The sequence below is a fragment of the Peromyscus californicus genome, unplaced genomic scaffold, assembly GCF_007827085.1.
Source record: "Peromyscus californicus insignis strain IS unplaced genomic scaffold, ASM782708v3 Scaffold_21__1_contigs__length_65335640, whole genome shotgun sequence".
Classification (NCBI taxonomy): Eukaryota; Metazoa; Chordata; class Mammalia; order Rodentia; family Cricetidae; genus Peromyscus; species Peromyscus californicus.
In genome coordinates, this window is record NW_026294514.1 from 47,811,552 (window position 1) to 47,955,730 (window position 144,179).

Here is a 144,179-nt window from a genome sequence, read left to right on the forward strand (position 1 = left end):
CTGCAGCTATTAGGAGATTTAAATGTGCCAATAGCTTCAAGGCAACATAAACATCATTTACAAATGTGGAATCTGTCAGGATGCTCAAGCAATGGTTAAAAACCGCCTGACAATTTTCTTTTGTAAGCATTTGCTGACAGATAAAATGTAATAATTCCTATTAATAAGTGATTTAACATATCTCAACATGTGTCCAAGTCTGCAACTATTATGTCAATAACAGAACTAATCAGTTTCACAGGCTGTGGGCAGGGACTAGCAGTGCATACAAATGCAAAAGACAAGAAACCCGGTCTTCTCTCTTCTGTTGTGGTCTTTTTTCAGTGGTGACAGAGTTTGAGGCATCCTGAGGAGAATTCTCCTGCATTTGTATCTGTCTGAAATGTCTGTTCTCAAGTTCCCTCATATCACTCGAGTATGCCTGAGTGATTTTTATTCCACTGTGATCTTTCCAGTGGATCTTAGTGCCTCTGCAGTGTTTTACTTTGATTAGAGTGTCTACTTTACCATTCTTGACAGAAAGAGGGAGGATGTGAGCAAACAACTGGATAGAATAGAGGCGGAGAAAAAGTGGGGAAAAAAGCTATGTCCAAGTTTCCATGAGTAAATGATATATGACTTCGACAAGGATTAGGAACATAGCCGTGTTGTATACATGTGTGTCTATATATGTTTTGCATGTGTTTCAATAGCTAGACATATGTTTCATACCAGCTGGATCTTCCAATACTTTTCAGATTGTAATGATGGCACTAAGAGTGGATGAAGAAACTTACAAGTATAAGTTCTATATAACTCAACTCTGGAAACTGAAATCTTTGGGGGAGATTAATGACAGTGATCAAGGACAACTCTTCAGTCAATATTTACACTGTGCCACTTGCTTTATAGATTTTTTTTTTTGCCAGCTCTACACATACTACCATACCCCATTGAAAAGTATGCATCATTTACAGTACAGATAATAAAAGTTTATCTATAGATGATCTTTTGGTCTCTAACCTTTTTCCTCCCTCATCTAAGTTCTGCAACAACCAAACAAGTCTGTTGACATAAGCAAGCACCAAGGGCATCAGGAGAAATATGTGGTATGAGATTTCTGACCCACGGCAACATAGTAGCTGTGTTCTCTGACTGTACTTGATACAGAAAGTGAAGGAATATACACCAAGCATCCTTAGTAAATCATTCCAAAGCTCTCTGTAGAACAGTCACTTGACTTGGTTGAGTAGGCATTCTAAGGCAGATTTTAATAATGAAGAAGAAGATTAAAAATAGGGGAAAATACTTGTTCCCATTCATTACGCCTTCTATTGGACTGTAGAAGGACTTAACATTAGGGGTTTGAAAAGATCTTTTGAGTATTGTCCTCTGGTTACTGAATAATTTTTTTTTAATTCCTTAATAATATAATCATTTTCTTTCTAGTACAAGCGTTTTATGCAAGTGTTTTCAGATGTTGCCAGCATAAGTTAAATGTAACAGAAAGAAGAGAAGCATTATAACTCTGATCCCACTATATGGAAAATTTGCAATTTCAACTCGTTTATCTCATTCCAAAGTGCAGTCCTTAAAAGGCAGGCCATAATGTTCAACTTACACACAAATGATAGCTTATGTCTATGTTGATAAAGGCTACCAGGTGAGATCAGAATGGCCTCACATGTTATGATCAAGCATAGCCCTGAAAATCAGAAAAACCTCATGTATACAAGAAATACACTTTAAAATCTTTTCAATTTGGGTTTTGTTCAACTATGAAAGGGAATGACCCAGACCTGTATCTGCAAGCACATGGACAAGGTCAGATCACAGTGTGGTTGTACCACCTTTGTTTCTGCAGGCCAGATGTCTCTGTTTGTGTAAAAGTAATATTTTCCTTGATTGAAATCGAGAATTTCATTTAATGCATAATGGCCTAACCTACATCTCTCATTAACCTTTAGGTGAATAATGGTCAGGGCAGAGGAAGCAGTTTACTAATTTTTTTGTCCTATAAAACACCTGGAAAATTTCAGTGTTTTTCATATTAAATGTACAGAAATATCTGTAACCCATAGACAAATTGGCAGAAGGTAGGTGTATGGATAAAATAAGTAAGTAGATATAGAGGGACTGCATAGCAGTGTAGGGATTAGTGTCTCCTGTTTCCCAGAAGCAAGCACAGTTTCTTGTACAACATTCTCCTGGCTAAACATGCAGCCTTCTTTTTCTTTTTCTTTTTTGTACTACATTCTCCTGACTAAACGTGCAGCTTTTTTTACTTAAGGCAAACTTAAAATAAATACTTTTTGAACTTGAGAATTACATTTTCTTCAGTAGTGATTGTTGGACATGTTGATTTATAGTTCATGGAAGTGTTCTCACGCTCCCCATGGATAGGTTTCACTACATGCTTCTACTCTTTCACCAAAATCTAACTCCTTTTTACATTGCAATTTCTTTTTTTATTTTTTTTTATGATTAAGAAATTTTCTGTTCATTTTACATACCAACCACAGATGCCCCGCTCCTCCCTCTTCCTGTCCACCAGCCTTCCCCCCAACCCACCCCCAAATTCTAAACCTCCAAGTCAAGGCCTCCCATGGGGAGTCAGCAGAGCCTGGTACATTCAGTTGAGGCAGATCCAAGCCCATCCCCTCTGCACCAAGGCTGCGCAAGGTGTCACACCTAAGGCACTGGGCTCCAAAAAGCCAGTTAAGCATCAGGGATCCCAGTCCCCCTGCCTGGGGGCCTCCCAAACAGTTCAAGCTAAACAACTGCCTTGCTTATCCAGAGGGCCTAGTCCAGTCCCATGGGGGTTCCACAGCTATTGGTTCACAGTTCAGGGGTTTCAACTAGTGTGGCTGGTCTCTGTATGTTTTTCCATTGTGATCTCAATGTCCCTTGCTTATAGAATCCCTACTTTTTCTCATCAGTTGAACCACTGGAGCTCCCCCTGGCTGTGGATCTCTGCATCTGCTTCTATCAGTAACTGGATGAGGGCTTATGGTGACAGTTAAGGTATTTACCCATCTGATCACCAGAGTAGGCCTGTTCAGGCACCCTCTCGACTATTGCTAGTATTCTAAGGTGGGGTCATCCTTGTGGATTCCTGGGAACTTCCCAGCACCCTGTTTCTTCCTATTCCCATGATGTCTTCATTTATCATGGTATCTCTTTCCTTGCTCTATCACTCTGTCCCTGTTCCAGCTCAAACCTCCCATTTCTTTAAGTTCTCATCCCCCATTCTTTGCCCTCCATTACCCCCCTCACTCCCAGTTTGCTCATGCAGATCTCATCTATTTCTCCTTTGCTGGGATATCTATGTGTTCCTCTCAGGGTCCTCCTTGTTAGCTAGCTTCCCTGGAGCTGTGGGTTGTAGTCTGGTTATCCTTTGCTTTACATCCAGTATCTACTTATGAGTGAGTACATACCATGTTTGTCTTACTGAGTCTGGGTTACCTCAGGATGATATTTTCTAGTTCCATCCAATTTGCCTGAAAATTTCATGGTATCACTGTTTGTTTTCTAATGGCTGCATAGTAATCCATTGTATAAATGTGCCACATTTTCTTTATCCATTCTTCGGTTGAGGGGCATCTAGGTTGTTTCCAGGTTCTGGCTATTATGAATATTGCTGCTATGAACATAGTTGAGCATGCATCCTTGTGGTAAGATTGAGCATTCCTTGGGTATATGCCCAAGACTGGTATAGCTGGGTCTTGAGGTAACTGGATGTCAACATATAGAAGATTGCAAATAGATCCATAGATCTGTCACCATGCACAAAACTCAAGTCCAAGTGGATCAAAGACCTCAACATGAATCAAGTTACACTGAACTTGATAGAAGAGAAAGTAGGAAGTACTCTTGAATGCACTGGCACAGGAGACCACTTCCTAAATATAACACCAGTAGCACAGACACTGAGAACAACAATTCATAAATGGGACCTCCTGAAACTGAGGAGCTTTTGTAGGGCAAAGAACATGTTCAATAAGACAAAATGACAGCCTACAGAATGGGAAAAGATCTTCACCAACAACGTATCTGACAGAGGGATGATATCCAGAATATATAAAGAATTCAAAAAACTAGACATCAAAATACCTGAACACTCCAATTAAAAAATGGGCTACACGGGCTGGAGAAATGGCTTAGAGGTTAAGAGCACTGACTGCTCTTCCAGAGGTCCTGAGTTCAACTCCCAGCAACCACATGGTGGCTCACAACCATCTGTAATGAGATCTGGTGCCCTCTTCTGGTCATACATGCTGTATACAAAATAAATAAATAAATCTTTAAAAAAAAAAAAAAAAGCCTACAAAGCTAAACAGAGAATTCTCCACAGAAGAATCTTAAATGGCTGAAAGACATTTAAGGAATTTCTCAGCATCCTTAGTCATCAGGGAAATGCAAATCAAAATGACTCAGATATCATCTTACACCTGTCAGAATGGCTATGATCAAAAACACTGAAGACAGTTTATGCTGGAGAGGATGTAGAGTAAGGGGAATACTCCTCTACTGTTGGTGGGAATGCAAACTTATACAACCACTTTGGAAATCAGTATGGCGGTTTCTCAGAAAATTGGGAATCAATCTACATTACAATTTCTAATCCCACTACTAACTTAACTAACTAGGAATGAAAAGCATAGTTTTAATATGAAAAAAATACCTCAAGAAAATGGGCTAAAGTTTCACAATTCTCCTTTAGTATAAATGGCAAACAGTCATTTGTAAGTTATGATACCTCTTAATATTTTGTACACTATCACAGGAGAATATGTCCTCAATAAATGTTGCATTGTATTCAAACTAGAGATGTGAACCCCAAGTGAATAAATTATAGCAAACAAACAAGGTAGCTTAGATTTCAGTGGTAAATCTTGCTAAAATGGCATAGCACAGTTTGTGGGTATGGTTCGGGAACACTTACTAATATAAATTTCTTTAAAATTTCCCCAAAGTCATTTGGACAAAATTAGTTACAATCTAATTCTCTAGATGTGCATGAATAAAAACTTTAGCTTTAAAATGTATATGTGTAAATATGTTTACAGGTTAGAATATTTACATTAAATGGACAATATTCACTTATAAGACAATAAGAGGACATTTGAGAGAGTTTTGTAATATATTTTTTTAAATGAATATTGTTTTTAAGTTCACTTGAGAAGTAGGCATGATAACCTGCCTAAAGAGGGTGAAAGTATCCATTATTAATTTAAAGGTAAAGCCATGTGTATCTATCTATTACCTATCTCTCCATCTATCTATCTATCTATCTATCTATCTTTCTCTCTATCTATCATCTATCTATCTATCTCATTATCTATCATCTATCTACTACCTATTGACTGTGTACCATATCTATTTATCTATCAATCTATCTATATATTTATACATCTATCTGTCATCTATCTACCATCTATCTCTTTATCCTTTCAAGGATAAAGATCTATCTATCTATCTATCTATCTATCTATCTATCTATCTATCTATCATTTATCCATCCACCTATCATCTATCATTATACTGCTCACCTGTAATTTAGCTATCTATCATCTTCTTGTTTATTTTTATCATTTTTTATTTTCAGAAAGGTTTGTGCTATGTGTCCACGCTAACCTTTGTCATTCTCCTGCCAAAACTTCCCAAATTCTGTGTTGCAGGCATGGGCAACCATGTTTTAGAAAACTTAGGCTAAATAACCTGCCGGGCGGTGGTGGTGCATGCCTTTAATCCCAGCACTCGGGAGGCAGAGCCAGGCGGATCTCTGTGAGTTCGAGGCCAGCCTGGACTACCAAGTGAGTTCCAGGAAAGGCGCAAAGCTACACAGAGAAACCCTGTCTCGAAAAACCAAAAAAAAAAAAAAGAGAAAACTTAGGCTAAATAACCCTGTTCTGATAAAGAAAGAAATTAAGAGAACTCAAAGGAGCTTCTTGTCTCTTAGTTTTAGTGTTTGGACAAATAACAGTTCTGTGTTTTTCTTCACATGCATTTCTTTCTCACAGGTGTTGTTTGTTTTAGGCTACAGATGTACAAAATGAGCTCCACTTGGGGACTGATAGTGTGGTAGCAGCATGTAAGTGATGATTTTCTATTTGGCTTATCTGTACAGATTCTGGGAGTAAGTGGTAAAACTAGAAATTCTGTACTCTGTTCAAAACTATCTTTTGAAACAAGGCTTGGCATTTGCAACTCCACACTCTCTTTTGGTGGTGTAGCCTTCTTTCCCCAACTACCTTATTATTCACATTTACAGAATTTTTAAAATATTATTTTGTTTACAAATGCAAATTATGGCTATGCTGTTATATGTTACCATGTATATTATTTACTTGAAGCACTTAAAACATACATACATTCTTTAAATATGCTAAGATAATAATATGAAGGACACTAACAACTGAGTATTTAAAATGGTTAAATTTATAAGCAAAAGTATTACTTCAAAACAGGACAGATTGAACAACAACAAAGGAGTATACTATAGCTGAGTATGAACTGTGACAGAGTTTCCTATTCAAGAGCTCATTATAGCATTATATTATACAGCATATAATACATGACACAAATACTTATTGTGTAACATTCTTAATACTTCCCACATTTATTAACACACTTTATGCAGCACATAGAACTAGACATTTGATTGATATATTATTATTCACATACAGTGCTTCACTTTTGGATTTTTTTATTTGTTTAGAAATTTCTGAAGTAATTTTGCTATCAAGTCTCTTAAAAAACATTTTCTCATACATTTCTCTAGCTGGATAAACCTAGAAAGAGTAAATCTGTCTTTCAATCCAGAATGAAGGTCCCTTTATGGCAGAGACTACATTTGTATCTTTTATAAAACCTTAAAGAAATGAATTGTTTGATTTCTTCTACTACTCTGGATATTTATTTGTCTTGTACAAATTACAAAATATTCTGAAGGTCATTTATATTATAGTTGTAATATGCTGCTTAGCTATATTGTCGTCTATACTTTTATCCTGGAATTTTACTATAATGTTTAAAAATACATCATATTCAAATTACTAATTGATTGACGTTCAGACTGAGGCACAGTACCTTGCACTGAATGCAAACGGGATTATTTAGGCTCAACAATGCTCTTCTTGTTGAAGCAACAGTGCTTGATCAGCCCGTGAAAACATTAGTTATGCTAGACTCAAAGAATTGAGCCTGTTTTGGTGATTAGGGACTTTAATTAGTAGGATTTATTCAGCTCTAGTTTATAGATATCTTACTTTCAAGGAGCTACACTGTTGCTTAATATCAATTGTTTTAAAATCTGCTTTGTACATCATTAATACCTGCAATACCAAGGAGAAGGAAAACTAAATTCTGTGGCATCATGTGTTTGTATCTTCTTTCTTACATGTATAGAGGTTTGTGTGTATGTGTGTGTGTGTGTGTGTGTGTGTGTGTGTGTGTGTGTGTGTGTGTATGTGTGTGTTTTAGTTAACCTCAGCCATCCTCAGATTTGTGATGCTTCTGTCTCTGATGAAGAGGGTAGGTAATAAAAAAAGAATTAGTCCACTAATGAGGGGTCCTCTTTTCAGGCTTTTTCACCATTCCCAATTGCTTCCCAGGCTTGACAACTTGTGAGTGGTCCATATTCAGTTCTTTGGCAACTTCTATATTTGTAGAAAGATCAACTCAGTTTGTCATTGTCAATTTTTTATGCCAGGCCTCTGTTCTTCTTGTCTTCAACACTCCAGTCTCCTGTGTAAAACTTCTTTAACAACCATTATACCAAATCCTTGTAGCAGTTCCTAGAACAATGCATGGTTGATGACATGAGTTGTCTTAACTGCTTTTGAACTCAAATAAAATTTTGTCTAATGACATCTCTGTAGTATAAAATAAATATAAAACAAACAGCACACATGTCATTTACATAAAGAAAATCATATGAATCAAGAAATACATGTTAAATGATACAAAGCGTAACCACATTTATTAATAATGTATTCTAATATGAAATAAGAAATATAGGCAATGCAAAGCTATATGTGATACAGAGCCTCACTTTTATAAAAATAAAATAATTTCCAGTCCTATAATATTAAATTAATGTTAATTCAACAAGTTTTAAGTACATTTAACATAATGTAGCTCCATTCTAAACAAAAAAAGAAGTGTCTGCCCTAGGTTCAGAGACACAAACTAATTTTAAAGAGTTGGTAGTGTCTGTAGTGGTAATGTGCAGTAGACAATGTCCCAGCTGAGTGACCTTCGTTCTCCACATTAATCTCTCTGAGGTTTTCCTTTCATCTGCAAAAATGATAGTGTGAAGTCAATGGCTTTGAAGTCACTTCCCACATTGGTGGTGTGCATTCCATTTGTGGATTTTTCCTTTATAGAGGCTGACTGAAGCTGTTCTCAGGAGACAGGTAATGCTACACAGATTGGAACTGGGAACATGCTCTCCTCACCTCCATATCGCTTCATGCAAGGCCCCGAGGAGAGCTAACTGACAGTTGAGATTATTTTTCTAATACTTCAGCCAATGTACTTTCATATCTGGAATATTGAGAGTTAACTGTAATTTATCAAAGACAAATTATTTTACTACCTACACTGAATCCAGGCTCACATATAAATTGCACTGAAACCCAGTTTGGTTAAAGTGTCCTCAGAGAAGCATCATAGAAAAGTTATTAAAAGTCAATATCCTGATCCAAAAGGGAAACCAGTCTTTTGGGATGTTTTCTTTCAACCTACAAACACTGTTTGAAAACAGAAAATTTTCATTAAATAGCCAAAAACACTCCTCAAAACTATAAATCTATACTCTTAAAAGACATTGAATCTAATATATAATATAATTTAATATAATACATTCCAATAAGCTTAAATATAGATTGTTAAGTATATTTACATTGGCTCTATAATCTTAAGCAAGCAACATAATGCACACAAATAATTGGGTCCTTGGGAATCAAAATGAGTATTTCCAAGTTGGAATTTTAAAGTTCATTTATATTTAATATTTTTGTGAAAGCTCCAAAAATATAATAACACATTTTTATTCATGGCTGGTACAAACTTGGATAATGTTGCCTGTACATGGAAGCTCAAGAAAATAATTTTAATAAAAGACCTAGAGGCACTGGAAGTCTAGCAAGGAGAGGGTACTGCCAAGACGTAAGTGGTTAAAAAAAAATGTAGAAAATGACCCAATGCAGCTATGGAGAGTGGAGAGATAGACCACAGAAAACAATAGAAGGCAAGGCGAATTTCTGGGTGATAGTACAGGACAAATGCAACATGGACCAATAATAATAGTGTCCTTTATGCTTTTGAACCACAGAGAGGCATTGTGGCACAAGGAGATGAAGGGTACAGCACCTACTCACTGGCCTTGGTTCTGTTACAGAGCAATGCCTGCTAACATACAGCTGTGTAGCGTACTGATTATTGCCACAGCAGAGGAAATTTCTGTTCGTGTGTATTCCTTCTAACTTAGTACACTGCCAAGGAATAGAAAAAGATATGATAGCTGCCCATAGGAACAATATTTAAATCATAGGAAGTAAAGGGAAATTCTATACTTTCTATGTGAATCTTATTCTCATTAAACACAACTCTGCCTGCACAAAGCTCAGGCAAGGGGAAAAAGCATTTTTAACACATGAGATTTATGAAAATCAAAGCAAGAAAGTTGCTGTTTGATTTTTAGTTCATATAGCACATAGTAACAATTAAGTTTATATTTTAAGTAAATAGATTAAATTAATCGAAGTTGAAAATTTTAATCCATTTCACAGATGAGAAAGCATGAGGTACAACAAAATTAATCAACTTTTCTAACCTCTCTCAGGATATGTGCTATGTGGCAAGAATTTAAATGTAAGTATGCTGAAGTTCAAAGACCATGATTTTTTTTGGCGGGGTGAATTGAATTTGCTCATCGATTCTGTAACTGAGTTACCGGCCATTAATCCTGTACAGCAATCTTATGTTTCTTTATTTGCTTGTAGGGGATTTCTTTGGTTTTAGTTTATGAAGCCTTCATTAAGATCTTTTCACTGTTCTAATTATACAGTAGAAATCATATCTAGAAGGATTTTCAAGTCCTTCTAAGTAAATGCTACATGTGTATATATGGAAATGACAAGCTTGTCTGAAGATACTGAGGACAATGGTCAATTGAGTGGCCAAAGTCAGGGTGCCTATTGTGAGCATGTCTTCATTCTGAACAACACAAAGAGAGAACTTGCATTAGATAACTCTTGTGACATGTTTACTAGACCCATAGGACAAGTCTGTGAAAAAAACATAGAAACCAAGTACTCCAAATTTAGGAGTAGAGACTGGTAAGACTGAAGAGTAAGAAGGAAAAGCTTATATGAAAATTGCAATATCAAATAATATCACAAACTACACATGTGTTACATATGGCTTGTTTGTAATGGTAAACTCCATGGCTGGTGATCACTGAGTTCACTGAGAAGCAAGAGTGAAATTCTGCCTCCAAAATCTTACATATATTAATGCCTGTAAGAGGAAAAATACACAAAGCACTGGACAGTGGTGGTGCACGCCCTTAGTTCCAGCACTTGGGGGCAGAGGCTTGAGGATCACTGAGTTCGAAGCCAGCCTGGTCTACGAAGTCAATTCTCGGACAGCCAGGGCTACACAAAAAAAACTCTGTTCAAAAAATTAACAAACAAACAAAAATAAAGAAAGATAAAATAAAAATGCAGAGAGCTTGTAAATTGATTCAAATAGAAGGTTTTCTTCTTTTCTGACAAATGATTAAGTATTTGTCTGTACTTATCAAGGTAGACATAATAATATTGATTTCAAAAGATACGGAGATAACTGAATGATATTTCTCATTTATTTTGGCAAATAGCACACACAAGAGATATTTTCTTTTTTAAAAATTTTATTTTATAATTTAATTTAATTTTACATATCAGCCATAGATTCCCTTGTTCTCCCCACTCCCGCACCCCCCCAGCCTTCCCCCCAGCCCACCCCCCATTCCCATCTCCTCCAGGGCAAAAACTCCTCTGAGGATTGAGTTCAACTTGGTAGATTCAGTCCAGGCAGGTCCAGTCCCCTCCTCCCTGGCTGAGCCAAGTGTCCCTGTATAAGCCCCAGGTTCCAAACAGCCAGCTCATGCACTGAGGACAGGTCCCGGTCCCACTGCCTGGATGCCTCCCAAACAGATCAAGCTAATCAACTGTCTCACTTATCCAGAGGGATTGATCAGGTTGGGGGCTCCTCAGCTATTGGTTCATAGTTCATGTGTTTCCATTCGTTTGGCTATTTGTCCCTGTGCTTTTTCCAACCTTGGTCTCAACAATTCTCGATCATACAAACCCTCCTCTTTCTCACCAGTTGGACTCCTAGAGCTCCACCTGAGACCTGGCCGTGGATCTATGCATCCGGTTTCCTCAGGCATTGGATGAGCTTTCTAGGACGACAATTAGGGTGTTTGGCCATCCTATCACCAGAGTAGGCCAGTTCGGGCTGTCTCTCGACCATTGCCAGCAGTCTATTGTGGGGGTATCTTTGTGGATTTCTGTGGGCCTCTCTAGCACTTTGCTTCTTCCTATTCTCATGTGGTCTTCATTTACCATGGTCTCCTATTCCTTCTTCTCCCTCTCTGTTGTTGATCCAGCTGGGATCTCCCGCTCCCCCAAGCTTTCTTTCCCTTGACCCTCCCCCTCCATTACCCCCACTCATGTCCAGGTTGTTCATGTAGATCTCATCCATTTCTCTGTCATTGGGTGATTCTCATGTCTTTCTTGGGGTCCTGTTTTCCAGATAGCCTCCCTGATGATGTGAGTAGCAGTCCAGTCATCCTTGTTCCACATCTAGTATCCTCCTATGAGTGAGTACATACCATGTTTGTCTTTCTGAGTCTGGGTTACCTCATTCAGGATGATTTTTTCTAGATCCATTCATTTGCCTGCAAACCTCCTGATGTCATTGTTTTTCTCTGCTGAGTAGTATTCCATTGTGTATATGTACCACATTTTATTTATCCATTCTTCAGCTGAAGGGCATCTAGGTTGTTTCCAGGTTCTGGTTATTACAAACAATGCTGACATGAACATAGCTGAGCAAGTGCCCTTGTGGTATGATTGAGCATTCCTTGGGTATATGCCCAAGAGTGGTATAGCTGGGTCTTGGGGGAGATTGCTTCCCAATTTTCTAAGAAAGTGCCATATTGGTTTCCAACGTGGTTGTACAAGCTTGCATTCCCACCAGAAGTGGAGGAGAGTTCCCCTAGCTCCACATCCTCTCCAGCATAAGGTGTCTTCAGTGTTTTTGATCTTAGCCATTCTGACAGGCGTAAGGTGGTATCTCAGAGTCATTTGGATTTGCATTTCCCTGATGATTAGGGATGTTGAGCAATTCCTTAAATGTCTTTCAGCCATTTGAGTTTCCTCTGTTGAGAATTCTCTGTTTAGTTCTAGAGCCCATTACTTAATTGGACTGTTGGGCATTTTGATGTCTAATTTCTTGAGTTCTTTATATATTCTGGATATCAGTCCTCTGTGAGATGTGGGGTTGGTGAAGACTTTTTCCCATTCTGTAGGCTGTCGCTTTGCCTTGTTGACCATATCCTTTGCTCTACAAAAGCTTCTCAGTTTCAAGAGGTCCCATTGATTGATTGTTTCTCTCAGTGTCTGTGCTACTGGTGTTATATTTAGGAAGTGATCTCCTATGCCAATGCATTCAAGACTACTTCCTACTTTCTCTTCTAGCAGGTTCAGAGTAGCTGGATTTATGTTGTGGTCTTGATCCACTTGGACTTAAGTTTTGTGTACAGTGACAGATATGGATCTATTTGCAGCCTTCTACGTGTTGATATCCAGTTATGCCAGCACCATTTGTTGAAGATGCTTTCTTTTTCCCATTGTATAGTTTTGGCTTCTTTGTCAAAAATTATATGTTCATAGGTGTGCGGATTAATGTCAGGGTCTTCAATTCCATTCCATTGGTCCACATGTCGGTTTCTATGTCAGTACCAAGCTGTTTTTATTACTGTAGCTCTATAGTAGAGCTTGAAGTCAGGGATCGTGATGCCTCCAGAGGTTGTTTTATTGTACAGGATTCTTTTGGCTATCCTGGGTTTTTTGTTTTTCCATATGAAGTTGAGTATTATTCTTTTCAGGCCTGTGAAGAATTGTGTTAGTATTTTGATGGGGATTGCATTGAATCTGTAGATTGCTTTTGGTAAGATTGCCATTTTTACTATGTTAATCCTGCTTATCCATGAGCATGGGAGATCTTTCCATTTTCTCACATCTTCAATTTCTTTTTTCAGGGACTTAAAGTTCTTGTCATATATGTCCTTCACTTGCTTGGTTAGGGTTACCCCAAGGTATTTTATATCACAATGGCATGATCTGTATTGAGCAATGTTCTATGACTTACTTAGTTTAGAGTTAGGGTTGTGTAGGAGTGGCGACAATATACATATGCCTACTTTCTGGGATTCAAACTGCACATAATGTATACATTGCTGAATAATTTAGACTTTGCTATTAACAGTTTGTAATGCTCACTGTCATTCCAGATCATCTTCAGGGTCTTCATTATCTTCATTGGTTCAAACAATATGAGAATACTCATAGTTACTCAAAATTTTGTCTGAGGTATAATATTGAATATAATTATAATTTATAAAGTAGAGGCCACAAACTAAAAGTGAAAATCAGACTGAACAAAAGTGACTTCTTAATTTCTGTTTGGCACCACTTTGCCTTCAAGAAAAATGAGAGAAAATGTCAACCATTCATTCACACATTTCAAGTATTTTTCAGGAATCAATGAACAAATCCTGACCTTTTATACAGAAAAAGTTAAAAGAAAATTTCATTGAAAAATAATACCTTGGGCTATGAACTGGTGGATTCATGTCTCCATTTCTGATTCCTAATTTAGAGATATTTACATGTTACTGATATATGGTTCGGGTGAGCCTGTTGAATGGCTCATACTATGTTTTCTGATAATTTTGGTTTTGAGCACATTTATTTCAAGGTAGTTAAAAAATCTGAAGATGGAGCCAAAGAGTAGTCAGGCTAGGTCCCAGAGGTGTGACAAGCATTATACCCATCAGTGGCAAATCCATTGAGAAGGAAGTCAGCTGGAAAATCGGAGTATGGTATCTTGTTAACAAGATTGACAGATAGAGGGGTAGCATTTTTCTTTTTTTTTTTTCTTTTTCCCTTTGTCTATCGAATTCCAATATTCTTGCTTTGCTGTATGAGCTTATGATGTGATTAAATCAACCTATACATAAACTATAAGTAAATGTGATGATATTATATCATAGATTTTAGAGAGCTGCTGTGTTAAACATGTCTAAGATTGAGACAGGAAAGTAGAGCAGATAATGTGGGCTCGAAGGCCTTACATGGAGACTGCAAATTTAGCATAGGAGACAAAAGTTCCTGGCAAAGAGAAAGGCTAGAAACCTCCAGGCTGAGATGTGGTAAAGTGGACTGCAGCCACTCGCATAAGCACACAGGCTTGCCAGAGTATCTGCAGAAGACCAGTGATCATTAGAAAAACTACATGTGTGAGAAAGACTAGGCTATGAAGGCTTGTGAAATGGGACATCCTTTTCACATCTTGGACACTGAGCTTTTAACACCCCTCCCACACACACACCACACCACACCACACCACACCACACCACACCACACCACACCACACCACACACACACTTGTCTCCTTCCTCTCTGGGAAATACATCTTGCCTGTGAGCTGTGTCTGCTTTCACTGTCTTTCAGGCATCTATATTCTAGGTTACAAGAACTGGAACTCTTCTAGGGCACTCATCAAGCCACAATTCTCACCAATATTAGGACAATTAGAAATGGGAAATTGCATGAGGGTATAGTGAGCCAAAGTAAGAAAATGTTGAAACCATGCGTCAGCAGGGAGGAACAACATCAGAGTACTTTGGTGTGTCTCGGTTCTGACCGACAGAGTTTCAGTTATTGGCAAGTCTCTCTTACTAAGTGTCATGTATTCTAGAGCCTCAGGTTGAAGCTTTGATCAAAGTTTGTAGTAAACAGCCTGAAGACTGAGGAGAGAACGAAGGGACTAAAGAACAAGCAATAATTCAGAAGCAGGGAGAATCTCCTCCTACTCAATGCTGTTGAAGCAGATTACAAAGGAATCTGAAGGTAAACTAGTATGTCTATGTCCTGAGCAAAGCACAGGAGGGTTATTTCTGATGGGAACATTGACCTGTTAAGACAGTTGGAGACTGGTGAAAAAAAAAACTCTATTAAGTCAAGAATCTTTTCAAATTATGAACCCTCTGCAGCATACATGCATGGGTATGAATGAGGTAATATGCCTATTACCATCCTTACAATTATCCTGGGGTCTCAGTCATGAAGTTTTATTTATGTCTTCTGCTATAACAATGTTAATTAAGTGATTGTACAGATTTTAAAGCTGTAGTCTCAACATTGGAAGCAGTTTAGCAATAAATGCAAGTGTAGGTTTGTATGTGTGTATTTATGTGCATGTGTGCTTTTGGTTTTGGTGTGTGTATATGTTTATCAACATTTAACATTTGATCCTAGAGGTGCAGATTTCATAGGTATTGAATGTGGCCTAGATATGTGAGTGTTTTTAAATATTATTGACTCATATTAATGGATATCTTAGTTGTATTATTCCAGTTAAAAGTTGATCACACAAACTAACAGAATGACTAAACTCTGTAGAGTAAAATGGTTTGATATAAATTCAGAGATGTTTCAGATTAGTACTCTTAGAGTCTAAATTGTATTGAAATCAGGGTGTTGATAGGATTTATTTCATAGGATGGCTAAAAATATGCAAAGAGAAGAGTGATGTACAGTAGAACAGCTTTCTGATACAACGTGCATCATGATTACTGAATGATGGACTAGTAATCTGTAAGTATTTTAAATTAAGGATCAATTTTGAATATATTTTTATTTGGCACATAATAATTGTACACATTTGTAGTGAGACATAAAGTTTAATATTGGTATAAATTGAGTAATGTACATGAAAGGTAAATATGAGTCTTCTCAAACATATGTTCTTCATAGCATAGTAAAAAATGTTAAAAATATTTTAAAGGCTTTCTATAATGCATAGTATGCTACTGTTACCCTTAATAGTCATCTAACTGTGCAATAGCAACCAAAATGACTTATTCCTATGCATCTGTATTTTAAACCCATCAATGAATATTTCTCTAAGAGGCACGCTGTTGCTCTTTCTAGGTTCTGGTAGATACTATTCTACTCTCAAGGCCTATCAGATCTTCTTTTTAAAGTTCCACATGAGTGAGATTACACAGTTCTGGTCATTTTATGTCTGGCTTATTTTAGTTAAGATGAAAATCTCTAATCCACCCATGTTGTCACAAATGTTAGAACTTTATCCATTTGAGGGGCCTGAATAGTTTTGGTAAGGGAAATATACTGTAATTTATCCAGTATTCTGGCTTTTATTTCAGTTTATTTCATTTTTGAGACAGGGTTTCTGGGTTGGCCTGGAACTCACTGGCACAAGCTGACCTTGGATTTGCAACAATCCTCCTGTCCCCTAAATGCTTGGATTATGTGTGTGGACCACCATGCCAGTATTCATTTTTCAGCTGACAGCCCATTAATTTCATTTCTTGGCTATTGAGAGTAGTGCTGAAATAAACACAAGAGTGCAGGTGTCTCCTTGGCAGGCAGGTTCATTTTATTTGGAAATATTATCAGTGGTAAGATTGCTGAATCATATGATAATTCCATTTTTATTTTTTTTAATTTATGATAATGTTGATGGCAGTGGTGTACTTTCTTTCAAATTCATGACTTCTACTTCTTTAAGTGTTTTGACTTTTTTTTAAAAAAGAAAGATAGGGATGTAATTTCCTTTTTTTCCATGTGGATAACCAATTTTCTCAACACCTTTTATTGGGTAGCATATCCCTTCTTCACATATATATATATTATATATCATATACATATACATCTAATCGTACACACACACACACACACACACACACACACACACACACACACATATATATATATATATATATATATAAAATGTTATATCTATATATATTCTTGAGGCAGGGTCATACTATGTAGCTCTGCCTGTCCTGTAACTTGCTTTGAACACCAGGCTGGTCTAGAACTCACAGAGATCTGCCTTCCTCTACCTCACAAGCCCTGGGATTAAAGATGTGCATCACTATGCCTGACCTTTGATCTCAGGTTATTTTTAAGACACTAGTTTCTAATTAGTAAATAGAAAATAGTGGAAAATGGAAAACATATAACAGCAAACCTTTTGAGCAAAAGCAAAATAGTGTATTATTCATCTATAACATAAAATTAAAATACTAAAAGGTATTTTCAGCGTGATATATTTTTATAACAAATTATGTAAGAATTTAGTAATTGCTCCAAGTGCTCTTGGGTCTGTTGCACCTGTGGATCCACTGAGGCAACTGATTGAGAAAGTAGAACTGGGTCTGCAGGGAGGGTTTGCATCTGATTATCCACATTGGGACACTTCCTCTGTAAATTCTGGCCTTTCTTAATCTGACCCTTCCTGATAAACACATGCTACAATCAAGTTAAACTTTCCTTCTCAAATTTCCATTCATCCATTTGAGGGGAAGATCTGATAGGAAGGGGTTGGTATAGTTTTGCAAATGTTTTATGCAAAATCAAGGGGTAGAGAATGAGTGGATACAATTTGATATGTGGAGGACTGAGCAGATGCTGTAACAGGCTGCTCAGTCTTCCCTTAGAGACTGGGCCTCAGTTTCATTTTCCTGAGACTGAACAAGTAGTGTCTCAGGGAGCCACAAACAAAGGGCAGTTAATCACTAGTGTCCCTGACTACAGGGACAAGGGAGATAGGACACACCAAGCCTGGGCCACTGAGCCAGCCCCCACAGTCCAGCCAACCTCCAGAGCAGCTCAAAGACAAAGCCTGGGACTTATCCAGGCCTGAGCCAGCCCCCACAGACCAGCCAACCTCCAGAGCAGCTCAAAGACAAAGCCTGGGACTTATCCAGGCCTGCTCTAACAATGGAAAAAAACTGTAGCCCTGACCAGCCCCTGACTAACCCTGACCAATTAGTATGCACTAATATGATTGCTGGTTGCTTAAGTCAATCACATCTAAAATGACCTAACTGCTCTAGTACCTCCCCTTGGCTGTGCTTAAAAGGAACCTTCAGGCTCCTCTCAGAGTCTTCACCATTTTGCCTTTGTGTGTGATGGCGGGCCCCAGCATGCTGGAATAAAAATGCTCTTGCTAATTGCATTCATAGATGATGCTTTTTGGGGGGATTTCTCCAGGACCTTAACATTGTGAAATTTAGCAATTTTGAAAAGATCAAAATTTCTACCTAACTTTGCTGTTTTGGCCATTTAGATACTCAAGTATTTTAAAATGTATCTCAGGATTTTTACTACATAGTATTTACAGCTGTTTCTTTTGTCTTAAGCACATTATATATATATATATATATATATATATATATATATATATATATATATATATATATAATACATATGTATGTATATATTTTATTTTATAAGAAAAATATGAAATTTATAATGTATATTTTGGCTGATGTTCATTACCAAGAAATGCATCCTGTCTCATGGAGGGCACCAGGAACTTTCTTTTAAGCTACTGGAGAGCAGTCAAGGCAAATCGATACCCAGGTGCTTACACTCAGCACAAGATCATTTTCACTCACCCTAAAACAATTCTAACAAGCAAAATCATCCTATAACAAATAAGCAACCCCGACAAAAGCAAAAACAAAACAAACAAGCAAACAAAAATCTGACCAAAACAAAGATCAATAATCACATCATTAACAATAATGACAAAACTTTACTAGTGAAAACTGTTACTTCCAATCTACCAAATATGCCAACAAAAGATGGAGTATATGGCTGTTGCTGTAGGAAGTCTCACAGAAGTATTATTGCTTAACTAATCCAATGTAGTCTATGATTTACTCCCCAATACCTCAAAATGTTAACCTCTAACTAATATAAAGACTTAATACTTAATATTGAACCTTTTGTTTAAAACAAACATTTAAAGGATGCTTAAATAAAAAAAAAGAAGAGTGACAGAGATCTCTCTTCATTATACAGAGAACACTGAAGGCTTAGGCAGAGTGAACTTAAGAATTGAAAAAAAAACAGAAACAACAGCAACTACAAAATCAAATATAGAATTGAAACTTATGTAATTCCTATTAAAATAACTGGTAACCTGTGCTGGCTATATGAGGGGAGGGAGCATCAACTGAGTAATTATCTCCATAAGATCAGGCTGTAGGCAATGCTGTGGGGCCGGGAGGGCTCAGTCTATTTTGGGTGGTGTCAATCCTGGATCTGTAGTCTTGTGTGCCATGAAAAAGCAGACTGAGAAAACCACGAGGAGCAAGCCAGTAAGCAGCATGCATCCATGGCCTCTGCATCAGCTCCTGCATCAGCCTCCCCTTCATGGCCTGTGCATCAGCTTCCACATCAGCCTCCCAAATCCCGCTCTGTTTGAGTCCCTTCCCTAAATAATTTTGATGATGAATTGGTATATGGGAGTTTGACTGAAATAAGCCTTTTTCTTCCTGAGTTGCTTCTGATCACTCTGTTTCCTGACAGCAATAGAAACCTTAAGTGAGAAGTAACTTAAACACTCCATCAAAAGACAGATTATTAGCACACACTACAAAGAAAACCAACGTCTAAGCACAGAGGAATACCATCCACTCCCGGGGGAATTAAATTAACTTTGGATTTTCACATAGAGTGAGAAACAATTTAAAGATATACAAAACAAAATTGAGAAAATATTGTAGTAATGCTGAAAACATTAGCAAGGAGTTAACAGACATCAAGACTTGAAAATGACTGTTGATATGTAGTTACATATAGGAGAATGGCTATGCCATTTGGAACCAAAACAAATAATAGTGTAAGTATTCACTATTGGGCTCATACCTCACAGATACTATACTGGCACAGCATTCACAAGGCTATTGGTTCAATGTCTGGCCAAGAAAAAAAAAGAGTTGCATTTATGTAGAAAAAAGGGAAGACAGAAAATGAAAATAGAAAGAAATTTAAAGATGAAAAACAGAAGATAAATGAACTTGCCAATAAATGTAAATAGAGTGATTGGAAAGGCTGTTAAGATCCACAAAAATAAATATTTAATGAGAAAATCTCAATAGGAAAAAATTGTGTTGTTTAAATTCTAATTGGTCTTAATAATAAAAAACCTTGAGTCAGATAGAGGGGTAAACGCTGAAAGATCCGAGAGGTAGAGCAGCCAGTCACTAGTTCCTACCTCTGCAAAATCCTCAGCCAAAAAGAAATCAAGCTCCTCTCTCCACCCCATCTTATCATTTCCTCTCTCTACCCAGCCATATCACTTCCTATCTCTGTACAGACCTACAGACCTCTATGGTTAACTAATGGCTAATTCTTCCCACTGATTTTTAGGCAAGATTTATTTGTTAGAGCACAAATAAAATATCACCACATTTCCCTTGTTTGTCTAAAATAAAAAGAAGGTTATAACTAATATAAGAAAACTATATACAATAAGTACAATAACTATATACATATATACAGGCAATAAATACATCAACAATGTCTAGTCCATTTGCATTTGACAAATTCAGAGAAATACTCCATTATCTATTGTATCTTAGTGAATCCAAAGTATTGTACCTAATTCAATTCCTATCCTAATTTGTATTATCAAAATTATCTTTTAATGTCTCTCAACCCTATACACTTTACACCTCCATAGTGAGTTTCTTTTCTGAATCTATTAACAAGGAAAACTATAATTATAGCTATCTAGTTTTCAACTCCATCAGAGACACACAAAGGAAACAATATTAACTGAGTAAGCAGGAAGTGTAAGCAAGTGAGTTTCAAAAAATGTGAAAAATGACAGAAACAGCTGGCTGCATGGATAGTTACCCAAGGTTCTCCTGTAACGTTGGGGCATCCATCTTCAGCCTACAGGCCTAAAATATCTGACAGACTTTTCTATGAAGCAGGATTTTCCAAAGGGCTGTCCTATTTTGTTTTGGCAAAGTTCAGCAGTCTTTTTTTTGTGACCTGCTTGTCTCATTTGGACAGCATACTATCAGCAGTCGAGGCAAGGGCATTTTGTTGCCCAGTGGCTAACTTTTGCCACAAAGAAATAAACTCCATATGGAGTTTCTTTGATGATTATCATTGTCTTTGAAGTAGATTGGTGCTATGGGAGGTAGGCATGTCTCATTGTCATAAAAAAAGAAAAGAACCTATGTTATTCAAACATCTTAAATGCCATATTCTGTAGATCTCTGAAGTGTTTGAAGATGACATGTCTATCTAAAATATATCTATGTTTGCCCTTGAAAATATACCTAATATGACAAGTTTGATTGTAATAGGTGACTAATTGCTAACCTGTGTTTGTTTATTATCCTAAATAGTTGGTAATAATAACTTTCAAGGCATAGAAATTTGCATTACATTGTTAAATGAGTTGCATAAGTACAATAGCTTGAACAAGAGTAGAAATGTATATAAAGTATATTCTAATAAAAAATAACCTCAAATTTGTATCAACATACAAAAATCCATATCAGTGTGAAATATTTAAGACTATTTGTTGCTCTTTTGGTTTAAAAGTAGATTCAAGCCGGGCGGTGGTGGTTCACACCTTTAATCCCAGCACTCGGTAGGCAGAGCCAGGCGGATCTCTGTGAGTTCGAGGCCAGCCTGGTCTCCAAAGTGAGTTCCAGGAAAGGCACAAAGCTACACAGAGAAACCCTGTCTTGAAAAAACAAAAAACAAAAAAAACAAAAACCAAAAAATAAAGTAGATTCAATAATCTACCTATTTATCCTGTTTCTATATCCTTCTTTTTTATTTTCAGAGTAGATTCAATAATCCACTCTTTTATCCTATCATAGCTATATCCCCATTTTTCTTTTCTAAACAATAACCCTGAATCTAATCTCCTTTGTTTACCTTTTTTCCTGACCACTACCAATAACAACTTGTAGCCATCCCCCCTCAAACAATGACAAATATCTATAACCCAATGAAAGACAAAACCATTCACCCCACCTCTTGGGAAAGTGGGCATCATCTTGGGAATGTGGCCATCATATTCTTAAAATTACTTTCTGCTGTCTAGTGATGATGGTATCTTTAGGGGATCCTGAAAAAAATTTGGATTAATTGTCAAGTCCTGGGACAGGTAGCTACATCTTTTGTTGTCCAGTCTCTACATAATGGGAAAGGGCAGGGCTTGTCTTATGTCCTGGCTAGAGTAGTCTGTGAGGCTGCATCATATCAGCTAGCCACCTTGAAATGCTCCTGAGTAGTTTGTAGTCCAAAGCTGATTTGTGGGTGGAATTTGTCAGCTTAATGGCTTTATCATTGTCCTAATGCAATCGTCATTGTAGGGCCCAATCCTCCTTTTGGAGACTTCAAAGGTTGCTGTTAGGCATGCTTATGGTTCATTGCAGAAAACTTAAACATTTTAAATGTCATCTGTAACAGATCTCAAAGAGGTTAAAGAATCAATATTTGTTATGTACATCCAGAGTACAAAAACTTAATTCTTAGTTGCCTGATAGAGACTCAAACCTGAAATAATATACAGGAAGCTAGATGAAACCTTTTTCCAGAATTAATTAGTACTCTAATGACAATTAATATCATGACAAAAATTTAATATATATATATATATATTAATTTTATAAATTTTGAGATAATATTTATACTCTAAGAAAAGCTATCAAAGATTCAAAATAAAACCAAAGGATTATGAGATTTGTGGCAATAAATTAGTCCCTTAATTTTGGATTTTCTTCTGTCACATATCAGGTGGCTCTTCTGACATGAGACAGAGATTTTGAATTTTACTTTAACAAACATTCTTGAGTTTAGAGGAGAGAGCCACACTCTAACTCCAAAGCCATCTTTAATTTTTAATTAGACCAGACTATAAAAAGATCATTTGAATTATATGTCTATAGAGAACAGCAGAAACAAACATTTGGGAAGATTTATGAATTTTATCCTGTTGAGAATGTGATATACCAACAGGCCAATTTACTCTTTTTCTTGGGACATTTTTTTCTTGATGATTCATTCATTTCCTTCAGATGCCTCATTTGTCCAGTGGTCTTCAGACTCCTTAGCTGGATGTCTTCATTCTACTGAAACACAAAAACAAAACCCTGTGTGAAACCCTAACTTTGGGGAGCTTTTCTTTTTGTCAAGTTATACCTGATCAAATGAGCACAGCATTTGTTAGTCATATAAGTTAATTTAGATTGAATGGCCACTCTGTTTGATTAATTATTACCTCTTGTTCAAATTAAACCTTTGTCAGTTTTGATGCTATCCATAACTTTTCTTCTTCTGTGGAAACAAAAACAAAAACCCTTCCCCAATGTAACACATATCCTGGTTTCCAGTCTGAGGTTAACTATGGTGATATTTTATTTGTATTAAAATGTTATTTGTATGTTAATAAATAAAGTTGGCCGGGGATCAGAGCTATTAGCAAGCCATAGGAAAGCAGAGCAGTGGTGGCATATGCTTGCAATCCCAGCACTTGGTAGGCAGAGCTAGGTAAGTCTCTGTGTGTTCAGGGATACAGCCAGTATTGGATACACATGCCTTTACTTTCAATACCAATCATAGAAAACCTGGAGGCTTATACAGACAGGCCGTGAGGAGGCGGTCATGTGGTTGGGTTTACAACCAATGAGAAGGCAGAACAGGAACTCTATATAAAGACTTTAACACAGGGGTAACTCTGGTTCAGAGAGGTAAGACCACCGCAGGAGGAAGGTAAGGTTTTAGCTCTTAGCTCTGACCTCTTGGCTTTCTTCTTTGCATTGGTTCTGTGTTTCTTACTTAATAAGAAGGTTGATTACATCTACAGTTAACACATCTTTAAAGTTACAGGCTGATTTATTTCCATAGTTATTTTATATTATTCAATGTCTCTCCACAGTTGTTCTTCCTTTCTCATTAGCATTTAGAAAGTGCAAATTAAATAAAGCATTATGCAGTCTTTTTCTGGGGGTTTATTATTACCCCTTTCTGTTTATTTAGCATATCCTTTAGAGTTTGATTTAATCTTTCTATAACCACTTGCCCTGTAGGATTGTATGGTATACCAGCAATATGCTTTATAGTGTAATAAGCAAAAAATTGTTGCATTTTACTAGAGACATATGTTGGAGCATTGTTAGTCTTAATTTGTACAGATATACCCATGATGGCTGTAATTTCTAGCAAATGTGTAATTATTGAATCAGTCTTTTCAGAACTCAAAGCAGTTGCCCATTGAAATCCTGAGTAGGTATCAATGGTGTAGTGTATATATTTTAATTTTCCAAATTCTAGAAAATGGAGCAAATCCATCTGACAGACTTCATTCCTTTAAGTACCTTTTGAGTTACTTCTTGCAGGTAGTGGAGTTTGGTTATATAAAAAACCAGTAAGATATTTATTTCCTTATAATTTCCTTGACTAGTTACCAAGTTATGGTAAAATCCTTTTTCAAACTCTTGCTATTGGAATGATGTTTTTATGAAATTCTGAGGCCCAAAGCACACTTCCTATCAATAGTTGATCAATTTCATCATTACCTTGTGCTAGAGGGCCTGCAGATCCATATGGTATCAAATGTGTGTTATATATAAGGGATGATTCCTATTCCTGATTATTTCTTGTAACTAAATATATAATGAAGTTAATTCTGACTCATCAGGATTAAATTCAGCAATTTCAATGTGTAAAACAAATCTTTCTGCATACTGAGAGTCAATAACTATGTTAAGAGGTTCTGTAAAATCCATTAATACCATCAGAATAGCATAGACTTTGACTCTTGAACAGAACTATAAGGGCTTTGAAACATTTTCCTTAAATTTCCTGATATATAAAATGCCTTTATTGATTTGTTTGCATCAGTATAAAATGTAGGGCCTCCAGATATTGATGTTCCCCAATATCTGGTGTTCTGGGTAATCCTGAAGGGAGGGGAGTTCTATTTGGATTATGCTTAGAAAAAATATTGTTTCTATGAGTACCTTGTTTACAATACCCTTTTAGGTGACCTTGTTTACTGCAGTTGAAACACTTGACATTTTGATTTTTCTTCAAACCTCTGGAAATCACCTTTCCTATCCACGCATCATTATGGTCATGAGATTCAATATTGATTGTATCTCAGATCCATTCCTCCAAAGGTGCTGATCTTGCATTTAGCTGCCTAATTATCCTTTTGCCAGAGATTCAATTATTATTCGTCTAGCTTCTGAATTTGGTATCATTCTATTTACTGCTAAAGTCAATATTTGTAAGAAATCAGTGGAAGATTCTTTTGGGCCCTGTATAACTAAAGTTATACATGACTCAATTTTCTTTCCCTCTTCTTCAATTCTGTCCCAAGTATTCAAAGATGCTGCATGGCATAACACCAGAGTGTAGTCATCATATAGAGGTTGCCCTTGTACATTAGCATAATCACCCTCTCCAAGAAGTTTGTCTTGGGAGATTTCCATACCTCTAGGCCTACTTGTTGTTCAATGTTCTTAACCTCATCTTTCTATGAGGTCCCCCATTATAATTGAGGACCAGGCTCCAAAACTGCTGTAACCAAGTTTCTCCAGTCTTCAGGGACAATTCTATTACAAGTTGACCATAAGTTTAACATCTGCTTTACAAAAGGTGAGTACATGCCATATGAGACTATCACTTCCTTTAATTTCCTTAAATCTAACAATTCCATAGGAGTCCACTCAGCTCTTGCATAGCTTTGGGAATATCTATCATTTGGCAGTTATTCCTGTAAAGTTACTGCATAAATTAAAGTTGGCTGTTTGAAAACTTTAGGCTGCTCCTTTCTAACCTTAAAGTGCAGTGCTGAGATTGGTTTCCCCTTTAAATTTCTCTTCTGAGTCTGAATATTTCTATAATATGTTTTCATAACCTTTTCTAACACTTTTATCTTGGAACTCATATTAACCAACTTTTTAAATGATAAAACAAAAATGATCAAACAAATCGTATTTATAATTGACATTCCATAAATCCCATCTAAATTAATTATCCTTTCATTTAATGTTCCATTTTCAAACAGTTTAGCATATTATCAGAGACCTAACACATTCCATTGTAATAATGTTTCCCATTTTTTTAATGTGGGGGAAAAAACCTTTCTTTTAACTAATTCCTCCTTTAAGAATTCCCAATTTTCTCATCAATTAGTTCTTACCTCTACAAAATCCTCAGCCAAAAAGAGAGCGAGCTCCTCTTTCCGCCCCATCTTATCACTTCCTCTCTCCACCCAGCCATATCACTTCCTGTCTGTCTGTTCAGACCCCCAGACCTCTATGGTTCACTAGTACCTAGCCCCTCCTTCTGATTGTCAGTCAAGCTTTATTTGTTAGGGCACAAATAAAATATCTCCACAATATTGTGTATTAATCTAGATTCTCTCACCTTTCCTAAGGACAGACACCCAGAGAACAAGCTGAATTGTTTAGAACTTTGGATTAACTAACTTAAGTGTGCAATTAAAGAGTGCACACTTTGGGTTAAGTAACTGAATGTATGTGATCTAATTCTTCATCACACCTCATTATTACTTGAAAACTTTCTAAAAATTATTTGAAAGTTCTACATATTTTCTGAAAATCTCTGTTTGTGTATGACTTTGTGGGCTGCATGTGTGCTTATGTATGTGTCTGTGTATGTGTATGTGTCTGTGTACATGCTTGTGTGCATATGTGTGTGCGTGTGTGTGTGTGTGTGTGTGTGTGTGTGTGTGTGTGTGTGTGTGAAACATAATGTGAATGTTGGGTGTCTTTCTCAGTTGCTTTGTACCTTCTGTTTTTTAAATTTTATTTTTGAGATTATCATATAATTATTTTTTTCCTTCTCTTTCCTCCCTTCAAACATTCCAATTAGAGAGCTGTTAATTACCATCATGTCATGCACTTTAAGCTTTGAAGCTATGTCTCTCACTGCATCTGGTGCTGGTCAATTTGATTCCATTGCCTTGCTAATAACTATCTCAACCAACCCAGAGACCCACAGGTCTTTGTTCCCCAGTGCCGAGATTATTGGTGTGCAACAGTGCCTTTTTTTTAAGGTCCTGAGTTTGGATGTCAAGTCCTCATACTGCACAGTAAACACTTTACCCATTAAGCCATCTCCTAAACCCTGAAGATTTTGTTTCTCCCTTCAAAAGTGGCCACAATTTGTGATTGCATCCTGATGAAAATTTAAACCACATGATTGGGAATTCTTTACTGACCAGCACATGGCATATGCTTATTAAAATCAGAACATTGAGATTAGCTCAAGAAGGGGATTAGGTTGAAACAGACCTAATAGCCTTTATTTTAACCATATTTCAACACAGCATTTTACATCACATATGTGAGGAAAGTGAGGTGTATTTAACTTGACTTTTTGCTCTTTTGTTGTTGTTGAGACATGGCTTTGCTATGGAGCCAGGGTGGCCTAAAGCTGCCATTCCTTCTGCCTCTGCCTGCTGAATGCTTGGATTACAGTTATGCACTAGCACTCCTGGAGTTAACTATGAACTTTTAAAATGAGGTTTCTTTTTTTTTTTTTTTTATTATATGCATCTGCCTCTAAAATGCCCTTTAAGCATATTCCAGAAATAGGTGTGTTCAGATAAACCTGAGCTCTGGCATGCTTTACTGCTTGGTTATAATGGCAACACAAGGCAACAGTCCTGTGATGGGTAATGCAAATGTACACAAGAAGAGTCATCGCAATTGTAAACTTGGAGTACTTAGGAAGAGACCACAGTGCTTCCACTCCAGGTTTAGCTTGAAAGCCATAAAACATTATGTTTTGTTTTCTAGCAAATTATCCACTAGAAAAGTAGATTAGCTTTCAAGCAAGGAGTGGAAACCTGATTCATTTTTAACCTCAGCATCTTGATTTGGCAGCATCTTGAATGTAAATAAAGGATTAGAATAAAATTAATGGGTAAAGGTCATAAAAATTAACAAAAAAAAGCAGCTTTAATTTGATAATGGGAGAAAAAAAGGCTGGCTAGTTAGCATGAATCATACTATTGTTATCTGAATGTGAAAAGCTGATAGCAGTGATTGGAACATCATTAGTGGCTCTCTTGGCCTTTTGTTTGTTTTTCATCTCTTGGATTCTTGCTGCTCATTAAGATGCAGTTTGTATTCATTGCTTTTGGTTTATAGATATATAATTGTTCAAAAAGAGACATGTGCTGAAAGTGAGAATAATTCATGTCTTTCACTAAATAGTCAAGGCAAAATCTTTCACTTTTTTTAAAATTTTGTGATTAAATTATACAAAGATATTCCTTTTACTCTAATAGCCTCAGTGTAGCCTATGATTTTTTTCACTTATGGAATATAGGAGTATGATAATATAAGCAATTTTAATGTTTTCAATCATTTCTATTTGGCAGCAATTTATAATGATAATTTGAATAAACTTTAAATCATTTTATTTGTATTGATAATCAAAATTATTTTCACAGTAATATTGTGAATGGAGAATTTATTGCTTTCCAAGTTGTGTGAAAAGTCTTAGGAAATGAATTCAGAAAATCATTTGTATTGTGCTTAAATATGATCTTTATGCTAATGATTGGTAAGTTGGTAACTGTAATTTATTATAACTTGGCTAACCCTCCATGAAGATTAATATGTGTGGACATATATTGAAATAGCTTAACTCATAGCTTTAAATTTTTAGTGAATTTTCACTCATAGGAGTTTTTGTATGAGTTGTTTGTTCATGCTTCACTAATAGTTTTATAATTGCTTAAGTCTGAGCATACTTATTCAATTTACCAAACAGTATTTGCAACTCACAATAACAACTGAAGTTCTAACTTGATTTTGTGGATCTTTATATGCCTTAATTTGCCCACTTTTATCCTGGAAGCCTCCAATGGGACAGTGAATGGCAGTTCAACTCTCTTCTTGTTTTCCAGATAATTCGCACCTTGCAGGCATCTCTCTTTCCCTCTGTGTTTCTGGAAAGGAGAGTTTTGGACAGTACATCAAGAGATGTGATCATTTGCTATGCTGTCTAAAGATGGTCTTAAGTGCTGTTTCACTCTATTCCCTTTCCTGGACCTGGTAGGTATTTTCTTAGTCCCTCAGTTCACTGGTGTTTTGGTAGTGTTGTTGTTTTCAGTGGATTTGAATTATTCTTCTGAGATTGAATTATTCTTCTGTGATATTTTTAGCTCTAGGGCATCTACTGTACAGTTCTGTCATTTTTGATGAATCTTTTGTTCCTCTTGGAAGAACTATCTTTACAAGGCCTGAGTAGATCGATGCTAGTTCTCTAAAGAGAAATGCACATTTGACTCAAGACAAACATGCTTTTATCTTTTCGTTGAATAATTTTGGAATTGTAAGAAGGCTGAAGTGAAGCTGCTTGGTTCTGAAAGTAGCCTTCACACATAATCTTGTTGTTCTCTACCTACTAGAAGTGATTCAAAGCAGCCAAAACCTACTCTTGCTTTTATAGGCAGGAACCTATCCCAGAATGTTTAATCCAACTGAAAGAAATGTCCTGCTTAGCCTTCCCAGTGCTTCCTTTGAACACCTAAAGTGGGAGTTAGAAACTGACCTCCTGTGTGTGGCCATTTGTTCTAAGACAATGCTATGAATGGTACACCTTTTAATTTTTAAAAATTAAATTACGTTAAATTAATTAATTAATTAATTTTGAGACAGATAGCCAAGACTGATTCAGAACTTTTATGTAAATTAGACTGGACTCAACTTCATGGAGGTCTGCTTCTGCCTCCAAGTGCCAAATTTTAAGGTGTACATGACCACACCATGCTTAGTTTTTATTTTTGTGTATGGGTACTTTGCCTGCATGTGTGAGTCTCTGTCTCATGTGTACAGTGCCTGTGGAGGTCAGAATAGAGTGTTGGATCCCATGGATTGGATTTACATATGGGCTTGAGCCACTGGGAATCAAGCCTGGGTCTTCTGGAAGAATGATACTTTTAACTGGTGAGACATTTCTCCAGCCCCTTTCAGTTTCTTTTTTCTTTTTCTTGGTGAAGGATGAGATCTACACTTATCTGTGGATATAAGGACAAGTATTTAGAATGGAGTTAGAAATTATATTGGTTTAGAAAAGTAGTAAAAGTAGATTATCCTCTAGGGTTTGTGACTTCACTGGTCATAGGTAGTTGGATGTGTTTTGGTACCAAACATGAGTTCCCTCTTATTGAGCAGGTCTTAAATCCAATTATAGGGCTGTTAGCTACACCAAGACATAAGTGCCCTTATTGCACCCTTGGGGATATCTCACTGTGCTAGTCATTGTTGGATCATAGGACTTAGAGCTGTGTAGGACTACTGAGGAGTTTGTTTCCCTTGGCAGCTTGCATAGGACCTTCAGATACTGTGAGAGCTGGTCCTCAGGGAGGAGGCTTCCAGGTCACTTCCACCTTGATTCCTCCAAACGTTTTGTCTGCAATATGTGTTGTCTTCAGCAATAGGTTCTTACCTTCAAGTTCTGAAAGAAAGCCAATGGAAATAACAATAGCCCTATAATTTGGAGGTGTTTCTTTGACTTTACTGATTAACAATTTGAAAGATATTCCCCATGCCTAACACTGGGATTTTTCTTAGATAGTCTGTGACATTTGGAGGGGAGAAAATGTAACTTCATACATATGTTTTGTATGTGTTTTTAAAACACATACTTAAAATCATGTCTCCCCGTGGCTTTATCAAATATCCTTGGTGTTATTTTTGCCCTCCTTCCTCCTTCTTCTGTATTATCCTTCCTCTCCTCCCACAGTAATTGTGTCTTGATTTTCCCCTTCATAGCACCTGGTCCTAGTCTGTGCTTCTCTGGAGCTGCCTTTTCCTGCCCTGCAGTTACTCTAGGTTATATACTCACATCTACAGATTTGGAGCCATGATCTACAAATATAAAAGATAATGAGGCATTTGTCTTCCTGAGTCTGGGTTACCTCACTTAATATAACATTTTCTAGTTCTACCTATTTACTTGTAAATTCATGATTTCAATTTTCTTTGCTGCTGAATATAATTCCATAATGTTTATATACCACATGTTTTTATCCATTCATCAGTTAATGAATTTATTTAGGTTGTTTCTTTTCCATATCTGTTATAAATTGAGCAGCAATTAAACATGGCTGAGCAAGCATCTGTTGAGTAGGATGTTGAGTCTCTTGTACATAGGTTAATATGTGGTATAGCCAGATTTTTACGGAAGATCTACTCTTAACCTTTTGGAATTATCCATACTGACTTCCAGTGTGGCTCCATCATCAGTTTTCGATCTCAATGTGAATGAGGATTCCCTTTCCCCATATTCATGCCAGTATTTGTTATCAGCTAATTTCTCAAACTTGGGAATTCTAACTAAAGTAAGATGAAATAACAAAGCAGTTTTATTTTGGATCTCTGTAACTGATAAGGATGGCTTTGTTGTTGTTTTGTTTCATTTATTTTTTTTGTTGTTGTTGTTCTTTTCTTTTGAGACATTGTTTATTTGTGTACCCCTGGCTGTCCTGGAACTCACTCTGTAGACCATACTGGCCTTGAACAGATCTGCCTGCCTGCCTCTGCCCCCTGAGTGCTAGGATTAAAGGCGTACATCACCATTATTTGATAAAAACTTTTAATGATGCTTAATATCTACCTTTGAACATAAGTAAAGTATGGAACTAAAGGTTGGAAAATTATTTTCTTTAATAAATAATGTGAAAACAAAATAAAAAATATTGAAATCCTGTTTCTTAGCCATTTTTACTTGTTCTTCTGAAAACTTTCCCTTTGGAATTGTAGCCTATTTTTAAATAGGTCTTTGTTTTCTTGGCTGTGTTTTATTTGTTTGTTTGTTCTTTGTATATTCTGGGTATTAATTCTGTGCTAGCTGTATATCTGGCAAAGATTATTTTCCACTTTTTGGTCTTAATCTCCATTTAATTGTTTGTTTCATTGATTATAAGAAAGTTTTTTACTTTTGTGATGTCTCAATTATTAACTATTGATACTGAGCAAATAGAGCTTATTTAGGAAGTCATTTCTTACATCTATATCTTATAGGGCACTGCTTATATTTTTTTCTAGTAGCTTCAGAATTTCAGAGTTCTCATCACAATTTAAACACTAGTACAAGGCATTTTGATCACCCTTATCCCCTGCTACTCCCTCCAATTCCACTTAAAATGAGGAAGTGGGAAATTATGCCAGGACTCTGGCAGAAGCTTTGTACTGATTCTGGGATGAGGGTAAAAATATGGAACTAGAGGTTGTAAGATTGTTTTCTTTAATAACTAATGTGATAATTAATCAATGTTTAAAAATTAATTTGTATATGTGAGCTCACATCGAGTGTTCAGATAACCAGTGACAATATTTAATAATATTTTGTTTGAAATTTTAATAGATTTATACAGTGTATTTTGATCATATACATCCTCTACTAATTTCTCCACCATCCTCTATTATCCCCATCAATTAAAATTTACTGAAGCATATGAACTTAATCACCGATTTATAAATACAAATATCTTCCAAATGGAATCTAGTAGGTGAGAAAAGAAATGTGAAATATATAACATGCATATTGTTTGTACATATAACTTTAAGATAAACTGTGAAATAATATATATTATATATTGAATAGCATACAAATATCTATTATATATTGAATTATGAAAATACATGGTTTTTAATTATATAGAAATTATCAATTTAGCTACATTTTCAAAGATATTCAAGGTTACAATAAGTTGAAAAGAAAATAAAACCAAACTGCATTCGTTTGAATTCTGTCATCTCAATATCCAGGGAGACTTAATATCTCATTAAAAAGTTATTGATTTTGGTCAGCTGAGTACTGAATTGTGTATTATACAAGTTTTTAGTTAAATGCATAGTTAGGCTAAGCAGGCTTCTTTATGCACACAGCATCAAACAACTTGGTAAATTACTGGGTGATTTTCAGTAACCTAAACTTTAAAAATGATAGTTTTAGGGCTGTTCATTTAGGATAAAGTCAAATTGAGAAGTAGATTTCTAAATTACTTTGGAATTTCATTGAAAAAAGTTAATGATGCAGAAATCAGAATGGCTTGATACATGATCAGAATGACTGACATTTTAGGAATTCATCTGTTTTATTTCTTTAGTTATTGGAATCATTATTTAGTTTTCCTGTGAAAGTTGACTCACAAGTGACATTTACAATCATACTGACATTTGATAACTCTCATTATAGGTGGTCCCAGAGGATTAAAAATCTTTATATTACAATTTTAAATATTAGTAAAAAAATTTACGTTTAAAAATCATAAAATATAAGGCAGGGCATATGGTTTATATAAAGCCCTTGTTGAGCAACTTGAGGACATGTTTCCTTCCCTAGTATCCACGAGAAATCTAGGTTTGTGTGGTAGCCCTCTGCAATCCTGGTGATCTGGAGATGGAGACGGGACATCTCTGGCTAAGTTGGCTCTACTAGCTGAATCATAAACTCAGATTCAACAAGAGCTTTTTTTTTTTTTTTTTTTAAGATTTATCTTTTTTTTTTTTTTTTTTTTTTTTTTTTTTTTTTTTTTTTGGTTTTTCGAGACAGGGTTTCTCTGCGTAGCTTTGCGCCTTTCCTGGAACTCGCTTTGGAGACCAGGCTGGCCTCGAACTCACAGAGATCCGCCTGGCTCTGCCTCCCGAGTGCTGGGATTAAAGGCATGTGCCACCACCGCCCGGCTCAACAAGAGCTTTTGGCTCAATCAGTAACATGAATAGTGTTAAAGGGAGACATATGGCATCAGTCTCTGTTTTCCACACCCACGTGCAAACACATCACACACCACAGCACACACATGTGCCCACACACACGCATACACACATGTACTAACTTCATAGATGCACATATACATGTGAAAAGAAAAAAATAGAAAATCATAAACAAGCTAATCAACCAACCAACAAAATCTCCAAGTAAACACAATAAATAAAAGGTATCTTAGTGTGACGTTGGAAGTACATTCAGAAATGAACATTGGAAATAAAAGGGTTGAAAAGGTTGATTTTAATGGAATCTGGAGGAACTTGCTTTAGGCCATGTTTACATTGAGGAGGGTAGATAACCACAATGGAATATTGCTGTGGGATGTTCTGTATGGCAAATGTGTTGCTGATTAGTCAATAAATAAAACACTGATTGGCCATTGGCTAGGCAGGAAGTGTAGGCAGGACAAGGAGGAGAATAAAGCTGGGAAGTGGAAGGCTGAGTCAGAGAGACACTGCCAGCCGTCACAATGACAAACAGCATGTGAAGATGCCGGTAAGCCACGAGCCATGTGGCAAGGTATAGATTAATGGAAATGGATTAATTTAAGCTGTAAGAACAGTTAGCAAGAAGCCTGTCACAGCCATACAGTTTGTAACCAATATAAGTCTCTGTGTTTACTTGGTTGGGTCTGAGCGGCTGTGGGACTGGCAGGTGATAGAGATTTGTCCTGACTGTGGGCTAGGCAGGAAAACTCAAGCTACAGAATATTTTAATATCATTTATGGAAAGTATGAGAAATCTGCTAGAGTTTCAGAAACATAATGGCCAGATTATAGAGAGGGTACAGAGAAGAGTGAAGACACCTTTGGTGCTGTTGGTAGACTTATCTACTGATAGCAGGTTCAGTACATCAGGGTATGAAGCGAGGTTTTCCTGAACAGAAGGAAATTTCCAGGAAGAGCAAAAGAACTTTTAGTAACTGGGGAGATAAATTTGAATGTGGTTGTAGCCATAATGTCAACAAGGAAGTATTTGGGGGGCATGTAATCAGACACAGTCAGGTATTCCCTCAAATAATGCACCAATTACAAAGCTTCTGGAGGTGAAGGAGAGGTAAATTAAGAACTATTTTAAGTAAAGAGAGATTTCTGCTATCTCAGTTTTCTACCATCTAATGTGGAGTTTGGGTCTCAGCAGATGGGCTCCTTTTGAGTTTGACATCTTGGAGGCTTCCTCTCCAGGGATAAGTGAATCAGAGGCTCCATGTCTTCTGAAAAAATGAGTATCCATTCTCTGTTCAGCTCCATCTGTGACTGGATTCTACACATTATCTACTGTCCATCAAAAGAAGGACAGAGCATTAGCATTGCTAGGTGTCTATAACACCAGTGATTTACAAAATCTTAATATCCAGTGTTTAATGTTAAAAGTTATTAGAAATGACATCACCCAAAGATAATAAAAGAAACAAGTTTATAAAATGTCTAAGTTAATAAAAAATAATTTGAAGTAAATATGAGTAATAACTAAAAGTGTCAACACAGGGGCATAGGTGAAAGTTACTGAATTTGAACAAGGGCATCAATTAATCAGTTTTTAAAGGGAATTCTACATGAAACAATGAAAAAAATACCTACAACCATATTTGACAGAGAGTTATATAACAAATTGTACACTAGCAAAAAAGATATTTATGAAATAAATCATACATATTGATAGCAAATATTCAGCCAGAAGAGTGCACACACACACACACACACACACACACACACACACACACACACACACCGGTATACAAACGTGTGTGTGTGTGTGTGTGTGTGTGTGTGTGTTGTGTGTATTTGAAAATACTCGGAATAGCATTTTATATATATATACATATATATATATATACATATATATATAATATTTGAGAAAATGTTTCATATACATATAAATTGAAGTTATAGAGGGAAATAAGTGAATGCCTAAAGACAGATCAGCAACTATAAAAATTAATTGCTGAAAATTTCCAAAAGTTGACAATAGGTAATAAACCTGAGTAAGATAAATACACATCACATTACACTTAGGTACATCATAATAAAGCACACGAATCCACATAAGAGAAAATATTATATGTATCCAAATGGGATGAATATAGTCAATTCAAAGAAAAAGCAGTAATACTGATAAGCACATCGATAGAATTTGACAAATAAAAATGTTCAGGACCTGGAAAGACAGCTTCGTTGCTTTCCCAACTTTAATGTGGATCACTCACACTACAGCTAATAATTGTCTGTCATTCCAGTTCCAGGGGATCAGGCACACTCTTCTGACCTTGATGGGCACTGCACACATGGTACATAGACATGTGTGTAGGCAATTCACTCATACATATAAAGTGAAAGCAATAAATCTTTAAAAAAATGTGGTTGAATTAAATATATTTCCATGCAGAGAAAATCATATAGAATTTATCACCAGTAAATCTATACTATAAATGAAGGGAAAGTATTTATTTAAAAGAAAAATGGTCTCAGGATACCTAAGTGCAGAAAAAAAATTATAAAGTGAAACTATATGTTGGCCAAAAACTATGATAATAATAGCATCAAAAATGTCCTACACGTATATTTGTTTAAAAGCTCCAAAAAACTAGAGCAAAGAATGGGAGGGCATAGATGGAGTAAGGACCTATTTCCAAGTACTTTAAAGGAATTGCTAAGAGTTCATATTGAGTTGTAACAGATAATATAATTCATAAGAACATGAAAACAATGAGAAAGAATTTATAACTAACAAATAAATACTGGAAAAATAAATGGTAAACCAATAAAAGCAATAATCAAAACTTAAATCAGGTTGGTCAAAGAACACAGGAATCAGAATTTTATGTGGATCTAAATGAAAATTTTCTACAGCATATTCATGATGCAAAATTGTTGTGGAACATTATTTTAAAATGTGTTACCTTTCTTTATGCTGTGGAACATTTGTTTAATGATTAAAGATGTATTGCATTCTTTTATGTTGCATTTGTTTAACTCTATGAAATTGTGTTACTTTGCCTGTCTAAAACACCTGATGGTCTAACAAAAAGGTGAATGGCCAATAGTGAGGCAGGAGAAAGGCTAGGCAGGGCTGACAGGCAGAGAGAATAAATAGAAGGAGAAATCTGAGTGGAAAAAAAGAAAGAGCAAGAGAACAAGGAGAGGAGGTTGCTACAAGTCTGTCACCCAGCCAGCCAGCCAGCCATAGAGTAAGTAAGATATACAGAAGTAAGAAAAGGAAAAAGCCCAGAAGCAAAAGTTAATCCTGTGAGACATATAAGCTGCACTCAGGAAGACAAATAACACATGTTTCTCGCATATATGGAATCTAGATTTAATGACATATAGATGATATACAAGTAAATGGGTATACATTTGGGGTAAGGAAGGGTAATTTAAAGTTAAGGAAAGCTAGCAAGAATTAAGCCAAGCTAAGGCTGGGCATTTATAATTAAGAATAAGCTTCCTGTGTGACTTCTTTGGGAGCTGGGTGACAGGCCCCTCAAAAGAGCAAAAACAACCAACAACACAAAATGATGGCCCTCAGTGATAGGGTATATTATGAACATCTCTGAGTCACTCATATTTCCAATTCACAGTCTTCTCCTCCCACATTAGCACTTTTCCTCACCCCAAATGTATACACCCATTGATTTTTATATCATCTCCATGTAATTAAATCTGGATTCCACATGTGAGAGAAATGTCTTCTTTGTCTTTCTGAGTCCAGCTTATGTGTCTCACAGGATTAGCTGCAGCTCACTAATCTCCTGATGGACGTCCAGCTGATTCCACTATTCTTAAGAATAGTGTGCCACAGTACAGTTAAGATAAGTGCAACTTTTAAAAAATTCTGATTTTATTATTTTTATCATGTATATGAGTGTGTCTGCATGCTAATACATACAGTCATGTGTGCAGATACCTGTGTAAGCCAGAGACACTAGATCCCCATGGAGCTAAAGTTACAATTAGTTGTGAGCCACATGTTTGCAGGGGACTAAACGTGGGTCCTCTGTAAGACTATTGCATACTTTTAATTAGTTATCCTTCTTTTCAGCCCTCAAGTATATCTTTAATTACATTCAGTGTAAACTAACAAAGTATTTAAAAAATAATAATGTTGCACTGTATTGGGGAATAAACGTCTCAACTCTTTGCCACTCTTAACAGTAATATCATAATAAAACTGTGGAGCAAATGAAATCAAAAGGGTGGATTGAAATGTCCCTATAAAAACATAAAGTAAAAAGAAATTTTCATCACTTTTAAGTCTTAAAGAAAATTTGGGGCCAAAAGTATGGCTAGAAATTGAGACTGGCATTTTGCTAACATAAGAGAATTTATCAAGGACAAAATGAAGCCAGAGAATGTTGGCACTCACACCTTTAATCCTAGCCTTTTGGAGGCAGAGATCCATCTAGATCTTTGTGAGTTCAAAGCCACAATGGAAACAGCCAGGCATGGTGACTCACGCCTTTAATCCCAGGAAGTAATGGCAGAAAGGTATGTAAAGTGTGAAAACCAGGAATTAGAAGCTGGTTAAGCTGTTGGGCTTTTAGCAGCAGTTCAGCTGAGATTCATTCTGGATAAGGACTCAGAGGCTTCCAGTCTGAGGAAAGAGGATCAGCTGAGGAATTGGCAAGGTGAGGTGGCTGTGACTTGTTCTGCTTCTCTAATCTTCCAGCGTTCACCCCAATACCTGGCTTCAGGTTTGTTTTTATTAATAAAACCTTTTAAGGTTCATGCTACAATACACCCCAAACACAGTGTCACTATTAGGAGGTATGGCCTTCTTGGAGTAGGTGTGGTCTTGTTAGAGGAAGTATGTCACTGAAGAGATGGGCTTTGAGGTCTCATATATACTCAAGCTATGCCCAGTGAGACAACTACTTCCTGTTGCCTGTGAGTTGAGATATGAGAACTCTCATCTCCTTCTCTAGTACCATGTCTGTTACATGCTGCCTTACTTCCCAGCATGGCGATAATGGACTAAACTTCTGAACTGTAAGTGAGTCAACACAATTGAATGCTTTTTTTTTGGAAAATAACAGTTCCATGGTAATGGTGTCTCTTCACAGCAATAGAAACTCTAAGACAGAGGACTTTCTAAGTCAATATATAGTACATATTGCTATCACTATCACACACACACACACACACACACACACACACACACACATATATATATATATACCATTTGCAAGATTTCTGGGGTTGATAATGGACATTTATTATCACATCTGATTCTTTTGTTCTCATTGACTAACCTGATTTAAGCTCTGATTATTGTTTTTATATAATCACCATTCACATTATTTCAGGAATAGATAATAGTTAAAGAACACAGAGAATGTGAGCTGCACAGTGAAGAAACTTGATAGAATTGTCATACCGTGTATTCCACACTCAATAGTGGAAAAATTCACATTGTTTTAGGTTTATTTGGAGCAACTATGAAAGGACAGGGGATAGTTTTTATAAAACAAAATGTTATTGGCTAAAGAAGAAAGTGTCCCATGCTAATCTGCTATGATTCTAACATAATTCCTATGAACTTAGAAATATTATTTATGCAAGGAAAATGAACAAAATGTCACTGCACTGTTCTATTCCATTAGTGAATGTTACAGCTCATGCAAGGAGAGAACTGCAACTCTTATAATGAACATCTCCTGGACAGCTGTTCCCCGTGTAGATCAATGTCATTATTTTCATTTTTAAAATATTATTTTCACACATATGCAAAAAGGACAAAAGATGTTTTCTCTTTGCTTTGACAAAGATTTTTTCCCAGGTATTTATATTGCTGCTCTCTCCCATAAGTTGTGCATATGTAATTTATATTAACTCAAACAGAAATTCTCCTTGATGTTGACACTAGGATTAATGTTCTTAGCAGGCAGTTAGCCCAAGTTACCATTAATAATGTCAGGGTCACAGGGGCTACAGTTCATTGGCTAGTGAGTTGTAACATGTTTTGCCTACAATTAGCCTCTAAGCTTGCTCAGCTGGGTATTTTACAAGATGCATATGGCTAAAATAGGAAATAAAATGTGCAATGTGGATGGATCTGCAGAACAATTAGAAAAAGTGCTTAAAGAGCATGCCCTTTGAATCAATAACATCATCTTTGTTTAATAAGCTCAGCCCTTTGATTTATCAGGAAAGACTCAGATTCATCCCTCATTAAGAGGGGACTGTGCTGGACGCCTTGTTTACTTAGAAAAACTAAATTGGACAAAAAAATGTTGCTGGGTTGCAATTGTACGGGGTCCTAATAATTTGGAGTGAATAAAATACGTTTGCAGTCTTGACAGAAGTAGGAATTATTTCATATGAAGTGAAATCACATACAAAACAAAGCCAACACAATTCTAAGAAAAAAATACATAATTACTTGTTTTTAAGATAATTACCCAAGAAACATATTATTAATGTGAGAATGAGAAGAAATAGAACTAAGCATCTATATTATTACCGTGGAACTTTCCAGGAAATTTCCAATCAATGATTGGAGATGGGAGATTATATAGACTGTGAATAGACTGGCAAAAAGGAAGAGTGGGGTGTGTTAGTCTGAATGAAGGTGTGTCTGATGTCGAAGGCTAATAATTAGCTATAATTTGCAGTTCGTGGATGACTCCAAGAATTAATTTCACAGATTTGTCTCTGGAAATGCATAGATTTAGTGAAGTACCCATTTTGAGTTCTCTGGATTTTAGTTTATCTGTATATCTGGCTAATGCAGAGGACTGTGTGTAAGGCTTGACATTTTAGTTTTTAATTAATTACTCTGCTAAATATCTTGCCTGGATGTAATATAGAAGTGAAAGTACGTGCTTCTTTGACTAAAATGTCATTATTTTCACAAACTATACCAAAGGCCAGCTTAATGGGTTACAGTTCCATAAATAATTAGACTAAATTATAAAATGTCAAAATAAATGAACAGGCATGCCCTTTAATATGTTTTCTTTATTTAAAACACTACTAATTTCCATACAGACCAATTTGCTAAATTGGAAATATTTAACTGTTCTCATTAGCATTCGTGGAAACCATCTTGTTTCATTTATCCATGTGCTATTTCCAATTGTTAAAGTTGCTTTTTTTTTTTTTAAAGGCAAACATCTTGGCAGATCTTCCCTTTTGCTGAAGAGAAATGTGTATTTTCTGATAATTTTCCACTTTAATAACTATTGTTGGCATACAATATCATATAAACAGTTTTGTCCAACGTTTGCTTAATGAACCGACTTTCTCACTGACCTGGACATTTCTCTTTTCATCACCAGTGGTGTGCATGTATCCAACCACTTCCTGTGTAGAGGATGGGACAATGCATGCTTCTCTAATATCTAGTCTTCAGAAAACTAGTGTTTCTTTCTTTCTTTCTCTTTTTTTTTTTGCAGTCTTGCTATAACCAACTTCTCTACCAGGTTGACCTCAGTCTGTGGGGAAGGCTTTGCCCTGGAGGAGATGGGAATGGGGGGGGTTGGGGGGAAGGTGAGGGGGACGGGAGGGGGGAGAACAAGGGAATCCGTGGCTGATATGTAGAACTGAATTGTATTGCAAAATAAATTAAAAAAAAAAAAAACAAAACTTTTCTCAACTCTACAATTTTTTTGAACACGTTGATTGCTGGATCTCAATTCAAAGATTTTCCTCTGGTTGTGTCCTTTGTTAGGTCCTGGTTCCCACAGTTCAGCCTTTTATGAAGTTGAGTATGAGCACACTTATTACATACACTTTTCCCCTTTTCCTGACTGATACCATGTATTGTTACATGGAAATCCTGGAGGGAGGTTCAGGCGATTTAAGAAACAAACTTCATACATATGGGACAGCTGAAATGTACCAGGTTTACAAGGCCACAAAGTTATAGAAGCAGCAAAGACTAACAGACTCTCTTACCTGTCCAGCTGTCTGCACGTCTGTTGGAGTTACTGACATTGGGGTGGGCTTTCAGTGACCTAGATTTCTTTAGTTGTCCATGCTCCTGTTCATTAACCTGCCACCCACATTGCTGTCAACAACCCTAATATAGTCCTTCGATCATCAAGTCTGACTGTGGTGGTGTTATTACTATAGTCTGTCATAAGTTCTTGGATTGGGATGAGCAACATTCATTACCATCTCCCTAGGAATAGTGTCACATAATACATACTTATATAACTTCTATTGTTACTTTTGTTTGGGAAATCTCTAGACTTTTAGATATCTCACTTGATTCAGACTCAACTTCTGAGTCAATGTTAAACTTCCCAACTGAAATGGACACGGAAGACTCCAAACAGTGTACTCACAATTAAATTATTGATCCTCCAGTTATCAAGACTGCTATTTCTACTTCAGTTACATATCATAATGACATCATTTTTTACCTAGATATTCAAGTTTGAATTATGAAAAACAAACAGCAACTTCCCTCTCTAAGCCCTCCACATTTAATCAGCTGGTAAATCCTGTTGAGTCCACCAAATCCCTCTCCTAATATTTCCACAGCTCTTGCTCTAATTTATTTGACAATTTTTATTATAGCAATTGTCATCAGGATAGTTTGCTAAGCCATGTTAAATGCCCAGAAAGAACTTACTCTCACATAGGATGTAAATATTAAGATATTGATAAAGTACTAAATAGTGTCCAGAGGATGGAGTGATCACTCTGAAAGGAATAAATTAATAGAGAGTATAATGTTCTAACTAGAACTTGAGTTATGTGAGTAGGATTTACATATGTAAAGAAAAGGAGAGAGAGGGAAGGGAATATTCGACAAAGCAGCAGTCAATGAGTAGAAAAACGAGAGTGCTTAAAAATTAAATGCCAGGAAGTTTTGAGCGTAGATAATACATGGTCCTCTCATGGCTTGAGCCCAGTTCTTGAAGTGAGACAGGCGGACATTTCTGGCTCCATCTTTCTAAGTGGGTGGGCATAGTTTATACTGTAAGTGTCAGTGCTGAGAGACCATTGTGGGGACTCTGCCTTCCAAGCTATATTAACAGTCGTAAGGAGTGGCGAGTCGTGAGGCCTGGGGCTCTATGGTGGGAGAAGAGGGGAGACAGTAACCTCATTGTGAATATTTTTATGGATTTCTAATGCCAGCAATAGGCAGTGAGTTTTCTTTTGTGTGGTTCTGTTTGGTTGGTTGGTATTGTAGCCAGCAGCTAGTTCCTGTTTTTCCAAAACTAGTTTATTCTCACTCACACAGGCTGAGTCCTTTTGTATCTGTCATACCACAAAGAACAGTGGAGGCTGGGACATCCACTCTTACCCCAGCCAAATACAATGACAGAGACAGTCGAAGGCATGCATAGGCATCTTTAAACTAATATAAAAGGGGAGGGTGGGGAACACCAGGTAGGATACCCCAAGCTGGATTAAAAACCCAAACCCCCTTACGGCTGCTGTTCTCCCCAGACCTGGAGGCTCCTCGACAGAGTGCTGATGATTATGATAATGTGTGTGAAGTGCAGAATTACATATTTTACATTGTGATTTTGATCATGTTAGACTTCTATTCATTTTGTTTTATCAGTTGTCTGTTCTAAGTTTTAACATCACTCGTGGTTTGAAGGGCTATTTAGCATATCCCCAATGACTTGTTTATTCTGCTAAGGGTAGTAAGTTCTAGTATTCTTCTGACTGAGTTCTTGTCAAATGTTGGTCAAATTTTCTGGAAGTAGACACTAAGGTGAGGCATTCTGTTATTGGTACTATCTCTCATGATGTACGTTTATAACAAATATGGCTTGGGAAAGAGACAATAATCATAGATATGCTTTCAGGATGTTAGCCGTCTTCATGAGGGGAAATTCAGATTGAGAGATGGTCATTCTCAAGGCAGTGGTGGTGCTGGCCTTCCTGCTTAGAGTCTACAACCAGTTAAATTTTTAGTTTTTTTTGTTTTTGATTTTTTTTTATCAGTTTTCGTTTTGAAATTATAATATAAACACATCATTTATTTCTTCCCTATCCTCCCCCCAAACCTTCCCTTATACCTCTTTTTCTCTCTTTCAAATTCATGGCCTCCCCCACTTCCCAATAATTGTTGTTACATACATATATGCAAATATATATATATATATGTGTATATATATATATATATATATATATATATATATATATATTTACTAAATGCAACCTGATTATTCTGTATGTATGTTTTCTGGGTTGACCATTTGGCATTGGACAATCAATTAGTGAGCTTTTTTTCTGGGAAAGACTATTTTCTCTGCTCTCAGCATTCTTTAATTCTCTTTAGTTCTTTGGGTTGGGTCAAGATCTCATGGACTTCCTCCATCCACTTTAGCATGTCTATTTTGTTGTTCTTACTTGACTCATATTTAGGTAGTCATGTTAGTAAGATGTTACATACCCTGGAGTAACTGCAGAAGCCAAGAAGGTAAAACGGGACCATTGAAGGGGTGAGGAGTTGGGGAAGCAGTAGAGAGTGGGGTAGCAGGGCACAAGGGACCTGATTGGGGGGAACAGGAAAATGGGTTGCTCTAATTAGGGAGGGGAATGGAGATGAATATAGAAGTAGAAGAGAGGAGGCTAGAATAAGAGTAAGGATTTCTTAAAAGTTCATAAGACTTATGTAACTAATAAAAATATCTGTAGTGCACCCAAGTCTGTGTATATATACACATTTAGAGATTAAGTATAATTTTCACATTTAGACTGACAATGTTCCTTTTAAGAGCCAATAGCTAACAGTTGTAGATTTTAATAGCATGCTTTTGTGAAAAAAAAAGTTGAATGAGTCTTCATTTAGTTATCTACCTTTCTTGTGTGTGCAAATGATAAAAATATTGTTTGTAGCAAGGAATTGGCACATAGAGGATCACGGCTTGCAGAAAGGTACAGCACAGGACAAAGACTAAATGCAAGGTCTATGATACCCAATGCCTTGCTTGGCCAAATATACCCTCTGTCCTTTTCTGGAGGATGACCACCGATAAATTATGTGTCTACCTCAGGGCCTTCATGAGCTAATCAGTGTTAATTGCTGGATCTATGCTGAAAAAAATCTGTGTGTATTAAAATAGCTGATAAATCCAAAAACTCAGATAATAACCAAAAGTATAGCAAATGGCAAACAGTAAAAATAATAGGCATTTGCAGCAGTGAAATAACTAAGAATCACCTGCAGTTTCCTAATACTGTTTCTACTATAGATCACTACAAATGGTCTAGAATCAATTCAGGTGCATCTAAATGCAGAAGGATGATAGTTTGACTGTCAAGAAACAATATTGGATTTTGATCATGAGGCGTCAAAAAAGTTGTTTTTTTTTTTTTAACATGTCTTTTACCCTGCACCAGACCTTCCATTTCCTTTATCTGTTAAGTTGCCAGAATATCATTTAATTCAGATTCAGCTGCCATACCCTTACTTTATTTTGGGGGCCAGGATCTCATTGAATCTAGAACCTCATCCTCTATACAGCCTGACCACAAAACTCTAGGAATATTCCTGTTTCTGCCTCCCCAGCACTGGGGTTCTGGGATTATAGGCACTCACTGGTACCCAGAAAGTGCAAGAGATTTGCAAGACAATAATGTTTCCAACTGAGCTATTTTCCCACCTCTTTGATATATATTTAACATGACCATTTTTTTTTTACTTGATTCATCTTCAATGAATCTTACGCTGTGTATGCAATTATTATGCTTAGTAAGGAAGCTAATATTAAGCAGGGCTATAAGTTTTTCAAAAATACATGCTCATATTTTTATGCTTAAATATGAGACCCTCATTTCAATATATGTAACACTCTGTTAAAGCAGTTCATGTCTAAGTAATGAAATGCACAGGTAATTTGTATAATTTAATAGAACAACACATTTTAAGATAGAGTGTATTGAGTTTAAGATACAGCTTATTTATAATAAAACTTTAAACAGATTTTAAAGAAATTTTCACTACTATGTTTTATAACACTGATTGTCTGGTTAAAAATATAATGAGATATGGTTAAAAGACTGACAGGGTATACATTATACTAAAAATGATGGAAGCATCCTTGTGAGATAAGGAATTTTACCCAGTTAAAAGAAAGTATATAGATGAATCCAAGGTTAGAATTTACACTAGTTTCCACTTTCAGCTGTCAGGTAGCATTTCACAAACATACTTAACAGATTTATCAAGAAGAAACACAAATCCAGGAGATGGAAATATTTTCAATTCGCAATGCTGTGTCAGCTTCAAGGGTGAAGTATTACAAAACTATTCTGAGGAAATTGTCCCTGCCTTGAAACTGCATAACATGCAAAAATGAAATAAAATCTTCAGCATTATAAGCAAGACAGGGTGGTCCATAAACGCATCATATTCCTAAACACACAAGATATATTACTCTTCACATATTAGATCATTGTCAAAAGAATATTTTTCTTCTCACTGATAATGATGGATTAAGCTGTGTCCATTTAATAAATTAGCTTCTAAAATATTCTGCCTCTCCATAAGACAGAGGGAAATAGGCAACCACACAAAAATGACTAAAGTATAGCTTTTGAGACTGACATTTAATTTTTTCTGCCTTTGACAAACTATAAAATTTACATGGTACTGTACATAAAACTAAATGTCAAATAAAATTTAAAAAATGGAATTTAAAATATTTGAGCATTGTTATATTTCACTATTGTCTTACTTAGGGTTTCTAGTGCACTAGACAGCAAATTTTTAAAGGAAAACATTTAATTGGTGTGGCCTAGAGTTCAGAGGTTTAGTCCATTATCATTGTGGTGAGACCTGGCAGAGTGCAGGCAGACATGGTGCTGGAGAAGGAGCTAAGAGTCCTGCATCTTGATCAAAAGGCAACAGGAAGTGAACTGAGGGTCACACTGAGCATAGCTTGAGCAAAGGATACCACAAAGCCCACCCCCACAGTGACATACTTCCTCCAACAAGGCCACACCTTCTAATGGTGCCACACCCTATGAGCTTATGGGAGCCAATTACATTCAAACTATCACAAATACTGTGCAATAAAACTGAGACATGATTACTGTCTCATACATGTTTCAATATTACAAAGCTTTTCTCAGTGCATCTTCGTATGTAGAGCACAGGAAATCTAGAGTGGAAGATCCAACTGACATAAACCTATGCCAACTTATGTTGTCCAGAAAATAGCAATGTAATTTAGATACCAACTAAGATCTTATGAAGCATAGCTGTAATTTTATGTGCTGTGGTGATGATAATGAGCACAGCTTCTGCCCTGACAAGGGTAATGTGCAACAGTTTTTCTACATGTTCATTTCCAAGCTTCACCACTTTGATGAATTGATTTGTCCTTAATACTTCAATGCTATTATCTTTAAGAGTTTTAAAAGCATTAATGCCTGTTATATACTAATAAGGCATTTGTAATCATATCTGTATATGAGCTAGATAATATTTGTAGTTCTACTGCAATTTGATAATTGTAGAAAACTCCCTGAAGAGGCTGCTGGAGTTTTATCAATGCATATATCAAAGACAATTAGATACAATTTATTATATAAAACTAAAGGTTTTATGTTTAATTAGAGGAAGATAACTAGTTTTAGTATGGTGGAAAAATTTAGTTATTTTTAAGAATTTAATTGTTATTAGGAGAAAATAAAAAATTGCTACTAAAAATTTTAATATTTAATTTTTCCCAGACTTTTAGAAAATACATCAAATTCACAAGGCAGGCGAGATAAAAATGGAGGAAGGAATACAGAATAAAGTGTCAATATTTTTAAGCAATATGCTTAGGTCCCCAGGACAATGATCAAATGCTAGACTGCATCCAGTTGGTTCTCTCAGGGTTTATCTAAGGTCTAAGACTGACAGCATTGACAAATTAGCATGTGATGAAGTCTGTTTAATATAAAAACATCATATGCATCATCCTAGGTCCTCAATCACAAGATATATTCCGGAAAAATAATTACAAATGAAATTATTGCTCCACCATAGCAGCAAAGGCTCTGCACAGTCTAGAAGTAATCCTTTTCAGAAGGTACAAAGTATTTGATTCTTTAAGCAATAAAAATGCATTTGTGAATGTAATGTAAAGACAAGATTAAGTAGAAAATTTGTCTGCCTTGTTCATACAAGAAAAATTCCAATATTACCAGAAGGGTAATAATTATTGAGGGACATAAATCAAATTAAACTCTGATCAAAACTCTAGTGGATGTATAGTAGAACTTGATGATCTGATGCTGAACCTGTATATAAAGGAATTAAAAGACAACAATTACCTCCAAAAGAATCAACAAGTGAGAAACATTCTACTATCAGTAAAAATATTATAAAGATATAGGTTTCAAAGACACACAGCATTAGCTCCGCATGGATATTGGCCAATGGAAAGGAAACTATGGTCTATATCCAATATTGTGTACACAGATTTATGATAGTATGATATTTCAGATCAGGAAAGACAAGTGTTATATATAGAATAGATGATATTCACATTATTTGTATTAAAAATAAATCAATTTCTGTTATACACAATTTATAAAATAATTTGAAATAAACGATAAAAACTAATACATAAGCATAAAGTATAAACTATTCAGGAAAATACCTGAAATACATATGTATAAAATTTATTAATAAAAGAAGGTTCAGTTCAAATATGACCCCCCCAAAAAAACTAATGATTGAATATATAAAAATTAGCAGGTATTTATTAGAAAACATTCAACATGCTGTTAAAATACCCATGGCCAATTTAAAGAACATAGCAACACCAAAATGTCTAAGGGAAAATTATTACTTTGATAGTAAATGGCTAAGTATTATATTGGGGTGATTCAAAGAAGAGGACATAGAAATAGATAATGAATTTTGCAAGGATGTTCAATATTACTAATAATTTACGACTTATAAACTATATAAGTGAAATGTTTATATTTTCACTAATTAAAGTAACAAAATTGCCAGAATGTTTCTGCCCTCCCCCCTTAGTGGTAGAACACACAACTTTGTACATTACCAGGAACACATTTTACCATTGAACTGTATCTGCAGTTTCAAAGCAAAGTTTAATAGCATGAAGATCTGGCAATGATATGCTAAAGTGAATGAATATCTCACCACCAAAACTACCTAAGTTTCTGTGATATAGAAATTCTACCTTTGTCTCTCTTACAGAAAGACCAATATTCACAAGAAGTTTGATTTTGTTTTCATAGGATATTTCACTGCAAAAACTTATTGATTAAGTAAGGGGTTTATCTATTATGATCACAATGAACAAATCCAGAATTCCTATGAAGATCTTTACATATTAGCATGGACAGATTCCCAATGCTCATGCTTTTAGTAGACTAGATGATGATGAGTATAACATAGACAACATGTGGATGCTTATGAAAAACACAACCTGCAAAATATATATGTAACAATACAAACCTATAGAACATTTCCTATGGAGAAATATGTGTGTTTGTGTTCAATCAACAGATGTATATCGGTGGGAAAGTTTGGATTCTAAAATATTTGTATTATTTCAGGGATAATATATATATATATATATATATATATATAAAATATATATATATCCCTGAATATATATTATATATATACATTCAGGGATATATATATATATATATATATATATATATATATATATATATATATATATATATATTAGTTTTGTCAAATTACATTTGATTTAAATAAATGCAAAAATAACAATATAGCTGAGTGGTAGTTCCTATAATTCAGTTAGTGGTAGTATTTAATCAAATAATAAGTATATGGTAATGTTTTTAAAATATATTTTAATTGAAATAGAAATACAACCTTTTTCCTCCTTCATTTTCTCTCTAGTCCCTCCAATCACTCCAATGAATCCTTCAATTTTCAAGTTATTAGGCTCTTTTTCTCTGATTGTATGTGTGTGTGTGTGTGTGTGTGTATGCGTGTGCACGCATGCACAAAATATAAAAAAAATATAGCCTGCTGGCTCTGTTTTTGTTTGTTGTCTGTGTATGGTTTCTGGAGTGACCACTCTGCCTTGGACAGTCAATAAATGGGCATTTACTTAGGAGAGGCTAATTCCCCTTCTCCCAGAAATCAATAGTTTCCTGTAGTTATTTAACTATGAGTGGGACCGTCTTGCACATTAGCATCTCCATTGATATTATCATTGTTCTGGTCTTCTTTATACAGCCATTTCTAGGAGAGTGTTTCTTAGTGGACTTCTTGGTATTTTGATCTTGTACTCCTTTTCTTTCCTCTTCTGTGAAGTTCTCTGAGAATCTTAGAAATTCAAGAGATGTGATGAAGATGTATCCAGAAAGGCTGGTCTCTCCTGACCCATTGATACCTACATTGTATACACCTGAGGTTTTCTCTAGTAGTCTCCATCTGCTGTAAAGAGAGGGTTCTTTGATGGGGTATAGCAGCTTTATTTATCTGTGATTATACGGATAAGAATTAGAACAACTTAGTACACAATTATAGTGATCTAGCAAAGTGGCAGCAATAGATTCTTTTCTAAATTCCATGACCTTACTAGTCCTGAGAAGGTAGTTAGTCTTCCCATACCAGATGTTATTCCTTCCTGTAGCCTTTCTATACATCAACAGCAAATGCATCAAGAAAGAATTAATGAACACACTTCTATTTACAGTAGCAGCAAAAAACAATAGAATATCTTGGAATAAACCTGGCAAGGAGATGAAGAACACCTACAATGGAAACTTCAAATCTCTGAAGAAAGATCAAGAAATGCATTAGAAAACGGAAAGACATTCCATCCAATGTTCATAGACTAGAAGAATTAATATTGTGAAAAGGACCATCCTGCCAAAAGCAATCTATTGATTCAATGCAATAGCAATCAATATGCCTACAAGATTCTTCACAGAAATAGAAAAGTAAAATAAGATTCACATGGAACCAGAAAAGACCCAAGATTGCCAAAGTAATTCTGAGCAAAAAGAACAGTACTCAGGGGGATTGCAATTCTAGAATTCAAGATAATTATAGAGGTATGGTAATAAAAGCAGTATGGTATTGCACAAAAGCATACATTTAGACCAAAGAATAAGAATAAGTCCCACACATGAGACTTCATGGAGGTAGCTTCTCTGTTGTTTCTAGGAGACAAAATCTCACAGAAAACTTACTGGTCTTATGGCTCTTATAGTTTCCCAGTCCCTCTTCTACAATGAGCATTGTGATCATGCAGTATCCAACCTCAACTGATCTTCTGGTATCTTTTCGAGCTATCATGTTTTATTTCTTATTTTGGACAGGCATCCAATATCTGGGGTTCTATAAGAAGCCATAGGTGCTGTCTCTGACTCTTATGACCACAGGGCCAGCTCTCCTACCTGCCCCAGGTATTGATGGGTGAGTGGTAGGCAGGGAGGACATCTTTGCCTCATCCATGCTGCCACAAGACAGATGAGAAATGGGGACATCTCTCTCATGCTTACTACTTCTGGGCTGGCTCACTCACACCTGCATGAACAGGGCAGTCTCTATTGTGCTGACTGGTGAGGTGCAGGGCCTGCTCTCTTGAGTGTTGCACCTAGTTCAGGTCAGGAATGGCTCTCCTGCTTGCTCTTATGACCAAAGGGCCAGTCCGCCATCTACCTCAGATGTTGATGGGTGGGTGGGAGGGTGGGAGGATCATTTTCCATCCATGCTGTCACAAGACAAATGAGGGACTGGGGACATTACTTCCATGCTCACAACTTTGACAAAAACAAACAAACAAACAAAAATGACCTTTTAACCTATCATAAAGTCTTTATAATATTTTAATCACTAATGTGTATAAACTCTTCTGTATTTAGTTGATTACCTCCAAGCTACTATTAATAATTACATCATTTGATTTTCAAGTTACCCATTATTCAAGATCATTAAATAGCAATGCATCATATGATAATGACTTCATTTTTAATAAGATAAAATATAAAACTTCTCAGATTATGAAGCACAAATATAAATATGTATGCCTTCTACTAAATCTTCTATAAAAATTCCTAATTTACCACATAAAAATGTCATTATTTCATAATCACAGACTGCAATTTCAAACTTAAGATACAACTAATTTTATCAGTGGCTCACAATTATTTTAATTGAATCAATTAAATGCATTTGTAGAAATGACTATGAGGTATTATACATGTATTATAGAAAATGAATTTTAAGGTAATGTGCAAAATAACTATATGAGAAATATTAAGTTGGAATATTTTAATGCCTTTTTAAGTATAGCAATATACTATAAATCCAAAGTGGCTAATACCATCATCATTATTTCTGATTCAAATATAAAGTTAGCTATAGCCAATAAAATCATACTTAAAGATTAAGAGGGTATTTGTTCTTATTGTTTTTAAAGGGTTCAAGTAATAGAGGAGAAATTATAGAAACAGAATGCTGATTTGATTTTAAGAGCAAGACACTTAGGCTTGTTCTGTGATGCTGAAATAATTGCCTGAATTAGGACATCCTATATAGACATAATTTGAGTTTCAAGTGGTGCTTGTTTTTTTTTAATTCCTATGATTCTCATAACAAAATCTTTCTCTTTATTACAAGTAAATTTTGTATCTAAAACAACAAACTCTCAGCAATACCTTTATCAATGCAGAGTTTCGTACTGCATGTGATTTCCTATGTGACCTCTCCTATATGAAACAATGACATGAAAATATTAACATAAAAAGGTGATTTTATGTGATTTTATGTGGCAGAATGGATTTGCCTGATGTGACTAAATGAAAGCTGTCCTCTGACAACTTTATCTATCTCACAGTTTCTAGGTAGGCCAATGTAACTGTGGGGTTCTCAATAATCAGAGCCAGTTAGGTCAAATTCAAACACAGAAGGTGATTGTTGAACCCTGATTTTTAGCCTAAGTATTTAGGTAGGTTACCTATATTTTAATAATATGATAATCTGATTGTTGATTAGGGAATGATGAATTTATATTCCTTAAATTGCATTACAAATTTGTTGTTTTCCATAATAAGATTAACATAATATTGTTAATATTTTAGACACTAGAAAAAAGTTACATACATGCTCTTTAACCTACTAGAAATCAGTATAATGGGTCAGATGCTCAGATAATATTTTAAGGGCTGGTAACCATACTGTACATGTGATTTTGCATCTGACCTTACTGTAAAACTACTACTAAAGTTGATTCAGAAAATCCATAATATCATTTGAAATTCATGCAAGTTATTATGATCAGGAACATTATTTGAAACTCCAAAATAATCAGTAAAAATATTATGTTGGAAAATAATTTTCCCCAGCAGAATCTCATTAAGTGTACAAACTACTCTTAGAGGCAGACGTGTGTGTAGCAGTAGATGGCCAAAACAAAACAAACTCAATGGCATTTATGGAGGCTTTTTGTCTCATAATGTTTAGTCAGGGCAAATATTTTAACTTTATAGGTCCTCTGTGTATATATTATGGTTTCTGTTTTGTGTTTTTATGGAATTTCTGTGAGTGAATGTGTGTGTGTGTGTGTGTGTGTGTGTGTGTGTGTGTGCGTGCGTGTGTGTGTGTGTGTGTGTGTGTGTGTGTGTGTGTGTGTGTGTTTACATCTATATAGTTTCTTAAAATTTTTATTTGGCTCTATTTCTTCTGTTGTTTGTATGTTTGTCATATTTGTTTCGTTTGTTTCATTTGTATCTAATTTTATTTTTTATTATTACTACTTTTTTCAGATGTCTTTTTTATCCTAATGAGTGAGAAAAAGAAAGAGTATGGATTCAAGTGGGTAGGGATGTGGAGAGGATATGGGAGGGATTGGTTGAGGGGAAATCATAACCAGAATATATTGTATTAAAAAAAAAGATCTAATTTTAAAAAAATTAAAAGAAAAGAAAAATGTTTATAGGGTTTCCCAAATAATTGAAAATCTCTCTCAGATCTCAATTACAGGGAAAATGAAAAATATTATGCAGCACAATAAGATGTCCAAGAAATGAGTACCTATCTATGAAGCCTTGTAGAATACTTAGACTAAACTAGTATGCAAATCATAGTGATATGGTCAACAACTTACTGTAAGCAGACATTTTATTAACAGGCTTCAAGTCTGGCAATGCACCATATTTTAGATAGGGTGATGTGTAGAAGCAGTAGAAACAATTGTTGTGGAGTTGCTTGATTATCTACATTCTTTTTCTTTTTTAACATTCCATTCTTACATTCTTACTTTTTCTTAAGGGCTCTGAATTACAAGGAATTAAGTGGCTTGGAAGCTGCACAGAACTGCATAGAACTTGAGAAAACATATCAGCTACATGACTATCATAGACTCTGGTCAAACTCAGTGTAGATACACAGATTAATATGCGCTCACAGCTTGCATCCAAGATGACTGACAAGAATCCCTCTACTGCTCCAATGCCTATGTAGTCTACTACATTGTAACCGGCTTGGTCTAGTTGCTACTAAACATGGCATATATGATAAAATACAATTCCCTTCCCTTTCTCTGCCTCCCCTTCATAGTTCTTCTTTTCCTTTCCCCTTTCCTCTACCACATTCCAGACTGATAAATGTAGTTTGGAAAGACTGTGGCTTCCATCTTAGCCATCTTGGATATTTCTTCTCACTGTGGTTGCACAAGATCTTTCAGTTTAGAGAGAGGCACCTCTTGTGCCTGAAGGACTTTGAGGCAGAGTATTGAAAACTTTTCTGACAAGGAGTGGGTTTTTCTGGACACTTGCTGTTGAGGCACTCAGGACTGTTAGAGATGAACTCTTCTTCAAGTAAGCTTTTTAGGAAACTGGCTCTGAAGAAAGCATACCAGAAACCTTGAATGAGACCCAACCTGGGAACTACCCAACGATACTTTTCTGAGACCTTGATCTGTAGTCATCACAGAATGATAAAATTTCACTACTTTAAATCATTATACTTTGGTTGTGATTTGTCATCTAAATATAGGTGGTGACCACAGCTGTCCTTGCTGCCATAGATATCAAGGAAGAAATAGGAATCTGCATTGGAGCTTTTCAAGACAGTAACTGCAGAATTTCTTTTCAGATCAGGGAAGCACGTTTCAACCCATAGTGGTGGTATTTCTCCTTGTGTCTCCTGGTCTTTTTGATTTCTAAGTGTCTGAGAATGGAGTATCAATTTTCTCAAGGCATTTGACATGTATTTGCTTACTTTGTGCTTTCCCTCAGTTTCCCTATTTCATATTGATGACACTATACAGGTTCACCCATCTGTGAATCAAGGATTAGTTTCTAATTGTTTCCCCTAGAAGCACTGTTTTTCCCACGTGTGCTATCAAAGAACACAGCAGATGTACACTTTTTATCTTAGGCTGTTTTGGTCAGGGTCAAGTTCTTGTTTTGTCAGTAGGATTTCAAGCTTTCGAGTAAAACATATCTCAGAAGCAAAATGTTTTCTTACCTTAGTATTTTAAAGGTTGAATTTACTACATTGAACTTTGGATGTGAAAGAACAGTGTAGTTTCCTTTATTTTATTCTGTTCAATATAATGTAGACAAAGACTCAACACTGATATCAGAAGGACATAATATCATGAGCAATGATCAGATAATCATTAGATAGCCATGGTTTCATATTCTTGTTTTTCTTTCTTTGTGATACAAAAATATATCCAAATCTATTAATCTGAACTACAATACTAAATACTCTTGGACAGAATGGTAAGGCCTAAGTAGATGTATACTACTTAAGTATACATCTAAAATCATTTTGTTTAATTCATATGCATTTTAAGAAGGCAAACTAATTAGAAAAAAATCTTAACATTCTAGTTGAGTCTCATAAAAGTACAAAAGTATCAACACGTGGTGTGAAATCTTTTGGATTAGTCATATTATTATCTTGTCTGGAATCTACATCGAGGCTGCTAGGCAATTAGCATTTAGCTCCTAGGCAAAACAAAATTTAGCACTCATTCATTTTCAAGTAGGTACAGCAGGGTAAGAAAACGTTCCATTTCATGTGGTATTCAAATGGCTTGAATAGCTAAGATTTGAGGCTAAGAGAAGTGGGCATCCTTTAAGTGGAATTTACAGATAATGATATGCAAATTCTTAAGCTGGCCAACGAGCTCTGACTTATACCAGTTAATTTTGAGAACGATACTTTCCCCTTTAAACAAAACATTATGAATGCACAGCTGTAGAGTACGTAGAAAGTGTAATGATATGCCCTTCAATGAGATATTTAAATGTGCACATAGCATTGCTTCATAAATAGCCTGTACATAAACTATGAGAATTTGAATTAATACCAGTAGTTCCAGAGATCAAAAGAAAATCAACCTTACTGTTGGATTTGGTTTAAAGACCCCCAAGTAATTAAGGTCAATTTGTCCTACTCTCAGGATCCTCCAACCTCCAGGAGAGACAAAGGCAGTGATCATGCAACAGAAAGCCATTTAGATAATAGCAGTACTCGTACTGGAAGCAGTGATGAATGATATTGCTATTATTTAAAGAACACAGTATTCTGCAAGCAGATACAGAGTAAGCTGTGCATTTTTTGAAACAACCACAGCTGATGAATATTCATTTCCTCAAAGAGCTTACATTATGTGAAAAATGAATTCAAAGCATGCTTGTAAATACCTTGAGAGTCTACAACAACAACCAAAGCAAGACGGTGATAAAATCTGTCACACTGGCATTGTTTCTCTGTTTGTATTGTTACTGAACCACCTCAGCTTTGCTGCTTTTTTATTTAAAAATATGTTTTGTACAATATATTTCAGTCATGTTTTTCTTATCCCCCAACTCCTCCAGATCCTTCTCAACTCTCTGCCCACTAACTTCATTCTTTCTCTCCATCCCTCCCCCCTCTCTCCTCTCCTGTCTTCTCACTTTCTCCCCTCTCTTCCTCTCTATACCCTGTCTCAAAAAAAAAAAAACTAAAACTAAACCAAACAACCAATAAAGCAAAATATACCAAAATAATACAAAATGAAACACCCTCCCACCGCCAAAAATATGGAGTCTGTTTTGTGTCGATCAACTACTCCTGGGCATCTGGCCTGCCCTGGAATGTGGTTGATATACCCAGTGACACTCCTTTGGAAAAAAAAATGATTTTTCCCTTTTCTAGTAGTTATCAATCACAAATAATTTCATGGTGAGCAGTGGGACTTTTTGTCTCCATCCCCTTCTCAGTGTTGGGATTTTGTCTATTTTGAACCAGTGCAGTTCTTGATGGCCATACTACCCTCAACAAGACCCATCATTTCTAATCTTAGATACTTTTTTGTTGTTGTTGTTGCTTTTAAGTAATTGTGCTGTGAAAATGAGACGTCTCTAGAAGGTATTTTGTGATCTTGCATTGGAGCTCGGTCAACTGTAGATATTTTTCCATTCAGTTTTTGTTTGCTTGTTTGTTGACGCTACATTAAGTGGAACCATGCTGTAGGGAGAATGACAGAAATGAGTTCTCACTTCAACAAGTTTGTCCTAGTTGGGTTACCATCCTGCCTTTGAGTTTGGGAACTTTTTGTTTCTCGGCCCTTCATGGTCACTGTTCTGCTAAGTTGATTTCCATGTACCTTGACAATAAAATGAAAAAAATATTATGAACATGCCGTTGTTGTTCGTTGTTTCTGCTCTTTTACTCTTTTGGGTGGGGGCCACCACCCTGCTCCCAAATAAATCACACACAGTTTCTAGCCAGCTTCTCTTAACTTTAATTATCCTGTTCTCTTACTTCTGCAGATCTTACTCTTACTCTGTGGCTTGCTGTGTATCTGAGGGGCTGGCCTCTGGAATCCCTCTTCTCTGACTACTTCCTCTTTTCATCCTTCTACTTCTCCATCCCTTGCCTCCTCCCAGATTTCTCCCTCTATATATGCTCTCTGCCTGCCACCTCCACCTATCTTTTCTGCTGCCTTCCTATTGGTTGTTCAGCTCTTTATTAGACCATCAGGTGTTTTAGACAGACACAGTAACACAGCTTCACAAAGCTGAACAAATGTAATATAAACAAAAGTAACACACCTTAAATTGATATTCCCAAATATGCCATGTTTTGGGAGATTTGGGAAGGCAATTAAAATAATCTGGCTCTAATTATTGTGGAAGTATATGATGCTCTGATTATGCAAAGCTTCTATGCTTAGCATAAGGCCAGTCAAAAGGGAGGCCATCATAAAGGAAAAGCCACTGATGGTACAGGCAGTGAAATGGGAAACATGAGAGATGTGTGAAGCAAAATGCAGACATGGACCATTGTTATCATTTGTCCTACACTTATGGAACTAATGAGACACAGGAACTCAAGGTACTATTTTGCTGTGACTCATTCACAGTTGCAGCAGGAAACAGTTACATCTATTTTTATTTTTTCAGAGGTACACTTCATTATCACTGGTGAAAGATCCTTTTCCTAGCTAGACAGCTGCATGAAGAAAGCTTAGACACTATTCTTAAGTTTTGTACAGTGGATAAGTTGTCTTTCTTTGCTAACCACCATTCAAAAATGCTATTCTGAAGCATATTCAATTATTTCTAAGTGAGGTGTTCTGTAAAGGCAAATATTTTATTGATGTTAATAGACTGTCTTAATTTTTATTCCATATGTTTTACTGTTTATATCCTTTTTCTTTATGTGTATGTGTATGTATCTTTCTGTATGCACATGTGGGAGTAGGTGCCCATGGAGGCAAGGATAGAATATCAGACCATCTGGATCTGGGGTTACAAGTATTTGTGAGCCACTCAACATGGGTATTCAGAACCAAATTCAGATCTTCTGCAAGAGCAACAGGCACTGTTAACTGGTAAGCCATCTATCTCTTCAGGGCCCAACTTCCTTAATAATTTTTAAATTATTGTTTTTATCTTCTCATGTATTATATAAGCTATAGTGACCTAGGGTTATTTTCCTGCATTAGAACCTTCAAGCATACTGCATGCTTTAATCAAGCAATAATTTTCTTATAAAGTTTATAACTTACCACCCTTCCTTTTACCTCATTTCCCAGACCTTCCACAAACAAGACACAAACAAGAGAGGCATTGTTGACAGAAAAGAGAAATGTTGAAAGGTATTTGACAATACTAGGCTAAAATAAGCATCTAATGTTGGCTTAACAGATTGAAGTTAAATGCAAGCAAAGGAGAAAACGAGAATGAATTATAGTGTAGAAATTATAGTCCTGAGACTATATCTCTGTCTTTGTGTTGGGGGAGGGGAAGTGATAGAGAGGGAAGGGCTACTCTGAGAGGCAACATTTTAAATTAAGTCTTGCTGAGAGACCTGACTAAGGGCATGATTAGTTTAGTGTTAACTTTCACTCTTTACTTCCCCCACACACACACTAGAGACTTCAGTTTTCATAATGATTAAAGAATAATGCTGGAATCCCATCTGAATGGCTTTTGAGATTTAACTCACTGAACCTATTCATAGACCCGAACTTGCAAGGACAAACTGAACAGATCTGCACAACTGATCGTGGAATAATACACTGATACTTCATCTCCCACATCAATACCAATTACTGCCTCTCAGAGAGCGTTACATATTGTTTTAATAGGGCAGGAATTTTCAATCCAGTCATGTAGTTCTGGATGAATGTGTTTGTATGTCTGTCATTAAAATTTGGTGGCTCATGCTGCTCCAGACAGACACATTTTGAATGTTTAAAATTTCTACAGATGTTATTTATCCATCAGGATATAAGATTTCCTGTTTTCTTCCATATAGAGCTTGATTTATTAACATAAATAAAAAACAAAGAATAGCAACAACAATCTTGCTTAATGTGTATACACAGAAACATTGTCATGGGCATCTGGCAATCAGTAGGAGATGCTGACAATTGCTGAATGAGTGAAAGAGGAGAAAGTAGGAGAAGTCTGAAGTCCCTGTCTGGTGAAAAAGCTTACTATTAAAGAGTTCCTCCCTTTCTAATATTGCTTTTTTTATTTTTAAGGAGTCGTGGTTAGTGTGTACATTCATATAAAAGATGTTTTTACTGACTTTTGAGTCACTAGTTCTTATTGTTTAAAAATTCTTGATTCAGAAGTGGAGTATTTTAATTAAAACAGTTTTGATTGAACAAAATCACAAGTAAGAATGTAAGTTTTAAACCTTAGTAACTATGTTTTCCAACTCCTTACAGTCTAGGATCAAGATCATGATAATCAAAGAAATTCAACTAATACACACTAGCCCCTTGCTATCAAGAAAAGCTTATAGATGTTTGATTATTACTTCTAAAATTCTTTTTTTTATGGTTCGTTGAAAATTTAATCTGAATTTATAAAATGTAGAGGTTGCCCGTAAATTAGCTTTGGTGTGCATTTGAATAAATGCTGTTCGTCAGTGGAGCTATGTGTTGTCTAAATACTGAGAATAAGAACCTGAATGCTCAGCCCTATCTGAGACATCTGTATTAATACCACCCAAACAAAGGCTCAAAAACCTAAATGAAGAAAGAATTCAAGAGAAGAACGATGGGGAGGAGAGCAGAACAATACTGTCTTCTGGACAAGACATAACTACAGCAATCACGGTCTCAGCAGATGCAATTATCTGGCTAGACCAGCAACTCTCAACCTTCCTAATACTGTGACCCTTTAATACACGTCCTCAGGTTGTGGTGATCCCCAACCAGAAAATTATTTTCATTGCTATTTCATCACTGTGATTTTGCTACTGTTGTTAATATCTGTGTTTTCTAGGCGACCCCTGTGAAAGGTTTGTTCCACCACCAAATGTGTTGTGGTCCAGTGGATCACACCAATAGTAGATCAGCCTAGCCAATATTTTGCCCTAATTGGAGAGATGATCTCATGATCTCACTCAATACTGAAGTGACGTTAGTAGTGGGTAGTTGCTGGGGGCGGGGGTGGGTGAGTGGAGGTAAAGTCATTCTTTTTTGGGAATATGTCAACTCTTATACATCTCCAGTTCAGTGGATGACCATACAACCATGAAGATATGGGCCACACTAACTGAACTTAATGGTTTATACAAAACAAAACAAAAACAAGATTAAACTCATAACAAACAAAAACACATGAATGTGTGGAGTTATGATGTAATTATCCTATGAAACTGTCAAAAATAAAGAAAAATTAAACTATTGGAAAGTTTTTATTATGGCTACAGATATCTTCTTTAGACATTTTTCAACTAGCTCATATTAATTCTTTATTTTCCTAATTAAGCAAAAGACACATGATATCAGGGACAAGAGATAATTTATTATTGTAGATGGCCTTATAAAGATGCTAAAAAGAAAACACACTATTAATTTGTTTTGAATGGGTAAGATATAACTCTATGTTCTTTATACCAAGTTATGCTAAATTACATGTTTGAATAGGGAAGAATTAAAAATTAAAACTACGCCATAAAATCTACAACAAATATTTGGTCACAGTCACATTATGTTATATAAACATGGGACACTTTGAATATTCAAGAAAACTTAAATCTAATAAGCTAGCAACGAACAAGCAGAACATGGAAGTGTAAACACACTCAAAACTTAGAAGCCACTAAGATGTGGAGTGTAGACAGAAGTGTGTGCTTAGTTAAGACAGGGCTAGTGTGGAAACTCTACTTTTTATTCAGATTTTCTTTGAACCTAAAACATGTTTGACATATATGTTACAAATTAAAAATAAAATTTTAAGGAGAATTTATACATTCTGTATATCTAAGCAAATTCGTATTTTAAGTCACTTACATTTTACTTTTTTTCCCTGAAAGTGAAACTTTTAGTTTGATCTTGGAATGTTTTGTCAAGGTATATAAGTCTTTGCTGTATGAAGGATTGCAGGTGGCTTTCTTTACTTACATATAACCAGTAGCACATCTTCCAGGTACTGCTGATGAACACCAGGAGCCTGCTCTTGGTAAGGGAAATGAAAGATGTTATGAAACTCACAGAATTTTTGAGTTTGGGAAAACTGGATTTGGAAGCTAAAGAGCCCGGAGCAGAGCCTCAGATCTCTCTGTGGACTTGATTCTATGAAAACACTGTTGAAAATGCCTGTAGCTACAGAAGCTATAGCTCACCTCCCCAGTACCACAAACTCTGGATGCACGGCACCTCTTCATGAACTTGAGCCCCAGATGCCTCTGGAAATTGGATGCACTACAGCCTCGCTCACAAGGGCCCTTCTTGTCCTGATGGGTTTTCCTCAGATTCTGGTTCTTCTCTTCATCTTTAATTTTCATTTGAATTCCTGCAGAATGGAGCCCTGGAGGCCTCTGGTAGGTAAACACGATGACTGTACTTTGTCCTAGATCTAAGAAAGTCTCTGAAAATAAACTAACTTGTACTTTCCATTTCTCCCTGAAAAGCAGTTCATAGCTTCATTTAAAAATACAAGTTTCCTAATCAGCTATATATGTGTTTCATCAGCTAAGTAAATAATAGTTACATGAATTTTGCACCATGAAATCACACTGCTCTATATCTGTTGAGCTCTAAGTTGGACGACTCTGTAAGATGTTATTGATACAGTGGTTTCATCCTTGTTTTGACTTAAAGGGAAACTGACTGATTACCAAGGGCTGCCTTGTCACTCATGTGTACGATAAACCCAGGGATTTGAGAGACCAACTGCAGAAGAAGTGGAATCAAGTAATTACAAGTGAGAATGGATGCAAGATCTTGTACATGTGTTTGTTTAATTAGGTAGTTCATATCCTCCTGTACATTGGCCGAATATTTAGAAATTGATGCCAGAGAATGTATACATATATATAAGCAAATCATGAAAGGGTAGACATCCTGGATCAGGAGACACTGAACTCATCCACCAAAGAGATGTGGAAAGCAGCAACAACAAAATGATTTGCTGATCCTCTATCAGTTTTAAACATGAATGGTGGAAGACAGCAGGGAAGCACCAAGGAGGAAAGAGAGTTTCAGGGAGTGAATTATACGTTTGGCTTGCTACACTGTCACCATGTACCTTTAAATTAAAACCCACAGTGTGTCTACTGTAAAATGTTTAATGACCATGGTGTTAATAGTAGTGTGCTGATCAGTGAAGGAAACACAGTTCTGAGGCAAGACATTGTACAGCGCAGACCTGTCAGAAATGTGGCAATGGGCCGGGACTTTGGTCCCCAGTCCTTTGGAGTTCTGAAAGTGAAGGCGAAGAGTATGTAAAGTGCCGAAGCTTCCAGACTCATGGCCCTGGATATATTCAATATTCTTAGTCAAAATGATATCTTTTTGGCCTTTAAAGAATTTCAAAGTTATTTCCTAATAGTAAATTAAGCTCTGCTGAAAATTTGCTTCAATTTTTCTTCCATGTAGCAATAACCCTTGTCACTGCTGAAGGAGGTGAATTTATATAGCTTCAGCCATGACTGGATTTTTATTATATTGGATTATCAAGACAAGAAATGGAATAATCTTGTTTCAAGGTCATTTACAATAGGATGAGATGCCATCAATTTAGTGAGTTTAGTTGCCAGCCTCATTATAAGTTGAAAGGGACAAGCTGACCTCTCAGCTACTTCTCAAGATAAATTCATAAGCTTTTATGAACTAGCAATCCCCAAAACTCATTACCGAGGACTGATGTCTTTTAGTCTTTTTCATTACTTATTAGAATACGGGAAATATAAACTATCATCCAAATATTATTTTCTTCCTTCTACTGGGATAAGAATTAGCAAGTGATACAGAGATGGAAAAAAACTAAAAATCACAGCCTGTCCACAAACAAGATAGAATGGCCATTTGATGGTATCTGTATAATTTTACTCTTTGGCTTGACTCATTTTTAGCACCAAGGAGTTTGAATTCATTGTATATGATACATATGCATCTTCCTGAGATATGTAGATAATTATTTATTATTATTTTTGATTCACTTAATTTCAGTGAGGTGTTAGACCATCACCAATAAATTAGGCAATTGTATGAATGGTTGGCATTTTTGAACCACATGGAATTTAATTGACATAAGAACAGGAGATTTTAATTTACATATTTACAAATGGCTATGATAATTAATCTCAACAGATTTTATTGTTTATAATAAAATTTAGTGAATTTTACATATAGGTCTATATATTTTAATTACCGTCTTATGAATATATAACAACCCCTATGTGATTTATACTGTTACACCACAAATGATGCCTTTATATTTACTAGTCAGAATCAATTTCTGTAACTTGTGCTTCAATGAAAGAAATATATTAATAAATGTATTCACTTACTGGATTTAGTGTCCTGGGAAAATTATGTGGAGTCCACACACCCTACTTTTTTGAATAACGTCAGGAGGAAGGGATAAAAAGGGTCATATTTCATAAGTTTAGTGAGCAGAATAGTGCTCAAGGTCTTGTCTCCATGTTAAGTTCCTCAGTCATAGCTGTAGATAGCCAAAGTACTTCCTCTTTAGATGGGTAGTCCTGAAAGTGTCTCTTGAATGATTTGGAAAAGGATTTTACAGAACAATACATTTACTCAATGTAGATAAACACCAAGTCTCTCATTCTTTTCTTTTCTACTACATTCTTTAAATCATGGTTTAATCACATTAATATTTTTTTCTGGAATCTTGCTTTTCTTATCCATTGACATTTACAGGAGTTAGCTTAGACAAGATTATAAAGTGATTAGAAGGTGTTCATCACACTGATTAACTTAATAGCTGACATTTTGAAAAACTGAAACACTAAATAATGTTTTTATTAAAAAAATGAGAAAAATTGTACTCTGAAAGTATTTGCTTTGAAAAATTTTGCTGTTACTGGTCCTTTGGGATAAGTCCAGAGTCTGTGTGGAAGACCAGTTTTTCTGAGTCATGTCTAAAATTGGAGCAAGGAGAAGGAAAGCTGGAGAAAACAAATACCAATTAGTCAGATTGTTATTCAGATAAATTAGACTAATTAATTTTACTTTATTTTTGCTTGATATGAACATATGAAAAACTTAAAATGGAGGCTGAAGGCATGTTAAGGAAGCTCTCTGTTCTTCCTGCAGACTTGAGTTCAGTTCTTAGCACCAATGTCTGGTGTTTCCAACCACCTCAGATACCCTCTTCTGACCTCTGGGAGTACCAGCACACACATATCAGGCATTCACACAGACACACGAGCATAAATAATCAAAATAAAATCTTAATTAAAAAATCTTTAAGTGATTTTGTGATTTAGTATAAAATCCAAACAGAAAGCATTAATGACACAAAGACTTAGGAAATATTCACTTTCAATTTTTATATTAGCTATGCATGTACAACTTCATTTTCCCTGTGTGCTATTCAAATATAAGCTAGTTATACAATTTAGGATACTTATTGATCGTAAAGCATTGCCAATGCCAAGGGAAAATATGAGGTGATTTTTTTTCTGTTAATACAAATAATTCTTCCCCTACATTGTTATTTATAGTTATATAAAATGTCACTGAGGCAATGCGAATATATCTTTTGTTATCCTCATCAAGAAATCACAAAAAGGTAAAAATCATGTATTTCTGCATACTCTGCTTGTACAGGCTTTTCTCTATCATTGTGATCTTTAAAATCTCATATTTAGTTGTTTATTGAGAAAAACAAAAGTAATAAAGGGAACTATCGAGTTATAGATGAAACCATCTTTAGATGTTCTATAAAACAGTGAGTAAAAAATCAAGAATGTTACACAAGGATTGATGATTCAGACTCTGGTGCAAAGTGCTGGGCTTCTAAACATTAGACCAGTTTTCAAAATGTGAAATAACTTAGCAAATTATTAGACCTTTTAAATCTGCCTTTTCAGTTACAAAATGGAAGTGAACATAGACCCTACCTACACTGTCTTATGTATAAGAATTAAGTGCATGTGTGCACATGTATGAGAATGCATGTGTAGCATGCTTATTGGTTCTATCAAGTAATAGGTCTCGATATTTATCATTATTTTCTAGTAGAACTTTGATCCTAATCTTTAAAAAGGGACTACCCATGAAAATAGGCATTATTGCAGTACATTGGTTTTGTTTCTACTTTAATGATAATTTACTTTCCACTGAGAAGGGAGAAATATTTGATTAGTGTATTGATAGTGCTGGTGATTAAAATTATTAGGGAACATGTAACCACTGAGCTACATTACTAGCCAAGAGAGAAGAAATTTGAATGAAATATTTGAATTGAGTATTTGGTTATGTTTTGAAGAATCTTTAAGGTTTATAGGGACTATTATTAGTTCTGACAAGAAATAATTGACTCACATGTTAGAGGGTGGATTTCCTCATGAGTGAATGGAATCTTTTGATTTCTGTAAGCATTAATATAGAGAGTTGAGGAACTTAAATGTGGTCAAGACTCCATTACTATTCTGAAATTATAAGCCTGACTCCCGGTAAAAATTAAACTTTCAGTCAATTTCTTGAAGTTGTGCTCCACGGAATAAAGCTCCATTCACTGTGAAGGGGAATTCAATTTGGCATGCAATCTTATAAATGGTGGTACATTTGCATTTCTAGCATATATTGATCACCTATGCACAAGAAATATGCTTACTTCTTCATGTAAAATCCCTAAAGCAATGTTTTGTCTGTTTATTTAAAAAAGAAAAATAAAAACAATTCCATAGTGGCAAGTGACACACTAGTCCCAGCTAAAAATATTTAATATATCAAGACCTACTTTGGGGTTAGTTTTTATGGTTGTTGGTGTAGATCCAAAACCATGAAAATTATTTTCTGATATAGAAGTCTGAGAGGAGACTATGCTTCCTCAGAGCTTAAGAAGTGATTGTTATTTATCATGTGGAAGGAGCATTGCAAGATCTAGCATCTATAATTACTTTTAAAAAAATACTTTCATAGTGCTTATAGACACCAGGGAATCTACATCACATACTTTCATTAACTAATCTCTCTAGTCTGAGGAGGAACTTAGACAGTGAATGTAGCTTCATACTCAAGATGTAGGAGACTGATTACTCCCACAACTTATATTCAGTTAAAAAGAAAATGTTGATGTTTTAGTCTGCCTCTACCCTTAAAGGTAAGCTGATTTTGCTCATTGGAAGTTACCAGTTAAGTAAGGAAGAATAGTATAACTGTCTTAATTATCCATAACTTTCTTATGAATTGTAATTGCCATAATCAGTTAATATTAGTTCTTTATATTTTTGAGTAGTAAAGAGATGTTTGTCCATGACATATGATGAAATCTGTCTAAGGAATCTCTTCATAATCTGGAGGCTCTTTATGAGATGTTAGTACTGTAATGTGCATGCCATATAATTAAAGTGTACTATGATATATCTCACAGGTGATGTACAGTAATGGTTTTGAATTCGTGTGACTATTTAAAGAATCAGTGATGATGGTGTCACAGAAACCAGACACTTTGAACCAGACCGATGACTCATTGTAATGAACATTTACAAGTAAAGGTGCTTGGACAAATGAGTGTGCTATATAGTACACCACAGCTTCCAGTGCCACAAAGATGAATGAAAAGGTGTAGGAGAGGTGGGAACGATGGAGGAGTGAAAGGTTTTTTGTTTAGTTTAGTTTAGTTTTTGTTTGTGTTTGTGTTTATTTGTTTATTTTCATTTGGTTTGGTTTGATTTTTTTTTTTTAATTTTCTTTTGAGGGGGTGCTGCAAGGGTAAGGGGAGGATATGGAGGCTATGGGAAATGAACAGAATTAGCATAAATGACATGAGGTGAAATTCCCAAAGAATCAACAAAGAAATTATGTTAAACTAAAAACAAATAAAATATCTCATTAGCTTATTTTTCCAGATTCACTTTTCAAAGAATCAGTCAATTTGTTCAAATTACATATGAGATTAAGTATACATGTCATTGTATATTTGGAGCCATTTATCAGTCCATACAGGTAAACAGAACACCATCAGGAACTAAAATGTATACATTTCCTGTAAAGTTTGGTTAATATTTGATAGAATCCTTTGTTAAAAGAGATACTAAATTGAAGATCAAGAAACAACTTGATCTTCTAGGATGCTGCTTAGGTGAGGATTCAGACACAACTAGTGTCTACAGGTGACAAACCACGGTCTCTGTTCCTAATTAACTTGTCTATTTAGAGCAAAAGTGTGGCACGAATCTTAAAAGAGCTTATTAATAAAAACAAACCCGGAGCCAGGTACTGGGGTGAACTCTGAAAGATCAGAGAAGCAGAACAAGCCACAGCTAACCTCACCTCGCCAATTCCTCAGCTGATCCTGTTTCCTCAACCTGGAAGCCTCTGAGTCCTAATCCGAATGGATCTCAGCTGAACTGCTGCTGAAAGCCTGAAAGCTAAAAAGCTTAAAGGTCTCTAGTTCCTGATTTTCATGCCTTATATACCTTTCTGCTTCCTGTCATCACTTCCTGGCATTAAAAGTGTATGCCACCATGCCTGGTTCCGTTTCCAGTGTGGCCTTGAAATCACAGAGATCCGAATGGATCTCTGCCTCCAGAATGCTAGGATTGAAGGTGTGTGTGCCACCATTTTCTGGCCTCTATGTCTATCTAGTGGCTGTTCTGTACTCTGACCCCAGATAGTTTATTAGGGTGCACAATATATTGGGGGACACAGTATCACCACATTTCAGCACAAATAACAGCAGTGAACATTCGTAAGTGGAAGAGGCTCATATACTTAATGTTGCAACAATTGAATTTAATTCTGATATTTTTTAAATATGCTAACATTTTATTTGGGAATATATATATATATTATATATATATAATTTTCTGTACATACATTATATATATAAAGAATGAATATATAATATATAGAATATGTATATACACACATAGAGAATGAAAGAGAATCACAACAATATATGAATAGAGATCAATCATAGACAATGTTCATTAAAATAATTTTTAGATGGATACTTGCTTTTTTCCCTGAGTGGAGAAAAGAACAGTGTATTACATAAAAACTTATCATACATTCTCCTTAGATACCCCTCCATTGTGAGGAGGCTCCATTGGGTTTATAGACTGTGGTCTCTTAAAATACACCTTGATTGTCATCGAGGTAATTTACCATTGTGTATACTAAGAACCCTGATTTTATTTATTGTGCCAGCCTATAATTATTTTTAGGTAATTTTTATTTCTGATGTATGTTGTCATCAGGCTGAAAGTTTGATCCGTGCAATTTTAATAGTAATAGCTTTCTTAATTCAACATTTCAGAAATCATCTAACAGAATTTTATGGAATAGGCATGTCCAACAGTGTTAAAGAACTTGCCTAGAATGAACAAGTCTCTCTATTTAAACTACATCCCCTAAAAGAAAAGACAAAAAAAAAAAACATGATTTTCATACTGAGAGTCATTTTAACAAGTAGTACACGAGAAAAAGAATCAATTCAAATAGAAAACTGAGTTTATTTATTTATTTATTTTTTAGCAAATGCTTTAACATAAGGCAATGGTCTCATTGCTTTCTAAAGAGTCTGGCCATTTTGCTCAATGAACATTAATTGGTAATGTACAATATCTAAATCCTATTGACTTGGAGAGGATGAGTCATAACGCCAGTCTGATGGCTTTTGTTTTTCCTTTGTATTTGACAGATCCTATAAATGATCAGGCTGTGCCAGGACCGAATGTTGCTTTCTGTTTCTCAGTCAATGTGGGTGGTTGGATATAAACAAAGCAGGAAATGGTGAAGAGGAAATAGTCGCAGAAACACGTATCTTTTCTGAATTGAAATTTGTTTTTATATCTCTCAATTTATATTTTTATTTTAAATAATTCAAAATGGTATGTTTTTTCTCTGTTAGGAAAATATGGCAGCTAGTAGGTTCTAATTCTCTTAATTGTATAAATTAGTCATGGTAATATGGCATAAAGAGTTTGCTTTATTTCATAATAACATTTTGTGTTCTCTATTCCTTAGATAATGCAGATAAACAGCTTACTGAATCCATCTTATAAACCTTTCCTTTGTGAAAAAACCGTATGCATTGAAGTCTTTGGCATTTTCTAGACAACTCCTCTTCGAGTTATAAACAAGTGTCACAGTAAAATCTTTCAAAAATAATATGAATAGACTATTTTTGATAGTTTAACTGCCTAATTCAAACCACAAACATTTCAACAGAATCTCATAAATTCAGAACAGTATACAAGTTTATGGATGATCAATGTACATTTGAGGTTTTCTCAGTTTCTGCTTTCTATACAAAAGAGTTCAAATTTATTTGAAATTAATTTTGTAATCCAATGATTTATTAAATCATTGTCTGGAATATTTTTTAATATCAAATGTTAGGGATCTGAGAAAAAAGGATCATTGCTTACTTTCCAATTTGAAAGTTAGCAGTAGAGAACACACCAATGTTTAAACCACAGAAAGAATTTTCCACTGTTGAATTCTTGGTATCTAGGCTCAGATCTTATAGTTAAGCTCATTTTCATTATGCTTTTTTTGTGTTCTCTAATTTTATTTTTTAAAAACATTTATAATTTTGTCACAATAAATATGATACTTCAGCTCCTTTCTATTGCAATAGGAAAACATGCAAGCATTAAGAATGTGTTGCCCGTGGCTCATCTTAAGTCTGCTTTCCTATGCATCAAACACCGGATACCTGCCAGGCAGTGCCAGTGGAACCGTGCTGAGATAACAGCTTTGTTCATAGTCTTATCAGATACACAATGATTCTCCTGTGCTGTGTGATCAAGGAAAGAAAGACAGGTTCATGACTTAGAAAATTTAAGCAAGAATTTTTCCCCCTCTTCTACTTAAAAACAAGTAACAAATCCCATGAAAAGGACTCACTTGAAAATTCTCTCTCTTATTTAGATTTTAGTAATATGTATTCCTGAGGCTGAGTGGGAGACAGAACTCCAGTGTGACTCAGCCTGCATTAATGATTTGAACATTTTTGTGGATATTTGAAAAGTGCATTAAATATATGTTACTTGATTTAGTGAACAAGGTGCAGCTACAACAATAAGAAAACAATAACCGAACAATCTGGAAAAAAATAAAGACAGGTAGAAAATGAAAGATATGGCAGGGACTAACAGAGCCACTCTACTTAAAGTAGGGATGCTGTACCAACCTGATCTCTGATGTACATCATTGACAGGAAACTGGAAAGAGTAGATTGTTAGCCTTTTAGTAGATATTGAAGAAACAAGTACCTAGATGGGGAATCCCCAGTGCTGATTAAAGTCCAATATAATCACTGAAGATGAGCAGGTTTGTGGAGTGCATCTGAAACAGATCAAACTTGCAGAGGCAGAGTGTAAGCACAACACTGGGTGTGGGAACTGTCAGCGAAGCAAGTCAAGGCACCAGCCAAAGCCACCCAGTGACAGGTGCCTCTGGCCTTTCAGTAAGAGGTTAAAAGTTAATATGTGAGCAAGGTGTTTGCAAGTTGAGACTCAATGAGAATAGGGTCTGTTCAGCATACTTCTTGATTAGGTAGGGAAGATGCTCCAGTGCTGTGGGATGTCTTTCTGTATGATGTGAATATGTGTTAGTCCCATTGTCTAATATATAAAGCTGCACTGGCCTACGGCAGGGCAGGATGGAGCCAGGTGGGAAAATTCAAGAGAATGAAAGGAGAAAGGAGAGGCAGGAACAGCAAGATGCCAGCAGACTGATAATGCCACAGTCACGTGGCAACTTATAGATTAATAAAAATGGGTTGTTATAAGAGCTAGCTAGCAAGAAGCCTGACATAGGCCATACAACTGGTAATTAATATAAACCTCTGAATAATATTTTATAAGGGACTGAGGGACCATGGGGCCAGGCAGGACCAGAGAAAACTTTCTGGCTACACTCTAACATAAAGCAGTGATAAAACAACCAGTATTATAGGATGCACATAAGATTGTACTATTCGCTCCATGGTTTCTTACTTGTTTTACTCAGAACAATAGTTTCATTGTTTCTACCTGTTGTTGGATTGACCAAAACTTTTATCCCTTTATATGACTAAATAATATTCTACTTTGTATAACCAGGACATCTTTGAGTACTCATCTGTTGATGGGCATGTTAAGTACCATGAATATTGTGGATAGTGCTGCTACAAGCATCACTGTCCAAGTATAGATTTGAGTTCCTGATTTCAATTCTTATATCTCAGGAGTAAACTACTGGATCATAAGATAATTACAAAAATTGGAGATATTTTTAAATCTTTATGATGGTGAATGCATACTTTCAGGGAGAAGTAAAATAAAAACTCTATCAAGAGACATGAATTTAGTTACATAAAACATAATTTTTAAAAAGAGTTTTATGAGCTATACTAATAATGAGCTTCGTTATGACACTTTCATACATGTATGTAGCATGTTATTATATACATACTTGAAGAAAAGTATCTCTTTCTCCTCCAGATCCATTAAGGTACTGTAAATTCCCAGGGGAAGAGGGCAGGGCCTCATGAGCTCTTCCATGATAGAAGAATTATGTTAATGGGTACAGTATTGTGAGGTTCCTGTGCAGGTAATCAGAGGTACTGAGAGCTCAAGAATGGAGTTAACTGTAGAGTGGTCATGCCTGGCAGACAGAATTTCAAAACACTCTACCCCTTCCTCTAGCTCTTATCCTCTTTCCAATAAATTTCACATTTAATAAAACATGGTGATATTTTGTTTGTGATCTCACAACTAAAGCTTGCCTGAAGATCAGAGTGGGGAGCTAAGCCACTAGTTAGCCACAGAGGCCAGGCAGTGGCGGCACAGAGCTTTAATTTCAACACTTGGAGGTAGGGGCAGATAGATCTCTGTGAGTTCAAGGCCACTCTGGGTTACATAAGATTGATCCAGTCTAAAAGAGAAACAGAGCCAGGCAGTGGTGGCACACACCTTTGATCCCAGCCCTTGGGATTTCATGCCTTTGATCCCAGCACTAGTGAGGTGGAGACAGGAAGTGATATGGCTGGGTGGAGAGAGGAATCTAAGGTGGGAGGAGACAGGAGCGCAGGCCCCTTTTAGACTGAGGAGTTGGTGAAGTAAGAAGTGGCTGTGGCTGGCTCCTTTGCTTCTCTGATCTTTCTGCATTTACCCCTATTTCTGACTCTGGATTTTTATTATTAAGACCAATTAGAATTTGTGCTACATTGTAACTCAAGAAAACCAATTTTATATAATTGCTGGTGGTGGTGGTCTCAATGCATTTGGAAAACAGATGCCTAATAGTTTTAAATTCAAATAAAGAGAAAGCAAAAATATATATCCTGGCAAAACTTTTGTTGGAACCAAATACCCACACTTGTGAACAGGGATTTAAAATACACACAGAGAGGGAAAGCTTAAGCTTGAGAGATAGCAAAACATAGTTGGGATGGGATGGGACAGGGAAATAATGGATACCCCAAATTTAAGTGGGGAGGGAGATGGAACAGCAAAGCAGAGGAAAAGGAAGAGGGGAGAATAACTAATACTAAAGATGTTTGAGAGAAAAAAGAAGTATGGAAACTTTCTATTTTAAAAAACTTAATTTATATATGTTTAAGGAAGTTTAATTGGAGTACCCTACTTGGGGAACTGCCAGAGGTTATCAAATAGAAAGCTCACTATCTATCTTCAAGGTGTTGATCAGAGAGTTAGGGTACCAAAGACAGGCAAAACAATACAGGTTATTTCCATTACTCCTGGTTACTCACCAAAACTGAAGGACTGAAGACACCTCATACTTTGGTTACAGGACACAGAAAAAAAATCAAGCAGATACTGGCATATTTTCCCTGCAACACAGCTTTTACTGTTTTTAAAGGTGCCATGTAGGTTGCTTGGAGAGAAAAGTCACTAATAATCTTAGTTATGAGTACTGGAGCTGCAATAAGAACCACCTCAGAAGAAATAACAATTGGGACCATAGTGGCAAGAAGCTCATTGTGGTATAAACCATGTTCTAATTAGAATGAAGGCTTCCTCCACCAGAGGAAACATGGCCAAGAACCCCTGGCTGGGGAAGTGCTAGGCTCTAGATGAGAACCTCATACTACTATTTTGTCAAATGGATATAACATCAACTGCCTCTAAGTTCATTTCTATCTACCCATAGATTATTGCAGCTCTCATTCTTCATCAAAGAAGCTTCTCTTTGTAGTGCATGGTGGTTAATGCAGAGCCTCACAACCAGTGTAGATAATAAGTAGCTGTGGAGTGTGAGTCCTATATAGGACTCCATACTATATCACCTCAGTCAAGGCTCAGGGAACATTATGGATGAAGTGACAAAAAAAAATTAATAGGTAGAAGTTTGGAAAATTGCTGTGAATTAAGATGTTTGGGTTGGTTCTGGGCTAAGCACACAAGAACACCCAGCAAGTGTTGTTGCCTGCAGAAGACCTGTACAAGGTCAAGTTGTTTTTTACCTTACAGCATGAATGAATGAAGGAGAGTCTCACAAGGCACCAACCCCTAGCCATAGAGCTATTGGCAGTATTGCCAGTCAGTTCAGGGTGGAGGTTCAGTTGTTTCCATGGGTTTGTCCCTACTAGATTGCCCATTTAATCACCTATCTGTCTGTCTGTCTCTCTCTGTATGTCTGTCTGTCTATATCTATCTATCTCATATCTCATATATGATATACCTATATCTATATATCATATATGATAGATAGATAGACAGACATAGACAGACAGCAGATAGATAGATAGATAGATAGATAGATAGATAGATAGATAGATAGACAGATAGATTAAAAAGTTCATAATAGCATTTGATAAAAGAGACAGTATGGGAAAATAAATGTGGGTAACATATTCTCATATTATGTATTATCAGCAAATGCCTTCCTTAGCCTCATCCACATTCCCTTCTTTAATTCATCTACATCCACACATCCATCCAATTCACCCCTTGCTCCTTTTTGATTAGGTTTGCACTTCCGTTCACTATTTGAACCTAGAACAGCTCAATTAGATTTTGAGTTGTAGCTTCCCACTGAAGTATCAGGTTGCTCAGTTGCTTTATGAATGATTAAATGATGGTTCAGAACCACACAGCTCAGAAGAATGAATCTGAAAGCAGCAGCAGCTGTGTGTTCCATGTCGCTTCCTGTCACAGCACCGTGTGCATTAGCTGCTCTCTCACTGGCGTCTCGTTATCACTGATGAAGCTGAGCAGCCTTAGCTAAGGATGGCATATTTGCTCTTTTTAAACAAACACATCAATCTTGTGTTTTAATGATCTTTGTTCAGATTTGGGGTGGTGGAATTAAGTCACCCCTTCTTTGTGGAGTTGGGAATCAAATGAGATCTGAAATATGGGTGAATGGAATTCTGTTTCTGCAATTGTTTTTGGAAAATAAATTGTCACAGAAACAAGTAGAGCTAGTTTTCTCAGTTTAAAATAAAAAGATATGTGTCTACATTTTATATAAATAAAACTTTATTTGTTAACATCATTAGTGGCCATTGAATTGCAATTTTTTCTGCTCTTTATTTCTATTCTTAATATTTTTAAGCTGACAACATACACATATGAGCGCTGACAAAAGGTAAACAAAGCACTTTGAAAATTCCCAAAGGATTCAGAAAGTGTAATTAAAAATTATCCACAATTGTAGGTCACTATTGTAATGAATGTAAGCACCTTTGTGTGTTTTCACTTTTAATAAATACCATGTATCTTAGCATTTCCTTATCTTTCATTGTGTTATACTGTTAAGACTTTGTACAACTCATTTTATATATCACCATAGTACTTCAAAATATACCACAAATAATTGGGTTACTAAATTCAATACTTTTAGTTACCCACTTCAAATGTCATATGTTTAACAATATTACTTAATTATATTAATGATGAAAATCCACTGATATAATTCATTATCATATAATAGATTGCTTAGAAATAAAATAATTGCTATGAATTTGCATGAATATATCCTAAGCATTTCCTTAAAGTAAATACGAGGCACTTCACATATATTCTCAAATATGTGCCTCTTTCTCTTTTCCCTCATTTACATATATAAACATTTGCCATTAACTCTCCTACAACCATTTATATTATAGGGTACACAAGCCTGGTTTAAAAATGCTTATCAAACAAGACAGTAAATACTAAATATTGTTAATTTGATGGGCCAAATTTTACAGTTTTTATACATGTTTTATTTTTTCTTTTAGACTTGTAGTAGTTCCTTCAGTTGTAGTTACTTTCTGCATGCTATTCAAACTTGATAAGATGAATATATTTCAACTGGGATCTTGTATCATAAAATCAGATTTGCAATATACAACATTGTTGGTGTGTGTGTGTGTGTGTGTGTGTGTGTGTGTGTGTGTGTGTGTTCTTTTTGTAGAGTACTAGAAAACTCTCTTGGAGAACTGGAATGGTAATGTACAAGGTCATATGTTACATTTTCATTCTCGTGGTCATCACACAAATCACACATATCCTTCAATGTGATTAATCCCATATGTTTCATGTCCTTAAAATAAGTACTTCTGCCTTGGTAACCTCCCAATTCCTGAGAAGATATAATTATTGTCCAAGAACTGCCTAATCTTAACTTTGATGACTTTCCTAATGTTTTGTGACCATAACACAAATTTGAAAAGGACCATTTATCCAGAAAGCCAGGAAACAGGAATGTGAAAGTTAAGGTGAAATAATCAAACCAAAGCTTAATCGGACAAGTTATACTTGTATCTCAGGGTTAAATAACAGCCAGGGGCTGTAGAAGGACATACATAGATGCAAGCAATTATAGAATATGTGTAATAAACTCAATTGAATACAGAAAACAAATGGTGATGCTGAAAATCACAGGCTGATGAACTTGATGTCAATAGATGAATACTGTACATAAAACATTACCAGAAAGATTCTTTGGGATAACACAGAGCCACTGCTTTGTACAATTAAAGTGCACTTTAAAAAGTGAAAGGAGAACATTGAAAATGAATCAATAAAATCTGAGATCCATCAGAAAGCACAAAGAATAAACCGTTTTTGACTAACTGCCTCAATGGTTTATACAATTGATGTGATGTATTATTCATTTCATGTAGTATTACACAAGGAATAAGAGGTTATTTGAGGGCAGAGGAATCTTTTTATAAAATGTTTATGTGTGATATTGAGAAATAGCAAGTAGATAATACAGAAAGCAAATCATGCTTCATATGCATACTCAATACATCTCAGGACTTTAAAGCAACTTACAGTACATGATAGGAATGTCTAAAGAGAAAAGCATCTTTCAAATTTATTCTTAGGTATTTTATTGTACACAAGAGTGATTATTGTTAGCAATATTTAATTGCATAATTTAAATGATCTAAGAGAGGTGACTTTGTTCTTAATACACAGATGTGATAAAGGTCTATAGTACAATAAGCAAAAGCCAAGTTGGTCACTGACAACGTGTAAATGTACCCATACATCACTGATGCCCATGAAAAATATACAGCTACTATCTGACAATTTCCCAAAACATTAAAGCACAGTAGCAAAGTTTGGTGGTACAAGTCTGTAATTCTAGCTACTCAGGAGACTGAAGCATCAGAAGTTCAAGGTCAATATGGAATTTAGAGTGAATTCAAGAAGAGCCTGGGCCATTAATCCCGGCCTTGTCTCAAAAGGATTAACAAATGAGTGAATAAAACGAGGTAAAAAGAGAGATGGGTATGTATCTCAGTGCTAAAGCACTTGCCATACATGTGTATATTCAATTATTAGCATGGAAAAAAGCTATTTGAAAAAATAATTCAGAAATAAGCAAGACACTTTAAAAGACAAATTTCATAAGTAAGTTGCAAAATACTATCCAAGGTGACAAGTTTTCTCGATAATTTAGAATGGACAATGTCAGGAAAACGATAAATGTTGATTGATTATATCAAAGTAGAATGCATGGAGACCATAGGCATTAACTATGCTGACATGCACAAACTAATAGGGATAGAAGTTTACTGAATGAAAATTATGAACTGAAAGATCATGATAGCATATAGACTTGACTAACACTAAAATGGTAATTTGTCTGTTCTTTTTATAAGACTGGGTCTCCATATGTAGCTGAAGCCAGCCTAGAACTTGCTTTCCTTCTGCTTCAGAGTCCTAAGTGCTAGGGTTACAGGCATGTGCTTTTCTATTGATGATCTTTAATTTCTCAACCATTCCTGTCATCCAAGCAATAAATCCCCTCCTGTCTGGTAGTTGAGATCAGCCTTCTTTGACTGCATTCATAGAATTTGAAAGTTTTTACCCACACAGACTTCAACTCATCCTTGCCAAAATCAAGTTAATTATTTTGTCCACATTATCTTAAATTTTTTATTACTATGATAATTTCAGTTTTATTTGATTTATAAATTTCATTATGAGTTATGGTTTGAAAAAAATGGTCCTCAAAGGGGGTGGCACTATTGGGATGTGTAGCCTTTTTGGTGTAGGTATGGTCTTGTTGGAGGAAGTGTGTCACTTTGGAGTTGGCTTTGAAGTATCATTTGCTCAAGCTTCCCTCAGTGTGACACCCAGACCATTTCCTGTTGCCTGCAAGATGTAAAACTCTCAGCTACTTCTCCAGCACCATGTCTGCCTGCATGCTACCATGTCCAAACATGACGATAACTACCAACCTCTGAAACTGTAAGCGAGCCACCACAGTTAAATGTTTTCATTTATAAGAGTTGTCAACATCATGGTGGCTCTTGCCAGCAATAGAAATCCTGACATTATGAATAAATTAATATCTTTATAATAATTATTATAATAAAAATAATAATCTTTATAATAATTTTCCATTTATGAAAGTTGTTTTGTGCATCTAGTGCATTTTTGACATTATCTTTATTTAAAATTTAAAATTTAGAGTTTCTTTCTCAGCTTACTATATTTTCTATTAGTGTTATATGCAAGAATATTTTTCCATTCTATTTCTTACTTGATTTTTATTACAATATAGGAAAGTGAATTGGATTTGTGGATTTATTCAATTGACTTATCATCATGCAATTAGTCTAAATCAGTTTTATTTTAATTATCTTTGATTTAAAAATTGGTAATTCTGTATTAAATATGAAACTCAAAAATGACCTACAATTAAATCTAATATAGCATTGGAAGAAACTTTGAATTATTATCAATTATGAAATGATTTTATTACTTTAGTCACTACTAGTTACTACTAATTATTACTAAATATGTGGTACTGTTCTTTGGGTTGGCAATACATCTATGAGCAGACAAACATGGCCTGCTCTGCTCTGTGTGTCTAGGCTAATGTGACTGTGTCAATGAAAAATCCATCTCTATACTCTTATCTTTTTCTTTTATTGAAAATAATTTTTTATCATTCAATATATTATGATTAGAGTTTCTCCTCCCTCTCTTCCTCCCAATTCTTCTCCACCTCCCATCTAATCCAGATCTACACCCTTTCTTAGAAAACAAATGATATCCAAGGAATAACAAAATAAGGTAAATAAAAAATTATAATATGGCAAAATAACCAAACAAGGAAATAAACCAAAGGAAAAAAACACAAGAAACACATATAGATGCAGAGGCACACATGTTTATAAACACAAGAATCCCGTAAAAATCCCAAACTGGTAGACACTATGTACTCAAAGAACTGTAAGTTAAAAAAAATGCCCAACTTAACATTATGAGACAAAGAACCTGCAAAGATGTGGTTGAGTGTGATTTGTGCTGGTCATCTACTGCTGGGCACCCGGCCTGCACTTAAGAGTGGCTGGTTCCCTAGAAAGTCTTCCTTGGAGAAAACTTATTTTTTGTTTGCAAGTGGCTATCAATAGGAATAGCTCCTGGGTTAGATATGATGCCATGTGTTCACTTCCCTTTTCAGTTCTAGAACACCATGTGGTGCAGACCCATGCTGCCAGAGTATCTGAGTTCATGTGTGCCAGCACTGCTGTGTCTGGAAGGTCTTGATTCCTTTGTGTCCTCCATACTCTGTGGCTCCTACACTCTTACTGCTTCATCTTGTGCAGAGTTCCTTGAGACCTAAAAGGAAGGATTTGATGGAGACATTCCTTTTAGGACTGAGTGTTCCACGATTTCTCACTCTCTACATATTGTCTCCTATGGGTCTCTGTATTTATTCCCATCTGCTTCAAGAGGATGCTTGTCTGATGATGGCTGAGCAAGGCACTGATCAACGAGCATAGCAGAATGTCATTAGAAGTCATTTTATTGCTACATTTTTTTTTTTTAAAACCAGAACAGTAATAGTTGGTGTTCCTATAGAAGAACCGTTAGTCCCTGGCCTATACAGTCTCAGGGTTTTGGCTACTCAAGTAGCATTGGTTCCATCTCACGGAGTGGACCTTCAGTCAAATCAAATATTGGTTGGTTACTCCCACAAGTTCTGTGCCACTGTTGCCCCAGCATCTCTTGAAGGCAGGTCACTTATGTAGAACAGATGATTTGTAGCTGGGTTGGTAGCACACAGAGTACCTTCCCGTAAAAGGAATGCTAGTCTGTAGGGGTGAAGGCTCTAGATAGTCACTGGCTGAACTTCACAATGGTCAGTGAATTATATAAGTGTTGTAACCACCAATAGGGCTACACTATCACTTTATATATCTCCACTATACTATGCGGAGAGCTTTGGTAATAGACTGTGTTTTGAGGGGTGGTATGGGGCCTCTTTGGCCAACAACTCAGTTAGATGTAACCCATTCCAGGCTGACCTCAAACTCCCAGAGATCCACCTGGCTCTGCCTCCTGAGTGCTGGGATTAAAGGCATGAGTTACCACAATTCGGCAGATCCTGTTTTCAAATTCATTACATTAGTATGTGTCTTTTTACTGGGGAATTGACATCGCTGAGAACTTTCTATTTATTTATTTGTTTGCTTGCTTCTTTCTTTCTTTCTTTCTTTCTTTCTTTCTTTCTTTCTTTCTTTCTTTCTTTCTTTCTTTCTTTCTTTCTTTCTTTCTTTCTTTCACATCCTGGTCCCAGTTCCCCTCCCTCCTCTCCTCCCAAACCGCCCAACCCTCCCTTTGTTCCTACTCCCCAATCCACTCCACCTCTGTTTCTGTTCAGAAAGGGGCAGGCCTCCCATGGATATGAACAAAGCACGGCATATCAAGTTTCAGTAAGACTAAGTACCCCCTCTTCTATTAAGACTGGGCAAGACAATTCAGTATAAGGAATAAGTTCTCATGAGCCAGCTAAAACTTTAGGGACAGCCCCTGCTCCCATTGTTAAACATCCCACAGGTAGACCAAGCTACACAACTGTCACATATATGTAGAGGGTCTAGGTGGGTCCCAATGTAGGCTCCCTGGTTGTTGGTTCAGATTCTGTGAGTTCCTGAGCCAGGTTAGTTGTTTCTGTGGGATTTTTTGTGATGCTCTTGAACCCTCTGGCTCCTTCCTCTCTCTGTTGTCAGCAGGATTCCTGGAGCTTGGCCTAATATTTAACTGTGGGTCTCCACATCTGTTTCCCAGTTACTGGATGAAGGCGCTTTGATGACAATTGGGGTAGTCATCAATCTGATAACAGGAGAGTGCCAATTCAGGCTACATATCCACTATTGCCAGGAGTCTTAGCTAGGATCATGTTTGTAGATTCATGGGAGATTCCTATGTATCAGATTTATACCTGACCCCAAAATGTTCCCCCTTTCCAGTCATTATTTTCAGTGCTGTAGAGAGTTTTCAATGAGCAGCATTCATTAATTTCATTTTTATTGGTGTGCTGGGGCTTTTCTCCTTTTTTTTTTTTTTTTGATTTGTTGGTATGAAATAATTAATTCATTGTGATTTCTTGGATGTAATTAGCCTTTTCAGGCTAAAGTTTTCCTTCTTGTGCATTATTTAGGGCTAGCTTTGTAGATAAATATGCTTAAACTTGAGTTTATCCTGGAAGGCCTTTCTTTCTCCATCTCTTGTCTTTGTAATTTTACTGTGAATAGTAGTCTACAATAGCATCTGTGGTCTCTTAGAGTCTGTAGAACACCTGTTCAGGGACTTTTGCCTTTTAGAGTCTGCATTGAGCAGTCAGATGTTATTTTAATATGTCTGCTTTTATATGTTACTTATAGGTTTTAATATTATTTGTTTGTTCTGTATGTTTAGTGTTTTGATTAGTATGTTCTAAGGAGACGTTCTTTTCTTGTCCAGTCTATTTGATGTTCTGTATACTCCTCATACTTTAATTGGCATCTACTTCTTTAGGTTCAGGAAATTGTCTTCTATGATGTTGCTGAAAATATTATTTGTGCCTGTTTCCTATGTTTCTTCCCCTTCCTTTAATCTTATTATTATTCTTAGACATGGTCTTTCATAGTGTCCCCGGTGTCGTGGGTGTTTGTGACAGGATTATTTTAAATTGAACATTTTCTTTGACTGATGTATCTATTTCTGCTATCGCGTCTTCACTGCCTGAGATTCTGCCTTCCATCTCTTGCATTCTTTCTGTTGGTGAGGCTTGCCTCTAAGATTCCTGTTCAAGTTCTTAAGTTTTTCATATCCAGATTTATCTCAATTTGGGTTTTCTACTTGAACTGTTTTATTCATTTCCTTTCATTGATTCTTTGTGTTTTCACAGATTCTTTAAAGGTATTTATTTACCTTCCCTTTCAGGATCCCTATTATATTCATAAAGTCGTTTTTAAGGTCTTTTTCTTTTGCTTCAGTTATGTTGCAATACTCAGGGACTACTGTCCTAGGTTGCTGGGTTCTAGCAGGACATAATTTGTTGGCTGTTATTGATTATGTTTTAATGGTGGTATCTAGGCATCCTGGTTTGAGAAATTTTAATTCTACATACTGTCATATGGTCTTGTGTTTGTTGGCTAGATGTCTTGTTCCTTGGTTTGTGTTGCCCTCTCTGGTTCTTTGGAAAGTGTGGTGCCTAAGTGTTGCCTTGACAGGGAATTCTGGCATCCTGGAAGGTATGGCCTCTAAGGGTTCCAGGAAAAATTTGTTTCTAGGTATTGGGAGCTGACACTTAGGAATGGGGATGGGCTAGGAGGTAGAGTGTCTGAGTGGGTTCACCCTTAGAAAGAAGGGTGTTCCATCAGATCTGCTTAGTCCCCTGGGAGTGGGAGCAGAGAGTGAAGAGAGGCCATGGCAGATAGTCTGCTATAGACCTAGGGATGAGGCTGGGGGATTGGACTTGGAAGAATGGAGGGAGACTTGAAGACCTGCAGTTAGAATACCTATTTCACTGAGCAGAGTAGCCTGCAGGTTCCCATGGAATGAGTGCTGGAGTTGCGTGCTGGAATAAAGCCATGAGTTGGGGAAGGCAGTTTGGAGAGGAAGATTTGTAATCAATTCACTGGAGACAGGGGCAGGGAAGCAAGAGAGGCTGCATCAGTTGGTTCCCCACAGACTGGTGAAAAAACTGGGCAATTGGATTTGGAGGTGAAGAGGGAGAAGTAAAAGTCTGAAGATTGCCTACGTGGTTCCCCAGCATGTTGTGCCAGTGGGTTCCCAGGAAGTTCCTTCAGAATTGGCAGCTGAGACAATGGATGGGGTTGCGAGTGAAACTGTAGGAGTTTTGTGCCATATGCTTGAAATAGGACAGAGTAGGAGGGTAGGCAGCAAAAGGTGGTCTTCTACAGGACTTCATACTCTATTTGAGAAGCACACCTATTAGAAAGTTTTGACCAGAAGAGAACCATGATGAGATGAGGCAGTTTTGTTTGTTTGTCTTTTAAAAGTACACTTTAGTGTCATAACACTTTATGGGCACAAAGAGCCGTGACTGGTGAGAATAGGGACAACTGAGATATGACTGTAACAGTCTAAAAACAAATGGCTATGGCTTAAACAAATATGACAGGGTTTTTTTCTCAGCATTAAAGCATATTGTAAAGTTTCTATGAATCCTGTAGTTGGTTTATTCATTTCTTTATTTATTTTATGAAAAATCTTTCAGGGTTTGTTGAAAATGGCTTTTGCTACAAAAAGTTGAGAGAAGTGGTTTTGTATAAATCTGAGAGCCTGATACATGTAAATAAAGAGTAATCAGTCTAAGTCTATCAAGGCATTTTCTTGTGAAAGTGACTACAATAAATATAATCTCTTCGTTTATGTATGTGAGACTCTAAAGGAATTACAGAATAAATGGTCTCTTCCTAGAAGAATGTCTATGGGATTGTTAAGCATACAAAACTCAAATTCTGTGACACAGACTTTAAGGAGCAGTTAATGTTTAACATAATGACTTGGAAACTCAGATGGGAAATTATAACTTTTCTAACCAATGCGGAAGAAACAGTAAGCTTTTAAAAGATGCTCGTGAAAATGTAGAGATGTTACTTGATGAGTTGAGGCTAGAAGGACTTATGTATTTTTTGTACCCACAGTGTATCTAAACTGTTAATGGCAGGCCTGGTATTCACATATCACCTTGTTCAGGTGAGAAATTGATTTATTTGAGCTAGTTAAGCCTGGTGTAGAAGGTAGCTTGTACAGATATTCTGGAACGATTCTGTCCAGTGTGATGATTTCAATCTGAAGTATGGATTGTTCTTTAAATAAAAATGCTTGATTGTTTCATTTAGATGTATAGAATACTTACAACATGCTATAGGATAAGTGTTCAGTGTGGTTTTAATTGTGGGGAATTTTTTTTTTTTTTAAAAAAAGTGTGGCATGGTGGACCAACATTGTGATTTCATCCCTAGGAAGGAGGAAGCAGATGTATCCCTGGAGCTGACTGCTCAGCCAGCCTAGAAACCTTGACATTCTTGAAGGCTGGTAAAAGTTGCTATCTCAAAAATAATGAGACATCTAACTTCCTCCTTGGGTTAAACCATTGGTAAGTCATAGTTGGGACTGTTTTGAAGGAAGAAGTCACTAGGGCTGTCTTGCTGGAGGATATACCTTATTCAGAACCTTCCCTCTGTCTGCTTCTCTACCATGGGGAAGGGAACACCATGTCTCCTATGGTCTTACGCTGCTTGCTCATCAGATTCTAAATCCAATGTCCAGAATCCACCATGAACTTAAGCCTCTAAAATGCTGAGCCCAAATAAATCTTCTTTGTTATGTGACTCTCCAAGGAATTTGTCTCATAGGTAACACCCCTCACAAAGATAAATATCTAGTTATGATGACGCTGATTTCAGTCTTTCTACATTCTATGTGCTTTTCAAACGAAACCCATACCACTCTTTATTCTATGGAAGACTACTAATTTCCAGTCTTTTGGTGTTGCATTGTTTTATTCTTAATTGAAGCTCATCTAAAAATTTTAATTACTATTTTGATTATAGTGTTTACATTGTTTATCTATAATTATATTATATTTTTCAATTAAGAATAGCTGTGGATTATATGAGCTGTATGTAAGAACTTGGCAGGATAGCCTGAAAACTTGGTATTTCTTATTCCAATGCAGTACTTTGCAAAAATTACAATACAATGTATTAGATATTAATGCTATAATTATCTGGCCATCTTATTCATATCTCTCCAGCTTTACTGATACTCCTGTGTACCAGTTCTAAACACTTTTATTTCTATCTGTGTTTGAGCATCAACTGCATTACCCTCAAAATAGAAATGTCATCACAAGAGGATTGTTCTGTATCATTTCCCAGTTATATGTACACCTTCCCTTTTGTACTCGATCTCTAGATTAATCAGTGACAGCTGTGCCTATGTTAGCCATTTTTGGTATTTTGTTCTTTTAATACATTTTATATTGGAAATATAATGTACAAAGTTTAAAGGTAAGCTTTTCTTCCATTCAGAGGAATGCTTAAATATTCATTCATACATAAACATCATTGTACTTTGCATCATCAATGGTTTGTTCTTCCATTGTTCAGTAGTATTCTACACTATGGGTGAACTCATATGGACTTCTGGGAAGACTTCAGTTTCATGTATGAACAAATATTTTTTATGTATAGGCAATATGTATTGTATAGTTGAATATTCACATAACCATTCTTGTATGAACATATATTTTCGTTTCTCAGAGATAAATATCTACTGAGTACTTTCTAGGTTAAAGAAAAGTTATTACATGTTTAATTTGGAAAGAACATGTCTTCCGCTATCCAGAATGGCTGTACTACCTACAGTCTTCCCAGTAATGATGGAATGATCCTGTTTCTCTGTTATTGACACTTTTGCTTACAATGATCACTGCATTAATCATTGTTGCTCTAAGCTGCCCTTTTCTCTAAAGGCTAATAAGTTTGAACATATTTGTATTGCCATTTGTGTGCATTTTCAATGAACTGAATGTATCTTTTATCTATTGTTCAGAATTTTTAATTGTTGAATTTTGAGAGATGATTTATTTATTTTCAATGTTTTTTATTGTTTAATAGCTTTTATAAGTTTATGTAATGAACTTTAGACATTTTAATGTCTCCTTCTCCTCACTCACCCCCTCCCTCTTCAATGCAACTCTTCTCAATATGTCATACTCTATGACCTCCTGTGTTTGATTTGAGTTTCTTGAGGGGTTATTTACTGGTACTAGGGTAACTTATCTCTGGCTACACTACAGAAGAAAATGATATCCCTTTCTCAACAACTATTAACTTCCTGTAGTCCCTTAGGGAGGGATAGGTCCTTATAAGCCACTTCTTCATCCAAGATGAAATAGTTATAGATTGATTGATGTAATCTGGGCAAGTCTTGTACAGGTTACCACAAAGAGGTAGTGTGTGTGTGTGTGTGTGTGTGTGTGTGTGTGTGTGTGTGTGTGTGTGTGTGTGTGTGATTGTTGTTTTAATTCAGGTCACACAATGTAGTCCAGAATATTCTCCAGCATTGCGTTTATCTGCCTCTGCTCATAGTACCTGAAATGAGGGCATGAGGTGTCACCTCCTCATTTGAGAATTCTTTATATATTGTCTATCCTGATCCCACTGGATAGTAGTCAAAATATTCTCTTTCAATCTTTTTTTTCTAGTTGTTTAATACTTTTGCAAAACAGATTCTGTTAATCTTGGCAAGATTTATTTGTCAACTCTTGGTTCCATGAATTGTTTAGTTTGTGTTAATTCTAAAAATGCTTTGCTAGAAAACTCATAAATACTTTTTTCTGGAAGTTTTATGCCTTTTGTACAGCCAAAACTATGAAGTATTTATCACTATATTATATTTTTATACAACACTGTAATTGAGTTTTATAAATAGTGAAGTTTAATTCAGCCCCAATTTGTTCCAGCGTATGGCTAGCTGCATAGGTGTTCTTAGTTCCAAAGGTGATATTTCTTCATTGAAGTTCTTTTGTTATTTTGCGGAGAGAGGGCATGTGTGCCATAGCATGTGTACAGATCAGAGAAAAACTTGTAGGAGTTGGTTCTCTTGTTCCACCATGTGGGTCCCAGGAGTTAACTTAGGTCATCAGGCTCAGCAGCAAGTCATTTACCTGCTGAGTCATTTGCTGGCCACCAATACTGGTTCTTGTAGCAACTAATTTTTCGTCGTTTCTGTATATTTGCCTTGAATGTGACATCTCAATGCAGCCTATGGCAAGGTAGAACTTTTGTTTCTTATTTGTAGCCATTTTTGCCCACATGAGTTTATGTACTCCACATATGTCCATGTGCCCACAGAGGCCAGAAGGGGCTTCAGCTCCCCTGGGGCTAGAGTTACAGGCAGTTGTGAGTTGCCCAAAGTGGATATTCTTAACTGATGAACCATCTTGCCATCCCATTTTTCTTCATTTTAATGGCCATTATAGATAAGGAAAAGATTATTTCTAACAAGAATCATAAGGCATGTGGAAGAGTTCAATAACTTGTTATTTTACCTAAAACCAATAAGGAAAAGGATACCAATAATTGCAATTTATTTCTATCATACTGTATTTAAGAAAGAAATTTAGATTATGCAATACAGCCAGATGAAGTAATGTTAATTAATTTGGGGGGAACATTAGAAAACGGGTAGGTAGTAGTCGGAACAACTCTGGGAATGCTGCAGAAGACCATTACCTCTGTGCTGGGTGATTCCTTAGATCCTGGGATGGATCCAGCCCGAAGCGTCAGTGCTCAGCCTCAGTGGCAGCCCGGTCAAAGGAAACGTCTTGTCTGAAGCAGAGAACTGCAATGGGAACAGTTCAGTCAGCTGTCTGGGTAACACCCACATCTGGATGCAATGTTTTATGCTCCCTCTTTGCAATGGCCCTCAGGTCGGGTGGTAGTCTGAGGTGTGGGCATTCTTCCAGGTGGCACAGCTCTTGCCTTCATCCAGGAGCCTTCCTTGTATGGTACTCAGATATTGCTAGGAAAGCAAAAGCATGGGTTTATCCCCACCCCCTGAGAATTATCAGAAGGTTCATACCAACACTTCAAATGAGAATCATTACGCTCCTTGGTGCTTTAAAACCTCTGATACAGGGAGGTTTTTTACTGATTACAGATCATGTGCCAGATGAACATACAATCCATGATTAACTGGAAATGACAATAAACAAGTATTCATGTCAAAAGTAAAATGGAATCCTACTATTAAACATTTGTTTTTCATTCAAATTTCAGACATTTCAGAAAGACAACAAATTTTGAATTTTTTTTTGTTCCCACCATTAAAATGGTTTTTAGGGAGAAAACTAGACTCAACTTGCTACATAATCTATAATACAATCCTAGGATTGCATGAGAACAGAAAAATATTTGCCATGGGCTCAAGTTGAAGAGAGGCTTTTTTTTTTCTGCAAAAAAGGAGGAAGGGCATTTTACAGATTATGGAACTATTCCCTTATTTGGTTATGCATATTCAACTAGTTTATGTTTGTAAAATCATCAAAAGCTATGTAATAACAAATGTTTCCTTACTGCTTGTGAGTCATATGTCAGTTTAAAAAGTAGCTTTCATGCAAACATGCCTACTAACTTCTACTTACTTCCATTGTGAAGTTCAAACAATTTCTGTGACTGAGTTGGATGTAGAAAAATTATAATCTCTTGTTTATTTGCTTTATTTCACCATGGGTAACTTTTCAGTCCTTCATTAACAAGAAAAAAATAGCAAACAAAATTTATTGATTTCTTCATAGCAATAGACAGGAATGCCCAATGAGGATAACTGTAAATACATAATAAAACACTTATTTTATATTTAATTCAATTGAAAATTAGCCTGTCTATATTGTAAGTAATGCTCTCTAATAAGGTTCTGCTATTTAACAATTATAACTTTGTGTTATGAAAGACATGTGTGATTTATTCATATAAGACTAACTATAGCACTGAATTTTGCAACAGACATGGTTTAAAGCTAAACCAATACCTTGATATGGTTTGCACCTAGAATGTTCCACATAGACTCTTGTGCTATAATCTTGGCCTTCAGTTTTTACATTATTTGAAGAAGATGAAACATTTGAGAATTTGGGATAAATGGGAGATGCTAGCAGACTGTGCCAGCAAAGAGGATAATAGAATTATAGACTTCACTAGCTTCTTTTTGCTTCATCTTCTTGTTCCAGCATAAACTTACAGCCTGGTGTTACATCACCCTAGAATGAAAGGCAACAGGGCCCAGTGACCATGGGCTGAAAACCTTTGGAACTGAAAAATCAATTTTTCTTTCTCATAAACAGATTCTCCCAGGTGCACAATGAAAACCTTTCTTAAATTAAATTGATAATACACCTGGTGTAGTATTTCACAAAAATGGAAAGCTAGCCCACACGTTCTCATATTCCACAATAACAGTTCTGCTACACAGATCTGACACTGGGTTTTGAAAAATTCTATGAAACTGATCTTTCCAATTTCATGACACGATTCATATTTCAAAGTATAATATTTTATTAATCTTTGATAATTCTAAACATGCATACACTGCATTTTGTTTATATTCACTACCCATTCCTTATCTGAACTATGCATAGATCCATTTTTATCACTCCCTACACTTCCCAAATTCATAGCCATTTTTTTTCTTTTTTTATTATTAAGAAATTTTCCGTACATTTTACATACCAACCATAGGTGCCCCTCTCCTCCCTCCTCCTGCCCCTCAGTTTCCCCCCCTAACCCACCCCCATCCCCACCTCCTCCAAGGCAAGGACTCCCGTGGGGAGTCAGCAGAGCCTGGTGCATTCAGTTGAGGCAGGCCCCAGCCCCTCCCCCTGAACCAAGGTTGGGTAAGGTTAAGTTCTCATTAAGTTCAATTTATGCTTCCTAGACCCATGGGTATGGTGACAGTAAGGAGTCATGCCCTTAAAGAAAACTGACTCTCCCTCCCACAGAAGTTATCAACTGCCCATAGTTTCTGAGCTAGGAGCTGAGAGCCTCGTGAGTCCTTTCTTGCTTCAGTTTAGAATTTTAATCGCCTTGATCTTACTCAGTTCTTGTGCAGGTAGCCACAGCTGCTGTGAGTTCATGGGTTTAATGCTCTTGCCATGTCTATGTCCAGAAGACACAGTTTAGCTTTGATCCTCCCCTGACCTCTGGATCTCACAGATCCTTTGCAGTGTGTCTTCCTCAATTGTCCCCGAGCCTTGGGGTAAAATGATGTTCTACAGATGTCCCACTGTTGGCTAATCATGCTGTATACACTTATTTTTTTTTTTTTTGCACATTGACGAGTTCACATTAACCACTCTCTGCTGCACAAAGAAATTTCAAAGATGAGGCTTGAGAATTCCACTAATGTACCAGTCTAGACCACAAATTTAGACGGCTTTTTGATAATATGTCCATTTAGCAAAATAATTGTAGTGCTTTCAAAATTTCACCTCTGGGGCTTATGATCTCCCCAACCATAGATACTTGACCAGATTTTCAGTGCTAAGCATACAATTCCTCCTTAGAGTGGGCCTTAAATCTACTCAGAAACTGGTTGGTTATTCCATACCATCTAGGTCGCTAATGTACTCATGATCATACCTTGCTACACAAGTCATGGATTGTAGGGTTCACAGCTGGGTAAAACACTTTACATCACCTACTAATAGCACAAAAGCTATCCATCAGGGAAGGAAGTTCCTGGTTGGTACCGGCCTGAGAAGGGAAGTTTGAGTGGGGAGAGGGATGAAAGGGTAGGGTGGAGGAAAGGGTTGAGGGATGAATAACTAACGCTGAGGATGCTTGGAAAGACCACATACAAACCTACTTGTTTTATAAACTTCATTTATAGACACAAAGAGTTTAACTGGAGTTGCCCTGCACAGGAAATCATTCTCTTCTCAGAAGCCAAACAAGCACAATATCAGGTGTGGGAAACATCTCCTTGAGTTGTTGGTTAAGGTTGTGCTGTCAAGACCCGAAAAACACAGGATCTTGCCCTCACTCTTAGTCGCTCATAAAAACTTGATGATTCACACACTTTGCTGCACACACTTTGTCACAGAGATTATTATTATCAAATGGTTTGCATGTACAGCAGAAATACCTCTTAATTTAAATTCGCTTTCAGTTTGAAAAAACTCTTCATTAAAAAAACGTGTGAAAATACTGTGACTTCTTTCTGAAATATTTTTTTCTCTTTTAAACTACCTCCATTACAGTATATGATTTCTACATCCCTACAGTAACTTTATCCTATTTTCTGATCTAGTTCATTAGCATTGCCATTATTACTAGATGCATTTATCTATTGTTCATTTTATTATAAATCCAACTGCACAGAACTGAACACAGTACTTCAGAACTGATAAAAGAGATAAGGCCTATTTCTGTGTCATTATATCTATTATTATTATATTCATGTGAATTGAGTTCACATTGTTGGTGGTATGTGTGTGTATGTCTATGTGAGTGTGCATATATGTCTATGTGTGTGTGTGTGTGTGTGTGTGTGTGTGTGTATCTGTGTGAATATGTGTGTTCAGGCATTTATATGTCTTATTTTTTTTCCTCCCATTTTGGAGACTCTGGTTTAATTTTCCTTCAATTCTAGCTTCATATCATTCAGAAATCTCATCAATATTCATTAGGATCCTCATTTAAGTTTCTGGATAAAGTGCTATCTTGAGGCACAGAATGAAAGATAATGCCCATCAAAACTGGTGTGATCCATTAATTGGAAACCTCTGAGTATAGTTGTTCAATCAGACACAAGTTCATCTAATTGTGTAATCATTCCACTCATATTTCCCCCTCTCATTCAGGAGGATAGCAAGAGAGACTTGTAAGCACCATACTGAAATAGGCATATTTCTACTCTAATGCATTTTTTTCTGATTTTCCATCCAGGCAAGCCTCTCAAAAGAGTGAGTTTAGTCTAACAAGGCTTATTCTTAGCATGCCCATAATAGCGATTACTTCTGTCTTTTCTAGTTTGTTGCAAACTACCATGGTAACTCTCAATTCTGAATTCTTGCCTGAAGTTTGTATAAAACCCTCCATTTTTGAAATGTATTAATATTGCCTTTAAAAAATAAAAATGTTTAAAATATGAACTTTTTTTTCTTTCTACAACAAATATTCCACAAATGTTGAACAAAATAATAAAAATACAAAAAATTTCCTTTTTAGTAGATTTTTCTGTTAAAAACTTAAAATGTAATTATTAATAGAGAACCACCTAAATTCAATACTACACACATTAAATAATGTTTAAACAAGCCTAAACACACACACACACACACACACACACACACACACACACACACACACACTTCAATTTCTTATGTATTTAGAATGAAAGCCTTAAAATATTAAACTTTAATATTTTTTAAATATTAACTCTTTAAACTTTTAAATACATAGGGCAAAGTTAATTACACAGTCAACATGCCGTGTGGCTATAGGCCAGCATGTCTTGTCCTATTAACCATGTGTTAGTAAGCATTGATCACCTCTGACAAACATTTTTTTCCAGTAACCATTTTGCTCTCAACTACTTTGCGATCGGGATCTCTGAGTTCTCTCCATGTAAATGAGACCCTCAGCACTAGGATATGTAAACTTAACATGATGACCTCTACTTCTTCCCGTGCTGTCTTATTCTTTCTGCGACATTCTTCCATAACACCTGGGTCCATGCTAGTCTCATCGTTTTATCAGTTGATGGAGACTGAAATTGTTACTATTTCCTCGTGGTTGTTCATAATGCCACAGTGAACCCAAGAGTGTGGAATACTGATATCAAAGAAACGGACATTTTCTAGCAGCCTACTAACATCTCAGCAACTAATTCATAAGATACTAAAACTAAGAGAAGCTCAAGGAAACAATACAGAAAGGATGTGAACATGTATTAAATTAAATGAAAATACAAGTGACTATCCTTTATTTGAATGGCTCAAGATCTGAAATATTTCAATTATTCAGATTTTAAAATGTTTACATATGCATAAGGAGTTATGTTAGGTATGAGACAAGTTCAGACACAAATTCACTTATATTTCTTGTAAACCACATACAGACTAAGGTGACTTTATTTTTCATTTTCCTTCATTAATTTTTATAAGTGTATATTTATTATATGAAAATTGATTTCTTTCTGGAGATAATTTTAACAATATGTTCATTGTACTAACACTCCACTTTAACTTATTTCAAAAGGCCAGGTGTAGAGTTTACCAAGTGTGACATTATGTTGTAGATATAATTGTTTAGAGAAAGTGTTATTTCAGGACATTTTGAATTTGTGGATTAAGAATAGTTAAACCATAAATAACACTATTAATATAAAAATAATATTATAAAACTTTTCTGTCCTTCATAATTTCCAAAACTTCATTCTTTCTTTATTATTAAACTATTTTAACTTATATGTCTTACACCAGTTCCTATTCAGCAATTAGCAGTTTAGTGGTAAAGAAACATATTTTTTATTCCTTCTAGATACTTAAATAATAATCCATAACCAAAAGAAGGAAGGTAAAACATTAGTTCTGTTGAGGGATTCTTGAAATTTCAGTTGTGAGCCTAGCCTTTAAAGGATACTGATGGATTCCTTACAATCACTATGGAAACTATGAACAAGTCACTTGTGTTAGAGAGCATTCAATGGCTGGCTTAGGTGTGTAGTGTAGGGAAAAGGGGCCAGCCAAAGAAACCCACTCTGGCTCTGAAACCAGAGCTGTCCTGTTGTGGCTCTGGGTGTAGCCTGGCTTCCCAACAAGTCAGGACACCTCTCCCTGCAGAGCTGAACTGTCCTATCACGGCTCCACACTCCAGAGCTGTCCGATCGCGGCTTTAGGTATAACCCGACTTTCTGACAAGTCAGGATACCTTTCCCTCCAGAGCTGTCACACTCACACGTAGTCTGACTGAGAAGTACACAATACCACTAAGATCCCAGGTTTTGAAGGAGAAGATACAATTGTGTTCTGAGGAAGAACATTGCAGAAAGAGTGAAATAGTTTTAAGTCTATAAGACTCTGGACCACATTACATGAAGAATTGCCTCTAGCCATACATTAAATACACAAACATTAGAGGAATCTGATGAAGAAAAGAGAATCTCTGTATAATTCCCTGATGTCCTGATATCCAGCACTACAAACTAATTTCCCCAAAATAAAAGAAAGTACCCTCACAAAACCTGGTCATGTGGCACCCACTTTGGAAAGTCTTCCAATTCTGTCCTTAAGTCCTAAGCTAGCAAATACTAATAAAAGAAATGAACATATCTCAGTCATAAAAAAATTCACTGGTGCTTAAATATTTTCATTATAAAAGTAAAAGACGGGAGGGATGAAGTGATATTGGAAACGGTTTTGTGGAAGTTTTTAAAATGTTCATCAGATATTTCAATTCTATTTTTATTTAGTTCATTTCCTTTTCAAAAATATTGTTCACAACTATAGACACTGCCAAAAAGCAATGACATGAATAAGGTGTGATTGTAAAGTCAGGGATATTTGCCTCTGGGGAGACATGACCTATGAAAGTGTAATAAAGAAATATGATTCATGATCACATTTTTCTTTAAGCTTTAATGTCAGATTGCAGCTGTATGTGCACCATTGAAAATGGTCTTGGAACACATTTATGGTGTTCAAAAAATGGAGTCACAAATGTACTAAATAAAGATTATTTTTTTTCCAGAATTTTCATGTTTTCAAATTCTTGTATCAAATTGAAAAAGAAGGCTATATGTTTTGCAGTGTTCGTGGAAATGTGTTTAGTCAACACACCAAAATGCATGAATGTGTTTACCTTAGTTTTAGCATGACAGCTAGTTTTAGGAGATCCAGCCGCCTCTCCGGACTTCTGTGACACCAGATAGCAGCAGGCATATCTACATATATGAAGGTAAAACATTTACACGTAAAAATATAAATAAATCTAAAAATAACTATTAAAATAGAACAAAAAAAACTTTAAAAAATGGAAAACTGAACTAAACAGAGGGTTCATACAAATAGCTGAGAAACAGTAAAATTTTTTTTTCAACATCTTAGCCATGAGGGGAATGTAAATTATAAATACCTTGAGATTTCATCCTACTCCAGTCACGGTAGGTAAGATTAAAAATTGAACAAAAACAAATAAACATCCACAAAACCCAAATGATGACAAATGTTGGTATGAATATGAGTGAGGGACTTCTTTCTCGTTTTTGGTGGGAACATAAACTGGTACAACCACTATGAAAATCCGTGTGTGTCTTAGTTACTGTTCTATTGCTATCAAGAGACAGTGACTGCGAATACAACTAACATAAAGCATTTAACTGGGGGCTTAGTGGCAGTTTCAATTAGTTCGCTGTGGTGATATTTTATTTGTGCTGAAATGTGATATTTTATTTGTATGTTAATAAATAAAGTTTGTCTTGAGATCAGAGGTCACATAGTGAGCCATAAACAGAAGTCAGGCAGTGGTAGCACACGCTCTTAATCAGATCACATGGCAGAGTCTCTGTGTGGTCAAGGACACAGCCAAGCATGGTGACACACGCCTTTAATCCCAGTAACAACCATAGAGACCTGGAGGTCTGTATAGACAGGCAGTGATGAGGAAGTGATGTGGCTGGGCTTAGCGCCAATGAGAAGGCAGAACAGGAAGGCAATAAATGCACAAGTTAGACAGGAAGAAAGTCTCTCTTGGGAAGCGATGGCGAGGTGGTAAGCTAAGGCTAGTCGCTAAGGCTAGTCGTGGCTATTCGCTTTTTCTCTTATCTCTTAGGCTATTGCCCCAGTATTTGGCTCTGTGTTTCTTATTTAATAAGACTGTTTAGAAATTCGTCTACAGTTCATGATCATCATGTTGTCAAGCATTGCCCCAGGTAGGCAGGCACCGTGCTGGAGCAGTAGTCAAGAGCTTATATCTGATCCATAAGAATGGTGTAGAAAGAGTGTGAGACTGGGCCTGGCATGGGCTGTTTAAACCTCAAAGCCTATTTCCAGTGACACACCTTCTCTAATAAGGTCACATCTCCTAAATCTTCCAAAACTGTCCCACCAACTAGGGGCCAAGCATTCAAACATAAGAGCCTAGAGGGAATATTAGCATCCATATTCGAACCACCACCTTGTAAAATTATTTAGGTGTGTAATTCAAGTCAAACATTCATAAAATAAATCATAAGGAAATTTATCTCTCTTTGACATACATATATTTCCTCATGTGTTCAGACACAGGTAAATTTGTACACTTCTGAGATGGATGCTCTTATTTATTTTCATATACACAATCAAATTGCGAGTGATAAATAATACTGCAGGACACAGATCTTCAATGATTTTCAGTGTTAATTGATATTTTGATTTATCATTGTCAATGCTGTGAAATCTATTCTGAATAAATAAGTAGTGCAATATGACACAAGTATGTTTAGAGAAATATAAATTGTCTGTCCTGTCTCAAGCCAGATTTTATTTTATGATTATTCTATGAAATTCAAGTCAGAAAATCAAACAGAAAATTTTCAGTTCTAAAAATCAACCATTCTGACAGAGTACAACCCGCAGATACTCTAGTTGGATACTGCCATGCTGAGGAATGAGGGGAGGAAAATAGTAAATTCTTTGCTTCTCAGAGTTGCAGCATCATTTCTATCAGAGCATATAAAGTGTACAGAAAAACACTGCCGCTCTTAACACACAGTAGTCTCGAATCTGAGCTGAGTGGTTTCACGTCAGATGTTCAACAAGATGACATGTGCTGTGGAAGATGTCCACATAGTATGTTTGGAATAAAGTCACGGTGAAGTCTCGAGACACAGTGCTAGAGAGGGCTGCAGGAGAACCATCTCGGATCTATTAGACACCCGATTTTGGTTTATCATTTGGTTGGTGTGCATTCAGAGAACTTTTACAATCACCAGAATTTCCATGACCCTCATTACACAGCCCCACTTGGAGTTCTGATCTGCAGTTCAAATTTTTTGCTGTAGAATAGGCGGAAATACCTTGGTTCTCTGTGTTAGAGGTGCCAACTGGAGTCACCATCTGACAGAAATCTATGTGGATATTCTTGCCATTCTCTTCTCTCATCTTCTAGTTGAACTTCAGGACACTGTAGGCCATCTTTTCTCACCTCTGACACTCACTCAGGTTTTTCCCTTCTTGGTTTGGGTCTGTGGGATTTCCTCCAGAAGCACACCAAGAGGAATTAGCAATACTTCGACCTCTGATCAATGAAACAGTGATTGTGTCTTACAATGATTAAACAATATTGTACTCAGATATGTTCTTCTTCATCAGTTTTTCATGTATAATGCCAGCATACTCCTTTTTTCATTGGGGCAGTACTTAAATACATAGGGTAAGTTTCTTTAGAGCTTTCCCATGTTTTTTAGACAACTGGAATTTCTATGTTAGTTGCTTTTAAACTAAAAAAAAAAAAAGATCCTTTCACCTTATATTAATGAAAACCACTAATTTATTATTTGGCATTGCACCTACAGAAAAACAAAACTCCAAAGTATTGAAATTTCCAATAGTTAATAGAGAAATTTAATTAAATTTAAATAAACAAGCAAAAAGCTAATGTTTTTGGATGGATTTATTTTATATCTATTATACTATCCATGAGTACATTAAATTCTTATACATCAAAGTTATAGTTGAAAGTTATATTGGTATTTCTGATTGAAATTACACTATGTGTATTTATTTCATCTTGTTTTATTTTTGAGCTTGTCATCCTGAATTCTGTGTTTAACCCTTGCACCAGTGGAATTAGCATCAATAACATAATATCAACTATTCGTGGTAATATAGGCTTGTAATCCCAGCTCTTCAAGAGACTGAGGCAGGAGGATTGTAAGTTTAAGATATGCCAAGACTACAGAGGGAGCAGATGACACTTTGGACAACTTATCAAGACCCTGTAATAACCAACAACAACAAAACAAATTAATGTATAAATACGTTCTTAAGGTTTAAATTTTGTGTCTAATTATGTGCATGTGTGAGGTGGAAAGTGCATGTTAGTTTGGTTGGCTATGGAGGCTAGCATATGTTTGTGTCACTTGGAATGAATGTGTTGAATTGTCCAATGTAGCTTCTATGAACCAAATCCAGGTCATCTGAAAGAGTAATACATGATATTAACTGTTAAAACATCTCTGCAAACTCATCAATAAAATTTTAAGTGTGTGTTTACTGTGTATATAATGGTAGACTGTTTGCCTACCATGTATGAGGCCCTATGTGAAATCACCAGAACTTAAAAGTAAAATGTTTAATGTATATAATATATTGCTGACATTCAGCATTTTTTGAAAAGGATTGCAAATGTGAAAAACGTTTAAATGAAATTGATTTTTCTTGTAAAAATTCCTCTATCTACATTGATACAAATAACTCTAACTGTTGCTGGAAAAAAATTGTGTGTGTGTGTGTGTGTGTGTGTGTGTGTGTGTGTGTGTGTGTGTGTGTGTGCGTGTGTGTGACAATTCTGAAATGAATATTTCTGCATATATATTCTGAGTTTAATGTGCATGTGCCTAGTTTCCACAATTATCCTGGCTAGATAAAAGAGCAAGTCCATTGAAATTGTATTACTAAATATTTTTTTTTTAGTGTCTTTCAGCCTCTCTAACAATCTATGACAAGATCCTCCCTCTCCTCCCTCCCAAGGCGTTTGAACTTTTCACCCTCTTTTTTTTTCTTTAACCAAGGAGATAAAGAGAAACAAGATTTTTCTTTGATTAGTTTTCATTTGAATGTGTTTTAGAATTTGATAGTCTTATTTATTTGTTATTTCAGGATGATTGCTTTCTTCTGTCTGAGATACTCATTTTACATGTTGTGTATAAGGTTAGTACTCTATAGCTACTTCCTCTGAACTGAAATATTTCCTCCTAAAAGGAAGTAGGAGAGTCATAAGATGCAGGAAGTTGTGAGCAATCAAGGGGCTCAGGAAGCTCAGAATGTGAGAAGATTGATAAGGACCATCCCAGAGTTTATGAAGCAATAAGCATTTCCTGACAGAAGGATACTGTCTGATGCAGCGACCTGAAGTTTGGCAGTGTGCTGCCGGAACTCAGCTTCCTGAGCTTTTCACTCAACTTGTGTGTGGTTTTAAGCTGCCCTTGAGTCATCCTTTCTACTCTAAGTAGTTCCTCATGCTCTTGTAAGGGACCCCAATAATCTTTCTGCTTCTCCCAGGTAGGGTTGAATGGAAGTATTTTTGTTTGTTTGTTTGTTTATCTTCAATACACTATTCATGGTGGACAGAGTATTTTTTTATCCCCTTAAGAAAAATTACAAAAATAGTTTGATATTTTTATTAATTATTTGTACTTATATCTTTAGAATAATGCATTTCCCAATCCTCACTAGAGAAGCTTCTATTTGTGGTAGATGATGATGAACCCAACTGTGCATAAAATAGGACTACAGAATAATCATCTCTAAATGGAATAAACACACACCATCCCCTTCTTGTAAGGCTCAATGATCATTACAGAAGAGGGGGAGAGGTGTGACAACAAGGAGACCGTTTCTTCATACAACTCAAGGAAGTGGCAAATATGGACTCAGAGCAGTTGCGACAGCATGTGCAAGATCTGTTCCAGCTGAAGCCAGCCCAAATCCCAGCATAGAAAGGGGCATTGGGCATGACATCCCAACCCTAGCCAGTAAGCAATTGCTAGCCACTGACAGAGAGTCAGCTTTTGTTAATGACAGCCCCTGATAAATCAACCACACTCCACTGGGAGGCCACAAATCTAAGAATATTTGAGAAGAACAATTGATCTTGATGAGGAAAAAAGAGAGACAGAGTTGGGTAGATAGGTGAATGAATTTGGGAGAGTTGGTTATGAAATTCTCAAGGAGCTAATAAAGATAAAAAGTTAGACATATTATTTACAGTGTATACCTTGCTTATGTTTATTTAGCACTGGGACTAAGATGTCATTAAGAGAAGAGTTTTGGAAAATGCTGTATTTAATGGCAAAATAATAATTCCTTACATAGACTTACCACAGTTTACTTACTTATTTGCCTCATCTCAGCTCTATAGGTTGCTGAGCTTTTCGCTATGAAAGTAATGATCATTGTAGAGTAATTGCTGTTGTGTCTGTCATATTTTATTTAGGAAGCTAGAATGTGAATTTGTGAATTCATACACATGGACATTTCTGCCTCCTAGTTAACATGCATTGTTTTAAATTTTTATAATTTATTATTTTTCCAATTTAAATGAGAAAATACTTTTGCATATTGTAGTTTTTACAAATATGCTTTTCCCACTTTGTACGATCTAGCACATTCTTGCTTAGTGACGTTATTCCTCTGTATTATAGTGGCATCATTTCCACACTGTTCTTTCTTTCCTGAGTGATAAGTGGATATGCTAATTTTGTAAAAATGATGCTAATGTTTAATAAATCCCCATCTTAGAAGCTTAAATAGAGTTATGCTTATAGGCTAAATATTTATTAAATAAATATGAATTACAGCTATATATGCAAGGCTATTCCTTGTTTATTTTATTTCTACGACTGAAGTCTGTATAATGGTAACAACTTCCTCTGTGTTCATTGTTTATTTTTTTACACCAAAAGTATGTCTAGTGGTTATTTCATTTGATAGATATTTATCAATTTAATGAAGTAATTAATTGTTGGGTTTCTCCTAAATGTTTATTATTTCTAAGTAAATTCTACTCTTATTTATCTGAGTGTCAGTATGGATTATATTAATGTAGGAAGTGTAGTGTCTTTTTTTAATTTCTGCTTCTGGGCATTACAATTTATTTATTCTAAAGTACAGGCGATTGTGAAATGAATGATTTACTTTGGGATAGAGATATGTTTGGTTTTGGATGGGGATAAGCTCGTGCATGGTGAGGGATCCCAGCATGCTCCTGTTATCACTGCTCTGTAAATCTGCTGGGCAGCTTGTCAGCATCCAGACAAACACTGTGGTTACTAGGAGACCATCATGTTGAGATGGTTCTAGTTGTCAAACAGGCAGAGTCTAAGGGCAGTTTCCATGATTGCAAGAAACATTTGGGTGAGAATCTAGAGTCTTGCATAAAGTTACAGGCTCCAATCTGTTCTCCATTATCTACAACCTTAAGCACTGCCTCAAGTTGTAAATGGTTTGGCTCTGGCATTTGATGTTCTGTCTGAGCCACAGACACAATGAGAAACACTGTTTCTAATAAGATTTATTTATTTTCTTTTATTTGTATGAGTGTCTGTCTATATGTCTACATGACACATACAGGGATGATGCCTATAGAAGCCAGAAGTTATTAGATTCCCTCGAATTAGAGTTACAAATAGTTGTGAACCAGTATGTGGGTATTGCGAACCCAAAATGAGTATTCTGAAATTGCAGTAAATACTCTTAACTGTTGATCCATCTCCCCAGGCCCTTGATTAAAATTTTAATCATTACTTTTATTACACAGATTTTTAGAAAATGGATCGCATGATAAGTGCTTTGATGTAAATTACAATTATAGAAGGATCAAATATGAATTAACAATAACCTCATTGTAGCTGGAGTTTTCCTGCCTGGCCCACAGTCAGGGCAAATCTCTTTCACCCGCCAGTCCCAAGCCACTCAAACCCGATCAAGTAAACACAGAGACTTATATTGGTTACAAACTGTATGGCCGTGGCAGGCTTCTTGCTAACTGTTCTTACAGCTTAAATTAATCCATTTCTATTAATCTATACCTTGCCACGTGGCTTGTGGCTTACCGGTACTTTACATCTTCCTTATCCTGATGGCGGCTGGCAGTGTCTCCCCGACTCAGCCTTCCACTTCCCAGCTCTATTCTCCTCCTTGTCCCGCCTACACTTCCTGCCTAACCAATGGCCAATCAGTGATTTATTTATTGACCAATCAGCAACACATTTGACATACAGACCATCCCACAGTACCTCATAATAATGTAATTTTAACTATCTTGTTGACACCAAAATGTGTGTGTGTGTGTGTGTGTGTGTGTGTGTGTGTGTGTGTGTGTGTGTGTGTGTAATCTTACTTTTTTTTTGTTTTTCCCTTTGTTGTTGTGAGCTATAACCTTTCTCTTAAGGATATCTTTGGCTAAGTGTATAGAAATAGGTTTGTTGTTTTTCTTTTTTCTTTTTTTTTCTGTTGGTTGAAGAACTAAAAGTCAGGAAAGAAGGTTTGCAAAGCCCAATATTATCCAAGTGGAAATAAGTGATAAAGCTAATTCTTGGTGAGTGTGGAGAACTGGAACTGGGGACCACCTTCTCCCAAAGGGGATTGGACTTTTATTTGGGTGAAGGGACCTTAGAGGTAGTGGGGTAAATTCAAAGTCTTCATCTGGTTGGTTTACTTAAAGATTGGAGGACGGACTGGTACACAGCCCATGTCAGCCTGTGCATGTCTGGGGAAAACCTTCAAAAAAGATTCCATGTTCATGAAAAGATTCCCTACTCTCTAGCACCAAGAAGAAAGAAGAACCAGGAACTAGATACTATTCTACAACATCTTAGGACATCCTTGCGGAACTCTATCTACTGAGGCCTCTCTTTCCCTCAGTATCTTCCTACAAAAAGGGCTAATTAATCTTAATGCTTCTAATTCCAATCTGTTAGGACGTTACCCAAACTGCAGTTAGGGCGTTTGGCCAGTGAAAATCTATTCCCTCCCACTGACAGGGAGAGATGTTTTACAGCATCAGTAAGTGTTTCCCTGGGGAGTTTCTACATAAGAAGCCCAAGGTAGAAGAATCTATACAGTGCTGAACTGGGTGCGGGTCTTACCTCCATGTAATAGCATGTTACCTTAGTCACATGTTCTGTGTGTATGGAAGGGAATTGATAACATATATAAAATAGATTTAACAATGCTGAAATAAGGACAGTGAAGAACAGAGTCTGCCCCATTTTCATTAAGGTCAGCGATGATGGAAACATGCATGACACCCAGCCATGGAATCCCTGCATGTGTTATCATAGGTGTGGACGACACACCAGGACATCTTTTCATCCCTTGTCAATCGTTGTGTGTACTTTGTGAAAAGTTCCTTTATAATGTGGGTCATTGTTCTTTGTCCACCAGATTAAACTGAATCTCTGCCCCCATGACTCTATAACCTTCATGCCATGCAGTAGATCTAGCATTAATTTTAAAGATGATGTCTCCAAAGCATCTAGGTTGGCTTAAGTGTTATAAACAGACTCAAGGTGTATTTGATTTATTGTTTTGGTAGTGCACCAAATTCTAATATGACCAAGCATATATTCAAGTGGTTTTCATGAAAGCTCAGTGTTACAGTTTTGTTGGCCGTGCCTTCCCAGTAGAAAATCACCTTCTCCATGTATCAGACTCTATTTATCACAAAAGTACACACTAAATAATATACATGAGAGAAGTCTGGGTTCCACTGTCATTGGAGGAACAGCCAAATATCATCTTCTTGAGGACAGTCAGAGGGGATATAAAATCCAAGTTGGACTCGTGATGGAGGACTGTTCACCTATGATGCCAATGATGTGGATGTCCTTGGTTGTCTCTTTTATCCCTGTGAGTTGAACTGTAGAGTAATTGGTATACTCCTTTTAACCTTGGAACACAGACTATTCAAGTGCAAGTATCTATCATTTTCCATAGCATAGCCTCCCTATAATATTCCAATTGTATGTGGGCTAAGTCTTAGCATTAGGAAGGAACAGACAACACCCAATGGCCAGTTCAGATTTCACTAGTATTATTATAGTTAATAATTATTCTTTGATAAGTGTGCAAACCAATTGCCATTGCTTCAGTCTTTGAATAAATTTGTACAGTCTGTCTGGTATAGGTTATCCATTTTCTTTTTTTAGATCCCAATTTCTTTTGGAATGTTAACCTCAGAGAATATCCAATTTTATAAAGGGAAACATTTTTTCTAAAAGGTGTCTTTCTTCTACTTTGGCCTAATCCAGGACACAGTTTAAGAGGTCTCTCTTTATATGAAAGGTGGGCCATGATTGGGAGAGTACTATTTTGATAGTAAGAATGTACAAAATCTTTGATTATCCCTTTATCAAGTTAAAATGTGGGGGTGAATCAGGTAGGTTGTGGTCTGTATTTTACATAATGGCTTCCATAGATGGACAGCTCTCAGGGTGATAATAAATAGCATTAGAAGAAGAATATACCCATCAACTTACAGTCTCTAATTAAGTGCTTGTTGTCAGAGGTGCAATAATCCAACTACAGCTACAAGACAGGGAACTCAAGAGGCAGTGTGTCAGTAAGTAGAGTAGCAGTAGACCTTCTTTCCTCACTGCCAGTCCTTTATGATGCCCAAAGAAGCTTTGGATGAAATGACATCGATGAAAGCACAAAAGTCAATGAGTTGTCTGAAAAGTACAACCACTTTGCTTTTCCATTGCTGAGGGGACCTCCAACAGAAGGATTTTCTTAACCAGAGCTCTAGCAGGATAATAAATAGTCCCTGAAAAGCATTGCCGTGTGTTGGTCTAGAATAGACCCCTTACATTTAGTAAGGTGAGGCTTTCATGTTGCAGGTTACAAATGAGTAATGAGAACAATGAGATTTCCCTCAGAAGAGTGAATGACATCCTTCAGCTTTCCACTGGGACTTCCTTGTAGGAGTGGGAATTCTCCTTCTACTTCTGAGAAAGATATGGTAGGATTTAAATTTTGACATGTCTAAATGGTCCCTCTAGGACCTTCCAAATGGATACTCAGTATTTAAGTTATTGCCTATATTATGTGACTCTGGTAGTCACAAATTTCCTTAGAGATGAGAAAACCTACAATGTTGTATGGGGTGTTAACCACTAGAGGATGTCCAAGATTGAACTTTTGAGCTCCAGGGATGAAAAGTACCAAGACTACAACTTTCTCATGACTGGTAGGCCATACCTCTGTTACCTACCTAGTTTAAGTCCTTAGGTAGCATACCGGCAGAGAAATTGAGCCTACAGGTTGTGTGATCATACCCAAAGCTACCTCATTGTTTTCATTCATATGTAGATGGAACCTGGACTGAGTTGATAGATCTAAAGTGGGAACCCATATAAGGGCTCCATTTACTTCTGAAAACAAAAACAAAACCTCAAAAACAAAGAACTGGGATTTGAGGGCCTGTAGAATATTTGAATGCCCCCAGGTTTGAGTTTTTATGAAACCTGAAAAAAGGGAGCTGGGGTTAGGGTTAATCTAAATTTTGCAATATCAAGAACTCCTAGAAAGGCCTTTAGCCATGTCAATATCTGAGGGAAGATGAGTTTGAGGCTATCCTGGTCTACACAGAGAGTTCCAGGACTGCCAGGGCTGTTACATAGAGAAACCCTGTCTCAAAACAAAACAACAACAACAAAACAAAAACAAAAACAAACAAACAAAACCAAAGACATACGATCCTCTTAGATTCTAAAGCCCTAGTGGCCTTTGTTGAAGTGGAGAGGGTGCCTGAACTGAACTGACTTGCCCCAGGGATCAGATTAGTGAATACTCTAACTGTCATCACAGAACTTTTCTCCAATGACTGATGGAAGCAGATGCAGAGATCCACAGCCAAACACCAGGAAAAGCTTCAAGAGTCCAGTAGGAGAGAGATAGGAGGCATTGTATTAGCAAATGCATCAGGATCATGATGGGGAACCCTGTAGAGATGACCAAACCAAACTATTGGGAACTCATGAAAGTTGGATCAATGGCTATGGAGCCTGCATGGACTAAGCTTGATCTGATTAGGGGGCCCCCTGGAGGTAGAATCAGAATCCATCCTTGGTGCATGAGGGGACTTTTTGATGGGACACCTTGTGCAGCTGTGAGGCAGGGGGAAGGGCTTGGACTTGCCTCTACTGGATGTGCCTCCCCATGGGAGGCCTTGCCTTCTTGTCGGGGCAGTGGGGGAGGTGTTGGGGGGAAGGCTGAGGGAGTGGGAGGAGGGAAGAGGGGGATCTTGGATTGGTGCGTAAAATGAATGAAAATTTTTTTCTTAGCAAAAAACAAACAAACAAAAGCCAGACCCAAGTAGGTGACCATGAGTTGGCAAAGTTGGGCTATTCTCAATACATGTAATATACATTCAGCCAATACATTTAAAACAAATCTGTGGCCTTGGAAATTGCTTCTTCAGTTGTTCCATACCTAAGAAGGTCACTATTTTAGCACTTGTCCAATCCATCAGATCCTAGAATGATATCCCAAGCAAATGTGGGCTGTTTCTTGAAATCCCTATGAAAAATGTTTCAAGTGACTTTTCCCTGACCCACAAGCAAGGTCCTCAAATGGACTGGCTATCAAGATTTAACTGGATACAAAAAACACTATCCTTGAAGTCTAACACTGTCTCTGAGGCAATCTTAGTCATATGCTTACAGGGTTTTAGGACCATGGGTTTGGGAAGCATGTGTCCTTGGAGCAGTCTCCACTGATTAGTACCATTTCTATTCCCAGGATTGAGGTCATAGAATGACTTGAGCATTTAACCAGTAAACCTTGTCTTTTAAACATATGGGGACAGGTTTTTCACTAACCCCTCATTTCAAAATATATTTTTTTAATGATTAAAGTGGGTGGGGTCTTTGAACTGAATGCAGAATTACCCATCTTGGCCTTCCTATTGTCTTCTAATCTGTCCAAACCATAAGATCAATTTTGGGTGTCCTGGGGCCAGGAGGAGATTAAGCTTCATTTTAACCAAGAAGTTTGTGTTAGTTACTTTCCGTTTGCTATGGCAAGACATCATGACCTAGGCAACTTAACAAATGAACTTCATAACTTAAAGGCTTTGATTTGGGCTTACAGTTTGAGTTGGAATCAGCTGAGAACTTACATCTTGATCTGAAAGTCAGGGTGTGTGTGTGTGTGTGTGTGTGTGTGTGTGTGTGTGTGTGTGTGTGTGTGTGTGTCAGAGAGAGAGAGAGAGAGAGAGAGAGAGAGAGAGACAGAGAGACAGAGAGACAGAGACAGAGACAGAGACAGAGACAGAGACAGAGACACAGAGAGAGATAATGAACATGGAATGGCAAAAATCTTTTGAAACTTCAAAGCCTGCTGTCAGTGATACACCTTCTGGAACAAAGCCACACACCCTAGTAATTTTCCCAAACAGTTCCATCAACTAGAGACAAAGGATTCCAATATGTGAGCTTATGAAGACCTTTCTTACTCAAATCACCAAGAGGTCCCTTGTTAGAAAAGGAGTTGAGGTGTTGGGAATTATTAGGAAGGGGTGACAGACATGGAGATGTCCCCAAGAACAGGCAAGAGACTGATTAAAATGTCTTTTAATAGGCTGGCCTGATATGCTCCCAGTGGCCATTTTTGTTGGGATTTAGGACCAGAAGAAAGAGAAAGCTAGTAGTTTGGCTCCATGAGGTCATTGAGGAAACTGACCTAACACTCCTTCAAGATTTCCTTGGATCTCATCGGAATGGACCGGAGTAGTACAGCCCTATATGGAAGGCTTTAGGACCCATTACTGACCAAGCAAAGAAAACTTACTCACAATAGGTTCCCAAGGCATCAAGTATTCTAGTGATTTATTTTGCAGATGGTAAAGGGTTCCATGAGTGGCTTATATCCTTGAGGACACTCCTATTGGGGATAGGTCTTCCTGCCCACAGAGCAAACAAGTCCCTGGCAGAAAAAGCCTTTTTAGTCCTGGGGAGGAAAACCCAGGCAGTGGATATCATTGCCAGCCTCAATTCAACAAAGACACTCTTTTCTTCACTATTTACATACCAAATGACAAAATCCAAGTACTTTTCTTTCACTATGTAACACTGTTTAGATGGGAATTCATTGCTTAGAGAAGGCTGGACTTGAATTTATGCAAATTGTTTCTGCTTCCTGAAAGATGGGATTGCAAGCATGTATCACCATGCCCAGCTTACTACAATATAATTTGTTTTTCTGCTTCAAATACTTTGTGTCTCTCTAAATGTACCATCTTCTTACTGTGGTGCAATAAATATATCTAGATGCTAAAATTATCTGTAGATTATTATTAATCATCAAAGTATACTTTAGTTGATTAGCTTGGATTCCAAGATTCTTTGGTTGGCCAATCAAAGAATCCTAGTATTACTCCAAATTCATTCAGAATAATCTCCAATCAAATCATGTACCAGTGATGAGCACAACCTTGAATTGTATTCAGGGAAATAAAAGTAAGAGGGAAAATTCGGTGAGGCTGCTGTTAGAGATACAGCACTTTACAGCATCTCTTTCCAACAATCCATTTAAGAGGGAGAAGAGCAGAGCTCCAACATTTTGGATTCTCAAATGAATTTTTTTTCCAACTTTTTGTTAATAATTTTGAGGACTTGTTTCTTAGTTATTGTGTTTCTGAAAAACAGATGGTCATACTCTTTGGGTATGTTATCAAATAACAAAAAAAGCAAAACAAAACAACAAAAAACTAAGGAGACTAGCTAATACATCACAAAGGTCACGCAATTGTTTGTGCTTGAATTGCATGGAGAGCTGCCTTTTTGCTTGTCTAGGCTTAGAAGTGGAACAGAAAATCTGTATAGTTGCTCATATTTCTACACAGCTTTGTTCCAGGTTAATTAATACTGATGGATTCTAGGAATTTTCCTCAAGAATAATCTGAAATACTACATTTTTGCCTGAAATATTTGTCCACTATGTTATTTCAAATCTTTCTTTTCTTACCAGGAAGTCTAAAACAAAGTGAGCAATAACTTTAAGGATTCAGAGAATAGCAGACTTATTTTTCTTTTTAAAAGTAGGATATGATAGAACAGGCTAAATAAACATACCTTTGGTATTAACGGGTAGAGATTACATACCTCTTCCTGGTATAATTATTCTCACTAGATTGGTAAAAAATATTCCATACTGAACTCATTTATTTTAGTTATTCTGTCACTAGATTTACATTTTATTGACAAATAGAGAAACTTCTGAGTAGTCATGGTTTTTGTTGTTTTTATGATGTTGTATTGAATGTCATTTACATTGCATTACAATTGTAAGGTTGGTTATTAACTATGGAGCAGATATGGTGTAAATGGAAGACATAGTCAATAAATTTAGTATAAAGACCTAATTCTTATTTATTCAAAATATGATTAGTAATTATTTGGGACATTTTCTAAACCTATCTTTATACTTTTGAGACTTATGTCTTAATATTTCTATGAACTTTGTATGGTTTGGGCTATAAAAGGTAGGTAGAAAAGATTGATCACAAGACTGTAGACTTTTCTGCAAACTTGGAAATTATCACTTTTGATATTTATCTATAAATATTCTTTTAATAAAATAATATTTTGTTCTGTCAGCCTCATAGTTTTTTATCTACATGCTTTTATTTGGTGTTAGGTTTATTTATGATACAGTTATTTTTAAATCATTGCAGGCAATTTCTAATTCATTATAAGTCTATTAATTTGCTAAAATATTTTGAAAATTATTGACACACTTAACTAATTGTGGCTATGCATCAGTAACAAAACAGCAAAACAAATTAAACAACTGATCAGTTACCGATGAGTGTCTCAGTATTTAGCCACAATGATCAATGCAAACAGCAAAATTGATCTGAAATGGCAAAATTCACAACCCCGAAAGGTATCAGTTTTCTGTACATGTTACAAGAAAGAAATAGAAACTGCTAGTGTCATGTGGGTTAAAATACATTAATTCCACATAAAGCACTCTACAAAAGGAGAGGATGTTTGATTTGTATGGCTTTAAAGTTTTAACAGATGAGTCTATCCCTGTGAGACCACAGACCATTTACCATCACTAGATTGATTTCTTTCAGAGCTGAAGGCTTGATGGTACTTTCCAGCACAGTTCATTGTGAGAAGGATGATACTTCAAATACACATTAACTAAAGAGTCTTCAGAGGCCGTGTTAAAGAGATGAAACTCAGAGTGCTGGGGAGAACAGAAACATTTAATAAGAAGCGAAATTCTTGATGAGCTTTATATATATATATATATATATATATATATATATATATATATATGTGTGTGTGTGTGTGTGTGTGTATACATATATAAAACATTATTTTTTATTATTGCAAAAAGAATTTCTAATAGTAATAATTTTCTACAGGCATTGAAATAGTAAAATAGCCAGTAGTTACTATAGTGCATATTTATTTGGAGAGGAAGTAATTTGTCTTGGTCTCTAGTGTACTTCTGAAGGTTTTGGTGAGCAGAATGGATGCATTTGCAAGGTTAAAAACCCTGCATTAAAGGCTTGTATCAATTCAAGGGAGTGTCCACTGAAAGACTTGAAATCTAATTTCTATTAATTCTTAAAATTACTTTCAATTAAGTTTTAAATAACAAGGGAAAACCAGAAGTGAAGGCAATGTAGATAGCGATACAAAAATAACTTAACTTTTGATGTGGCAAGATTTAACCATTTGTCTTTTCAATGTTCATGTATATTATTATATATAAATGTGCTCATTTGAAGGAGGCAAAGCGTTTAAAATAGTATTCCAACAGAAGTTCCATTCACCTTAAATGTTGATGTCCAAGGACAAAGGCTGAAAACTATGAAATTTCTTTGGAACCAAGGGAAGTAAGATAAATGGGTGTGGGTGTTAAGTTTTCACAATAACCATTTTCAAATTTGTTCATATCAACCGCGGCATGGGGAGGTAAGGTTAGCTGGTGGCTATTCCTATTTCTCTGATCTCTAAGGCTTTCACCCCTACATTTGGCACTGTGTGTTTTATTTAATAAGACCGCTTAGAAATTTGCCTACATGTATCAAAATAAAAAGTAATCTAAACTTCAATTATTATCTCTTTTGTATGTTACTATTAAAATTACGTAAGTTTTCATACGGCTATATCACTTTGGGTAGGGTATGCATGGAGTGCACAAGTTAAAGAGAGAGGATGACAGAGGATCTGAGTCTGGCAGACCTTATCACCTTTGAGTTCGTTTTGAATTTCCTCTCTACTTTGCTCATTAAAAGTTCTCCACAATGACTCTGAATGTTTCTCGTACTGTGGCCTCCCATGTTCCTGACTTGTTCGCAGACTTCATGTTCCAGAATTCTAGCCAAACTTCATGAAGACAAATTCCTTAAGCTTCTGGGTAAAAACGTCTTTTCCCAGTCTCCACAGTAGTGCACACTGAGAACATGTGAGTAGATTGAATTAAAATAATTGAATTAAATTTATTGTGATTTATTTGACACCATTAGTTGTCCTCTCTCCAATGGAAGATGAAAACCATTCACATCTTTATGAAAAATCACTATTCTCTGTGAATTCTGTAAATATACTCATGAAACTTTCTGAATCAGAAAATTTATTTTATTCTGAATTAAAATTAATTGTGAATAACAGTCTTACCTTCTTAAAATGTTAGTTATATCCAGACAATATAGAAGGAAATGAAAACAATTTGATCACACATTAAGCTACATCAAATTATTGGAAGAGTTTGCCTTATCTTTAAATAATAGTACTATTATATACCAAATGAGGAAACAATAGACAACAACAAACTCCCTTCCCCAACAAAACTCAAGGAATCTAGATTGTGTCTTCTTGTTCTTGTTCTTGTTCTTCTTCTCATTATTATTATTATTATTATTATTATTATTATTATTATTATTGAGCTATGAAGATAAGGACATTTGAGTAACACCTGTGTCCTATAGAAAGTATTTAATGGGATTCTGTCTTGCTTAGATCATGAATAAAGTAGAGAAGAAATTAATTCCCTACTGGTTAGCTCTCATATTAATGGAAAGTGCTGTGCAGGCCTTTTGGGAGGAAGAAAACAGCAATGAACTCACACAGCATTGTATCCTGCATGCTACAATAATAACATCCAAGGGAAGATATAGCTACTTATGTAATAGTGGCAACTAAGCTTACAGGAGTAACCAACTACTCTCTTGACTAGATATGAGGTTTGTGTCACAGGAGATAATTCATGCCTGGTACAGTAAACTTAGTCAGACCAATGACTAGGGAAGCCATTAGCCCTGGGGGGAAAACCTGTTGATGCTGTTTTGCTAAATGTTCATGCTGTTAAACATTCTTCTAAATAGTTCTAGTTCTAGTCATAGATTTGTGCTGCTCTCAAATACAGGCCAAAGAAGCTTCCTATTTGCAGAAAGTCGTGGCAATTGCTCGAAATGCAAAGAATAATTATGCAATGTATGCTCAGCCATAAATGGGGGGATGGCATCTATATCATCCTTCCTACTCCCAAGTTTCAGCAGAATTTATGGAAGAGAGACCGGAAAGAGCATAAGAGCATGAGCGTTCCAGAAAAAGCTGACTTTTGGACATATGGTGATTTGGATGAGCAATGTGCCCCATAGATTCACATATGTGAACATTTGGTCCCCAGTTAGTGACACCATGTGGGAAGATTATGGAATCTTTAGGAGATGAAAACTTGCTAGGGAGGTACAGGACTGGAGGCAGAATTTAAGATGCCTCATATGCTCTATAGATCTGGGTCTTGTGCATGTATCAGCCAACTTCTTGCTTCTGCATTCCTGCCTTCCCTCCTAGTTATCGTGTCTTTCTCACCATGAAGGACTGTATCCACCCTAGAACAGTAAGCTGAAAATAGCCCCTTTTCTCCTTTAAGTTCCTTTTTGTTGTTGTTGTTGTTCCAGAGTATTTTTTTTTTAATCACAGAAACAGAAAAGTAACTAATATAGGACATGCTGTGACTACTACATACATGATGTCATACCTGCTGTGGCTATACGCATAAGACATCTCTCTTAATAAAAGGAGTGTATTCTTTTCACGTATGTATTTGCATAGCCACTCATTTAACTTGAGGTTTTCTTGCTGCATAGTTATGTTGCTACTAGGTTCTTTCCTCAGAGCTCTTGATTTTAATTCTTCGAGGCCGGTAATCTCTTTGACATGCTTTTCTCCTTGTGGGTATTATCTAATGTCATATCCATCACCTAGAAAATAGTCTCCCACATTTCATAGCTAACAATTTATTTCAGACATTAAGCATCTTGCATCTTGTTATGATTGGAAATAGAAATCTTTCTAAACAGAAAAGCTAATCTTATTGCTGTGCCTTGAAAGAGAAATCCAAATAATTATCTGAAAGAGCTAAGTGTATGAGATTTACCGACTTGAACTTATAAGCTTAACAGGAGTCAATAATTACTTATTTAAAATTGATTATAATAAATAATAAGATATTAGAACCTATTTTTAAATGCTAGATTTTTTAGCTCATATAATAGTTATACTATTAAAGAAAATACTTTTCTATAGTTTTGATTACTATGTGGTCAAATTTACAAGCTTTGTATATACTTTACAAAATTTTAAATTTCAAATGTGACTTCTTAAAGTTTATTTTAATGCAAATATTTATTTTTATGTTTATTGTAGAAATCATTGCAGTATTGTAACTGAAAAGTAAAAACATACAATTTCCATATTTTTAACTTTGTGCATCACCAAGTAAACCAATATTTTAAATTTTGAAATTAAATTTAGGAAACTATATTCAATAAATTAAAGTTAATTAAAGGACATAATGGATAATGTTTTTGCTATGATGATTTATGTAAGTTCAATAAAATTTTTACTGCATAATATAATTATTATTTTCTAAATGTTTACACATATACTTCATTTAATTTAATCAATTCTATTGAGCCAAATTAAAATAATTGTGTGCATTTTTCAGAGATCTTTTACATTCTGCAAGATCTTAAAAGCATAATAACAATTCAAATAGGAATTTGAAGTATATATTGAAGTAAATATTCTTGGGCTTAATTTCTAGAAATTCCCACTAAATGATATGGGGTAGTTTGGAGATTTTTATTTTCCAAAACCCAAAGGTTATTCGTCTGCTTATAGGTCCTCTTTGGAGTTTTGAGAGATATAGAACAGAAACAGGGAATTCTTTCATCTTTCCTTCCTAACCTTTGAACAGAGTATCCTACTTTCACATCATTTCTATGATAGGTATGTACATAAAATCTCACTGATGAAAGAGTTGCATGAGTTTAAAAAAGTCTGAATACTAGTGTGTTATTTTTATTATAGCAGCAAGGAATAAATAGAGAAGATTATTCCATCTACAGAGAGTTCTGAGATATGGCCATAGTCATTTAAAAACAAGACTGGGTCCTGGTAGAGTAGTGCATATTTTACATTTGGCTCAACTAAACTAGTGTTACTATCAACAGTTTCCAGACTAATATGAAAATTTCAACAACTTTTGAAGAAACTACAGGACTGAACAATCACTTATCAAAGCCTTGATTTAATGACTATTTAACAGAAAGCATTTTAATTATTTTCTGAATAAGATATGCAAAAGAGATGGAGAATGTCCCTCACTAACAAACTATACCAACGGACAGATAATATAAAAAACACTTGTTTTCCTTAAAAATAATCTGAATTAGAGGGACACCACCACAAAGCCAAGATGATGGAGTTACTCTTGGCTATTTACCCTAACAGATCATTGACCAATGTGACTGCTACCATACAAGCAGATCACCAGTTCTTACAGTCCTGGTTAGGCTAATGTGTTAGTCATGAAGCTGGCAGTTCATGATGCAAGCCAGTTTGCATTTGTTTGCAGATTCTTCTGCTTTCTGAACTTTCTACTTAGAAGAAAGACTGGTGGCAGGGAAAGAAACTGAGGATGGCCCAAACTGAGAGCTCAAGAGAGATATCTGGCCTTCGGGGGAAGTCACCAATCACCATCTGTTTCTGCATTGACCCTCATTCAAAGCTACAGCTTAGTGCATTAGGGCAAGCAAGAAATACTCACTGTTAATATCTTATATTGCTTGAGGGGTCTCTGGGACACCTCTAAACCAACTACTCAAGGGAAGGTAACCCGCACTTGGCACTGGGCTTTTTATTTGGCAAGCAACAGCTTCTAGAAAGAACATTATCACCATGTAGGGTTGCTCTTTTATATTAATAACAAATAAAATACGCTAATAATTCGCTCTTTTATACTAATATATACACATGAATTTTTAAAATAAAAGGTTTCCATATGGCTTATTCACATACCCTATTACTCTTTATTCCTTTCCCATCTCCTCTTCTCCCCATTCTCCATTCCTTCTCCAAACTTAAGCTTCTCTCTTTTTCTCTTCCATACCATCTATATTCTACTATAGTCCCCCCCTTAAGATCTTTCATCCATTTCTAGTTTCTTGAATTTTACAGGTATACCAAATTAAAGATGCAAATCTAAAGATGTGATTTTTTTTTTGATTCCCATGAATGAGTGCATGTGATGTTTGTCTTTCTTCTTTGGGTTTAGTTCTCTTAGTATGTTTGACTGTTCTATCTGTTTACCTGCACATTTCAATTTTCTTTAGAGCTGAATAAAATTCCACTGTGCATAGGTCGAGTTTCCTCATTTTCATTATTCACTCATCAGTTGATGGACATCTAGGTTGTTTTCATGTATTTTAATATTATACTTTTTAAAAAATGATTTATTAATTTTTAAAAATGTATGTGTAATATGTATGCCTCTGTGAGTGTATTTGCAGCCTGTGAATATAGCTTCTTGTGGGGGCTAGAAGAGTGAATCAGATCATGTGGAATGCGGTGAGAAGCTGTCGTGAGTCCCTGGGTGCTGGGAACTGAATCTGGGTCTACTGCAAGGGCAGAAAGTTACTTTTAACTTCTAGTCCATCGTTGTACCCACTAATAGCAGATAATTTGCCATCAATGTTATTTTTCTGTTTGAAGATACCTTATTTCATTTGTTCACACTATGCATTTCCTTTCATATAATTCCTCAAAAAACGGTGTATATGCCATACAATTTTTCATTTAATTATTAATTCTGGTAATTAAGTATTAGTATTCCTCTCCACATTTCTGTCTAGGTGTGTAAGAAGGATCCTAGGGATATAGGAAACATGATTTTTCTTAAATAGAAAGAGCTTTTCAAAAAGTCATTTAATTCAAAGCAGAATTAACCCCACTCCCCATCAGAACACCCCAAAGCTCTGTAGCATTTATTTGATCAGCTGTTTGTCTATCTCTACAAGACTTAATATTTTGAGAGTATGGAACATATCATATTCATTTTTATATCTGCAAGATCTACAACAATGTGTAGCACATACTATGTCCATAATAAATTTGTGCTGAACAGAAACGTGAATGGACCGGTGAATACAAACTTCACCTGTGGTCCAGGTGTAATTCTTAGCATTATTCTTTGGGTATTGTCATTTTGCTTGAGGTTGACTTAAGTGTACATTCCCAGACTGGAAAAAGAGAGCTGGATCCTCAAGTCCTCTAACATTCTAGAAGCCCTAGCAGAGACCACTTTTCATTAGAAAAGCAAAGAATTAGAGGCTTTTTTTTTTTTTTTTTACTTTCATAGGAGCAAAGTGATGAACATTTCATTGTGGTAGTGCCGCTCTTTATGTCCACCAGTATAGTATTAAGATTAGATTTGCTCCGATGCCATGTGCTCTAATGCTGATGAAGAGGTCTCCTAATGAGCACTCGTTTTTATTACTCCTTTTATGTTTATGTAGGATCATGGGCATATTTTATTATTTGATGGTAAAACATGGCTCTCTTTTCTATATCTCATGCATATTTTACCTTATTGATCTAGGATTTTTATTCTTAGCCATACATTTCCTTCTATTTTTCTTGTCAAAGGAAGTATTGTTATAACGGTTGCACTCAGAATGATGATGGTTTAATGAAAATATAGACTGCTGACTTTAATGAAGCTGAGCTCTATGATCAGTTTATAGACTTTCCCAGCTGAATTATGCAGAGGTTTCCATTGAGGTGCTAGATCTATGCACGCATTCCACTTCTGTTAAATCTTGCTGATAAGCTAAACTTTCAATTTTTGTTTTATGCACCGTGTAGAGAAATTTACCACTGTTCAACTGCTTATTTGAGAATTTTTCAGTAAGATATACTTACCAGAGATGTTTGATGTTTTCCAAATAAAATTATGTTTGGTGTACCCATATTCAGGTGTCTCAGCACCTTCTCTAAGTCTTTTGAGGAAGAGTATCATATACTCCAGGATGCTCCTGCACTCACTATGCAGTTGAGGATGACTTTGAACTGTTGATTCTCTTGATTTTACCTCCTAAATGCTGGGTTTAATAGTCTGCTACCACACCGTGGCTCAATATCACAACACTGTAAGGTAACATTTCCTTTTTTTTCTGGTATTTTTCATTTAGTTCTGTGATAATTTTATACTTATATGTAATATATTCATGTTGCTCCCTCCCTCCCTCCCTCCGCCCCTCCCTCCGTCCCTCCCTCCCTGCCTCATTATTTCCCTCTCACATGTATTAATTCTTCCCTTTCCCTAACAGACTGAATCATGATTTATGACTTTTGATTCTGTGTGTGACCCATCTACAGGGCTATCTTTGTGACCATTGGGGTAGAACTACAACTGGTGCCTGGTGTGGTTACAAATGGCTAGACAATTTTAGTCAATGACTACTGAATCCACTTGTTCCTGAATCTACCCATAGGAAGTCATTCAGAGGCCAACAGTAGAGCCTCCCTGAGTGCCTCCTCCATCTTTGTCTAGCTGTGAATGAGCCCTTTCTTATATAGACTCATTATAGTGATACATAGTTGTTTAGAGTTCTCCTTGCCATGACTGTATCAACAGAAGATGGCATTTCATAGCCTTCTCTCTATCTTCTGCCTCTTAGAATTTTTCTTCCACTTCTTCCTGGACTATTGTTCCCTGAGTCTTGAAGGAGATAATATATGTGTTTTGTTTAGGACTAAGCATTCAACCTTAATAAGTAATGATTTCTAAATGAGATTACATGGTCATATGTTAACTGAGTCTCAATAATGTAATACAATAAATTTTAATACTTGGCAAACATCTTTTGAATTTTTAATATTTTCAATAGAAATAGATTTGTATAAAATTCAAAACTGACTTTTTTAAACTGAATAATTTATTTTTTCAAAATTTAAGTCTTAAAATATATAGTAGTTATTTCAAGCTAATATGTTCCGCCTACAACATGTCTTTGAGGATATCAAGTGTTTAGCTCAATAAATTAAGAAAACTTAAAAATTTTTATATGGAGAAGTGTGAAGACAATCTTCAACTTGTAACGTGAGTGCTTTGAACATTGCATACAGAGAAACACTGCCAATTATTATGTCTTTTCTTAATATAGGCTTAAAAACCCAGCATGTCTACAATTAATGATACCCAGTTCCATAGCTGTGTGTATGCTATATTTAGCATTTATTTTTAAATTTGATGTGTGTGTATTGTATTTAAATCATTTTGCTACCCTCCTCCCAACACCTGTCCTCCCATGTCCCTGCCTCACCCCTTTTTCAAATTCATAGCCATCCATCTTTTATTTAATTATTTTTGTTATATACTCTGACACAGTCAGACACAAATACATGAATGAACATATAAAAATAACTTGCTCAGGCCATTTAGTTTTTCTTGAATGCATGTGTTTTTAGGTATGACCAGTTGTTATTACATAACCAACTAGAGGGCTCATCCCTGGGGAAAAGTGGCTTTCCCTCTCTTAGAAGTCTTTATTGCTTTTAGCTCTTCCTCAATGGATGAGGCTCATGAGATTTCCTCCAACTGTGTTGGCATACCAGTTGGTATTATCATTGTTCCAATCTTGTTTAGGCAGCTCTCTTTCTGAGAGTTCATAGGTACAGCTTTTCTTTCATAAATAGAACTACACAATCTTTCAGTTTGTCCTCTGCCTCTTACAATATTTCTACCTCCTTTTCCTTGATGTTCCCTGAGACTAAAAGTTAGAGATTGTGTTATAGATATATGAGTCAGGACTTGGTACCGATGGTCAGTTGTTCTCTGCATTTTGACCAGTTGTAGCTTTTGATATTTTGATTGCATGGAATACTATATTTTGAATACTTTTTCTTTATTTCAGGGGTTGAAAGGAGGAAAAGGAAGAAAGAAATTATGTAATTGTATTATAATCTCAAAAAATAAAATATGACTTTAAAAATATAAAATATTAAATTACAGTTAGCATATAAGTAACATTGCAAAGTATTTGTTTTACACCAAAATATGTAAGTATATACTGTTTCTAGATTTATAATGTTTTGCTCAGAAAATATTTTTCCTTTTACTAAATAGAACTTTATGACCTATGTTGATTTTTTTCTTTGTTACTGTATATATTGTGCTTAATAATCTGAAATCACATTGTATATCCAGCTTCTTTACTCAAAAATATGATTTTTTTCTTTACCCAAAATCTAGATTTTTCCATGTCAATTTATAGATGGAATCTATGATCCAGACAGAAATATTATATTCCAGATTATGATTGTAATACACATACCAAAATGGAATAGCCAGTAACAAGCAATTCTGACATCTTCTACTCAGGTTTTAACATTTTTAATGATTTGTATATTTATGTGTGTGTATCACACTTGTGTGCCTATCTCTTGGTGTGTGTATATGTGTGTGTGTGTGTGTGTGTGTGTGTGTGTGTGTGTGTGTGTGTGTGGTGTCTGTATGTGTGTGGGTTATTCTTGTAAAACAGAACATTAGCAGAGGTCAGAAAACAACTTGAGGGAGTTTATCCTCTACTTCTACCACATTGTCCTGAGGACTGAACTTAAGTCATTAGGCTTGGCCACAGGCACTTCTATCCCTTGAGCCAACCCCACATAGTTATGAAATTTCTGACATAAAACAGCAAAGGTTTTTAATTTTTTTGAGGAATACATTCATCACAACCTTTATGTGAATAGTGCTGCCATCATCTTTTTCTCTGTTGGGTTCAGATTGGCCAGTCAGCACCCACAGCCTTGTTCAGACTCAATACAGAAATTCAGGTGTGCCATGTTCCCAAACAGTACCTATTAGGACACAGACAAAAATGTCTTCAAGCTAATTTAACAGTCTTTTGATATTTGATATTAACTTTTCTTTCTCCGCTTTCCTTTTCCTTTATCCCTTAATTTTGTTGCTATAAGTACACAGCAATGCAATGATCACAAAGACCTGCTTTTAAACTCTGTGGTATTTCAGTTTAGTTACTGCCACATTGTGTTTGAAGTACAGAATTTATGTTGAAGTATATTACAAGATTTCTGAAATACTGAGCACCCCAAGGTGGTGCTATTGATACTTGAAGGTAACTGAGTTTACATTGTATCGTGTATCATTTCAACATACTTTCCTATAAATGTTTGATAGCTTGAATAATATAGTTAGTGAAATAGCATAATTAAGCACAATCCTACCATGGATATTTCAATGAATAGTAGCAACACAATAATTAATCCTGTAAACACATGCCTCTTTCTAATATGTTTTACTGAACAGTATCATAGAGATGACTTGTAAGGTGAATGCATACTGAGTAGTAGTGTAAAGTAATGACAACCTTTTACACTGAAGCTTTTTGGTTGTAAAAATTATATTGAAAATGTTGATTTGGGAACAAACTGCTTTATTTGCATTTCTTCACATTTAAAATGGAAATAATTAAAGCAGTTCAAATAGAAATTTATCCACTGCACAATTTATTAACTAGAAATTCCACTACTTTGCTGTTACTATTTTCACATGTCATCAGTGCTGGAGGCCATCATGAGGATTTTCTTCAGAAATATCTTCATAGGAAATATCATAGAATTAGTTACTTATTTTGCTGTGGTAGATATAGATACTGAAGTTACAGCTTTGGTCAAGTTGGTAAAGCTTACTTATGAGTTTTCTTACTTGTTAAATTACATAATAATTTCATATACCTTTTTAAGTATGATGTATAAATTGTTTTATACATAATAACCATCATATTTATCTTCACATTATTATCATATCTATGGAATTATAGATTAGATTGTTTCTGAGGTCCTTTTAGATATTGGTTCTGTTTCATAAACAAAATTCTTATTATAATTCAAACATTTTGACAATGATTTCTGTTTTTGTAGTCTTAAAATATATTTGTCTTTCATTATTTAAAGTTATTCACAGGTTGTAGAATTCTTGGAGGAAAATTTGGCTCTGTCACTTTCAATTTGTTACTCTGTGGTTTCAAATTCCTAAACCATTTCCTTGGGGTGATAGTATATGGATTACAGGACTGTTCTTCATGCTTGACATTTGTTTACTGTTCTTAACTCCTTTGGTTTCCCTATATAAAGATTTTTGTCCCCTCCATTAATGTAGAAATTTTTACTTCTTATTCAATAGGTTCTAGGTGGTCCTGAAATGGTAGGCATTCTGTTGGCCTTGAATAGGCTCAGAGGCAGTAATTCCTTATTCCATAGTCCCATAAGTGGCCTTCTAGTGATACTGGCCCTTCACCAGAGGCAGGTTATGGCTGATTGCTTGAATCTAGATTCATTTTATCTCTTATCTTAAAAGTTTAAACATTTTCTCTCTAGCCATAGCCATGTTAGATGACTAATGAGATATCAGCTTCTTGAAGCATACTAGAGCTTACTTAACCCCTCCCTTAAAATCAACAGCTGTGAAACCACAGACAGGGATAACAGGAGAGTGGAGAATGAGTCATATTTCTGTCCTGAGAGATGAGACATTCAAATCTGCTTGGTATCTCATCAGTTGATAACTGAAAAACCTCGTTCTAGGAATCTTAAATCTTATATCATAGAGGAGGAGGTTTTTAATTGTCCTGTATGAGTCAGTACAAATGGGACTGTCAATCACCTACAGAAAAAGTACATCCAAAGAAAACTGTCTATTCTAGAGATTATAGTAAGAGTATAATATCTTCTGAAAATGTAAATTAGCACAATGGTCTCTTTGGTCATTGTCTATTCTCATTCCTTGATAGTATGTTTTCTTTACTCTGCAATAGCCTCTGATGATCTACAGTGTATTTTGTGCTTACTCTGAATTGTTCTGATAGAGAAGACAAGGGCCAGAGATCCAAGGTACAATAGAGTGAGATCCTGGTATAATCTATAATAGTTCTCTTCTCTGGAGGTAGTAGTCTGCACTCTATCAATGGAGAAGCACAAACACCAACCCAGCTACAAAACCTTCAACGTACAATTGTGTCCTGTCTACAAGATGCACTGGGGCAACGGTAGCACAATACTTGTGGTAGTAGCGAACCAACATCTGATTTGACTTAAGACCTATTCCAGGAGTTGGACCCATACCAGACATTGCTTGTGTGACCAAGATCCTGACACTAGATAGTCAAGGGACCTAGAAGAAACCACATGCTAGTGTACTATAAAAGGAACATAGTAATAAAATCACTCCTAACAACATTCTTCTCTACTCATGAATCAGTGTCTTGCTTAGCCATCATCAGAGAAGTTTCCTCTGGTATAATCTATAATAGTTCTATAATAGTGGCAGATGGGAACTAATACAGAGATTCACTAACAAACATTATGAAAGACTTTGGAGTACTCAGCTCTAAATGGGATGTCTCCATCAAATTCTTCCCCTCAGGACTCAAGACACCCTTTGGAAGAGGAAGCAGAAAGAGGGTAGAAGCCATAGGAGATGGAGAATTCCAAGAAAACAAGGCCCTCTAAATCAACAAGATTGTTACACATACACAGTTTTCATGGGATTGCACCACCAGATAGGGACCTAGAGCCGAAAGGAAAAGTGGCCATGTGGCCCCATCTCTAAACCAGAAGCTATTTCCAATTGCAAAACCACTTATAAATGGACTCTGGTTTTCTCCAAGGGGGTCTCAGTGGGGGAACTACTCTAAAGGGTAGGCTGCATGCCAAGTAGTAAATGGTCAACAGAAAATGAACTCAACACTATCTTTGGAGGTTTCTTGTCATATAATGTCATGTCAAGTCTTACTTTTAAAATATTTTAAAATTATTATTTTATTTTTATTCATTCTCCTCTTTCTCTGTCTCTCTGCCTCTCTGTCCCTCTCTCTGTCTCTGTGTCTCTCTCCTTTCTTATTACCCCTTTGTGTATATATTATGGCTTCCAGTTTTGTGTTTTTATAGGATTCCTGGGTTGCAAACAAATGGATCACTGCATCTATATCTGTTTCTTGTGCCTTTTATTGGGCTTTCATCCTTAAATTTATTTTGGCCTATTCTGATGTGTTAGTTTTGGTTATATTTTATTATAATTATTTAGAAGCCTGCTTTCTAATGAGAGACAGAAACGGCATGGATCCAGATGGGAAAGGAGATAGGGAGAAACTGGGAGAGGTAGAGGGAGGGGAAAACCATAATCAGGATATATAACATGAGAATCTGGGCATGGTACTGTGTGCCTTATCCAGCCACTGTGTGGGTGGTCATGCTGTGTCCTGGGAAACACATTCTCTGGTTTTCTTTTCTCCACCTTCATCTTGAGGGATGTGTTTTGTGATTTCCATCCCTGTTCTTAATCTTTCTCCTGGATCTGAAGAAAGGAGGCCCACATCGATGCATATTCTTTTTATATATGCACTCGCAAAGCATTTCTATCAGCACACAAGCTGTCAGTGACTTGCTAAGTATTTTTTTAAATTATTCTTCACCCTGGGATCCTGGGATCCTTCACCAGCTTTCATTGGAGAAGTTCATTTAGTTGATTTACCTATGTACCTAATCAGTTCTGTAATGGATTGAGAAATTATGATTTAGTGGATTATTGGAGAGATTTTCCCACTTTCCACTCTTAATGGAGCTCTAAGTCCTGTAATGACTGACTGATTTACCAACTTAACAAATTTATTGTTTAAACTCTAATGTGTGCAATAATTTGCTTTCAGATTTGATTCTTTATACTTTATACTTTTGATTACAAATTATATTAAACCAGATCTTTCTTCAATAAAGATAATGAAGTGGAGGAAATTTATTGAATTATGTGTCTGAAATGTTTAAATACATATTTTATTTTAGTTAACATTAAATCTAGGCATACATACTATGGATGACATGAGGGCCTTAATCTGTGCTGTTTATAGTACAGCAACAAAGGTTGTATTTTCATTACTTTCTTCGGTAAAATTACTAGACCTACTAGTCATTGGATGACATGCCTACTTCCAGTATAATTATGTGGCCAGGAACAGAATGCTCTTGAAAACTGGAACTCATATCATACAATTCTCTAAAAATGTATCTGTTACTGTTCTCTAGGAAAACTGAATGAATAAAATACGTATTTATTTTTCAAATATAATACATATCCTATAACTATACAGAACATATATGAATTACATGTATTTTATGTATGCTTATGAAGAACATGTTATCAATATATATGCATATATGGGAAAAGAGAGTACATACTCTCTATATATAATTATAAAAGGGGATGTAGTCTAGCCATGGACATCTAAATATCTGCATACTAGAGATGAAGTAAACCCTCAGCTTCTCAGATCTGGAAGTTGGGAGCCTCACAATGAATCTCCTCCAAGACAGATAGTTTGGAAGCTTTTTAGTGCATTACTGATATGAACTTGCACTGAAAGGCTAAAGAGTTTTGCATGTCATGTCCACAGATGATGGCAGTAGCAGTAGAAATACTTGCTCCAGAAGAGTGGAGCTTGCATGCCCTGCTTTTCTTTCTCTTTAACTGCTTCTATTTTGTTTGGGGATCCTAGCTGATCACATTGTGCTACTGCAGTCAAGGTAGATCTTAGCCCTACAACAGTTGCTTTCCAAAATGTCAATCTTCTCTGGAAATATCCTCAGAGAGTCCCCTGTATGTGTACTTTACTAAACCTTAAGGGTCTATCAGCTCAGTCAAGTTGTCAGTCAAGATTATCCATCACTCAGGGATAGTGAGATGGCTCAGTTTAGAATATTTGTGTTCTTCCAGAGTACCTGGGCATCTGCATTCGGTGGTCCATAAACACCTACAATTCCAGTTTCAGGAATTTTCAACTCTTTTCTGGCCTCTGGCAAACATGTGGTATTCAAACACACACACACACACACACACACACACACACACACCAATAAAACTATTTAATATTTAAAAGATAATGTGAGTCTGCAAGCATTCATTTGCATCAACAAACACTAAGTGTTCAATAAGCTAAGACACAAAGCACACAATTTTGGGTTTTGTGTGATTCTTCTGTGTAAATGGTACATTCAGTCTGCCAAATGACTTATGAAAAATAATGCAAGTTCCATTTTTTTATGATTTTGTGACAAATGGATAAGATATATAGTAAGGCCTTCTGCAGAGACTGAAAAATTAGATTAATAGAGAAGCCACATGACAATGAAGAAGATTTGGGGAACTACTCCCCATCCTAAACCTTTGAAGCCAATTAAATCTAACCAGTGGCATAGGTTCAGAGATAATCCAGTGCCCATAGTGTCTAAAAGTGACCTATGACTCGTTATAATAAAAAAAAAACACAGCCTCGGGAAGATATTTAAGATGCCAATGCAACCTGTAATACATTGAGTTGTAGATAGAACTACATTTAACAGAGCCTGAATGGGAAGGTGCATGATATGTAAATGATTCAAAAAAGTCCATGTGACATAAAATCCATCATCCTTTGTAGAACATAGATTTTATTTTGAAATATTCAATGCTCTTTTTGCTCTGCCCCTTTTCACTGTTAGAAGTGTACCTTTTTAAATGTCTTTTTGTTACTATACAGGTATACATATTTCTCTATCCAATTATCCACCTGTGGAAGATGGGTTGGAAAGACTGTAAGAGCCAGAGGATCAGGGAGTTTGCTATGAGATTGTGTCTTCTCATAATGTCAGAAGCTGCACCCATACAGTGTCGCCAACATGACTGCCTAAACATGAGCTGAACAAGAACAACAACACAGCCATGACAAAATATACATGGAAAAGCCCATGAGGCCTCAACCCTACACAAAGAACTACAGGCAACTAAGGAATGCTGAGAATGGGAAAAATAGTCCTATTTAAGGAAGAGCACACCAATTAGTTATTCAGTACTAAATAGCTATTCCTGAAAACACAAATATAAGCTACATTATACAGGCTGAGAAGGTTGTAATTATGAATCTGGAAAGAAAAAAATTACAATATAAAAGAAAACTGAGTAAATTTAGAAGAGTAAGATATAGTAACATTTTAAATATTCTTTTAATTAAGGAAAGATAAAAATAAAAGAAGACAAAATATTCATGGTCCTTCTTTCTCAATTCTTTAACATTAGAATCAACCAGGTTCTGTGGACTAGGCATTTTCCTTGTCTGTGCATCCAGGTGTGTGGCTAATATTCAACCAGAAGGTATTACAAGTATTCAGACAGTGGGATAAACAAACTGACTGCAGAGATTTGTACCATAAAGGAACAGCCAAGAAACTAAAGCAAGCAGTGCGCCAATGTCGGCACTTCCAGATCTTGCGCTTCAGTAAAGCACCCTAGGCCAGGCAAGAAGCTGCAGGGAACTGACCTGCGCTCAGACCCCACCCCCACCCCCACCACTACCACTCCGCTACTACGTGCCATGGAATGAGATTTTTCAAAGGTTTTCACTTGGTCTTGAGCTTGGAGCTCTAAGTATCTGTAGTAATCTACACCAATCTCATTCCTTGTAGGCAACCAACCACGAAGGTCTTCATAGCTCGAATTCCCTCTTCTTAATTCAGTGGGTCTGTGCGAAGTCTTCTGCTTTTCCGTGCCTGTATCTTGATGTTTAACCCAGAACTTGTGGGAGGGATCTGGATTTGTGTTTTGTCTTATCCCAGAATTGCTCAGACAGTAAGCTTCTATTGAACAGATAGATGATTCCTGGGTAAGGCAACCTGAGACACGGATCAATGCAATCATTTCTTCAGTATTAATTAGCTTAATTCTCCATTGTTAACCAACCATCTAGAAGGAGGACTTCCAGACTAAACCACCGTAGTAGATTTAAAGACTTGAGAACTGTGTGTTTCTCCTTTGACAACCCCATCATTAGTGCCCAATTCAGTAGAGTCAGCTGTGGTCTCCAATTAAGATAAACTTAGCCTGTTTATCTTCAGGTTCCCTTTGCCCATGGTGCTGGGTTTTGAGTTATGTACTTTTTTTTTTTTTTTTTTTAACAACCTCCACATTCTCTTGCCGCTCCTCACCAGTTGGTTCCTCTGTCACTTCTTTCTTGATTCATAGTGTTCTGCCTGGAATGTAGTTTCTCACCTGTTACCTCAGTTCAAACTTGAAGAGACACAGAAAGGAAACTATATTTATTTTTGAGATTATAATGTATTTACAGTTCTCTCTTCCCTGTCCTCTTTCCAAACGGTCTCCCTGCACTCTTTCAAACCTCCATCTCATTCAGAGCATCTGAACCTCCCTTCTAAAGTATGCAGGGTAGATCGGCTCTCAACACCTATGGCCTGACTCTCTAAGAGTTAAAGTATCTTATTCATTAAGAGATGGGAGAGAGCAGTGCTGACTTGCTTACATACAGATAAGAACTGGGGAGTGGTCAAGCCTGAGAAGTCATTCCATGTAGGCAATTCTATTATGCAAGGGATTAGGTAGTACAGTTGTTTCCACAACTAAATTGGATACAAGCCAGGGCCATTTTGTTGTCCAACAGTGTTAAGATTTTGACCAATCACTAAGTCTGTTCTTCATCCCTCAAGTAATTCATACATCATCAGCTATTCACAGATACTTATTATTGAATGCTTATATTATCCACATTACAAATTATAACATGCAACTCAGGTTCCTATTTGCATTGATACTAGTTTTCTTGAAAAATATTAACAAGAAATGATCTTATACTAAAATCCTATACATACTAGAAAATTCAATATACGAACTCTACAGATTTAAGTTTACTTTAAGGATTCTTAAGAATCAACAATATTAAATTTGGAAAACTGATAAATAGTATAATGGTAAACTTTCAACAAGGGATCTTTATATAGTATGCAAAAAATTTTCTCACCATTTGTATTTTGAGATGATATTTTTTTAAACAAAGAAATTATGCTTTGAGTAAAATGTGATACTTTACCTGTTTGTCAAATGCTTGTTTATTTGCTTCTCTGTTAAGTCAAGGCAGAATTAGGTGGCTGTTAATCAAGTAAGTCAAAATTTTATGTTAATTTATTGACACAGTCTTATTATATGTGAAAATGCCAACATTTTTCTCTCCCTCCACTTGGACTAAGTTGACTGTTATTCCTCCACCTCATCTTTATTAAAGACCTTATGATAGCATTAAGTAATCTAAGCCCTTAGAAATGTTGTTTGATAACTCTGTTATTTGTAATTGTGCATTGTAGCTAAATGGCAATATGGATTTATGCTACGTCCATCTACTTTAATGCATTTAGTTCTTGAACATCCAATAAAAGGTTAAAAAAGCTTCCACTATTAATAATAAAAAATTGATATTTTTTTTCCTTGCATTACCTGCTCAATCTCTATAATGTGGAAGAATTCAGCTGTGTTGATTTATTACGAAAGAACTACTTACGCAGTTAATCTCCAACACACCACACAGATTAGCAAAACAGCTCAATTGCTTTAACTCTTGATTTTACATTTGATTGCATTTAAAAATGATACTTATCTGTAATGTACCATGATTCAATTCACACAGGAAAATAATCATGTCCCTGGAACATAGTCACCTAATAGAATTATTGACTAAGCTATTTTGCCAATGATTGTAACAATAAATTCTGCTGTAGCCTCAACGTACAAGACTGCTGATTTTTATATTCTAAAAATTATTTACACTTTTCATGTTATGAGAGAAATTCCAAATTATGCGCTTGTCAATATCAGGCTTGTTAAATATAGATGAACTCTACAGACAATGAAAAACTTGTACAAACATGGATTTAGAGATAGAAAAAATAATGTATTTCTCCTGGTTACCAAATATAACTTAGTCCTTGAGTAAAATATTGGACTTCTATCCTCTAAAACACTTAGTATGTTATTTTTACAGTTTATTATAGTGTAGTTTTTTTACTAATTCTTTTTTAGATCATAATATAATTATATTATTTCTCTCTTTCCTTCATTCCCTTCAAACCTTTCCATATAACTCTCCCTGTTCTCTTTTAAATTCATGGTCTCTTTTCAATTAATTCTTGTTACACAACTTTCTCTCCTCCTCTTTCTTTCTCTCTCTCTCTTTTTCTGTTTATTTTTAAATATTTAAATTCAATATGCTCTGTCTAAATAACGTTACTTGTATGAATTTGTCTGCAGAACTGAACATGTAGTCTATTATAACCAATTTTGGAAGGCTACTTTCCCATTCTCAGTATTCCGTAGTTGCCTGTAATTTTTCTGTTGGGTTTTTTAAAATATAACAAATTTACATTCAGTTTTTGACAGAATGTGACAAATTTACAATTAACCTGTAAACATTTACTTTATTATATATTTATACTTCTTATCATAGTATTCTAATTTAATTTCAAGTTCTTATTGTATTAATAATTTTAGTTTCCTATTTTTGTGCTATCATCTTTTCAAAAAAAATAACCATTGGGTTATTATATTCCTTACAATTTTAAGCCTAACTACTCCATCTGAATAAACTTTATCCAATTTCAGTTTAGAAACCTCTGCTTCCTCTGTAATACCCTGTATTTATTGGTAATACAATCATGATTGATATCAAATAGTTTAAAGGAATTGGATATTTACTTCCTAGACATGATAATCTCATAGTATCTGACGCCAAACTTCTAGTAATATTTGCAAAAAGAATATTTCCACACAATTATAGAGAATTACTTCTGGAAATCATAGTATTCATCTTTGACTCTTAATTTCATCATAGGAAGTATACCAGCGTTGGAAACATAGAATAAAGAGAGCTGTTCCTTTGTAAATGCTGGAATATTTAAAACTCAAGGTGACAGACCATAGAACTCTGAAATTTCACACTTACATTTTCATATTTAAAATTCTGTTTCAAAAGCAAGACAAAAATACTGTAGCTAGAAAGAGCATAAGCATATTATATGTACATATAAAGGGTATATTATATTAGTTTTATAGCCACTGTGAAAAGCCCAAATACCAAATAAGACCAATCAATAGATGAAAAAGATAAAAATGATTGATTTTCCCAGTACTTTAGAAGCTTTGTCTATCACGGTGGAGAATGTAAACTGGACATATCAGCAGATATAATCCTATCAAGAGATCTGAATGAGACTTTCTTTTCCCCTCTATTTTATCTTGATTCTTAGGTTATTGAGTAGCATTGTTGGGATGGTTTTTCTCCCTAAAATTGATTCTGTCTACAACTGTCCTCATGGACATTTCTAAACATATCTTTTCCTAATTTTTCAGTACTTCTAAATCCAGGTAAATTGACAGTCAAGATGGATCATCACAGTGGTACACACAAGCCACCACTCTTTGGAAGATAACATTTATAAATAATTAAAATGGGACAAGCAGGAAAGCATCACAATACCTTGAGCCACACTGGAGAAATCAATAAAACATAGGCTATTATCTCATTCTGGGCAACGAGAGGATGGGAAATCACATGTCTCAACTTCATAGTTTGTCTTTCAGGCTTAACCATAAGATGAACACTAGTTCTTTGTCATTATATGGAGAATAACTTACAAAACTGTCTCATTATAGTCAAACCATTACTTATTCATTAATCTCACAGCATTTATTACAGTCTGAAATTGTCTAATCACCTTATATGATTATTTGGATGACTACAAGGAAATAATGTCTTCTGAGCACAGCCATTTTGCTGTATATATAAACTTATGGCAATTGTTACAGCATGTGCCCTATAGAAACTCAAATCAGACAGAATATCAGCATTGAGAGGAGGTAGGCACTAATTCTCATCAGTAGCCACTAAGTTACTGGCAGCTGATACCTGCTGACAGAGGGAGAGACAGCTCTCTTTAAGAGTGTGGTCACCCAGGTGATGATCCATGTGTGTCTCTCTAGTGTCCTCCTCTTTACCTAGCTTCTCTGTGGTTGTGGATTGTAGCTTGGTTATCCTTTGCTTTGCGTCTAATATTCACTAATGACTGAGTGCATACCTTGTTTGAACTAGGCTGTCTGAATGTGGGTGAAAGTTACGTAGCCTGATGTGTTTGTGGGTCTCCTGGCAATGGGACCAGGATTTATCCCAGGTACATGAACTGGCTTTTTAGAGTACATTCCCTATGGTGCTATGCCTTACTTAGCCTTGATGCAGGGGAGCGGAGCTAGGTCCATCCCCAACTTGGTATGCCAGCCTATGTTGACTATCCAAGGGAGGCCTTATCCTCTATGAGGAGGGGATGGAGGTAGGTTGGACAGAGCAGGAGAAGAGGAGGGAGGGGGAACAAGGATTGATATGTAGAAATAAATAAAACATTTTTTTTAAATTAAAAGTTTGACCATGCTCCACTGGAAGGCTACATATCCAAGAACATACGTGCACCACAAATTGGACTTAAATGAAATCAAAGAAAGTTGATGAAGTTGGATGAGTATGGAAGAGAAGACTAAATCTTAAAAAGCCAGGAGGGATGAATACCATCACAGCACATTCATGAAATTCAACTAAAAATCGACTAAATTTTACATATAATTAAGGGAGACTAGAGAAATTGATTAGCTGTTAAGAGAACTTGTTGATTTTGCATAGGACTCAGGTTCTGTTCCTAGCACTCACATTTTGATCATAACCATCTGTAACTCCTGTTCCAGGGTATCTGAAATTCTTTTCTGTCATCCTTGGGTATCAGGAATGCATGTGGTGCACTCATACATAATTTCAACCCCCCACCAAAGAAAAACAAAGTTTGAATTGCTGATAATTTATATCTCTGAGCAGTGTTTTCATTTTCAAAATGTCATCTGTTATTTCTCCTTGCACTTAGTTTGCTGGAGATACCACCCTGGTGCTCATTAGTGTTTTGCTGTTACAGCTAGACTTAAGTCTCTTTTCTACTCTATTCAATGTGTCCTTTATTAGAGGCTGAAACTCTTACTCAATGGTATTATACTTTATCTCATAAGGCTGGATGCACTCCAAATGAATGGCTACTTTGTTGTCTTTATGCCACATGGTCCAAAACAATGACAAAGGCTCTTAGCCTTTCATAATATTTAATTCTGTAATCAGTTCCCAGGATCTTAAAGCTTTGCATAATTTTGCTTCTTTTCATTAGGACCCTGGTTACAATTATCTAGTGGTACATGGCACATGTTCCTAAAAGGAGATATTCAGCAAGTAAAGGACAATATACTTACAGTTTGGGGGCTTCGGGTACATGGCATATGCTCTATAAAGGAGATATTCAACAAGTAAAGGACGATATACTAATAGTTTGGGGGCTTTGTGGTACATGGCACATGTTCCTAAAAGGAGATATTCAGCAAGTAAAGGACAATATACTTACAGTTTGGGAGCTTCTTTCTTGTTTCTACTTCTCTGGTGTTTCCCTAAGCTCATGCTCCTTTGGAAGCTCTGAATTAAAACCTCTGTGTCTCAGAGCAGAAAAAACTGATATTTTATTGTTCATCTCTGTTTTTCCAAGCCTGGTCTGGAGAATTCTTTAGGGGAAAAAATGTAGCTGGAAGTTTTCCTGTGTCCTGCCTGGTCCACAGCCACTCAGATCCAAGTAAACACATAAAGGCTTATATTAATTAAAACTGCTCGGCCATTAGTTCAGGCTTACTACTGACTAGTTCTTGCACTTAAACTCAGCCCATTTCTGTTAATCTATATGTCACCACATGTTCCGTGGCTTGACCTGTGTGCCATTACATGCTGCTCGCTGGATGGTGGGCTGGCATCTCCTGACTCAGCCTTCCTCTTCCCAGAATTCTCCTTATCTGCTTATCCCACCTGTACTTCCAGCCTGGCTACTGGCCAATCAGTGTTTTATTAAACCAGTGTACAAAAACATTATCCCACAGCATTTCCCCTTTTCTGTTTCATTAAAAATGGAAAGGTTTTAACTTTAACATAGTAAAATTACATATGACAAAACAGTTATCAAGAAAGAATTATAGCTACAATATCTATTCTATTTGTATTTGGCAAAATTAAAGAAGATATCCTATCTATCCTATCTTTGTGAGTCTAAGGTTTCATAGCTACCTTTTCTCTTATCATAACCAAGAAAAAGCATAATTATAACTATCTAGTCTTCAACTACATCAAAGAAGGATACAATATTACTTAAGTAAACAGGAAGTGCATTGTTAGCAACTTTCAAAAATCTAGAATGACAGAGACAGCTGCCTGCCTGGACAGTCACCCAAAGTTCTTCTGCAATGTTGGGGCATCCATCTTCAGCCCATACACCTAGACTCTTTCAGTCACTTCTCTCTGTGTCCTGTAGAATGTTTGGCAGTTTTTCTGTTAAGCAGGAACCTGAAGGACCATCTTGCTTTGTAAAGTTCAGTGGTCACCTTTCTATGGGTCCTACATGTCCAGTTTATACAACATATCATCAAGCAGTCAACACAAGGGCACTTTTTTGCCCAGTGGCTAACTTTTGCCACAATAAAAGTTAATTCCATATACATTTTCTTTAATTCCCATATCTTCTCTGAAGTAGATTGGCGCTGCCAGGAGCCAACATGTCTCAATGTCCAGAAAGTCAAAGTTCTTAAAACATTTTAAATGCCATATTTTGTAGGTTTGAAAAGTTTGAAGATCTTTTGTAGGTTTGAAGTCTTTGAAGTGTTTGAAGATCACCTACCTAATTCAATTATATCTATGTATAACTAGAAAACTAAACATGACTATAAGTTTGACTATCATAGAAGACTAATTATTAATCTGTATTTCTTAATTATCCATTACAATTAAAATGAGTTACATAAACATAATACCTTAAACAAGAGTAGAAATATATATACAGTATAACAAAATTAACTTTAAATTTGTAATAAACTAAACTCTATAGCATTGTAAAACATTTTAAACAAGTTGCTCTTTAAAAGTAGCTTCAAACATCTACCCTTTTATCCCATCATATCTATATCCTATATTTCCATATCATATCCCCTTTCTTCTTTTAGAAAGATATTGACTATGAACAATAACAATTTGTAACCAACAACCTAAACAAAGACAAACATCCATAATCCATTTTTTGGGAATGTGGGTATAGTGTTCTAACCTACTTCCTGTTAAAGGGTGCTTTATTCTTATGGGGATCCTGAGAAAATTAAGAATTATGGTCAAGTCCTGACTGGAATAGTCTGTGATGTTGTATTCTCTGAGCCAGTTGCCTTGAAGTTGTTTTTGGATGTTGGGTCATCTGGGTCATGGTATCAATGGAGACCTTTCAGGAAACCTTGGCTTGTCAAACCATATTAGACTAGAAGCAATCCACAGGTTCTCATCTTCTGTGGAAACAAAAGCAGAACCTCTTTTCCAAAGCAACATATGCTTAGACATACACTTGAAATTAATATAACTTTAAAATATTGATTTAACTCAGCAGCTTTTATAATCAAACGTTGTTCTGCAGTTAAAAATCCCAAAGACAACACAATCCAGATTCTCTGTGTAGTATCCATCTTTACATAGCTTATTTTTTATATTACCTTTACTGTCTCTTTCAAGACTTTATTTTTTTAAACTATTTCTTTATATAACTATCTATATTCCTTTTCCTCTCTCTTCCAAGCATACATACATTTTTACACACACCCTAAACCATTTAGAGGTTTATTTAATCTGAATCTGACTTAGTGTGAATCTATTGCTTTAAACTGTAGAATGACTAGGACTGAAATGGCAGCTTTGGCTGCTAGCTCTGCCCACCTCAGCTTCCCAGTTCAGCTGGAAGAACTGTATTTACAGCCAGCTCTGGGAACCATGTTCATCGCCAACTCTGGGAACCAGTGGGTCTATGCTTCCATCCAGCATCCAGCAGCATGTATCCCAGAAAACCTTTTATTTTTTATTTTTTGTACTAGCTAATGCTATATCCATCACACACCATTTTGCCTGGCTTGCAGAAACCTCTGTGTTACTCAGCAGGAATCCGCCATATTGTGCTCAAGCCAGAATTCTGTGGCGTCTCACCACCCACATGAGACATGAAGCAGGAACCTGTTTTTGGCTCCATTAGAATTGCTTATTAAGTATTTTATGTTTTAGATGGAAACTCAAGCCATTGGGTGCCATTTGTAGCTAGAAGTTTCTCTGGTCCTGCCTGGGCTCTGCAGTCCAGTGGACTGCTTATAAAATAATCACACAGAGACTTAATATTATTTATAACTGCTCGGCCATTAGCTCAGGCTTCCTACTGACTAGCTCTTACACTTAAACTCAGCCCATATCTGTTCATCTATATCTCACCATGTTTTCCGTGGTTTTACTTGTGTGTCATTACATGCTGCTCTCTGGATGGTGGGCTGACATCTCCTGACTCAGCCTTCTTCTTGCCAGAATTCTCCTTGTCTGTTTATCCTGTCTATACTTCCTGCCTGGTTACTGGCCAATCAGCATTTTATTAAACCAGTTTAAAAAAGCATTATCCCACAGCAGAAAAAAAAAAATAGAGCAGCTGTGGCTGTTCAATCTTGTGATACCTGATGCCTGGTTTTAACTCATACTAACAATGTAATACATGAGTTTAAGACCAGCCTGGGCTATTAAATCCTGTCTCAAAAAACAAAAGGAAACCAAGCAAAAAATTATCATAGAGGATTTAGGAGTGGATCCATAAAACATGTCTAAGGTCTACCATAAAGGTATTTACAACTATTTTAGAAACTTTGAACTTGGCAGATAAGTGTATTGAACAATAAAAAAAAAAAAAGAATATTGAGAGAGGTAACCAAAATCCAGAAAGACAAAAGCTGCATATTCTCTCTCATTGGAGGCCCATAGCTCCAAATCTTCAGATGTGAGTACATATCATGTAGTAATTGCAGAAACCAGAAAATAAACAAAAGCATTGCCATGTAGAGGGGTTGGGGAGTAATAGAGAAGGGAATGGCAAGGTGTAAATGATCTGATTAGGGAAATGTGAAAGAGGGGCTCTTTAGGGAGGGCTAGGGAGGTAATAAGATAGTAGGAAGAGAATAATGGGAAATAATAGGATTGAAGTCATCTACTAGGAGATATGGAAAGGTGGAAATGCTATTTGGAGATGAGGGAGGAAATTAAATACAGAAGAAGGGATGGGTAAGTAGAAAGTAGCAGTAAAGATGAATGGGAAAGCCATAAGGAATAATACTGTTGACTACCCTAAAAATATCTATAATGCACTTAATTCCATACATATATAGTTTTAATTAACTTTTCTCATCTGGGATGATGATGTTCCCTCCAAGAGCCAAATACTACCTAAGCAAAAAACAAAGAAACAAACAAACAAAACCAAAACCAAACAACAACAACAACAAAGAAAACAATACCAAACATGAGATTGAGTCATTGGCCATAGCTATCCAAGGGACCCCCCAAATAGCAACAACCTTTTGCTGTTGCCCTGGTTAACCCCTAGCCCCAGAGAAAAAAGGTAAGCCTCTGTTGAGGAAGACACCATGCACTTCAGAAATAGGGCCCACAAAGTCCTGAGCTGAATTGACCTTGAGGTTCCTTCCCTGTGAACTAGCTTTCATGGTACCAGAAGTCAACACACAAGCTTCTAAAGGAGGGAAGCACCCAATAGTCTTACCCATTTGTGCTGCCTAAGAACAGCATAGACAACCAGCATGGAATGATAACCCAGAAACTATGGCTGATACTGGAAACATAACAAACTATACAGTACCTGTGAAATGCAGTAATAGTTATTGGAGTAGACTATACAACTGCTAATTTATTAAACCAGCATAATCTCTAACAAAAAAACTATAAACATTTGTCCTTATAACCACATATAAATGTGGTTTTCTCCCCTCATCATGAAAATTACTCTTTTCATCGTATGGAGATCATTACAGAATACCACAACCTATCAAAATGCAGGGTTTTGGAGTGCTATTACAACTAATACATCTACAAATCTCTCCAGCACCTATGGTTCAGGTGATGGGGATTGGGGTTGGAAGAATGAGGAACCTAGAGAATCAAGAGTTTTGCTTTGAGATTGTGCTTCCTAGTGGCATTTAAAGCTACATACACACAGTCCTGCTAACATGACTACCCAAACATAGGCTGAAAAAGGATGACACCAAAGGACATGCTTAAGTGAGTCTGAAAACCTGCACAGGCTCAAACATAAACAGATAACTACAGGCAATGATGAAAGGCTGGAAGTGAGAGAGGTAATCTGGAGAGAAGAGCACACTAGTTTGCTGTCCAGTACCAAATGGTCATCTATGAAAACATACATACAAATAATATTATATGTACTGAATTGGTTATAGCTAGGAATGTAAATGTATATACATATGTGCTTGAAATAATAAGTGAAATATAGGCCATTGAAGAGAGTGGGGATGCATATATGAGAGGACTTGGAAGGAAGAAAGGGAAAGAAGAAATATTGTAATTATATTCTCAAAAATAAATAAAATAAAATACATGGTTGCAGTGTGGAATGAGAGGTAAAGTGTGGCACATGGAAAATTAAACTGGAAATAATAGAACACAAGTTTTTTTTTTGTTTTTTACAATTAAAACTTTTTTGTTTTTAGAGACAGAGTTTCTCTGTATAACAGCCCTAAGAGCAAATCGCTTTATAAACCATGCTGGCCTTGAATTCTCAGAGATCCACCTGCCTCTGCATCCTGAGTGTTGATATTAGAGACATGACCTACCAAGTCCAGCCACTAGTACATAGTTTTGAAAAGAAAAACAATTTATGCAACTAGTCAATGCTGGACGGCAAAGCTAGATAGATAGCTCAGTAAGTACTAATTCTTGCTGCATCTAAAGAGGAATGCATCAAGTTATACTTTTTACTTTATTACTCTCCATATCTTGAGTGAAGGACTCTCACTCATCCTGAGACTTGCCTGACCATCATCAAGCCCCAGCAAGCTCTGTCTTTACCTTATAGAACAAGGGTTACATGTGTGGCCACAGATATGGCCAGCTTCCATGCAAAACGTTTATTATATAATTTTTGTCACAGTAAATATTTGAAAAATTTAAGTACAGAAAAAAAACATTCATGATGTGTTAAAAATTAAATTTAGTCTCATATACTTAACCATACAATAGATACATCCTAATGCACTGTTACTTTTGGGAAAACATTCTAATAGAAATATGAAATGACCACAGAAATAGTTAAATTATGGTAACTTCACCTGTTATTCTTTCATCTGCAAAAACAGGTACCCTGTGAGTTCGAGGCCAGCCTGGGCTACCAAGTGAGTTCCAGGAAAGGCGCAAAGCTACACAGAGAAACCCTGTCTCGAAAAAAAAAAAAAACAAACAAAAAACAAAGAAAATGTGTTTTTTTTTTTTTTTTTTTGGTTTTTCGAGACAGGGTTTCTCTGTGTAGCTTTGTGCCTTTTCCTGGAACTCACTTGGTAGCCCAGGCTGGCCTCGAACTCACAGAGATCCGCCTGGCTCTGCCTCCCGAGTGCTGGGATTAAAGGCGTGCGCCACCACCGCCCGGCCAAAAATGTGGTTTTAATATTCCAGAGAAAGAACACTGGCTTTTGATAGCAACATGAATAGAAGTAAAGAGGCTTTTAAAAAGTAGATATGGAAAATCATACAAATATTCCAGTAGTATGTTAGAGGGGTCATTGGGTTTGGGCACATGAGGGTAAAGGACAATTCTGGTAGAAGTGATTAGAGAAGGGCAAATGAAATATTGTTATTAGAATGGGACAAGAGTACAGTACTATGATCTATGAAAAATTATGAGAAAATTATATTTGTTTAGATACATGTGTTTACACAGTTTGTTAGTAAACTTTTAAACATCTTTAGTTACAAACAACAATATAATTAGTTTATATGAACATATATGCATACAAATATATAACAGGAAATGACTATAAATACCAAACATAAACTCTATGCCACAGAGTTTGCTAAGAACATTTTATTTTGATAGCATTCTATAACAAATAAAAGAAAACCATAGCTAAACTAAGGTTGTGACCACATAATAAATCAATCAGGAGAGATACAGGTAACTCTATTACCTTTGGAAAGCATTTCAATACCAAATTTATTTGTAGAATGATGGTTTATAATTAAGTTATTTTAATGTCTTTAATGTTAAAAGAGAAATTTATCAAGCAAATCATATAAACACAGGAAAGATTTTGAAACATAACTTCACATAACACAAGAATTCATAAGTTTAGAATGATAAAATAACAAAAAAATTATATGAAGATAAATGCATTCATAGTTTCAAAAATATTCTACAATACCCAGACAATTAATGTATTTGTTGTTTTGAACATATTGAGGACTGATGTGTTTAAAGTTTTCACACCCTGAACGGTCATGCTTAGCAAGTCCTTTTTAAATATTAGAGAAATCCAATCATGATAAAAGGGGTCAGTGTGGATGTGAATTCATATATAAACAGTCTTTGTAGAAAATTTCATCATGACGTCTATTAAAGTTCTTATTGATTACCCAAATTGAATCTCATATGAAACACAGACTAGTAAATTTACAATGGAACACAGGGAAGGGCAAGAAGCTATCACCTGAACTTTGTAAAGTATGTTGCTTCCTTAAGTTGCTTAAATTATTGGTCCAGTTCCTCACTGAGTTTTCAAACAGCTGATTCAATTACAAACAATTACAAACTGCATCGCAATTGCAACAGTTACCTACTTATTCCGTGCATAATTGAATATTACTTTATAAATATCATACAGATTTTATTATTTTATACTATTTTTTAAGTTCAAAATTTTTTTGTAATTTATAAATACACTTTTTTGTGTCTCTATGTATTGTTTAAAATGATTTTTCTTTGTATATACACACATACTTCACAGCAAAACCCAACAGCATAAGTTTTATTCATAGCACTGAATGAAGATGATGCTCGGGTTAGTAAATAGGAGTTGTAACATATTTCTAGGGGTTTTCATCCTGTTCTGGGATCTTGAATAGGAGGTAAGCCTGTTACTTTCATGGTTCTGGTTTACTAGGACTAATTCAATAGCCTTTTCCTTGCAAATAAGTCTCAGAAGCAACACCATTCTCCAAGAGTCTCCATCACCATGACTGACAGATGGTGTTTAGAAAGTTGGTGAAATGCATGTGTGATCTTAGGACCAGTGCTCCTGTATCGTCAGTTTGTAAGTAGAGGCAGATGTGAATTAAGTCTGTAGGTTGTTTTGCCTGGCACAGCTCTCTCATCTTCTCGAATATCTATATCAAGAGCTCATTTATTATCTCACCTTTGTACATCCATCAGTTTAGATTAGAATCAACCAGAACTGGGCACAAGTTTTGAATGTTATTATTTAACACATTTGATACAAATGGGATATGATACTAAGCATTATTTTAGCCTGAAGGATTTATAGTCACAGAATTAAAAAAAATGCTTCTGGTGCAAAATGAGAAGTGAAATGAAAGCCTACAGGTTAATTTTTATTTACCAAGACCCTTTTATTTCAGCTCATAGCAACTATCAGACAAATAATCAATTACTTGACAACTGATTTTATGAATGGTACTGACTTCTTCTTTTAATTGGATAACTTTATTTAATTAAATAAGCCTTCTAAAAGGACATACAGAATTTGGTGAGACCCAAACCTTGTTACACTAACAGTGCTGGTTCTTATATATAGTGTTCAATGGATCTCCAATAACATTTACACAATTTTCACAACTTCCTTTCTGTCAGGATCTTTATATAGCTCCAAGTATAGTGCTGATCTTGAAACAAATTCTACCCATCGTAAAACTGTAGCATTCACTATATGCCCAGGAGTAGATAATGTATAAACTGGACTCTATGTTTGGTTGTTTGTTTGGTTTTTGTTTGTTTGCTAGTGTGTATGCATTGTATGGTTGTATGTAGTGGTGTGTGTGTGTGTGTGTGTGTGTGTGTATACACCGCTACACCCTTATTGTTTTTTTCCTTTTGTTTTTGCTGTTGTTGTGTTTTATTTTGTTTTGAGAAAGGGTAGGGGAAGGAGGCTAGTGAGTGAGATATTACCATGAAATTTCAGGGAGGTGGAGGAGGGTCTAGGACAATCATAATAAAAGTGTTTTCCTCTTGAACTCCCAATCTCATTTACTGATATTAAATTCTAGTTTGCTTTATGTCACTATGAAAAGTATACAAGAGAGCACATTCAAAAGGAAAGTTAATAGGTTCAAAGTTTCAGAGGTTCCAGTTCATGGTTCCATAGCTCAGATGTGGTTGAGGCAGCTGATCTCCTCAGAGCTCCATGGGACACAGTCCGACAGTGAGGCAGGACCTGTCCTGCTTTCCTGCCTTCTAACTTCTGCCACCTCTGAATAATGCCATCAATTAAGAAACTATAGTAAGTTAAACTGTTAACTATGATAGAAGCTCCCTCATTTCAAAAAGATTCTCCTCTGAATATAGCATAGATGACCCAGCTTTCAACACATCATTTCTTTAGGAAAGAGAATTTTACTATTTTAAACAATCGAGTGTTATTTCATTTATACAACATAATAAATCGGAAGAATTCTGATGAGATATTTTTGTTCTCTTATTTTTGACCTGTGTGTATACCTGAAGAGTTGGGGTGCCATGGGTTTTCACTGGTTGTTTTCATATTTTACTATTTTCCCATCATCTGGAATTTCCTGTCACTATGCAGGTGCTCATCAAACATATGTTGACTTTTAAAGACCCGAGGACTTTACTCTTAAACTTATTTAAATCATATGTTCTTTCAATATAGACAATCATAATACAATATATGCTTGAAAATACTCAGGAAATAACTATATAAAAGTAATATCCTGAGAATTACTAAAATGTTCCAAAATATGGATATTAGAAAAATATTAAAACTGACTCCACATTTTAGTTTTGGAGCATATACAGACATAATTTTTGAATTATTTTATTGCATACAGAGCTAAGCTTGTAAAAGATATAAATATTCAAAAGACATAAAAACTGAAATATAATTTATTTTAATTTGATTTAGACAAAGGTATTTGGATACTTTGCTTGAAATACAACACTTTAAGCCAAATGTAAATCCAAGAAAAATAAAATAGATATCTATTTCTTTACAACTTAATACTGAAGTACAGCTCCATTCAGAACTGAGGAGTTTTATCTTGTGTGTTGTGGCACTGTTTAGAACCTCATGGTAACACTGACTCTCACTCATTTTCAATGAAGAAGACAGCTATGTGCCAGCATTTTCTAAGAAAAGGTTTTAATAGGAAAATTGGTGAGAAACAAGATTCAAAGGTGATCAAATGTAAAAGATAATTTTTTTTCACATCCTTAAGTTCTCCAGCAGTAGATCAGGGATGAAGGAATCCTGCACTTGTGGTAACATAGGTGACTACTATCCATCACACACCCTCTTTCAATCATGGTGGCCTGGTATCCATAGGCTAGGTATTGACAGAACAGCCTTCACATGAGTTACTTGAAGAAACTCACACCAAAGCTTAGCCATCTTACCATCACACCTTCACACTTTATTCATTGCTAGGGTACTGATGAACCAATCATTTCTGCCAAGTTTTGTGATTAGGGTGTTGCTGCCTACATTTGTTTGAACAGCCATAGACAAAGAAAGGGATTGTCTTATTTACTGCATAAAATCAGATAGAGGTGAGTTTTCAAACAATCGAAAATACTCGGGATATGGAAGCTGTTCCAGAACACAGTTGTTCACCAGATGCAAGGCTTTCCCTTGCTCTCCACCCTCCAAAACCAACATTCTTCTGGTTCTGCAGTGACAAGTTGCTTGTTTTTTTTATTTCCATTAAAATACAATAAAATATAGAAAGAACAATGGAAACTTTCAAAAGTGACCTCTGTTGTCGATGTGAAAGTATGGGGTTTGTAATTGAGAAAGTTATTTAACCTTTTGAAGCTCTCATGTTGGAAGTTACCAATGTATACCATCATTTTGCATTTCTCTATAATCCCAGTCTTGTAATGCATTAATGTCTGAGTTGATCACCGCCTCACTCTCTATGTCTCAGGTTCTGTACCTTTGGTGTACAATAAAAATAATAAAAAAAGAGTGAATGGAGGTATAGCACCATGGAATATTATGCAGACAAGAAAATCTTCATTTCACACTCCAACAACCAAATTATATGTCATTTTTTTTCATTAATTGTGAGACAACTTACCTTCAAACACTTCTGGTTCAAAGCATATTTTTATTGATTTGATATTTATTACCCATATAAACACTACTTGAGTAAAAATTAAAGTGCCATCACTAATTTTTCTCTGGTCTTACTCTTAAGACAGTAACAATGCTTTATAAATGACCCAGCTTATCACAGAGACATGAAAACAGTAAAAATTATGATTGCTAATATTATTTTAGTGCTAATTTAAGCTGAGTAATTAAACTATAATGCATGCCATTTGGTACAGAACATTAAGCTGCAGTTATTTTAGCTTTTTTTTTTTTAGCTTGAAATAGTCTGTGGAAACATAGTCACACCTGCTCTACTTATCTGCATGGTTGAAATACATTAGTGCAACTAGTGACTATTTATGTGGAACACAAAATAACTTGGTGATACTTCTTGTATATCCTATTTGTTGAATGTTATGTTTCTCTCAAAGTATGTATTTTTGGAATTCATTAGGTATTTCTTTTTATAACATGAATTACATAATTTAGCATTTTTATTTCCAAGATTCTTACTAGAATATGTACATCTGTCATTCTGTAATTTGTGAAACATTATTTGATGTACTTAATCTGAAAAGTTTATATAACCTACAAACTGCCACTGATTGTACCTAGCAGCATTTAATATAATAAATTGCAATTCACTAAAAATTTTGTATTGTAATATTCAAACTTTTTCCTATCCAACTCAGATCTCCTCAGTGGAAATCATATAGCCTCTGTGTGACTCCTCATCTAAACCTCTGTTTGCTTTTTCCATTTCTGTGATTGATTACAACATGTTACCTGGATGTTGAGCTGTGGATCATAGAGCCTCTGCAATAAGGTAGTCCCAATGCAGAAGCTCCCTTTGTGAATGATGCGGTGACTTCTCAGAGGGCAAAATGAACAGTGCAACCAACACGTGGCATTGGAGATTGGCTGGTGAG